Raw genomic sequence first — 144179 nt, 5'->3', positions numbered from 1 at the left:
TAGTCCAGAAACATTGTTTTTATATGTGATCATACAAGAACAAGTTATTTTAGACCCAGTGATTCTCTCACTAGGTGCTGCTATCTTGTTTCTCACACAGCAAGGGGAAGGGTAAAGTCTTAAAGATGAGTTCCATCCCCAGGAAAAAAATTTACATACAGCAACTACAAATATTGTAGCTGCTGACTTTTAAATATTAGAACTTACCTGTCATGTGTTCCCGCGATGTCCGCACCCGAAGCTGATTTTCGTATCAGCTCTCAGGTGCTGCCGCCGCCATTCAGGGCATTCACAGCTGGTTCCCAACTGTGCACACTCAAACTGCTCTGCGCTTTCTAATTGGTCGGGCGGCGGAGGAAGAAGTAGGGGGGCCGAACTTCCAAGGGACAGTGCCACAGCGCTGTCTCCCAGAAGTGGGGAAGGAAAGATGTGGAACCAGAGAGAGAGGGAGGAAGCATATAAGCGGAAGTTCCACTTTTGGGTCGAACTATGCTTTAAGTCTCAGCCCACATGTCAATTATCTATGCCCTTCTTGTGACAGTCCCGTGCTACTGATCTCTGCATATGTATTCTATGTCTAAATGCTTGGAGAAATAAAAGGTTCAGGACTTGAAAGTAAGCATTACCTATCAAATGGAGACCTATTCACCCCAAAACACTTTGCTAACTGTAAGACCAAAGGCGTGGTCTACTTAATGGAATGTGAGTGTGGGGCATTCTATGTTGGGAAGACTCGCCAAGAGTTCGGCCTCAGAGTAAATAAACATTTACACAGTATGTCAATAGGGAATTTTTATCTCCCACTTGGCCGTCATGTTACCAACCATCACAAATACAGGATGCCCAAAGTAAAATTCTCCATACTAGATAGGATACAGAGGGGGGGGATTGGAATAAATCCCTCCTCCAGATGGAGATGCGTTGGATTAAAAAACTAAATGATGTAAAACCGCCAGGTCTAAACGAGAATGAGAGTTATCGGCCATTCTTGGAGGGCTTCTCCTCCGGGAAAACAGACTGAGACCCTCCACAAGGACTAAATCGCATACATCCACAAATTAGCCGCCCGATTCTGCATTTATATGTATATATATATATATATATATATATTTATATTTATCTTTATTTATTTATTATTTATTTATTATTTTTTATTTTCTATTTTTCATTTTTTATTATTTTTCATTTTTTGGAACTATTGCGAATGACCCCCACCTCGGGGAGACCACCCCACATATGTCCTCCCAATAACCCCTGCTGATATCCTGACTCCATATGTATATGTGTATATATATTGCTGTATAAATCCATCACTATATGGTATAATATAATTCTTATGTATATTCTCTCTTTTTTTGTTGATTTTCCTTTCTGGAATGTATAATAAGGCAATTAGAATTAGCCTAAAATACATGATAAATATCTGCAAATAAAGGAGCCCAAATCTGCTTTCCTTATCGCTTCCACACCCAGCACAGGTGACCCCGGTAAACTCGAATCCGGGGGCTACATGAGAGGATAGAGGACGATGTCCTCTATATACGATCCCCCTGCGGATCTCCTCTCTAATCCTGTGTCGGTGGCCGTTATCTCTATATCCCCTGTAAACTGACATCTACATACCCGGAAGTCGGAAGGCGCCACATCAATGCGCACATCTGCGCATGCACGAGGGATATAAAAAGGCCGGGAATTACAACAGGGCGCCACTTCCCTCTAGCAGAGGGACTGAGAGGACGCCCGGACCTGCCGCTCTGGAGCACTGCTGGTGGAAATCTTTTCCCAAAGCAACTGTGAGTAAACTACAATGCGATTAGATGCATTGATGGTTTCTTTTACCTGACTACATGAACAAATATCTTTTATGTTCACTATTAGAACAAACAGGATAAGAGCTGGACAGAGACCCCCGTGGAATACTCTGGTACTACATTTGCACTTCAGATTGTAAGTAATTATATGACATACAACTAAGCCAGATAGACCATATACAGGGCATGTATATGTATTGGGTTTCTTCAGACCCCAATAAATCCAATAAACGGATTTCTTTGTTCAATTAGAACAAATCGGATCAAGACGGGGACTGCTCCCCTACTGACAGTTTCAAGTACCATACAGATAGTAAGTACCTTCAAATCAAAAAATTATAAAACACACCAATGTCCATATACTTATCCACATCTTATATACTCCAGCGACAAGCGTCCAACCTTTAATTCCTGTGTGGAAATATAAGGACCAGAAACAAGGTTCCAAGAGCAGATCTCTTTTACCAAGTATGTTAACTATTAGGCGACCAATGAACAATTTCCATTGGAAGCATAATACTTATTAACTATTTACCTACTATGCCCACAGATATGGTGGAAAAACTTCCTTGATAAAGGCAGCACGCCGAAACGCGTAGGAACTCAGGATATCTCTCCCTACAGATTCCACGCCATCAGAAGCGTGGACAGATAGAGAGACATACCATATCACCATGTCACTATTTCTACTCTTACTCACTATCGCCTATGGATCTATAACCCATACACCCTATGTTTATTTTTGTATATATATATATATATATATATATATATATATATATATATATATATATATATATATATATATATATATATATATATATATATATAATATATATATTATGTTGAACCCCCCCCCCCTTTTTTCAATAAATTGTACAAACACAATTTTGCTGTATTAGCCCATAAAGTCCCAACCTGGCACCAACTTCTCTTCTCTACTCCATAGGTTTTGGGAATCGCACCCATACATTAGCATTACTTATGTTGCCCTCCTTTTGGGGGGTTACAAGAAATGGCCCTCTATTAGGATATTGTGCTAAATTGGAGGAAAATAAGAGAACTAGAACTTTCACTAAGTGGAAGAGTAGGTTTAATAATAAAGTTGGCAGTGCCTTCACCCAGACAGGGCATCTGTGAACAGAGGGGATTCCCTTCCTGGGAAATTAACCAGTAATCTAATCAAAGTAGGGGTATACAATGTACGGTTAAAAGCAAACACACACTCACATCATAGGTTGAACTGGATGGACTGATGTCTTTTTTCAACCTCACTAACTATGTAACTATGTAACTATGTAAAGTAATTAGAAGCAGAGGAACTACTGAAACCCTCATTTAACCTTACCATTAGTGTATACATGCACACCAGTATGAAAATAATACAAGCTTTATACAAGAAAATGTTAATATCCATATATACATAAAATGTACAAAAATATATTATCACTTCTCCTGGTTGAATTGTGCAAATATACCTGGGTATATACAGTTATTATTCAAGATACCTCCAGAAGAATGTTGCAGGGGCCCTTGAGAATTATCAAGATGTGGTGTCCATTTTTGTGGTGGCGATCTCTAGACAAGATTAGTGGTGATGGGGATTTCCTCCAGCTGTTGTTCAACAAGCTTGGAATGCAGCTTCTCACAGGCAGAAACTGTGGTGTGGCACTGCAACTGAGTCAGCCTATCTACTCTGCACTTTAGTCCCTCCCTAGTAGTCTAATCTGACACACAGACCTCTTACTACCAGAAATGGCTGTCAGATGCCTAACCTGACTCTAGCGTATGCTGAGAATGGAGCCCGAAGCTAAAACTAACTATAGAATCCCAGACCAGAAGGGACAGGATTAACTAAAATAACAGGCACCGCATATAAACTCTATTTGACAAATAGTAAAAAAAAATGCAGTGGCTAAAATAGAAACCTATGTATACTTGAATAAAACAAGCAAAACATACAAAGAATAGCAAACATGTAAACAGTCCGCTGTGTATTAATATAATGTCCAACAATTATCTTCCACCTAAGTGAAACAGAGTGGATGAGTGATCCTCAAGCAAAGAAATTAATACAACCCTGATTGCAACAACAATTGTGTCTGGATTCTTGTATTCCACCACCCAGGGAGTATGCAGCACCAGGAGTGCCCACAACCAGCACAATTGCACACTCACTAACTTTTAAGTTGCATGATAAACACAGCAAGCAATGCATGTACACAGATAGCCTGGCCAGTGTCATGATGTCTCCAGGCCGCAAAACCTCACCACACACTGTTTCACTTGGGTGGAAGATAATTGTTGGACATTATATTATTATACAGAGGACTGTTTAATAATATTTTTGTTTAATAATATATTTTTTTTAATTAATATTTTTGTTATTAATTTGTTGTATGATTTTCTTTTATCATTCAAATATACACAGGTTTCTTTTGTAGGTGCTGCATTTTTGTTACTGTTGGTCAGATAAGGTTTGTATAATGCCTTTTTGATGCTAGCTGTCAATTTCTCTCCTAAGCACTGACTTTTGTTTTAATTTATATATAAACTATATTGCAGTAACACCTACCAATATAACAGAAGGTGACCACTACATACATACAGTAGCACAGACCTAGTTATGTGGCACTATGCCTGTGAGATAATAACTATAGGACAGATATTTGTCTATTCACTAGGGTTCAGATCAAGTGCAGGTACTAATAACTACTTGCCGCCCGCCCGTCGCAGTTTTACTGCTGCAGGCTGGCTCGGCTGCGCGAACCGACGTAGTACTACATCGGTCGCACGCCTGGCTCTAGGGGGCGAGCGTACACCACTGCGGGCGCTCCTGCCCCCAAAAGGAAGCGGGGATGCCAATAAATGGGGCTGGCGGCACTGATTTCCGCCGGCCACCCGCGGTCACTCCCCGCTGAGAGAGAAAAACGGTCAGCTGTTGTAAACACAGCCGACAGCGTCCTTCTCTCTGAAATGATCACAGAGCGCCTGTGATCCTTCTATTAAGGATCACAGGTCTCTATGGTCATTTCACAAGCCCCTCCCCCCCACAGTTAATAAACACTCCCCCAGGCTTACATTTAACCCTTTGATCACCCACTAGGTTAACCCCTTCCCTGTCTGTGTCATCATTACAGTAACAGTGCATATTTTTAGCACTGATTACTGTAGTAATGTCACTGGTCCCCCCAAAAGTGTCAAAAAGGTCATTTAGGGGTTCAATTTGTCTGCCGCAATGTTGCAGTCCCCCTAAAAATCGCAGATCACCGCCATTAATAGCAAAAAAACAAATAAATAAATAAATAAAAATGACATAAACCTTTTCCCTAGTTTGTGAATGCAATAACTTTTGTGCAAACCAATGAAAATACACTTATTGCAATTTTTTTACCAAACATTTGTAGCAGAATACAAATTAGCCTAGAAGGGTGAAAAAATTTGATTTTCTTTTGGGGGGGGGGAGTGTTATATAGCAGAATGTGAAAAATATTGTCTTTTTTTTAGATTTGTAGCACTTTTTTGTTTATAGAGCAAAAAATGAAAATCGCACAGGTGATCAAATACCACCAAAAGAAAGCTCTATTCGTGAGAAAAAAGGAGATCAAATTTATTTTGGTACAGCATTGCATGACCGCGCAATGTTCCGTTAAAGTAACGCAGGGCTGAATCGCAAAAAATGGCCTGATCATTAAGGGGGCAAATCCTTTCAGTCCAGAACTGGTTAAACAGCTAGTACACTGGAACAATTACCTAATAGACTTTGCTTCTGCTCTGGATAAAATACAGTATTGCAGGATTGCATCTCCTGTATGTGGACAGGTGACAGCTCCTTTCTCTCTCCACTTTCTCCTTCTGGGCTTTTTAAGCCATCCTCCCCACAATAGACAGGAAGTCCTAATACATAATTATACATAACACTGTGGTATAAGCAGCCACCAATAGAGGCCAGCAGATTCCTATACCTACTTACATATACAGAGCCAATGCACTATTGGCACTTTTCCACTGCAAGTACCGCGCTCGGCTCCACTCGGCCCCGCTTGGCTCTTTTTGGTTTTCCACTGCATGGTACCGCATGGTACAGTGTTGGAACGGTTCGGTACAGTTTGCTTTTCCACTAAAGTAAAGTGAGTGGGATAACAACGATTCTCTGACCAATCAGTGGCTAGTAGTGACAAACAGTCAAGTCTGCATGCAAAGGATTGTGGGATATGGTACCGGTACGGCCCTCTTGGAACCACAACCGAGGTGGTACTGCTTAAGCGAGCTGTACTGTTTGGTTCCATGTAGTGGAAAAGGGCCGCCGTACCGAACCGTTCCAACACCGTACCATGCGGTACCATGCAGTGGAAAAGCGCAAAAGCGAGCCGAACCATTCGGTTCCATGCAGTGGTAAATCGCCATATCAGTACATAAAAAATTTAATGATTAGAGTTGAGCGAACACCTGGATGTCCGGGTTCGGCGGGTCCTACTTTTGAGCACTAAAATGGCTCTAAAACAAACTTAAAATAACATAAAAAACATAAAAATAAAAAATAGTCATCTTCTTGATCTAGGAGGACGAGGCCCATATGGAGTAGGAGGTTGAGGTGGTGGTGGATGTGGCGTGGTAGTAGGGTGTAGATCCTTGGGCCTGTACCTGAAAGTCTTGGGAGGGGGTGGATATGGCCTTCTGGCTTGGTTTGCCCTCTCCCATGGGGTCTCTCTTCGGGAGAGCCCCACCTATTACTTGGGGTGGTCTGTTTCAGCAGACCTCCTAAAGAACGGGGCTGCCTTGTTTCGGCCAGGTTAGCCAGTGTACGTACCCCAGTCCCTGTCAGGAGCCTTGCGCCCCGGGGGATCAGGGTCAGGGACCATGTGTACACCCTGTGCACTTTTTGTGTTTCACTTTTTTGATGTGCACTTTTTTATGCACCCACCGGGTGATAGACTGAGTGTGTTCACACACCACGGGCTTAAAAAAAAAACAGCTGGTGGTCCTGGTTGTTGTGGCGTGTCGACAAAGCTTTTCCACATTTCATACATGCTAACCCTGCCTTCTGAGGTGCTGGCGGTGCCCTGGCTGTGTTGGCGACCTCCTCCTCCTCTGCCTTCGCCTTGTGCTTCCACTGTGCCCCCGCTGTCAGGTGGGAATGCCACCAGCATCGCTTCTCGACCTTTTGGCTAAGATCAAGTGTAGTATCTGTTGTTATCAGTTATCCAGTGGGGGCGCTGTGCTGTCATCCGGCCTGACCAAGGTTGGGTGGTGGCTATGCAAACCTGCTGGAGTGATGGGGGCTTGGAAGAAACCCACCCTCGGTGCCACTTGTGAATGACTGCCCTGAAAGCCTTGGAAATGATCACTGTTCTGGATGTGGAGGCAGTAGAGGATGAGGATGAGGAAGCGGAGTAGGAGGAGTTAGCAACAGGAGGCAAACTGAAGCACCCTGCAATCCTCGGTGGTGGAAGGAGATGCGCCAAACAAATTTAAAGGGTGTATCTCACAGTGACATAATCAGCAAACGCTGCAAAATTATTCATTTTCCCCTAAATGGGTGTTTATTGAATAGCAGACTAGAACAACAGTATCTAAAAGGGTGTATCTCATACGTACAGATGCAGACTAAGCCGCAATTTAATATCTTTCTTTCCCCTAAATGGGTGTTTATTGAATAGCAGAATAGAACAACAGTATCCAAAGGGTGTATCTCACACGTATAGATACAGACTAAGCCGCAATTTAATATCTTTCTTTCCCCTAAATGGGTGTTTATTGAATAGCAGAATAGAACAACAGTATCTAAAAGGGTGTATCTCACATGTACAGATACAGACTAGGCCACAATTTAATATTTTTTCCCTAAATGGGTTTTTATTGAAAAGTGGAATAGAACAACAGTATCCAATGAGTGTAGCTCACAGTAAAATATGCAGACTAGGCCGCAATTTTTTTTTTCCCTAGATGGGTATTTATTGAATAGCGAAATAGAACAACAGTATCCAAAGGGTGTATCTCACAGTAATGTATGAATGAAAATTTTTTATTTTTCCCTTTAATTGGTGATTTTTGAAGAGCAGATTAGAACAGCACTGTGTGTAAAGGCTGTATGTCACAGTAACGTATGAATGAAAAACTGAAAAAAAAATGTTTTCTCTTAAATTGGTGATTTTTGAATAGCAGATTAGAATAGCAGTGTCTAAACACTGTATGTCACAGTAAAATATGAAGGAAAAAGGTTTTTTTTTTAAATCCAGATTAAGCAGACACATATGCACTGAGCTTGCATTACATGGCTGCTACACGCCGCACGCCTAAAAGGTTGGATACTGTTGTTGTTCTATTCTGCTATTGAATAAAAAAACCCCATTTGAATGAAAAACTGAAAAATAATTTTTCCCCTTAAACTGGTGATTTTAGAATAGCAGATTAGAACATCAGTGTCTAAACACTGTATGTCACAGCAAAATATGAAGGAAAAAAGTTTTTTTTTTTTTTTTAAATCCAGATTAAGCAGACACATATGCACTGAGCTTGCATTACATGGCTGCTAGAAGCTGCATGCCTAACAGGTTGGATACTGTTGTTGTTCTATTCCGCTATTGAATAAAAAAACCCATTTGAATGAAAAACTGAAAAATATTGTTTTCCCCTTAAATTGGTGATTTTAGAATAGCAGATTAGAACAGCAGTGTCTAAACACTGTATGTCACAGTAAAATATGAAGAAATTTTTTTTTTTTTAATCCAGATTAAGCAGACACATATGCACTGAGCTTGCCTTACATGGCTGCTACATGCCGCCCACCTAACAGGTTGGATACTGTTGTTGTTCTATTCGGCTATTGAATAAAAAAAAAAACATTTGAATGAAAAACTGAAAAAAAAAATTTTTCCCCTTAAATTGGTGATTTTAGAATAGCAGATTAGAACAGCATTGTCTAAACACTGTATGTCACAGTAAATTATGAAGGAAAAAAGGTTTTTGTTTTTTTAAATCCAGATTAAGCAGACACATATGCACTGAGCTTGCATTACATGGCTGCTACAAGCTGCATGCCTAACAGGTTGGATACTGTTGTTGTTCTATTCCGCTATTGAATAAAAAAACCCATTTGAATGAAAAACTGAAAAATATTGTTTTCCCCTTAAATTGGTGATTTTAGAATAGCAGATTAGAACAGCAGTGTCTAAACACTGTATGTCACAGTAAAATATGAAGAATTTTTTTTTTAATCCAGATTAAGCAGACACATATGCACTGAGCTTGCCTTACATGGCTGCTACATGCCGCCCACCTAACAGGTTGGATACTGTTGTTGTTCTATTCGGCTATTGAATAAAAAAAAAAACATTTGAATGAAAAACTGAAAAAAAAAGTTTTTCCCCTTAAATTGGTGATTTTAGAATAGCAGATTAGAACAGCATTGTCTAAACACTGTATGTCACAGTAAAATATGAAGGAAAAAAGGTTTTTGTTTTTTAAAATCCAGATTAAGCAGACACATATGCACTGAGCTTGCATTACATGGCTGCTACACGCCGCACGCCTAACAGGTTGGATACTGTTGTTGTTCTATTCCGCTATTGAATAAAAAAAAAACATTTGAATGAAAAACTGAAAAATATTTTTTCCCCCTTAAATTGGTGAATTTAAAATAGCAGATTAGAACAGCAGTGTCTAAACACTGTATGTCACAGTAAAATATGAAGGAAAAAAGTATTTTTTTTTAAATCCAGATTAAGCAGACACATATGCACTGAGCTTGCATTACATGGCTGCTACACGCCGCACGCCGCCCACCTAACAGACTGATAAAAGTTTTTTTTTCTCCCTCCTCCTCACTGGGCTCAGGTCAGGGCAAAAAGATTGTGCACTGCACCCACCACACAATAAAATCAATGTACATTGCTGTCTGATTAAAGAAGATTCTCCTATTCTTTCCCTTAAAGCAATCTCCAGCCTGCCCCAGCAATAATCTCCTATCTCTCCCTAATAGCAGCAGCAGCAGGAACCTGACCCTACAGTAGTTAGAGCAGAGTGATGTGCGGCGCTACATGACTCCAGCTTATATAGAGGCTGGGTCACATGCTGCACTGGCCAATCACAGCCATGCCACTACTAGGCATGGCTGTGATGGCTTCTAAGGGCACACTAGTTAAACGCTTGTTGATTGGCTGCCCTGCAGCTGTTGAAACCGTGCCATTAAAACTGCGCCAAAACATTAAAACCGCGCCAAAACATTAAATAAAATTACCGAACAACAGACTGTATCCCCAATATACAGTAAAATGTTTGGGTCCATGTCCGGGTACCGAACACCCAAAAGTCCGGTATAATCACGAACAATACAGTCTGTGTTTGCTCAACCCTAGTAATGATGATATACAATAGTCCACTCTAGAGCTAAAATATAGAGAATTACTAGTAAAATGCGCCTATTAGCAGTATTTTCTTTTATGTATAAAAAGTGAAATCTGTGGAGCTTAAATTTAATCCTGTGCAGTACTATAGTTATCCTAGTAAATAATAGTAACAGTTTATCCAAAGTCATCCTTACTAAAAATTCAACGTAAACTGTTGTAAGTTAAAGAAAGCTTTCTGAAGGTGAAAACACGATACCTTCGGGCACCATTATGCCACTACTTATTTTGACCAGTTCCCTAGTCACTGGCTCTGCTTAGTAAGGGTAGCAGACTCCCTGCCTCAATATTGTATTTATGAATATCCACTTCAGCTCTCACCCCTGTTTACCCCTTATGGACTAGAGCAATTTTTAAATTTCTGCTATGAGCCTATTTATTTGAAGATAACAACGTAATACATTGTTTTTTAAGGACAAAAAAGGCTTTCGTTTGGGGAATATTATCCTGCAACAATAATTTGTTTTTCGCAATCTTTAGACAATTTAAACGTAATAAAACTAAACAAAAGGCATTTTTTTCTTTTTCTTTTTTAGCAGTGTTAGTTTAAACATAAATAGTGTTACTGCACATAAAAAGTGTGCATTTTAATCTATAATTTGTCCTGTTTAAAACAACACTAAAATTATGATTTTGGTACAAAGCATTGCAAAGATATTTACAAATGAAGTAAAGTGTGTATTTTCAATTGTACGCTTTTTTTTAGTGTGATACATATAAATATATATAAACAGTATAAAAATATTAATAAACAAAGCAAACAAAACAGAAAAAAGTTTAACAATTAGTTAAGAAAATAGGAAACAAAAATCATCAGTAAAATTACAATTGAATGGAGAAGGAGAATACGGAGTTAATTAGTGCTGACTAAGTTGTTAATAAGGTCTTCAACAGAGGTATATTTAATTAGAATTTTTTTTTCTTTTTACTTGTAAAGGTTGCCTTCTGTACTTTATGTATTCCTGTCTGAGCAATGTTGTTGATAAACATTGCTAGACTTTTTTTTGTTGCCGAGACCTTCTCTGTGTACTCTTCAATGCAGCTGTGATAATTCGGAGCTGAATTGCATTGTGACGGGACAGTGGAAATCCCGGCAGCAGAGCAGAAGGACTGGACGTACTAGACATACCATGTGTACAATGATGACATGTTTTTGGGCGTGTCTAGTACACCCAGAGTCTGCAACTGGACAGCACTACTCAATGCTGCCGTTTGAAGCAATATAATCAGATACCGTATGATAACTGTAATTAGAAAGGGTGGTATAAGGACAACACAAGGTGACATAACACCTTGTCATTGATCTTAGTGGAATGACTTGTGATTTTTTTTTTTATCAATAAACTATAAGAGGTAACATCTGTTTATTTTTAATTTGTGTTAAGGACATATACATATCAGCTAATACAGCTGAGTATTTTAAATATTGGAGAATAAAAAATAAAAAAATGAATAGATTACAATGATATTTATGTAGTAAAACAAGACATAACTAAAACACTAATTAATGAAATATTCATATTATGGCCTATAAAACTGCTCCAATTCAGTCTGGTAGAATTAATGACATTTCCCTTCTAAGTCAGAACCAGAGCAATGCTTATGTGCCCTATTTCTCCAAGAGACATGTATACAGCTAGGAACAAAGTATTGCTTGCATTTATTTATGTGCAGCATGTGTTTCATACATGTAACAAAAACATTTTGTGAATAAATGATTATTGCTAATTGTCTTGAAGAAGAGGTTGAATTCTATTGCCTGCAATTTTTTGGAATCCAATTTTTTTTTCATGTAAGGCAACATAGTAACACCCATTAAAATGCAGAGCAGATTATATTACAATAATAAACGTTTTACATGATAATCTGCAAGAAATAATTGTAATGTCATCAAAGTCCTATTTACAATGCCAATATATGTACAATAACAACCATAATTCCTATTAATAGGCAACCAAGGATAATATTTCCAAATAATAGGAGGTACTGTATTTATTAGGCAAAATAGTAAAATGTAGGTAAAAAAAATGCGTGTGTGTGTTTATGACTATAGATCTTGCAATTAATATAAATCAAAGCAACAGAATTTTACTGACAGTAAAATGCTGTTGTTTTAATTTATCTTCACTGCAAGACCCATGAGCGCATCCATACCTCTTTTTATTTTTTATACCGGTTTCTTTGTTGGTAAAGTCCTGGGCATTTACCTCACACATAGAGTGCAATATATATATGGTTCAGAATAATAGAGAAAGTAATATATGTTCAGTGGGTACAAAGCATCAAATGAGCTCCAAACACCGTTATTAATAAATTTGAAAAAGATCTTGCATAACCAAATGGCAAATCCACACAATAGATTTATTTTCTGCTTTGGCACACACAAAAGCACATAGGTATGCTGAATAACAATTTCAGGTGTTCTGGTCCTTCCCCAGGTTCACCGGCTTTACTAAATGTATATTGTCAATTGTCATTTTCCAATAAATGTCACGTTACCTGCTACACTTAGTCTGTGCACTCTGCTCTGTTTACTTATCCTAAGAAGCTCTTCTCGAAGTCCTTGAGTCTGGAGACTTTGTAGAGCTTTAGGTGGGATAAAGCTTCCAGTCCTATATCAACATCTTACCTGTTAGGCAAATCTCATTAATCAGTGTCACCTCTCCAGAGGCCTTTTCATATATGAGCTGACTGATGGTAGTGGCTCTGTAGCATACATTTTCATCACCATGCTTGGATTTATGTGCAAGTCCCTTTGACTTCTTTTTCTGCAACTTCTAGAACATGCCCCAAGGAAGTTAAGCTTCTCCGCTTCTCACCCTCAGTGAGAGGCCACACCTGATGAGGTAAGAGGTCCTCCACTGTCAGAATTGGTGTGTGGGCAGCAGGGCAAGGGTTTAATAGTATACTTGAAGACGCAGCTACTGTGAGGAGTCTGCTACCAGAGTACAGAAGTTCCAATTGGATGGTGCTATGTTTTTGGAGGGCCTGGAACTCCTATAGCTATTTATCTGTGTTACCTGCAATTTCTTGGACTTCAGTGTGAGAGGTGTGATCTATGAATATGATCACAAGTTGCTACGTTCTGTACTTTTTTACTAACTAAACTTAAGTCTGTTACTGACTAACAGGTTGTCCCCTAATGAGTATACCGAACAAGCAAGTAGTTATGGTACCTTTTTTGTTTTCTGTGTTCTGTCAGCCTTTTCACCCAGCAGAAAGCTCCCAGAGCAAAGAAGAGTGAGTCATTCTCAGCTTGACTGTCTGTAGCCCTTAAGATACTATAAAGCCACATGTGCCCATGAATGAGTCACAGAGACATTGCTGTGAAGGGTCCATGTATGTGCAGCTTTCATAATCTCTTTTGTATTATTCTGCAATGTATATTGTATTGTACATGCTATTTGCTATGCTGAACACATTTTTCATTGTATCTACATTGCACCTGTTTGGTGAACTGCAAGTTACAGTTACTCTCTGTCTAATCATTCAGCTGTTTATGCATTCCGTTAAAGCTCTCGCTCTTCTTTGCTCCGGGAGCTTTCTGCTGGGTGAAAAGGCTGACAGAACACAGAAAGCAAAAAAGGTACCAGAACTACTTGCTTGTTCGGGAAACTCATTAGGGGACAACCTGTTAGTAACAGACTTAAGTTTAGTTAGTGGCTCAGACAAGCATATGTTTTGTTTTATGTAATTGACTTACTGCACTAAGCCCTCCTTATTATATGTTATGTTGGTTTTTGCCTTAAAGAAACAGATGCAACATAACAAATGGATTGCATTTGTTACAACGCCTAGCAGATGCAACATAAGAATGTAGCCCACCAGGCCTCCTTAAAGGCACAATGGCAAGTCAACCTGCCACTTCAGCAGCAGATACAGGCCCTGTCAAAAAGACAAATGGTGGCACAGGGACCACACATGTCTACATATCAACAGCTGTTGCAAAGGACATTGCAGAAAGTGGAAGATGCTGTGGAAGCCTAGCTCACTATCTTTGAGAGAGTCACTGAATGGGGGAAACCTCCTTAGGAGCTATTATGACCTGCAACATCAGGATGCCAGGGAATATCCTAAGCTGAACAGGGTCATCCAAGTGCAAAATGTGTTTTTGTGGGATTTTGAACCTGGAAAGTCCATGAGGTCCCAAATGTATGATTTTTTCCCCCTTACAAACAATTGGCTGCTACCAGAGGTGCTCAACCTTGCTCAGATAGAGAAAACAGTCTGTGAATATTACATCAGAGCCTTGCCAGTTAAGTGATTCATTAGGACTACAGACCCCAAAGTGTGGACTATCTCCATTATCTGCCTTCCAAGCTCATTACTCCCAGAACCAGGAAAATGTTGACCTCTGCTAAGACTGTCCCTTTTTTCCCAAGGGGTATGAAGGCCTTAGGGATGGATACAAGCTATGAACAGTTTTCTAGCGTAAAATAAGTATTTTTTTTTTTTTTAGAAAGACTTGGCATATTAGGTGCTGGACTTTCCATGGATTAAAAATGTGGCTCATAAAAATGGAACTCGCGCTGGCATGTACAAAGAAAGCCGCTAGCAGAGACAGTCAGGCACATTGTGCACTGAACAAAATAAACACAATTCTGTCTCACTAATAATGATACAAACCACATAAATGGAGGGAAAAATGTATGTGAACAAAATAATATAAATTAAAAGTCCACTTAAAATGTGCATGGATGAAAACAACAGTCCTAATCAAAAGTGACATCCACCACTATGTAATGAGGAGTCTCAAAAAGCTTCTATATTCACCATGTGGGTCATCACCAGTAGTTAAATGGACTTTTATGAGAATCAATGGATTACAGAGTCAAATAGGCCCCTAAATAGTATCCGGTTTCTCAGGATTATAATGGATGTCCACAGCGATGGTACAATATTCGTCATATAATAAAAACAGATATGCCCGCAAAGTGTGAATCCATAAAACACATTTATTAAAAGTAAAGTGGAAGGCTACTCACATGAAGATCATAAAAACAGAGCTGTGTATACAAAACCTAGTAGTAAATGAATCCAAATATTCCAAGGATTGCATGCAAGCATTGCAACATTACATGCACTAGCTCGGCCCAATGCATTTCATCATAAGTTACATCATCAGGGGCATTACCGCACTTCAGTTTGCCACACCAATTAAATACGATTTCAGTAGGGGAAGTGACACCCGAATTGCCAATCAAAGAAATCTTGCTGTGTCCCCAAAGATGGCCGACATTGTGTGCCAAACCTCTTTCTGATTTAAAAATTGACAAACAGTGGAATGGCTGAGTCCAAGCCTCATTGTGGTTTTGTGGTTAGCAAGATGGCCAAGCCTCTCTATGGATCTAGAATGGCCAAATGGCCGGAGGACAACCTAGCCTCATTTTCAATTTGAGATGGCCCGAACGGCCCGAGTTCAAGCCTCGTTGTGATTAGCAAGAGAGTTGATCTATACCCCGGGCATACTGTGTGTCCCACTCCACTAGCTGAAGTTAAGCCATCCATGGCTGTTAAGCCATTTTAGATTTAGAAAGAGGCTTGGCCATCTTGCTAACCACAATGAGGCTTAGACTTAGTATGTTCGGCCATTTTAAATATAAAAAGGGGCTAAGTTATCCTTTGACCATTCAGCCATCTTAGATCCAGAAAGAGGCCGGGCCATCTTTTGGCCATTTTAGATTCAGAAAGAGGTTTGGCTATCTTTCAGCTGTTTTTGAATCAGAAGGAGACTTGGCACACAATGGCATAGCACACACTATCTTTGGGGGACACACCGAGATTTCTTTAATTGGCAATTAGGGTATCACTTCCCCTACTGAAATGGTATTTATTTGGTGTAGTGACCTGTGGTTCGGTAATGCCCTCGATGTTGTTAATTATGATTAAACGCGTTGGGACGAGCTAACGTGACGATGCCACACTTGCAGGCAATCCCTGGAGTATCTGGATTTGTTTACTTCTACGTCTTGTATTTTATGATCCTTATGTGAGCAGCCATGCACTTTACTTTTAATAAATGTGTTTTATGGATTTGCACGCGGGCATATCTGTTTTGATTATATGAGGAATCTTGTACCATCATCGTGGCCATATACTGTATATCCATTATATACCTGAGGAACTGGAGGTATCATGAGGATTAGATGTAATCATCTGGGTCTCAGCACCGAATACTAGGATATTGTTTGGAGGCCTATTTGATTCCACAAAAGAGTCCATAGGTTCTGATAAGAGTCCATTTAACTACTGGTGATGGCTCACATATTTCAAATATTTCTGACACTCCTCATTACACAGAAGTGGATGCCACTTTATATTGGGACTGTTGTTTTCATCTATGCACATTTTAAATGGACTTTTAATTTATATATACTTTTTAATGTAGTTTGTGTCATTATTAGCATGGCAGAATTTTGGTAAATATGGCGGCCAATTGCCTTATACTAAGGGATATGACCAGGGGAGGAGCATTTGCCAAGCCTGTCCTGGCAGCACACCTAGAAACTGAGACTGAAAGGCAAATATGTCCACTAAGTAATCACCATGGTTGGGGCTCAAAGTAATTAGTTGTCTATCTGAATCCTGTGGAGGGTTCATGTCTCACATCCTGAGCTCCCCTCCCTTAACCCATAGGTGAATTTAGTGGTGATCATTTATCTTCCTGGCATCCAGATTGCTGTTTCTCTCTGAATGAAATACTGGCACAGCAGCCCAAATAAGCCAGAACAGCTGGTCTCTGGTACAACAGCTGGAAACAGCTCATGTGGAACTATGGCTAGGGAATATCTCTGTGCTCACATACTCACAGGTAGTCTCTGTTTTTTTAATTAGACAGGAACTGTTTTCCAGGTACACCCACAAGGTCCTGGGAGGCTGGGCAGTGCAGTTCCTTTTCCATCCCCAGCCCCACATCTCTCCTCCTCGTTGGCTGCCAGGGGCCAGCTTACTGTTTAAAGCTGATGCAACAGCCAATTCAAGTCTTTTCTGTACTTGGTCTCCAAAATATGATTGCCACCCCCTGTGCATATGGATACTTCCAGTGTTTACCAATGCAGGAAGGTAGAAATGCCCTGAAACCAAAAAAAACAAAGAGGAATATTCTGTAAACAAGCTAGGTTAGTCACAAGCAAGGCTATACATACTAAATATTTTTAATCACGAAATGTAACACAGTCCTCTTCAGGGTTTTCCTTATTTGGACTTTCGTAGGGTAGATATCCCCAGGGGCTCCTGATATAGTTCAAGAAACATAGAAGCAAGATACCACACCTACTGTAGCAAATGTGTAATAAAACACATAGCTCAGAAGCAAGATAAGATAGCATCAGTCATGAGCATAGTTTGGGAAAACATATGCAACAAACCAAGAGGTGCAGGCCAGAGTTTTCAGCCACTCTTCTAAAATCAGAGCCTTTATCCAAGAGACAGAATGTTAGTTTAATGCCCACTGTTGATGGTAAATTTCTGGCAGAGCAGGGCCCCAAACAGCCCCCTGGATCAAAAGGAAAATCAGTGCTATTAATTATCCCTTATGAAGGATTGGGAGTTTCTTTTAGCAGAACTGGACCCTAAATTATCACCAGTAAAAGGTATATATACATTATCTCACAAACTTTGCCTGTTAATTAAAATCATTCATAAAAAACAGAGGTTTTAGATGTACAAAATTTCAAAGACGAGGTTTTTTTCAAAAAGTTTCCACACTGTTTTCTATAGGTTTCGCAGCCATTCTTACCACAGTGTAACAACTCTTATATTAAACAGCGACTTGCCAGACAAACTAGTCACATGACACCCTCAGACATGACCAATTACTACCCCTCCGGCCCTCATCGTTTCCAACCAAAATTTAAAAGTGCAGAAACTTTTTGAAGACCCTGGCATGTGGAAGATACACTGCCTCCTCAAGGACCATATTTTATCTTCTTCTCAGGCTCTTATAGTGGGGTTGTTCGGGCGAGCAATCATAAGAATAGGAAATGGCACGATGCAACCTAAGATATTGCTACCTAGCTGAATGGTCTCCGGGAATTGAGTTAATCTATTATAAATAACAGCATCAATGCTATTAAAGATACCAGATTTTTCACTTCCACTGCTATACAATAAACCAGTAAATCAATAAACCAAAAATATCTGAGCACCTCTTGTATCATATGTATGATCCCCCTTTAAAAAATATATGTATTATTAAATGGAAGCATTGCTGAATTATTTTTGAAAGTGCAAGCACCAATAATGTCACTTTTACCCTTTCTTTCCTACTTGGTGAGTCTCTGAGCAATAATACAATAATACCTGGGTAATACAAGTGAGGGGACACTTGACATGCACCAACTTGCTCTGTGGCAATGGCACTATGTAGGTTCGTGATAACTTACCATGTGTAAACAGAAATAGATTTTGCCACTAAAGGTACACCAGACACCCTGGAACACATTATCAAATTTGTATCTATTTTGTGTATGAAGGGGTGGAATGCCATTTGTAAATATTCTATAAGGTTCCCATTGGCATCATCCCAAATACATATCCCAACAAATAAAAGTTGGACTTTATGGACTTTAAATATGCCTTTGAGAACCAGATTCAAACTGATTAATATAAAGAAATATTTCTAATTTTATTGATTCACATATTAAAAATATACATTACCGCTTGCCGACCGCCCCACGCAAATATACTGCGGCAGGGCGACTTGGCTGCGCAAAATCACGTAGATCTACGTGAATTATTGCACGCAGTCTTGGCAGCACTAGTGCCTCCCTCGATCATCAGAGAAACTGACAGAAGACCCGCCTGCTTATGTAAACAAAGCAGGCGAGTCTTCTGTCACACAGGAAGGGAGAGATCAGAAGTTTCAGCTAAGCTGAAACCGCAATCTCTCTGTGCCTATCACAGAGCCCCCCCCCCCCCACAGTGAGTAAGCACAGTTAGGCATACATTAACCCCTTTGATCACCCCCAGTGTTAACCCCTTCCATGCCAGTGTCATTTATACAGTAATAGTGCATATTATTTAGCACTGATTACTGTAGTAATGTCACTGGTCCCCAAAAAGTGTCAAAAATGTCAGTTACGGGTCCGATCTGTCCTCTGCAATGTCGCAGTCCCGCTAAAAATTGCTGATCACCGCCATTACTAATAAAAAATAAAAATAAAAAGTCAAAAAATCTATCCCGTAGTTTGCAAACGCTATAACTTTTGCGCAAACCAATTAAAATGCGCTTTTTGGGATTTTTTTACCAAAAATATGTAGCAGAATACAAATTTGCCTAAACTGATAAAAAATTAGATTTTTTAAATATTTTTATTGTCAATGTTTTATAGCACAAAGTAAAAAATATGGTGTTTTTTTTTTCAAAATTGTCACCCTTTTTTAAATCTAAAAACCGCAGAGGTGATCAAATACCACCAAAAGCAGCTCTATTTGTAGAAAAAAAGGACATCAATTGTATTTGAGTAAAGCATGGCATGACCGTGCAATTTTTTGTTAAAGTAACGCAGTGGCGAATCGCAAAAAATGACCTGGTCATTAGGGATGATCGAACGGTTCGGGTCGACCACTGGTTCGACCCGAACATTGGCTGTTTGAGGTTCGGCCGAATTTAGAACTTTTTGCCCAAAAAGTTCGGAATTCGGCAACCAAAACCGACCAAAATGCAATGGGACAGGAAATGGGCTTTAAAAGCCCATGATTGGACCAGAACCATTAGCAAAAAGCCAATTGAGGGGGCAGGAGAATGTTAGGAATGTGATTGGAGTGACTAGGGGGTCCATAGGCCAATCATTAGTGAATACGCCCCCCAGTATATAAGATCGCCCCCGCCAAATTCCTCTAATGGGCATATTTTATGTTAAGGTCCACTCTAATGGGCATATTTAATGTTAATGCAACGCTGATAGACACATTTTGTTTTGCCCATCAGCGTGCCCCTTAACATAAAATGTTCCCATCAGAGTGCCCCCTAACATAAAATATGCCCATCAGAATGCCCCCTAACATAAAATGTGCACATCAGAGTGCCCCCTAACATAAAATGTGCCCATCAGCGTTCCCCTTATTTTATTTTAAGGGTCACGCTGATGGGCATATTTTATGTTAAGGGAAACGCTGATGGGCAAATTTTATGCTAAGGATCACGCTGATGGGCACATTTTATGTTAGGGGGAACTCTGATGGGAACATTTTATGTTAGGGGGCACGCTAATGGACACATTTTATGCTAAGGGTCACGCTGATGGGCACATTTTATGTATGTTAGGGGGCACTCTGATGGGCACATTTTACACATTTTATGTTGGGGGTCACTCTGATGGGCACATTTTATGTTAAGGGGCACTCTAATGGGCATATTTTATGTTAAGAGCAACGCTGATTGACACGTTTTGTTTTGCCCATCAGCGTGCCCCCTAACAAAATGTGCCCATCAGAGTGCCCCCTAACATAAAATGTGCCCATCAGAGTGCCCCCTAACATAAAATGTGCCCATCAAGCGTGCCCCTTATTTTATGTTAAGGGTCACGCTGATGGACACATTTTATGTTAAGGGGCACTCAAATGGGCATATTTTATGTTAAGAGCAACGCTGATGGACACGTTTTGTTTTGCCCATCTTTCTGAGTCATAGCACAGACTTCAGATTCGGACCTCGGCCCAAAGAAAATTTTAGCGACCGGACCTCCTTGACTTTTAATTAATTACCCCTGCTGTACACAAATGAAGTTTATATTTTTTTCACAAATTCTCTTTGTGGTATTTGATTACCACTGCATTTTTTATTTTTTGCGCTTTAAATGAAAAAAAGACTGAAAATTTTGGGGAAAAAAACAATATTTTTAACTTTTTGCTATAAAACATATCCAATAAAAAAATGTAAAAATTCTAATTTCTTCATAAATTTAGGCCAATATGTATTCTGCTACATATTTTTTGTAAAAAAGAATCCCAATAAGGGTATATTGATTGGCTTGCGCGAACATTATAGTGTCTACAAACTATGGTATATATACTGTTTATTTTATTTTTTTATACTAGCAATGGTGGGGATCATAGCAGGACTATGATAGTATTGTGACCAGTCTGACATTTTGTGGGAATCAGTGACACTAATACAGTGGTTAATGCTAAAAATATACACTATCACTGTACTAATGACATTGGCTGGGAAGGGGTTACCATCTAGGGCGATCAAAGGGTGTGACTAACAGTGGTTAGTGCAATTACTGAGAGGTGCTTTTACTAAGGGATGTGTCGGTTTTTAATGCCTGCTTTGCAGGGAAACAAAAATCGGCGCATCCCCACTGACAGGACAGAACTTTGTAATGTTTACTTTAACAGAGTTCTGTCCCATCACCCTCTTCGCCGATTAGCAGGTGGCAGCGGTCAATCATTGGCTGGGACCTACTGATCGGCTTCTGCTGTGACTAATCACAGCACAGCACCCACAGCCCCTACCCGGATCAGGTATCTAGTATGTGATTTAGCACAGGAGAGCTCATTCGTCACCATACGCCTATGTCAGGCGGTTAAGGTCAAAAAGGCAGGTTCTCTGAGGCAAGTACCTTCTCCATTTGCCTATAGGAGCCCCTAGAAATTCTGGTACTTCCAGATATGGGGAGTATGTGAATTTCTCCTCCTTCTTCCAGTTAGTAGTGCTCATGCCTGATTGGCCAATCTCCACACCCAAACACTCTCATGTCAGAGTTAATGGCCTTAACCCTGTGTCTGCTCTGGCACAAACCAACACACAGCTTATATAATGATTAGACTCACAGCTTCAACAGATAAATGGAGTGGCAGGGTAGCACAACAAAAGCACAGCTGCCTGTCAAGAGAACCTGTCACCATATCCTTAACCGGTTTCCGACCGGCCGCCACCTTTTTACTGCGGCAATGTGGCTCTGCTGCACGAATCAACGTAGACCTATGTCGTTCACGAACAGGCAGCTAGGGGGCGAGCGCGCTGTTGGCGGCGCGATCCCGCCCCATTCGGCAGTGGGGAAGCCGATGCATGGGTCAGGTGGCTCCGATTGCCGCCTGACACCTGCGATCGCTCCCCGCTGAGAGAGAAGAATGGTCAGCTGTTGTAAACACAGCTGACCATTCTTCTGACTGGAATGATCACAGAGCCCCTGTGATTCTTCTATATAGGATCGCAGGTCTCTATGATCATTTCACAAGCCACACCCCCCTACACTTAAAAATCACTCCCCTAGGCTCACATTTAACCCATTGATCACCCACAATGTTACTCCCTTCCCTGCCAGTGTCATTATTACAGTAACAGTGCATATTTTTAGCACTGATTATTGTAGTAGTGTCACTGGTCCCCCCAAAAGTGTCAAAAATGTCAGTTAGGGGTCCGATCTGTCCGCCGCAATGTTGAAATCCCGCTAAAAACCACAGATCGCCGCCATTACTAGTAAAAAAAAAATGACATAAATCTTTCCTGCAGTTAGTAGACGCGATAACTTTTGCGCAAACCAATCAAAATATGCTTATTGCAATTTTTTTTACCAAAAATATGTAGCAGAAAACAAATTGGCCTAAAATGTTAAAAAAATTTGATTTTTACATTTTTTTTTTGAGATTGTTATATAGCAGAATGTAAATTTATTTATTTTTTTTTTTTTCAGAATTGTCGCTTTTTTTTGTTTATAGAGCAAATGCACATGTGATCAAATGCCACCAAAAGAAAGCTCTATTTGTGGGAAAAAAGGACATCAATTTTATTTAGGTACAGTGTTGCACAACCGCGCAATTGTCTGTTAAAGTAACGCAGTGCCGAATTGCAAAATATGGCTTGGTCATTAACCACTTTAAGACTGCTCACGTTGCTGCTACTGCAGCAACGCGGCAGCCCTGGGTCTGGCTACGTAGACCTACGTCCCCAGTTTCCCTCCACTCTTGGCGGCGCACATTTAACCCCTTGATCACCAACAGTGTTAACCCCTTCCCTGCCAGTGTCATTATTACAGTAACAGTGCATATTTTTAGCACTGATTACTGTATTAATGTCACTGCCCCCCCCCCCAAAAGTGTCAAAAATATCAGTTAGGGGTCTGATCTGTCTGCTGCAATGTTGCAGTCCCGCAAAAAATCACAGATTTCCGCCATTACTAGTAAAAAAAATAAATAAAATAAACAATAAAAACGACATAAATCTTTCCCGTAGTTAGTAAACGCGATAACTTTTGCGCAAACCAATCAAAATATGCTTATTGTGATTTTTTACCAAAAATATGTAGCAGAAAACAAATTGGCCTAAATTTAAAAAATTTTGATTTGTAAATTTTTTTTGGGGAATGTTATATATCAGGATGTGAAAAATATTGTTTTTTTTTCAAAATTGTCGCTATTTTTTTTCAAAAATTAAAAATCGCAGAGGAGATCAAATACCACCAAAAGAAAGCTATATTTGTGGGGGAAAAAAAGGACATAAATTTCATTTTGGTACAGCGTCGCACGACTGCGCAATTGTCCATTAAAGTAACGCAGTGCCGAATTGCAAAATACGGCCTGGTCAGGAATGGGGTAAAATCTTCTGGTCTTAAAGTGGTTAAAAATAAGTTCATTGAGATTTTTTATATCAAAGACATGTAGCTAAATACATTTTGGCCTAAATATATGACAAAAATTTAATATATTGGATATTTTTTGACTGTCAAAGTAGAAAATGTCAATTTTTTACACAAAACTTTCGCTCTTTTTTTATTAATATCGCAAAAAAAACAAAAAGCACAGAGGTGATCAAATACCACCAAAAGAAAGCTCTGTTTGTGGGAAAAAAGGACGTCAATTTTGTTTGGGTACAGCGTTGCATGACCACGCAATTGTCAGTTAAAGTCTCGCAGTGCCAAGTTGAAAAAGTGGCCTGGAAGTTAAGCAGGAAAATCCTCCGGTCTTAAAGTGGTTAAGGGGGGAAATCTTCCGGTCCAGAAGTGTTTAATAGCTCTATCTTCATTTATAATCTTCTGACCATTTCACAAGTCGGTGTCTACAGGTATGTAGTGTAAAACATGGATACTTTAATGGCACAGCTTCCCCCTGCAGCAACCCTCTCAGAGTTAAATATACCTAGCAAAATAATGTGCTATTTACTTGTTATATTGCTAGTGACAGATAATGAAATTCGGCATCCATCATTTATTTGTGCAAAGCAATTGCTTCAAAGGCCGTAATTCCAGGGGTTATATGGAGCTGCATAACATTCTTTTCTTATGGCCTTTTCAGCTTTAACTTTTTATTGTGTGTCTGTCTGCAAGCCTCCAGAGTTTTCACTTATCTCTATAGATATTTGTTTTTGTACCTACTACAGTACATTGTTTATTGTTTGTTCTCTATATGTCAGCAGGTTATTGGAACAGTTCATCAAGTGATAGACAACATTTCTCAAAGTCCTGATTTTTCAAAGTCGCTGTTGTTGTATTAGTGCTGATGCCCTTATATTGTATGTTTTAATGTGTGCTTTGCTTTGCTCTGTTTGATTGCATCTGCTGCCTTGCAGTAACATTAGCAGCGTTGCCGAGGGTCAAACCATAGGCTCAGTTTAAATACATTGAATTCCACGCTCACAAAACATCAGTAAGCTTGATAGAATGTATCCAGGCTTGTTACTGTTTGCTACTTCTGTTAAAAATATGAGATATCTGTAAGCGTACACATATTTATTTTTAGTACAATGGGATTGTTGGAGTACTGATTAGTATTTTAAAATGTTGATTATTTAAGCCCCGTACACACGTAGCGATTGTCGGCCGTAAATATTCAGCCGTCGGCCGATTGTCGGCTTGTTAGTATGATGCTTCCGACAACCGACAGTGACTTTTCGGCCGAACAGAATCTGTTGTGCAGGCATTAAAATTTTTGTTGGCCAACACCAGAACGGCCGATTGTTCGCCAGTCAGTACAGAATTCGGCCGACAAACAGCCGATTAGCAAGACTGGGCATGCTCAGAAAAGAAAAAACACACGGAAAGTTAACCATCACATGACATCACTTCTGCAGTCGGCTGTTGTTGGCCGACAAAATTCGTGTGCAGTCTTTTGCAGTTTTCAGCCAACAGGACAGCACCGGACAAAAGACAGCCGATCATTCGGCTGACATTCGGGACGTGTGTAAGGGGCTTTAGGCTTGGTTTACATATGTCCGGCTGCAGCTTGATTGCAATTTTTAAAAGGCGCCCAGTGCAGTTTCAATCACCGGTTCAGGTGCAATTTAGGTGTGAATTTTGACTTTAAAGGGGTTGTAAAGTCAGAAGGTTTTTTTATCTTATTGCATTCAATGTGTGCAGCAGCCACCCTCAGACCCCCTAATACTGTGTGCAGCAGCCATCCTCAGCCCCCCTAATACTTACCTAAGCCCCTCTCTATCCAGCAATGTCCATAAGCGTTTCAGCCGTTTCATCTTTTCTGATTGGCTAAAACAGAGCAGTGGAACCATTGGCTCCCGCTGCTGTCAATCAAACTCAGTTAGCCAATCAGGGGAGAGAGGGGGGCGAGGCCAAACAACAGCTTTGTGTGTGAATTGATACAAGGAGCTGCCGCTCGGCTCGGGTGCCCCCATAGCAAGCTGCTTGCTGTGGGGGAACTCAACAGGAGGGATGGGCCAGGAGCTCCAGCCTGGGACCCGAGAAGAGGAGGATTCGGGCTGCCCTGTGCAAAACCAACTGCACAGAAGAGGTAAGTATAACATGTTTATTATTTAAATAGAAACAAAAGGAGACTTTACAATCACTTAAAATCGCACCCAACCAGACTAAATAAACGTACGGGACTCTTTTTAAAAATGGACTGCATTTGGCCTGGACATATGTGAACCAGCTCCATAGAAAGCCGGTTTGGTTCACATATCATGCGACTCGAGTGCGGTTAAAAACACATCCAATTTACATTTATGTGAACCGAGGCTTAAAATCTCATACACACAGGGCATCCCCCACCCAATCCCTGTGGAATCTGTAAATCACTGTAGTAGTCAATGCTTTCTGTGTTCTGTAATGGTGGCAGTGCAGAGTTAGCCATCCATTCTGATTACTATGTGGTAAGGGATCTACTCTAGACTAGACCCAGAAGACTGCTGCTATCACTGTAGTAGCAGTGACTACTTCAGTTAGAGTTGGGTGAACAGTTCGGGCCAAGCAAAAGTTAGCCAGAACCTCACCTGTTCGCCCGTTCGGCGAACACCCGGATTTGCCCTGCAATGCACTGCACGCTACACATCCATTCTAAGCCCAGATTGATTTGCACTGAATAGTTGATTGTTAAGAATTGTTCTTGGGAAGCCGGCAGCCGCATCCTTAACAACTGATAAGTCATCAGCTGTCAATGTGCTTCCCCACTGACAGCTGAAGAAAAAAAAAAAAAAAAAAAAAAAAACAACAACATTGCTGGCAATAAAAAAAGTGAAAAAAAAAAGCCAAGATAATAAAAAAAAAAAAAAAAAAACAGCATGAGGGCACCCCCCAAATCTACATCAGACCCCTATCTAAGCATGCAGCCTGGCAGGATGAGCAATGAGCGAGCACCCCCCTCCTGAACCATACTAGCCCACATGCCCTCAACATGGAGGAGGTAGGTGCTTTGGGGCAGGAGGGCCTCATCCTCAGTGTTGTTGGGGACAAGGGTATCATCTCCACAACCCTGGCCAGTGGTTGTGGGGGTCTGCAGGCAGGGGGCTACATAGTACTTCCAAAAGCAGGAGGCAGTCTTTGACAACTCATTTATTAAAAATTAAAACTCAGTGTCCCCCAATGTAAGTCCATGGTCAATCACAATGCCACTGCTCTCGCTGATCCGAAAATAGAAAAAAAAAAAAAAAAGGAAGCTCCACCATCAAGTAAGGCAAACCCCTGAATGCCTAGCTTGGATAGTTCGAATATAGGTAAGGGGCAGGGCCACCTGGTGCTAACGCCCCTCTTGTGACATCACTGACCAGTGCACCCCCAACTTTTTGCTTGTTTATTATGTATTCGGTCTGACCAGACTTCTGAGGTTGAGCACCCCACCCCCCCCCACACACACACACACACACACACACACACACACACACACACACCTGTACTCTATCAGAGTCCACTATCAAGTAGATATAGGAGGAGTCTCTTGTAGTGCAGTAGCACATCTCTCCTAGCAAGGAGTGTTGTCTCCAAGGGTTAGAGAGGCTGGATTCATCATTTTTTTTATGGATAGTGTAGGACCCACTGATAATGGGGTGCTTTGACGTAGTGGTGGGCTTGAGCACGATATGGCCATATGGTGGGACCAAATCCCCATTTTTATTTATGGATTGTCTTCATATTTGATAGTCATTTCTTTTGCATGTGTGCGCTATTCTTTTTTTAATTCGACAGTCTGGTTGTATCAGTACAACCAGCCTACCCATAAGTGGATCAAATGTCAGCCAATCCATGCTAAACCGGACAAGATTTTATCCATCTATGTCCCAACCAGGACATTACACCCTTTGAGTTTGCATATAAAGCACTGTGTAAATTGGCAACAAAAAAAACTGTAATAAATAAATATATGGTTTTTAGTTAGAGAGAGCCAAAACACAGTGGCAGATTTTCTTAATGAAAAAGCCCAATATGCTCTACAAAGTGTCATGGAAACCACTTGCCTACTGGGCACTTTTACCCTGTCAGGGATACCACATGCAGGCATCCAGCAAGGGTGATCAGATCAATTGGCTGCACTAAGGAATCAGGACACAAATGAATAAGATGCAAATACATTTAATAAGCAAGTGACATATTCCAAATAGCAACACCAGTGGACAAAAACAAGTAACCAAAATATAAATGTAACAGCAACCCCAATAGAACCTAACAAACTATATACAAAAGGGATGGAGCAAACAATAGCAGGACAGGACAGGGACAGGAGACAAGGAAAGCAGGGAGCCAGGTACAGGAAGCAGGATGCAGGGAACAGGACTCAGGATCAGAATACAGGTTTCAGGATCAGGCTCAGACAGGGACACGGCTAGCAGAGAAAATACTGAAGCACTGAGCCTCAGTGAAGGGCGGGCTTATATTCCCTCAGCAGTCCTCAGGTGCAGCTTAATTAAAAGAACAGTCCAGCTGCTGGGAGACACCCGCTGGTGGGCCCTGGAACTGCGCCCCTCAGTTCCAGGAACAACAGTGCCACCAGCAGGTGGCCCATGTAATGACACTGATCCTGACAGTTCCCCCCCCTTTAAGGAGCGGCCTCCGGATGCTCCATTGTGCTTCTACCCCGAAAGTCCAAAAAGGTCTCCCCTCCATGTCTGTGGGTCTTCTAGCACTCTCTAGGCCAAAGTCCTTTAACTTGCCGGAAGGCGTGCCACCAGAGTCCAGCAATTGATCATGCGCTTCAGCACCAGGGTCTGGAAGCCATCTAGGCACCCCACAGGTCAAGTTCCTGTAGAGGCGTAACATTGGGGATACACATACCCTCCTTGCAACACATGTCGCAACACTGGGACTGAAGGCAAGCTGGACATCAAGCAGGGGAGCGCCAGCGGCATGCAGGATATCCGGCAGTGGCACACCAGGCTGGGCAACAGACAGTGGCACATCAAACAGGGCGGCAGACCGTGGCTCAGCAGGGACTGGATCAGCAAACACTGGGTCAGCAGGCACAGGATCAGCAGGCACGGTAGTGGTCACCGGAACAGCGGGCACGGGATCAGCTGGCACCAGATCAGCGGGCTGAGTAAGAGACACCGGATCAGCAGGCACCGGAACAGCAGGCACTGAGTCAGCGGGCACTGGAACAGCAAGCACTGGGTCAGCAAACTGGGTAGTGGTCACCAGAACAGCGGGCATGGGATCAGCTGGCACTGGATCAGCGGGCTGAGTAAGAGACACCGGATCTGCGGGCACCAGAACAGCGGGCACTGGATCAGCAGGAGGCACTGGATCAGCGGGCACTGGATCAGCGGGCTCAGTAGGGGGCACCAGATCAGCGGGCACTGGAACAGCAGGCATCAGAACAGTGGGCACTGGATCAGCAGGCTCAGTAGGAGGCACCGGATCAGTGGGCACTGGAACAACAGGCATCAGAACAACGGGCACTGGATCAGCAGGCTCAGTAGGAGGAACCGGATCAGAGGGCACTGGATCAGCGGGCACTGGATCAGCGGGCATCAGAACAACGGGCACTGGATCAGCAGGCTCAGTAGGAGGCACCGGATCAGTGGGCACTGGATAAGCAGGCACTGGAACAACAGGCATCAGAACAGTGGGCACTGGATCAGCAGGCTCAGTAGAAGGCACCAGATCAGCGGGCACTGGATCAGCAGGCATCAGAACAGCAGGCACTGGGTCAGCAGGTTCAGTAGGAGGCACCGGATCAGCGGGCACTGGAACAACAGGCATCAGAACAACGGGCACTGGATCAGCAGGCTCAGTAGGATGCACCGGATCAGTGGGCACTGGATCAGCAGGCATCAGAACAGCGGTCACTGGATCAGCAGGCTCAGTAGGAGGCACTGGATCAGTGGGCACTGGATCAACAGGCTCAGTAGGAGGCACCCGATCAGTGGGCACTGGATCAGCAGGCATCAGAACAGCAGGCACTGGATCAGCAGGCTCAGTAGGAGGCACTGGATCAGCGGGCACTGGATCAGCGGGCATCAGAACAACGGGCACTGGATCAGCAGGCTCAGTAGGAGGCACCAGATCAGTGGGCACTGGATAAGCAGGCACTGAAACAACAGGCATCAGAACAGTGGGCACTGGATCAGCAGGCTCAGTAGAAGGCACCAGATCAGCGGGCACTGGATCAGCAGCCATCAGAACAGCAGGCACTGGATCAGCAGGCTCAGTAGGAGGCACTGGATCAGTGGGCACTGGATCAGTGGGCACTGAAACAACAGGCATCAGAACAACGGGCACTGGATCAGCAGGCTCAGTAGGAGGCACCGGATCAGTGGGCATTGGATCAGCAGGCACTGGAACAACAGGCATCAGAACAGCAGGCACTGGATCAGCAGGCTCAGTAGGAGGCACCGGATCAGCAGGCTGGGTAACAGGTATAATTGTATGTGTTGGGAAAAATCTCCTTTTCTTTTTAGGTTTAGATACAGGAATCTTGCTAGTGGTTGCAGGGCTATGAATAGATTGTGAAGTAGATGGAGGCGAAAAGACAGTATTGGGAGATGGTGGAAAAGGAGAGACAGTTACAGAGGAGAATTTCTGAGAGGTTGCTAGGGGCAACAGAGTAGTAGAGGAAGTTTTCACAGGGTTAAATGCAGGAAAAGTGCAACTCGTTAAGCCAGGATATGAACAAGCAGTGGAAAGCAAACCATACCTAACTGCAGCTGTGGTTGCTACGGGTAACGGAGAGGAGAAACTTTGAGAAAACTGGTGTCCAGAGGCAGAAGTGAATTGGTGTGAGTTAGCTGATGCTAAATTGGAAAGATCTAACCAGGTTTGCAGTAAGGGCTGAACAAAACTCAATTTACAACCCCCTTGTCTGATTAGAGAATACACAGCATTCATACAATCCAACAGGGCCTCTGGAGAATACACAGAATAATGTTCAATAAAATAGGGTTTATCATCTTCCAAGAGCCACACGAGAGATACCACCTGAGAGACACTAAAAGGAGGAGAATAATCATCACCACCCTTAGGGGTATTAGATAAAGCCAACTCTGCACAGAGCTGAATAAGTGGCTGAATCTCTTTGAACAAAACTCTGCCTTGGTCAACAAACGAGTGGGCCAGATGGATGCAGTCCAACAACTGCTCGCTAGTGTAAGTTTTCAAAATTTGGCGATAATATTCCCTGTCTTCTGTTACAAGCAAAGAAAAATAAAAGACCTCCTCTGACTGCATCTTGCAACAACCAGAAAATTCCTAATTCCCAGGTGCAACCGATCTGATCGTTAGTGGCTTCAGTATTCTGTCAGGGATACCACATGCAGCAGGCATCCAGGGTGATCAGATCAATTGGCTGCACTAAGGAATCAGGACACAAATAAATAAGATGCAAATACATTTAATAAGCAAGTGACATATTCCAAATAGCAACACCAGTGGACAAAAACAAGTAACCAAAATATAAATGTAACAGCAACCCCAATAGAACATAACAAACGATATACAAAAGGGATGGAGCAAACAATAGCAGGACAGGACAGGGACAGGAGACAAGGAAAGCAGGGAGCCAGGTACAGGAAGCAGGATGCAGGGAACAGGACTCAGGATCAGAATACAGGTTTCAGGATGCAGGTTACAGGATCAGGCTCAGACAGGGACACGGCTAGCAGAGAAAATACTGAAGCACTGAGCCTCAGTGAAGGGCGGGCTTATATTCCCTCAGCAGTCCTCATGTGCAGCTTAATTAAAAGAACAGTCCAGCTGCTGGGAGACACCCGCTGGTGGGCCCTGGAACTGCGCCCCTCAGTTCCAGGAACAACAGTGCCACCAGCAGGTGACCCACGTAATGACACTGATCCTGACATACCCCCTTCCTGCCCAGGCAAATTTTCCGCTTTCAGCACTGTCACACAGTATATTTACTGCGGCAGTCAGCCCCGGCCAGGCAGAGTGACGTAGATCTACGTCACTCGCCTGTCACTGGAATTGGAGCCAATAGCGGGCGAGCGGAGGCGCGCGCCCGCTGAGGCTCGTTCAGGGATGAGTGCGGGCGTGTGACCGGCGGACCCGATGTCCGCCGGTCACTCGCCGATCGTCGGTACAGCGGAAGAAAGGCAGAGCGGCTTATGTAAACAAGCCGCCTGTCATTCTCCCCTGTGTAAAAATGAAGATCAGACGGTTCTACTATGTAGAACCGTTGATCTTTGTTTTTACACCAATAGTCATGTCCCACTACAGTTAGAATCACGCCCCTAGGACACACTTAACCCCTCCCTGTCCAATACAGTTAACACCTTCCCTGCCAGTGTCATTTTTGCAGTAACAGTGCATATGTATAGCACTGATTACTGCAGTAATGTCACTGGTACCCCCCAAAGTGTCAAAAATGTCAGTCAAGGGTCCAATCTGTCCGCTGCAATGTCGCAGTACCGCAAAAAAAATCGCAGATCGCCGCCATTACTGGTTAAAAAAAAACACCAAAAATGACAAAAATCTTTCCCTTGTTAGTAAACGCGATAACTTTTGCGCAAACCAATCAAAATACGCTTTTTGCAATTTTTTTTACCAAACATAGGTAGCATAAAACAATTTGGCTGAAAATGTTAAAAAATTTTGATTTTTACATTTTTTTGCCCAAACAACACTATGCCCAAACAACATTTTTATCATTTTTTCACACAAATAGAGCTTTCTTTTGGTGGTATTTGATCACCACTGGGTTTTTTTTTTTTTTTTGCTTAACAAACAAAAAAAATCCAAACATTTAGAAAAAAACATTTTTTTTCAGGTAATTTTTCTTCTTCACTGATGGGCCCTGATGAGGCTGCACTGATGTGGAGGCACTGAAGGGCAATAATAGGCAGCACTGATGAGCATTGATTGATGGCACTGGTGGGACTGTACTGATCATCAGGGCCCTGATTATCAGTGCCGATGTCCCTTTAACACAAGCATGTTATCAGTATTCTTCATCTGAGAGAAAAAAGCCAATGTTGACATTCGTGATCAGCTGTCATTGGACACAGCTGATCATGTGGTAAAGGGCTACTGTGATTGGTCCTGTACCCTGACCTGTGATCAGCTGAGTCCTTTGGAATGGGCGATCACAGAGCACATCCCCCGCACACCATAGGGGGCGTGCAGGAATCGGGATCATAGGAAGACGTCAATAGATGCCCTCTTGCCAAAGGAAGCCCACGCTGTAGCCGTCATTGGGCTATAGCGCAGACAGCAACAGGTTAAATGATAACTTGTAAAGTTAGCATTTTTTACCAGTACTGTCATGAAAAAAAAATGCTAAATGGTCAGTGTATATGATTGTAAACTGTAAATTGTAAAAAAAAAATAAAATAAAAAAATAATAATGAAATACAGATGACCAAACTATTTGGTTTTGTTCACACCATGGTGCAGAGACGTTAGTTTTCCTGCTCACATTCTACAAGGGCTAAAATAAAACAATGGTTCTCTATGTGCCTGTTCACTCCACAATGTGCACATTTTTTCTGTGCCGGAATCTGCAACTTGCATGCAGTTTTCTACATGAAAAAAAAAATGACATGAAATGTGAACAGGGTACATAACGGACTTACATGAAAACTGATGTCAACATCCATAAAAACTCACTAAAATGCGCATGTAAACTGATGTGAAACTGAAACAGATGTTAAAGGGTAACTCCACTTTGTGGGGGGAAAAATAGCAAATAAAGAAAAAACAATATAGCGTATACAATTGCGACACAAATCATATTGTAATTGAATGTTATTAAATATTACCTTTCCTTTTCAATCTGCAGCCGCTGTCATTTTCTGAAAATGCAATGCAATATGGCAACCTGGAGTTGTACTGTACACAGAATGTGTACTGACCACACCCCAGAAACATAATTTCCTGCTTGTGTGATTGGCTCACTGATTTTCCCAGAAGTCTGTTTAAGCTACAAAACAGATTTCTGGCATCCCCTGCAACAAAAATGTCATTTTTAGTGAGATACTCCCAACAGGAACACATCTAAAGGGATGCAGGCCCAGCAGATTTCCTTATTAGTGTCCTGCAGCTGCCACAGCTGATTGATAATTATGAAACCACTCCCATTAGACCCACTCAGCACAGAAGCACAGAGGAACAGTGATTTCTTAAGAATAACCAAAGGTAGGAATCTGCAACAAAGGTTGTTAAAATCCTTGCAATGTAGAGAGATCAACCAGAGAGGAATGTTTTTTATCTCAACAAAAGTGGAGTTACGCTTTAAACTTATGTCTCCACAAGTGAAATCTGCACATTTTCCTATCAGTTTTCATGAACGTATGGTGTGAACGAGCCCTTATAGTTTAGCATTAACTGTTCTGTCTTCCAAAGAATGTGTTATTATGTTCAACCATTGTTGATATTTACACACCTTTGCTACATCGATTCTGTGCAATTCTCTACTTAAAGTGGCTGTAAACCTCAGTCATAGAATCTGAGCAAAGCACACATATCTGTAGTTTTTCCTTGTCTCTCTCCAAAGCTCTCAGTGTCATTTCTCTCTGGTGCTTTGTTCCTCTGTTATTAGCAGGAGTCACTTCTGAGAAGTTCTCCCAGCACATGGGATACATTTGAGTGGGAAGGGAGGGGAAAAGAGCTCAACCAACAGCTTGTTTATTCAGAACACAGTTCTTCTGTTGTGTGGAGGGGGTGTGTGCCTTTTCTCCAATCAGCTCTCACACACTGTTACTGCAGTCTCTCCACCCCCTCCTCTGTGCTCCTGACAGATAAAGAAAGAGTTTAATACATTTCAGCCCTTTTGAAGGGTTGTAGAGAAGAGACGACTGCAGGTAAACAATTAAAACCCATGTAGGAGGATTTGTTTCATCTCTGTGTATCATCTGAGGCTGTTCACTTCATGGGGTATATGTAAGGGTTTACAACCACTTATATGTACAGAAATGATTATGTTGATACATGGGGGAGGATTTACTAAAACTGGAGCACTCAGAATCTGGTGAAACTGTGCATGATAGCCAATCAGCTTCTAACTTCAGCTTGTTCAACTAAGTGTTGGCAATAAAGCATGGAGGCTGGTTGGTTTCTATGCAGAGTTGCACCAGATTTCGCCCTTTCGAGCTTCGGTAAATAGCCCCCATTGTCCAATAAAGTGGAAGGTGACACTGGCAGCTGCAAGTGGGAGATAAACAGACATATTCAATCCCAGTGTTGTAAGAAAAAACATTGCACCGTGCATCCCAGTAGATGTGGAATTTTTTCCTTACCTATGTAGAAACCTAAGGACACTGCAATTTACTATGCAACAGGTAGCCTGTAATTTGACCTTAAGCTCTATGCCAACTTCTGGTAGAGACAGTGAGGCAATTACATGAACTGGGAGACAAGTGTTCTGAGAAATACTGTAGTTTCTAAAATTATACATTTTTAGGATTTATATAGTGCCAACTGTTTGCATAGTATCATACAAAGTAAAGGAAGACAGTATAAGTTCAGTACAATTCAATATAATAGGGGTCAGGGGGCACCATGAGCTTACTATGTAAAGGTAAGTTGAAGTGAAACAAAAAGTAATGACTGTGAGGGATACACAGATGGAGAAAGTAAAAGTACAGTTCATTAGGTTGTTTTGTATTAAAATACAATACTGTTTTCATTGTTGCAAAGAACAGGCTTGTACAGTAAATAGCTTTTTGAAGTAAAAATGTAGTATTTAGTAAAATTTAATTAAAAATGGCTGGAGCAGAAATTATTCATTTTATACCATGTATTATTTAAAATATTACAGGTACTCATATAGCACCATTGATTTATGCAGCACTTTATATATTGTACATTCACATGAGTTCCTGCCCTCAAGTAGCTTAGAATCTAAGCCCACTTACATTCATATATACACATACTAGGGCCAATTTTTTACAGGAGAAAATTACACTACCAGCATGTCTTTGGAGTGCGTGAGGAACCCGGAGGAAACCCACACAGGTATAGGGAGAACATGCAAACTCCAGGCAGATAGAGCCATGGTTGGGATTTGAAATGATGACCTTAGTGCTGCTAGGCAGTAATGCTAACCACTAAGCCACTGTGCTGAAACTATAATATATAGATTACGGAGCATGATTCCCAAATAATTTGAATATATCCACTTGAAGACCAGGCTTTTTCTGGCACTTTTTGATTACAAGTTTAAATGATTATTTTTTGCTAGAAAATTACTTATAACCCCCAAACATTACTGTATATATAAATGGAAATAAAATGGCGATCGTTGAAAATTTATGTTATGCGGTATTTGCGCAGCAGTTTTTCAAACACAATTTGTTGGGGAAAAAACACACTTTCAGGAATTAAAAGAAAAACACAACACAATATATACCCCAATTTTTTTTTGTAAATCATGAAAGATGATGTTACACTGAGTAAACAGATGCCTAAAATGTCACGCTTTACAATTGCACACACTGGTGGAATGATGACAAACTACGGTACCTAAAAATCTCCATAGGCAACGCTTTAAATGTTTACAGGTTACCTGTTTAGAGTAACAGAGGACGTCTAGCACTAGAACTATTGCTCTAACATTTGCAGTGATACCTCACATGTGTGGTGTTAATACCGTTTACTTTAATGTCATTTTTAAGTAAAGTAATTATGAAATAAAATGTATATGTTTTATTTACAGTAAAACCTCTTTTGTAAAACTGGCCAAAATATATTCCATAGATCACATAGAAAATTAAAATGTTTGCAATACACTACTGTCAAAAGAAAGCCTTCTTTGCACCCCCCCCCCCCCCCACCAAATAAAAATGAAAAGGCCACCAACAAATAAACATACCCATAGCGGTAATGTAAGAGCAAGAGCCAAAGTGATTACACTTGGCACTGATTTTCTGGCATGTGAGTTTGTGCATCAAAATTGTTAGCACATGATTACATTTGTATTACAAATATGAATTTGTCATTGCCATATTTAGCATATTCGAAATTGGCCCACAAGTATCTAAAATATAAAAAATATTTGTCTCTCCCCAAAAAGTAATAAAAAAAATTACAGAGCACTATCCTACATGTATTGCCTAAAGTTAGTTCTAAATTGTCGCAAATCAGCTGTAAAGCTGACCTGTCACCTATTGTACCACAGAGATACAAGGCCAAACCATTCTCTGCGGTTAGGCTGGTACCTTAAGTCCTGAAGTCTATCTGGCTGCTGCATAGGACTGAGCGCTATAGAAGCTGTCACACCTCACCTGCTACCCGATGCAGCAGTTCTCTCCCAGCCTTATAAGTTGCTTCCCATTTAAGCTGTGATCACTCTTATACCTACCCACATGGAAGAAAAATATATTTTAAATATATTTTAAAAAAAACATTCTTAATTTATTTTTCCAAAATATATTTGAAATATATTTGAAATGCTACAATTTTGGCCATATTCAATATATTTCTAAAAAAATTTCCCTAAATATATTGGAAATATATTTTTCTTCCATATGGGTATGCCTGAGCAACATCATGTATTCCTGGCTCTAGGACGCCAGTGTTCCTTGAATGTTCAAAGTTACCAGAGAGTATTCCAAGTCACCTGCCTTCCGTGTGACCTCTGTAAACTTCACGTTTCCAGTTTTCCAGTTTCCTAATGTCCCTCATAATTTCTGTGTCTTTGGGACAGTGGTGAAGCCATGCACATCATAGCTTTTTGCCCCTCTGCCCAGATGCACTGCTAGAATCACTGGTGTACAGTGTAAATATAGCATAACATTAAAGAGCCATGATACTTAACTGTATACAGCTATTTTAGGTTATTTGGCCTAGGATAAGTGATTTAAAGAAACGTGAATATGTACCGTTTTAAAAAGTCTCTATTGTGCTACGCAATAGGTTGAAATAAGTGTTTTTTGATCACTTTAATACCTTCTCATCATATACTGTATGGTTATGATGTCCCATTGGGTCCCAAGCCATACTTCATGGAGGCCATGGTTTCCATAAATGGCACTGATTATTGCCAAATAGCTGTATGCAGTTTGAAATAAATGGCTATATAATATTGGGCTATATTTGCACTAAACACAAGAGAGGTAAAAAGCCAAGATCTTGGCTCCACCCACTGTCCTAAAATGAGGAATAATTATGTTATTTGGGGGTTATGTGATGGAATGAGAATGCCTTCTGTTTTAAGAAGACTTTATTATGCTATCTAAGCTTGCCTAATAATTGTGCTTGCATTTTGTTTCTAGATGTACTCTTTGGCAGAAAACAAATAATTGATATCAAGTTATGGCTTAGTCTAGATCCAAACACCAGCATGCGATGCAAATTTTTCTATGCATGATGAATAAATCAGAATTCACCTAAATTCAGCCATGATTCTCTGTGCAGTTTCAGAGAAAAGAAGGCATTGGAAATTTGGAATACATGATTTGAAAAAGATACACATAAACTCAGCTATGATTCCCTGTGCAGTTGCAGGAGAAGACACCTCCATCCACAAAAACTAGGTGGATAGAGGAAATCCCCCAGCTGGGACATTGTATTATGACAGCAGGACCCACCACTGTCAGAATACTCTGATCAAACTGAACAAAATTTTTGCAGCATGTGCCTTTAGCAGGGACAGCGACACACTGGTCGATTTTCAGCCAGTCTTTGTTGAACCGGCAGTATTTTGAACTGTGTTCGGCCAGCTTAAGTTTGTATGGGTATTAGAAGAGGTTGACACGCTCAGATACTTATGCTTGTTTAGTAATTATATAATTAACACATATCTTATGTATATTTGGAATTCAACTTTCACATGTATGGTACATAAAGATATGCTTTACAAACGACTACTGATTTTTAAGTTACCTGCTTGAATAGCAAGTATTTAAAAGTCATTTTACATAAATCTTTTTTGAATTTATGACAACGTCTCCTATCTGACAGCTTAAAAAGAAATGTTGGCATTTGATATATTTTTCATGTCACTCTGACCTTGTTATTCTTTCACTTGAGTGCTTTTGTGGCTTAGAAAAATGAAGCCTAAAAAGAAGTCTAACAGTAACAAGCAATATACAACCTGCCATCTATTACAAAACAGTCAGGATGTCAGCTATTAGCAGATGGGAGGAAGGAGGTCTGTTAACAGTTGTTTCACTATGAGCAGGTGTCAGTTCATTTATCTAAATTTCCAACCAAGAGGCTATGGACGGCATGTAGTGGTTACTGTGCAGAAAAAAAGACTTACTTGTTTATTTTTAATTTTCATGTTAATAGGTCTGGATTTCTGTATGAATAGAGAAACTAAAGTGTATCATTTGGGAACAGTACCATGAAAAATTATTTTGACATTGAAGGTCTTCATCCAAAAGCTAATGTTAGATAAAAGACATCAAAGTGGAAACAATATATTTTTTTCAAACTTATGCTATTTATTCAGACAACACATTTATCTCAGACCAACTGCCAACTTGTGAAAATTGAATTGCCCCACAGTAATGCAACCCCATTAAAAGGCTATTTCAACTCAAAAACACATCCTGAAATGCTCAATATGAATTTTACTTAGCAGAAACTTTATCTTTACCTGCAATTGTTGCCAAAACCAGACCTAACACAATCTCTTTCTGTAGATAAAATAGTTTTTAGTTATAACCAATTAAAGAAAAAAATTTGCACATTTATATCTTCCTTTCTAGCACATTGATTTTCATAACAAAATTTGCAGACAGGACTTGCCGCATGGGAATTTGATCACTACACCGCTCACGGCTTCACATCTTCAGAATGGATAGAGGTCAACCAGTTCTGTTAGAAAATGTAATCATGTACTTGTGGTCTTCAACTTGCATTTTAGAACGGAGGACACAAAGTTACAGCTGGAAGTTAACTGCATCGCAGTATATTAAAGTAAACCCGTTCTTTACTCTTGCAGGCTAAAAAAACAGATTTACTTTAATATACCCCTCCTCAACTGCATACAGTATATTTACCTTGTATTCACTTGACATCTCATCCCACCCTTCAGTTACCATCCTGCTGATGCTTGGGTAGGGATCCAGATCAGCACCATGCTATGCAATACATATTTGCATGTTAATTACCTTCTTTAGAAGCATCTTCAAACTTGTTTCCTCCTTTAATAGGAATCTTTTTTTTTTTTTTAAATGCGTTTAGATGTTAAAGCTAAGCTATTTTAAGCTTTATAATGAGATTCGTGTTTGGATCAGATATGAATTCAAGGCAAACCTAGCCTGTGTGCTGTTTATGGACTCTCCAAACTAATTAGGCCTTTAACCAACCTAAAATTTCTAGCTGTTGTAATAGAAACAGAGTATCAGGGAACTTGGGTTTACATTACAGCAGAGTTGTGTATCTGTCATTTAGTGATGGGAGTGCAAAGTGTACACATTGGTGGGGCATAGGGTAGTCATTAACCACTTACCGCATACTGACGTATATATACGTCGGGTAACTTTGCGGGGTTATACCGGGATGATGCCTCTAGCTAGAGGCATCATCCGGTACCGTGGTTTAGTGCCAAAGGTCGGCTTTCCGTCGGTAATGACCGATGAGGCTTGGGAGCCGTTCAATCGTTACCCGGGTGAGCGGGAGGGGACGCCCCCCCTCCCGCCGCCTTCCATGACTTTTAACGGGGCTCCCGTCACACTGGGAGCCCCGAGCACCCAGCCGGCACGTCCGCCGGCTGTATGGAGTCCCGATCAAAGCCGAAAATGGCTTTGATCGGGTCTCCGATGACGTAACCCGGAGGCGGCGTCCATGACGTCACTTCCGGGTTACTGTGCTGCAAAAGGCGGCAGATTTACAAAAACGGCTGTATGCAAAAACGCTGGATTTGCATACCTGTCACTGCATATTGGTGTCACAAGGGATGTTTACATTGCTTGTGACAGCAATAAAAGGGATCAGATTTTTTTTTTTAAAAAAACTGTAATAAAGTTAAAAAAAACTAAAATAAATAGGGAAAAAAAAAATTTTAGCCACCGCCGTCACCGTTAGCTCGCGCACAAAAAAAACGTATAAGGAAGTCGAGCCGCGAATGAAATCGCTGTTCAAACCACACATGTGAGGTATCGCCGCGATCGCCAGAGCGTGAGCAATAATTAAAAAAAAGAGCTACACTCTAACTCTAAACTGGTAACCGTTAAAAAAAATTAAATCGTCGCCTATTGAGATTTCTATTGACCGTAGTTTGTCGCCATTCCACGGGTGCGCGCAATTTTAAACCATAACATGTTGGGTATCTATTTACTCGGCGTGACATCATCTTTCACAATATACAAAAAAAATTGGATAACTTTACTGTTTAGTATTTTTTAAAAGCAGTGAAATGTGATTTTTCAAAAATTTTCCAAAAAAATGGCGTTTTAAAGACCGCTGCGCAAATACCGCGTGACAAAAAATATTGCAATGACCACCATTTTATTCTCCAGAGTCTTTGCTAAAAAAATATATATAATGTTTGGGGGTTCTAATACTGGTTTTAACTTGTAAACAAAAAGTGTCCAAAATAGGGCTGGGGCTTAAGTGGTTAATAATGATGGATTTATTTTGCTGTACACTGCGAATAACTGTGGATTTAAACAGCTGGACATTGTAATTAAAGCTGGATCAGAGAATGTCTTGTATTCATTGAAAAGAATACAAGATGCTTTCTGAATGGATGAATTAGTGTATAAAATGCGAAATTACACCAACAGCACCAGGAAGATCAAAGTTTAAACTGAATTTGGCTTGCAATGTATGGCAAAGCAGCCCTCTGGACATTAGATACCAATCATTATATGTAACTAAGCAAGCTCAATCTAACTTCTAAAAACAGTTGTTTTTTTTCTGCAGTTCCACTTTAACACTGATTAGCCCTAATTAACTCTTTCATCCTCTTCTTCCCTCAGCGATTATTTTGCTGATTTTCTTTTTTTTTCTACTTTCAATTCATTTACTTCTAATATTTATACATATTTTCAAATGTAATTCATTTGTTCCTCAGTTTAGTTTAATGAAGCATTTCAAAAAGCGCAAAATTAAAAAAATATATATTTTTTTTATTTTTAAATAACTTTGCTATGCTTTGTAATGAAAACAAAATTCTAGCGCCATTTAACACTGGAAAAATTATACAATAAAATGTATACTTTTTATCGACTTTTGCTTTGAAAACTATTACTGGTCGAACTTCAACAGCACATTTTTTTTTGTTTCGTTACATTCGTGTATATAGAATAAATAAATAAAATATATTTTCAAAAAATATTAGCAAGCAAATGCCTTGTTTGTACTGAACAAAACAATATATGTATTACTTTGTTACCTTAAGTTATGTCAAAACTATCACAAATTCATTAGGGTCATAGCTGATATGCACAAATTGCTTTGGTCCATTAATGATGTATAGAAGGCTGAGGTGGTTAAACAAATATACAACGACATTAAATGTTGTCTTGAGAAGTTCTATGTGTTTACTTTAGGCTACATTCACACCTGATCGTAGCGTTTTTTACCGCGATTTTTACCGCGATTTACAGGCGTTTTTACAGGCGTTTTTTGTGCAGGCGTTTTTAGATTGAATAGAGACCAATGGAAAACGCCTGTAAATCTGCCCAAAAAGAAGCTCATGTACTTTATTGAGCGTTGGGCGTTTTGCTTACAGCGTCAAAACGCTCAGATGTGAACATGGGCCATTGAAATGAATAGGATTTGTCTTGTTGGACGTTTTGAGAGCTGATCCTAGAGCAGAAAAACTCCCCAAAAACTCCCCAAAAACGCCCCAAAACGCCTACATGTGAACGAAGCCTTAAGGAATCATTTTTTATTGATTTTGCAGCTATCCTGCTGTCCTATTTAAATGCTGTTCTTTTTTTCTGGTTCTACAGCTCTAAATTATATCATCAGCACTATGAACAACACTCACTATGGGGAGGAGGCAGGTTAATACAGTGTAGAGGCGAGCCCATGCCACCATTTATTTTGGCAGTATGGGCCAGGTTTTGCAGAAAACAGGCACACTAATGAGCCAGGTGTGTGCTGGGGTTATATTGGATCTGGGATTAGAGGTCAGTGGCCCCACCCACCTGAGGGGGGTCAGTCTATGAAAGGGAGCTGTAAGAACACGTTATTCCATACTGTCCACACTGGGACAGTGAAAGGCCGAGCCTATGAGGATGTAGCAGCAGGGAGCTGCATAAGACACAGTCAAAGCTGACGGAAGTACAGCGTTTTGTGCACAAGCACAGGGACTGTGTGTTTGATGGTCTGGAGGACCAGGGCAGAAGGCCCAAGCAGAGATACTGCAATCTGTGAACTGATTTGGGGGTGTCATTACCTTTACGTGGACACCCGCAGCGGTTCACAGAGGCCAGTGTGAACTGCCTGTGAGTGAGATGTGATCTGGGAACCCGCACTGAAATTGCGCTGTTCCTGCATTGGAAAAATGTAAACCGAGCCTAAAACAGGCTTTTGGAATGAAGTAAACTCACTGGTTTAAGACTACCAACCAGCTAAAATACCCCAAATCATCGCAATAGATACTTTTTGACTCTTCACTGCTTATTTCTATTAAATGATGTAGCAGAGTGGTTGTTTATTCCAAAGGACTCCAAAGCAGTCTCAGGCATGCTGTAGATGGCATTTGCATGTTCTGATTTTAGAGCCTTCAATGCTTTAATAAAAATGGATTTACACTATGCATTTTTTGCCTCCTGCTTTCCAGGATTACTAAGCCTCTATTAGGAGGGAGGAGAGAAGGCGATATCCAAGGTAACAGAAAGTAGTTTGCTCCACCTGAGCTGGCGAGGGAGTTTCAGAGAATTATTCACAATATGCCAGTCAGGAGGATGAAATACAAGTGTAAACTGTCCTACAGCAACGTTGATCAATGTTGATGATGTGTCTGGTTAGTTAGGCAGCCGATAGGCTTGTTTTATTGATCTGAAGTGAAACTGCGAAGTTGAACTTGTTATTAATTCTGGCAATGCCTTCCAAATGTCTGATCCTTGTTGTGTGTCACCGTGGCCCAAATTCTGCCCTGCGCCCTTCCCTGTTACAATCTGAGGGGAACAAAAAATGTCATGCACAGTGAGAAAGGACTGTTGCTCCAAATCCTATTTTAAGCAGTGGCACCCAGCAATCTAATATATCGCAGACTTGCTTCAACCCGCCAACCCAAGAAACCAGCAGCAACACTCTATATAAAATTCTCTAGTTCTATTTTTTTTTTGTTAGATCACATCACCTGACCCAATGCGACTTTCTCTAGCTAAAGACAATGAACAATGTTCCTAACCCCCCCCCCCCAAAAAAAGGGGGTGTAAAGTAATAAGGTTGTTAAATTCAAGTGCTAAATTAAAGTATTTACAAACGTATGCAGATGTATGCACAGCTATGCAAAACTTTTAAAAGAATTCAAAGTAATTTCCCATTGTTTTGATTTTTATAAACTCAAGACATCTGGACCAAAAGGATTAGCTGATTTTAACTCAGCATGTGAAATCAGTACTTGCCAAATAATGCAATCAGATGGTTTTATATTTCCTACATTCTGTCTCATTTTGTACCAGATGCCAGTATGGAAATCATTAAAGCAGACAGCATCAACGATACTTTTTCACTTTAAGTACAATTGATCCTAATTAGTTCATTTGTAACTATAATACTTACAGGTAAGCATTACTTCTCAATGAAATTCACAGTACTCTCCTGAAAATGGTTTTATCTTCCTTTCAGCACGGAGGGTCAACACTGTACAGGCATTATCCAGGGCTGGAAATAACTTTTTTGACTTAGGCCGTGCCATAGACAAATTGGAATTTAGCCGGTTCAGCAAGAATGAGGATGAATTTCAATCCATCTATGTGCAGGCTGCTTGTACTGAAGTTGATCTATCATTTGACTTCAGTGCAACTAGGCTGTTGGTTTTTTTATTGTGTGCCAGCAGTGATCATTGTCTTCTGACGGTGGGGAAATCTCCAGAATGCAATAGCACAGCTGGACGGATGCCTCCATCAAAACTGAGTGTTAATGCAGGAATCGAACGAGTTTCTTTCCTTCAACCCATGGTTAAAGGAAAGAAAATTGCATAATCTATGGCTTGCTTAAGAGTTGTATCTATGGATGATACAACCATGTAATCTACCAATGCAGATACAGTAGTTTTTATGCTGTTGGCTGTGTACATACGTAATGTCACACAGCTTAGGCCCTACTGCCTTGCACCATGTGACTTTCCAAAAAGTTGTACTTTCTGAAAAAGTGATCACTATTGGAAGCAAGAATGAAAAAATATCTTCCCACAGCAATACACTCCTCTGAGGGCTAAGCTAAGAAAGTTAACTGGAGCTCAGCAACTGCTTTTTTAATGGTAAAAGATCATTTAGGAGAGTTTGAGTTTTGAGTTTACACAACCAACAGAACCAGAATCGGTGGTGGGATCCTCTCGTTTCGCCCAGATTGGGCTTCTTCAGGATCTACTTGATGTGCAAGAGGACTAATGATATAACACAGACAATACATAATTGTTACATAGTGTACCTACAAGGCGTTCATTGCATATAGTCAAAAACCATAAAGTGATAAAATATGCTATTAGATCAAAAAACAAGCACCTGCTAGCAGGAGAGCAAAAAAAAAGGGCTGGGGTGAGGAGGAAAAGAAAGGGAAAGGGGGATGGGACGGGATTGAAAAGGGAGATGCGCATGAACCACTCTGCAGATGGCAGAGAGAATAGATGACATTCGTTCATCTATCCTTTCTGCCATCTGCAGAATGGGTTATGCGCATCTCCCTTTTTAATCCCATCCTATCCCATTTTCTCCCTTTCCTCTGCCATAGCATATTTTGTTTTTATGTTATAGCAAATTCTGTCTCTTTATTGTTTTTGACTCTATGCAATGAACACCTTGTAGGTACACTTTGTAACAATGAAGTATTGTCTGTATTATTCATTAGTAATATTTTGTGAACATCAAGTGGATCCTGAAAAATGCCCAATCTGATGGACTTAGGGACAAAATACCCGCAAGCCTCGTGGGTTAAGTCATTTAAAGCGGTAGCAGCGGCAACTCATTGCACTAATCACTGGGATCTTTCCCAAAAGATAGTGGCACATTGGTACAAGACCCCAGTCATCCTGGCAAAGTTCATTCCGTCCTACTCGCCATTATGCTGGAGGGGTTGTAGCCACCCAGCTAATATTTTCCATATATTTTGGTCGTGTGTAGGTATTTCCAGTTTTTGGAAGAAAATATTCCAAATCATGGCTGAAGTGTCTGGGATACTGAAAAAACCAGACCCCGCCTTAGCGATCCTCCACCTAGGGGTGCAGGACTATCCGTGGGAATTCCGAACCATTATGGTCCACCTACTTCTAGCGGCTAAGTTATGCATAGCTAGACACTGGAAGGACAGCTTAGCCCCTAGCCACAATGAAGTATTAGCGCAAGTTAACCTGACCTACCAATATGAGCGTCAGCTTGCAGCTAGGACTAGGGACACTGTTACGCCTTTTGACAAACAATGGGCAGCCTGGGTTCATTGGTATCCCTCTCAGTAATGTACCTGTCATGATACGGACGTTCCATGCTCCGCGTTATGCTCTGTTTTATGTATTTGCATTGTTTGCTCCTACTCACATGATTTGATCCCACACGGGTGACTGTATTCTTTAGTCATATTGTGTAACTATATTTGGTTTGAGATTGAACAATGTCACTGATCATTACTATTAGCTCCACCTCGTCTTGAGCGAGAGTTTGCTTGTTCTTTGTTCCTTGTTGTATGTGTATATGTTCTCTTGTACTTTGAAAACTCAATAAAAACCATTGAAAAAAATAAATGCCCAATCTGGGCGAAACGGGACAATCCCACTGCCACTTTTGGCTCTGTTGGTTGTATAATAAGCCTGGCAATATTGTTTATATGATTTTAAATAGTTTTCTCAGATTTTTACCTACGGATAATTAAATATTGTTATTTTTAAGCATATTGTTGTTTTGTATACTATTGTGACTGGCATCCCCCATATTCCCTTATCTCCCCTAGTGGGTAATTCTAGTATACCCTGTTTTCTCCAAATGATAAAAGATAGTTTAAGAATTATACTAGCATAACTTTTCAGTAAATATTTGGTAATGATTTTAACTTAACTTACCAGCAATTTAGGAAACAGCCTATTCGCCAAACAGAAAGACCAGTGATGAATTATTGTTTATAATGAGTTGATGTATTTATTGTGGTCTCACTTTGTGCCCAGAAAAAAAATGCATTATGAATATTTTATTATTTCATCTTAAAACCAAACACTGGGAAATCAAAGTGTTTGGCATTTGCCATTCAAAATAAATGACCTGCAATAACAGGTGTCCTGATTGGTCTATATACCTTTAAAAGGACTTAGCCATCCATGTTCTACATTAGAGATCTCCAAACTAGGGCTCTCCAGCTGTTGCAGAACTACACGTCCCATGAGGCATTGTAAAACTCTGACATTCACAGACATTAGTAGGCATGATGGGAATTGTAGTTCCTTAACAACTGGAGGGCCATAGTTTGGTGATCCCTGTTCTAGATGTCTGTTATTGTGTTAGGTTGCAATCCATAAATCTTATATTTATCTTGTGGATTGTATCCTGGTCTCAGTCTTGGTTCTTGCTCTTATCATCCTGTCCCCAGAATGTTCCTAATTCTCCAGTGATAGCCTAGTTCACGTCCATATACTCTTGTTTCTCAGTTTATTTTCATTCTTGATTCCAGCCAAATGCAAGCCTCTGTTACCCATCTTGCCAGTTATCCCTGAACTGCTGCAATAATTGGATTTTGACTGCCTGTATGACCTTAACTCTCTAGTGTGCCTCCTGCCCTGACCTTGGCATTTTTAATGATTACATCTCCTGCTCAACCCCTTCACTTAGACCACGATGCTCCTGCACTCTGCAGTGTAGTTGAGCATCATGGGAAACATAGTTCCAAAACATCTGGGGTGCCAAGGTTCACCATCACTGACTTAGACATTTAACTCTTCTTATCCCCAGCAACAAACTTGGCTAGCTAAAAACTAAACACTAGTCCTTAGTTCACCTTCACTGGGAAACAGCCTCCTGTTAAGGGCTAATAATCTGGCGCTTCCAATTCTGGTGCTTAAGTCCTGGGCACACCCAAGTACCAGCAACTAACATAAAGTGTCCTTGAACTGTGGTTGCTAAAGGTGAAGTGTCCAGCACCTGTGGCTATTAGACTTCAACAGAGATCCCTTCCCTACATTCCCATTCTCCCTGTTGCAGTTTCAATTTACACAAAATGTATACCTATATACACATACATGCCGTCCAATACAAAACCAAGTTATTTTTTTCCCAAGTGCTAGTTCTTCAGTACAGAAACCTATAAAAGCCAATCAGAATCTGTTTTGTGCTCTTCTAACTTCCAAAGAGTGAATTTTGATTGGTTGGTAAGGGTACTACACTTAAGACTAAGCATTATTCTTTGTTAAATAAGGAAGAAAGACACAGTGCAGAACAAGTTTCCTATCTAATTATTATTGATATGTTCGTCCTGGGCAAAGCTAACTTAAGGATAAATGTTCATTGCATAGGAAAAATACAGAAGAGTACTAAAATGATCTATGCTTTAATAAGGTGGCCTTTATTTATTTAAAATAAACTCTATGGGAAAATGACAATTGAGAATGAATTGGTTTAAATAGGACAACATATACCATTGTTATTTTAGGCACAATGTCCAACACAGCTACCTTAAAATATATCAAAATAGCAATATTAAATTTAAATAAAGGTAGTACAATCAACTAGTAAAATCACATTAGTGCCTTTAAGTATTCACATAGTGCAAATAGCACTGATGTACCAATAGCAATAGTAACCTAATTTCAGCTTTCTTCAGTTTAGCGCAGTGAAGTCAATGAGTTATAATCTATCAGTTTGCTATAGGTTATACATGCTTCATTACGTGCAAAGGGCATTCCATAAATCTAATAGCTGAACACATAACAAAAGGAATAATCCAGATGTTTATAATTACATTTGAATTACTTAGATATGCTAAACTGAATTTTCAAGCAGTCCACTGAAGTAGATAATCTATATTACAGCATTACAATTTGCATATTGTATATATGAAGCCCTTCAATTATAATATCCTTGAATCGCTGGATATTCTGTGAGTGGATTTGGCTGAATATTGGCATAAATGTGGTCTTCTTCCATGTTGTTAGACTGAAAGAAGAAAAAAAAAAACTATTACAACCAAACATCAAATAGTAAAGTCAGGGTGTTTTTTCTTAGAGAATAAGTATTCGCATCCTCCCCATCAACTCCACCAGCCCTCTCCCTTACCCAGGGGAGAGAAGTGAAGCAGCGCTCACAGCATGAAGCACCAGAGTAGTGGGTGTGGTCATGGCAAAATGTGTATCATACAAGGTTGAGAAATGTATAACACAGAATACAGGGCACAGAACTAATTACTGGGTGACATAGGCCAGTGTAAAACTAAAAATTAACTTCCAAAAAAAAAGCGTATATAGCCTGAGAAAAAAAATGGTACTTTCTCGGTACCACCCAAGGAATGACTTCATGCCATTAACAATATTTCCAATTATTATAAAAATATAAATCTTTATTGTAACAGAAATATGATTAAAAACATATATTGCTAGATATGGCTATGGCTAGGCCACTCTAGGACCTTAATGTGCTTCTTTTTGAGCCACTGCTTTGTTGCCTTGGTCGTGTGTTTTGGGTCATTGTCATGCTGGAATACCCATCCATGACCCATTTGCAATGCCCTGACTGAGGAGGTTCTCACCCAATATTTGAAGGTACATGGCCCCATCCATCGTCCCTTTGATGCGGTGAAGTTTTCCTGTCCCCTTAGTAGAAAAACATCCCCAAAGTATAATGTTTCCACCTCCATGTTTGATGTGATGATGGTGTTCTTGGAGTCATAGGCATTCCTCCTTCTCCAAACACGGTAAGTTGAGTTGATGCTAAAGTGCTTGATTTTGGGCTCATCTGACCAAAACACTTTCATCCAATTCTCTGAATCATTCAGATGTTTATTTGCAAACTTCAGACAGGCCTGTATGTATGTGCTTTCATGAGCAGGGGGACCTTGCGGGCACTGCAGGATGTCAGTTCTTCATGGTGTAGTGTGTTGCCAATTGTTTTCTTGGTAATTATGGTCCAAGCTGCTTTGAGATCATTGACAAGATTCTCCCGTGTAGTTCTGGGATAATTTCTCACAGTTCCCATGATCCCTGAAACTCCACAAGGTTTATCTTCCATTTGCGAATAATCGTACCAACTGCTGTCACCCTCTCACAAAGCTGCTTGGTGATGGTATTGTAGCCCATTCCAGCCTTGTGTAGGTCTACAATTGTGTCCCTGACATCCTCCGACAGCTCTTTGTTCTTAGCCCATGGTGAAGAGATTGGAATCTGATTGATTGGTTCTGTGGACAGGTGTTATTTATACAGGTAACAAGCTTTGATTAGGAGCACTCCCTTTAAGACTGATGATTGATAGGGGATCAAATACCTTTTTTACTCATTAAAATGTAAATCAATTTGTAACTTTTCTTGTCCTATATACGCTTTTTTGCATAGATGTCTGGATGTGATGCCTCAATATTAAATACCTTGACAATTTTATTAGTATATTCAAAATTGACTTTCCTTCAACTTCCAAGTATAGAGTTCCTCCTCACAGTGCTAAGCCCCCCTCCACATGGTACTGACCCCCCCCCCCAGTGCAGAGCATTCCCACCGCTCACCTGAGAGTGCCAGGGGAAAAAGGCTCTGCCTAAAGTGAATATGTGCTTTACCCATGCTGCATAGTAAAGTAAAATATTCACTTAATACTTTCAAGGTCAAACTGAGCAGCAAGGGAGTAAACAAAGTAAATATAAGCAGCTGTGGTGGGGAGGATGTTAAAGAAGTGAACGTGTTATTTGACCTGCATATGCAGAGCAAAAAATCTAATCAAAGAGTTTTTTGGCTTTTACCAAATACACATCAGCCTGCCTTTTTTGCCAGCTGTTCACCATGAGTGTGAATTTTTGTTTGTCAGGGCTGGGCGTTGTAATCAGGACATTGCAGCGTGTTTTTATTGCTGATAGCTTTGAAATATCTGAAGATTAAATTTCAGTATGAAATTTCAATAGTGGCCTATATGTAATATAAAGGGCTGGTCAATGGCTTAACATTGGTTGGCAATTTCAAACTCTAAAGATGGCCAAAAATGGATTGAAATTTGGCCGGTTCAGCAGTCTGGCCAGTTCAGGCTCTAATGATGGACTTCTCTTGAACCGATCTGCAGCACCGATCAGTGTATTCTGACAGTGAAGAATTCCCGCTGTCAGAAAACAATGGCACAACGGGGAGGATTCCTCCATCTACTTCGCTTGTGTAGATGGGGAATAAGTGCCTTTTTTTTTTAAAAACAGCCAGCCAAGCTGATCAAAAAAGATGATACACGTATAACAGTATTACTATGGTTCTCATCAACACAAGACTACCCCTATAGCTACTAATGCTATAGTGGATGTTTATTTCTTCAAGTTCAAATCCCCTCCTGTACCAGGCATAAAGGAAATAATACACAATGTTGAATACATTAAAAAATATTTACATTATGTATACAGTATCTTGAAGTGTATTTCCACTTTTGTAGCCAAATTGGGATAACACCTAGCATAGCTTTGAGACATCAATCATGCGGGCGCTAAGGCTTATACACAGTGAACAAAAAAAAATAAAATAAAAGCTTTACAATCAATTATTAGAATGCCCTATTTAAACACTAAAAGGTATAACATGAAGAAATTATACAAATATTAGAAAAATGCTTTGGGACTCGAGAGAATTTAAGGAGAAAAAGGCCCACAAATTCAAGAGGTTAAACTAGTAAAACTTCCCAAAATCTGTTTTTATGTTAGCTTCCTGAAATATGCCATACAGCAGGAACCAAACTGGAAGATAAATTGACAATCGTATATGGCATTGGCATTTAAATGATAGGGAATAACCTAGTGCTGTCATTTTAACACTTGGAGGGGGGGGGGGGGGGGGTAGTGGAAAGTCCTCATTAATCCGATAATGCTTCTCCAATGCAGAATGTTGCATTACAAGAAGTCTATTGACAGGTAAGTCAGATATCATGTATGAAATTTAAATGTGTATGTGTAATTCAAATGTGTATGTTTACTATTCATTCAATACAACATCACATTTATATTGATGTAATGGAGGAAAGCTGCGCACAGAGAACAATGAGCTAAAAAGGCTGCTAGTACAAAGTATATCAAACCAAAAAGACAATGTGAAGATGGTACAGCTCCACTAGATAAATTAACTAACTAAAGGAAAAGAGGTGAACCAATGTCCATAAGTCCATATAGAGGAAAAGGAATCAATTGCTGAAAATGTAGCCACAGAGCGTACGCTAGCCCCCATGCAGTCACGCTGTTCCAGCCGCGGCCAATCAATTGAATAACATGCCTGTATCAAGCAGCTACATGTGAGTTTTTTAACCTTTTTTTATTAATAAAATCCGTACATACTTCACCATGTGCGCCCCCATTTGTATTATTGGAGGTCATCCCCATAGTTAATTTATCTAGTGGCGCTGTACCATCTTCACATTTATATTGATACATAGAGAAAAATCCAGTAGGTTCCTCACCTCCTGGGAAAAACATACTGGACCAAATGTGGGTGTTGCTGGCTTAACTTCTTGTTTTTTATGCTTCCATTTCCTGAAACAAGAAAAAAAGGCATTTTATTTTGATCAAACAAGTTTTGTTGTGATGCCAAACTAATTTAAAGATTAAATTTAGTACATGGGGGGGATACAGTGCCAAAAAATGTACAACGTCATTATAAAAGGCATCATGCACACAGGGGGCATACAGCGTGAAGAGCCAGCATAATCAATCTCCTGGAACCTGAGGCTCCTGCATACAGATGCCCATTGAGATGAATTAGAAGATGTGGCAATACACGGCTATGCATCAGGATACAAGGACTGTAGCATGTATATGAGTATATTAGCGTTCTATTTAACCATGCCCCTTTGAGACCCTCCCACAGTGCAATTTGGCCATACCTACCAGTGCAGCTTTACTACCCTCCTCCAGGATCCATCAGGGCGGTTGGAGTCAGATTAGTACTAGAAATTTTGGATTAGTAGGGGTAGGGGTAGGGGGTAGGGGTGTGGGTGGGTGTCCCATAAGACCTCTGAAGGTATAGTGTGATATCTGACACCAAGCATTCAGATACCATAGCATACTAGCATATGCTTTAACCACTTTACTACCAGTCACGTAACCTCTACGTCATCAGACTTTGCGGGGTTATACCGGGATGATGCCTCTAGCTAGAGGCATCATCCCGGTACCGTTGTTTGAAGCCGACGGTCGGCTTTCCGTCGGTAACGATCGATGCGGCTCGGGAGCCGCTCGATCGTTACCCGGGGGGGCGGGAGGGGACGTCCCCCCCCTCCCGCCGCCTTCCGCGGCTTTGCTCGGGGCTACCGTCCCACCGGGAGCCCCGAGCACCCAGCCGGCACGTCCGCCGGCTGGATGGAGTCCCGATGAATGCCGGAAACGGCATCGATCGGGTCTCCGATGACGTAACCCGGAGGCGGCGTCCATGACGTCACGTCCGGGTTACTGTGCTGCAAAAGGCGGCAGATTTGAAAAACGGCTGTATGCAAAAATGCCGTTTTCGGCGTTTTGCATACAGGGAAGTGTAGTGGAGGGGTCTAGGGTCTTTTAGACCCTCGATCCCTCCATAAAGAGTACCTGTCACGACATATTGCTGTCACCAGGGATGTTTACATTGCTTGTGACAGCAATAAAAGTGATCAGATTTTTTTTTTTTTAAAAACCTGTAATAAAGTTTAAAAAAAAAGAAAAAATAAATAGGAAAAAAAAAAAAAAAAAAAATTTAGCCGTCCCCGTCACCGTTAGCTCGCGCACAAAAAAAAACGTATACGCAAGTCAAGCCGCAAATGAAATCGCTGTTCAAACCACACATGTGAGGTATCGCCGCGATCGCCAGAGCGTGGGCAATAATTAAAAAAAAAGAGCTACACTCTAACTCTAAACTGGTAACCGTTAAATAAATTTAAAGCGTCGCAGATTGAGATCTCTATTGACCGTAGTTTGTCGCCATCCCACGGGGGGGCGCAATTTTAAACCGTAACATGTTTGGTATCTATTTACTCGGCGTGACATCATCTTTCACAATATACAAAAAAAATGGGCTAACTTTACTGTTTAGTATTTTTTAAATGCAGTGAAATGTGATTTTTCAAATTTTTTCCAAAAAAATGGCGTTTTAAAGACCGCTGCGCAAATACCGCGTGACAAAAAATTTTGCAATGACTGACATTTTATTCTCCAGAGTCTTTGCTAAAAAAATATATATAATGTTTGGGGGTTCTAAGTAGTTTTCTAGGAAAAAATACTGGTTTTAACTTGTGAACAAAAAGTGTCCGAAATAGGGCTGGGGCTAAAGTGGTTAAGTTGTAGTGTGTGGCTTCCATGGATCCAACTTGTTTTTTCAGCACATCCCATAGATGCTCAATGGATTGAGATCTGGAGAAATTAGGGGCCAAGTGAACAACTTGAGCTAATTTTTGTGTTCTTTAAGCAATTCTTGAACCATTATTGCAGTGCAGCAGGGCGCATTATCCTGCTGAAAGAAGCCACCGCCATCAGGGAATACTGTTTCCATGAAGGGGTGTACTTGGTCAGCAACAATGTTTAGGTAGGTGGTACATGTCAAGTAACATCCACGTGAGTGGCAGGTTTACCTGCAGAACAATACCCAAAGCATTACACTGCCTACACAGGCTTGCCCTCTTTCTTATACTGCAGCCTGGTGCCATCTCTTTCCTAGGTAAGTGACGCACACACATCTGGCCATCCACATAATGTAAGAAAGAAAGATGTAAGAAAACATGATTCATAAAATCAGGTCACCTTCTTCTATTGCTTTATGGTCCAGTTCTGATGATCACTTGCCCATTTTATACACTTTTAGCTGTGTACATGGGTCAGCATGGTAATCTTAACCAGTCTGTGGCTACGCAGCCCCATACACAACAGACTTCGATGCCCATTTTTTTCTGCTTTCAACACATCAGCCTCAGGGACAACATGTTGCTGCCTAATATATCCCACCGACTTCGAAATGCCATTGAACCAAGATGATCAATGTTCTTGACTTAAAGTGATACTAAACACATACTGTTTAATTTGCATTAACCCTTCTCTTTATGTACAGTGGGTACGGAAAGTATTCAGACCCCCTTAAATTTTTCACTCTTTGTTATATTGCAGCCATTTGCTAAAATCATTTAAGTTCATTCTTCTTCCTCATGAATGTACACATAGCACCCCATACTGACAGAAAAACACAGAATTGTTGACATTGTTGCAGATTTATTAAAAAAGAAAAACTGAAATATCACATGGTCCTAAGTATTCAGACCCTTTGCTGTGACACTCATATATTTAACTCAGGTGCTTTCCATTTATTCTGATCATCCTTGAGATGGTTCTACACCTTCATTTGAGTCCAGCTGTGTTTGATTATACTGATTGGACTTGATTAGGAAAGCCACACACCTGTCTATATAAGACCTTCCAGATCACAATGCATGTCAGAGCAAATGAGAATCATGAGGTCAAAGGAACTGCCTGAAGAGCTCAGAGACAGAATTGTGGCAAGGCACAGATCTGGCCAAGGTTACAAAAAGATTTCTGCTGCACTTAAGGTTCCTAAGAGCACAGTGGCCTCCATAATCCTCAAATGGAAGACGTTTGGGACGACCAGAACCCTTCCTAGAGCTGGCTGTCCGGCCAAACTGAGCTATCGGGGGAGAAGAGCCTTGGTGAGAGAGGTAAAGAAGAGATGCAGTCAGGAGATGGGAGAAAGTTGTAGAAAGTCAACCATCACTGCAGCCCTCCACCAGTCGGGGCTTTATGGCAGAGTGGCCCGACGGAAGCCTCTCCTCAGTGTAAGACACATGAAAGCCCGCATGGAGTTTGCTAAAAAACACCTGAAGGACTCCAAGATGGTGAGAAATAAGATTCTCTGGTCTGATGAGACCAAAATAGAACTTTTTGGCCTTAATTCTTAGCGGTATGTGTGGAGAAAACCAGGCACTGCTCATCACCTGTCCAATACAGTCCCAACAGTGAAGCATGGTGGTGGCAGCATCATGCTGTGGGGGTGTTTTTCAGCTGCGGGGACAGGACGTCTGGTTGCAATCGAGGGAAAGATGAATGCGGTCAAGTACAGGGATATCCTGGACAAAAACCTTCTCCAGAGTGCTCTGGACCTCAGACTGGGCCGAAGGTTTACCTTCCAACAAGACAATAACCCTAAGCACACAGCTAAAATAACGAAGGAGTGGCTTCACAACAACTCCGTGACTGTTCTTGAATGGCCCAGCCAGAGCCCTGACTTAAACCCAATTGAGCATCTCTGGAGAGACCTAAAAATGGCTGTCCACCAACGTTTACCATCCAACCTGACAGAACTGGAGAGGATCTGCAAGGAGGAATGGCAGAGGATCCCCAAATCCAGGTGTGAAAGACTTGTTGCATCTTTCCCAAAAAGACTCCTGGCTGTATTAGATCAAAAGGGGGCTTCTACTAAATACTGAGCAAAGGGTCTGAATACTTAGGACCATGTGATATTTCAGTTTTTCTTTTTTAATAAATCTTCAACAATGTCAACAATTCTGTGTTTTTCTGTCAGTATGGGGTGCTATGTGTACATTCATGAGGAAGATGAATGAACTTAACCACTTAAGCCCCGGAGGATTTGGCTGCTAAACGACCAGAGGGTATTTTGCGATTCGGCACTGCGTGACTTTAACGGACAATTGCGCGGTCGTGCGACGCTGTACCTAAACGAATTTGGCGTCCTTTTTTTCCCACAAACAGAGCTTTCTTTTGGCGGTATTTGATCACCTGTGCGATTTTTTGATCACGCGCTATAAACAAAAAAAGAGCGTAAATTTTGCAAAAATAGCAATATTTTTCCCTTTTTTTTATATGAAATTCCCCCAAAAAAAAATTTAAAAATCAAAATTTTTTTAAATTTTCGGCCAATTTGTTTTATGCTACCTATGTTTGGTAAAAAAAATCGCAAAAAGCGTATTTTGATTGGTTTGCGCAAAAGTTATTGCGTTTACTAACAAAGGGAAAGATTTTTGTCATTTTTGTTGTTTTTTTTTTTAACGCGTAATGGCGGCGATCTGCGATTTTTTTTGCGGTACTGCGACATTGCGGCGGACAGATCGGACCCTTGACTGACATTTTTGACACTTTTGGGGTTAGCAGTGACATTTCTACAGTAATCAGTGCTATATATATGCACTGTTACTGTAAAAATACACTGGTAGTGAAGGGGTTAACTTTATTTGAGAGGGAGGGGCTGTGTGTGTCCCTAGGGGCGTGATTCTAACTGTGATTGGCTGTGGCTTCAGCTGTATGCAGAGTGATCAACGGATCTACATAGTAGATCCATATGATCAGCTCTCATACAGAGGGGAGAATGACAGGCAGCTTGTTTACACAAGCTGCCTGACTTTCTCCCTCTCCCCCGCCGATCGCAGAGTGGCCGGCGGCGATCGGGTCCGCCGGTCACACGCGCGGGGGGGTCCGTGACCACGCGGGAGCGCGCCTCCGGCGGCGCGCGCTCGCTCCCTAAACCCTCACAGGCGAGCGACGTAGACCTACGTCACTTTGCCTGTGAGGGGCTGACCGCCGCCGTAGATAGTCGTGCGGCGGTCGGCAAGTGGTTAAATGATTTTAGCAAATGGCTGCAATATAACAAAGAGTAAAAAATTTAAGGGGGTCTGAATACTTTCCGTACCCACTGTATATGGATAATGGTACCTTTTTTCTAAATGTATATATAGCTGTCATGTGACCTAGCTTTTTCCCAGCCCATCTGCATGCAAACATTGGTGGGAGGAGTGTCTAGTCATCTGCTGCCAGTCACATTTTCTAAAGAAAAAAATATTAAGTACAAAGGAAAAATGCATAATTAATATGAAATAAAGGTCTGAATTTGTCACACACATATGTATTTAAATTCAAACCTTTATTTTATTGTGCTAAAACATTGTGTGGGCTATCTAGGGGAGGTTCTGCCAATAACCTGTTTCACATCTCTTCAGCCTGTGTCAATTTTTTATATGTGGAGAGATCCCAAAACAGCAGTTGGGAAAAGGAACCCTTCCAATCTGAGAGACCTAGAGCTGTCGGAGAAAGAAGAGTGGTCCAAAATTCCAGTAGAGAGGTGTAAGAAACCCATTAATGGTTTTAGGAAGCAATTAATTTCAGTTATTTTTCCAAGGGTTGTGCTACAAAATAATAAATTGAGAGTGCCAATAATTTTGTCTAGTCCATTTTTGGAGTTTTTTGTCATATGTGTCAGATTTGTCTTTTTGTTTCTCCACTTTTTCATGTCATACCAATACAACCAAAAGAAATAAACATGAGAATGCCTATGCATTTGTAATTGCAACAATTTTCCAGGTGAAGTGGGGCATTATCTGACAGAAATGCAGGGGCACCAATATTTTTGACCATGACTGTATAATACAGGTTCTTCATACTCCACTCTGTATTCCAGTCCTGACACTTCTAGCTTGCATGTGCATGAATATTTTCTGCTACTGGTAGCTGCTGGTTCCCATTCATACGAGGTGGTATCAAAAAGGTATGAGACTAGCTCGGTTTACAAGAAAGTGCTCTATTTATCTATGTTTACACACTATCACCTTCAAAATAGTCCCCTTGCACAGCAATACAGCGCTCCCAGCATTCCTGACACTTCTAAAAGGATGTCTTCTTTTCGAAGCGTGGATCTCGGCATTGGAGTGTGCAGCGAGATCATGTTTTTTTGGGAAAAACTCATGTGTGAGGTGAGGTGAGTTATGGGGTGCATGGTGGTCGTGCAGTATCCAGTTTTTGACATTTGCGTTTTGTTCTAACTTGCTGTCCATTTTGAAATAGCAGACGTGATAACGCAAGTGGTCAGAATAGCACCAGTTGCACAGCTCCTGATGTATACAGGAAGATGTCTTTTGGCACACTGACTTATGAAGGTTATAACTCTCCTGTGCTTGCAGCCTTGTGCTGCCATCTATTGGCGGGTTAAAACTAGTCTCAACAATTTTTGATACCACCTAGAATATGTAGCTTTTGGCTGCTAAGAAACTAAAATTGCTAGCCCTGTTGCCTTTCCTTAATAAGGATGAGCTTTGAGTTTGAGTCGAACGTAAGTTCAACTCGAACATCGGGCGTTTGTGTGTTCACTGATCACACAAACAAATAGGGCACTCGGTGGGAAGTTTGCCCGCCAATGAGTGCCCCATCATGCACTGCACTGGTCAGTGAATAAATTACTGATTGTCTGATGATTGGCCAAAACATGCACCTGTATGCCTTGGCCAATCACAGCACAATGTCCGTGATTGGCAAAAGGCGGGGGACCTTTAGCCAATCATGGTTCAGGGGCTTAGTCCACGCCCCACACTATATAAAGCTGCTGCTTATATGGCAGTGTGTATAATGTGTTAGGCGAGATAGGAGTGAGATTAGGCAGGTAGTTAGTGGATTGTGCATTGTATCTAGTAATAGATCAGGCCATGTAGTAAATATATATATATATATATATATATATATATATATATATTGACAACACTGAAGAAATTAAACTTTGCTACAACGTAAAGTAGTGAGTGTACAGCTTGTATAACAGTGTACATTTTCTGTCCCCTCAAAATAACTCAACACAGCCATTAATGTCTAAACAGCTGGAAACAAAAGTGAGTACACCCCTAAGTGCAAATGTCTAAATTGGGCCTAATTAGCCATTTTTCCTCCCCGGTGGCATGTGACTCAGCAGGTGTGTTAAATTTGGTGTTATCCCTCTCACTCTATCATACTGGTCACTGGAAGTTCAACATGGCACCTCATGGCAAATTGTCTGAGGATCTGAAAAAAAGAATTGTTGCTCTACATAAAGATGGCCTAGGCTGTAAGAAGATTGCCAAGACCCAGAAACTGAGCTTCAGCACGGTGGCCAAGACAATACAGAGATTTACCAGGACAGTTTCCACTAAGAACAGGCCTCGCCACGGTCGACCAAAGGAGTTGAGTGCATATACTCAGCGTCATATCCAGCAGTTGCCTTTGGGAAGTAGACGTATGAGTGCTGCCAGCATTGCTGCAGAGGTTGAAGGGGTGGGGGGTCAGCCTGTCCGTGCTCAGACCATACGCCGTGCATCAAATTAGTCTGCATGGCTGTCATCTCAGAAGGAAGCCTCTTCTAAAGATGATGCACAAGAAAGCCCGCAAACAGTTTGCTGAAGACAAGTAGACTAAGGACAGGGATTACTGGAACCATGTCCTGTGGTCTGATGAGACCAAAATAAACTTATTTGGTTCAGATGGAGTCAAGCATGTGTGGAGGCAACCAGGTGAGGAGTATAAAGACAAGTGTGTCTTGCCTACAGTCAAGCATTTTGGGGGAGTGTCATGGTCTGGGGCTGCATGAGTGCTGCTGGCACTGGGGAGCTACAGTTCATTGAGGGAACCATGAATGCCAACATGTCTTTACTGAAGCAGAGCATGAGCCCCTGCCTTCAGGAACTGAGCCACAGGGCAGTAATCCAACATGATAATGACCCCAAACACACCTTCAAGATGACCACTGCCATTCTAAAGAAGCTGAGGGTAAAGGTGAGGGACTGGCCAAGCATGTCTTCATACGTAAACCTTATTGAGCATCTGTGGCACATCCTCAAATGGAAGGTGGCGGAGCGCAAGGTCTCTAACATCCAGCAGCTCCGTGATGTCATCATGCAGTAGTGGAAGAGGACTCCAGTGGTAACCTGTGAAGCTCTGCTGAACTCCTTGCCCAAGAGGGTTAAGGCAGTGCTGGAAAAAATTGGTGGCCACACAAAATATTGACACTTTGGGCCAAATTTTGGACATTTTCACTTATGGGTGTACTCACTTTTGTTGCCAGAGGTTTAGACATTAATGGCTGTGTGTTGAGTTATTTTGAGGGGACTGCAAATTTACATTGTTATACAAGCTGTGCACTCACTACTTTACATTGTAGCAAAGTGTTATTTCTTCAGTGTTGTCACATGAAAAGATATAATAAAATATTTACAAAAATGTGAGGGGTGTACTCACTTTTGTGACATACTGTATATATATATATATATATATATATATATATATATATATACACACACACACATATACAATATATATATATATATATATTTTTTAAGTAAATTTATATAACATTATCTTGCAACATTGCAATAGATTGAGGGATGGTTAAAACACATAATTGATTACATGAGGATTATGTTGTGTAAATTTTCAATTCACTTCAATTAGCCAATCATGTGAAAAACTATTTTCTGTCAAATTATGTCATCTGCAAGATTGGGTATTTAAAGTTAACTGGAATGATTGGATAATTAAAGTGAACTTTCACTTAGACAACATGTGGTTAATTTTGACACTTACTTTCAATTACCATCCGCGTGTCCGAGTGATCTTTCAGATGATGCTATAAGGTGTAAAACCCCCCTTTACTTTCACATTCATTCAGCAAAGAATAAACTCTAGTGAAAGGAAGACATCCCCTACACAGGATCTGCAGCCCACTTCCACTACCTAACTTTGATTTTGTATAAAAATTTTTGCTTATAACAATTTTTTTTTTCAGTAATGCCTCGTACACACGCATCGATTATTGGCCGGGAATTTTTAGGCCAACGTCCGATCGGCCGATTTTCGGCTTGTTAGTACGATGCTTTCGACAACCGACTCCGACTTTTCGGCCGAAAAAAATCTGGTGTGCAGGCTATAAAATTTTTGTTGGCCGTCAAGAGAACGGCCGATTTTTGTGCAGTCAGTACAGATTTCGGCAGACAAAAATCTGATGAGCATGACTGGGCATGCTCAGAGAAGAAAAAACACACGGAAAGTAAACCAGCACATGACATCACTTCTGAAGTTGGTTTTTGTTGGCCGAGAAAATTTGTGTGCAGTCTAGAGCACATTTCAACCAACACAACAACACTGGACAAAAGACGGCCGATCGGTCGGCCGATAATCTTTGCATGTGTACGAGGCATAAGACTTGTTCACATGGGCTTGAGATCAAAACTATTAGACCTTGTTCATTAGGCCTTGTTCAAACGACAGTTAGCATGCCTCAATATAGCAAACACCCAAAATACACTTATGGTTTTTAAAGCAGATTTAGCTGCAAAAAATCTCATAAAAATATATACTAAATGGATGTGCCGTCTCTTTAGTCACAACAGTAAAAGGACGTAATGTCAGAGGAAGTAGGTGTAAACAAAAAAGTCTCTCCTTCTTAAAATGTTCATTGAGTGACTGTCATGATGATGCTCTTGATACAATATTTTCTGGGCCACAGATGGGGCACAAGTATGTGGACCAGGAGTTCAGTTTTCGCTGGTTTCACGTGTTTTCCAAGTCAGTAAGAACTAGGTAAACAGCGTATTCTGGAGAAGGTCAGCCTCTAGCAAAGCAGCTTTCCGGTGAAGTCCTGTCCTGGCTGCCTCATAAGTCAGGCTCTGCAAGCCTCAATTAGTTGAACTTTTCAGCACACTATAGCTTCAAGGCTTCCTTTTTGTGTGGCACAAGTAAAAAAAAACACCCATTTTCTATTATTGACTGTTCTGCTAGTTGGCAGCTTTAATAGCTCAATTTTCTCAGTTTTGTAGCATTGTACATAACTTCAACTATGCTTCTGAAAAACGGTTTTCAAAGAATGTGTGGCTGTGTATCTAGCAGCAGTTGGCAAAAACACATAATACACATATATTACAGCAAATGTGCTGTGTATTATCCACTGACATATTTGTTATACTTTTTGGTCCTTTTGAATCAGAAAGTATTCTCCAACTGCTGGATTTTCTCATATTCCTTTTTAACACTGAAGGTCACATAACACGTATCTGTAGAATACATTTTTTCTCATGCTTCATGACCATTGCTAACTCACTGTAATTGTTTTTTCAGTCTAATGGTTTGTTAAATATTTTATAGCTCAGGCAAGTATTTGTATACCCATCAAGAGGTTTATTTCAGAAATAGATGAAAATAAACTCTGACGGAAAGCTAGAAAAGGGCAGAGAAACAGACAAGCTCTCTCTGACCAAAAATAACTTGCAAGGGTAGGTTTTGTTGCTCATTTATTTATGAACCTTTATTTCATGTTATAGAGGACCATGTAGTTTTACAGGTAGACTGTTCACACTTAAAGCAATACATTTTTCTGTAACTTCATCATTTAACTAAAACCAGTGAAACACTCCAGTGAAACCCAAACATTACAAAGAACATTCAGTTACAAAGAAAAATGTACCTGAATTTTTACACGAATGTTGTGGTCTATGTGGTCTAATTTCTTTACATCATAATAGAAGATAAAGATAGTCTTGCTTAGCAGACTCATTTGCCATTCATTAATAGAATAACCCTGCATCCCTACCAAAATGTATATGTTCATGAACATTGCATTGACATGCTTTGTTGTGAGTGTAGGTGTATAATGTGTTTTTCATTTCAGTTGACTTAACTGCCAAAATGTAGGCCAATCCCTGCCACACCCAAAAATAAAGCATACAGGACAGGGTGTGCAATGTAATTACTTTGGAACGGCACCAGCATTTCATCCCAACTGTGAAGCATGATGTAGGAAATAGGGGCATATACAGAGGCTAGATAGAATGCTATAATTGAGGCAATAAGGAAGTGCAAATATTGTTAGGGTAGCATTATGTCATATAAAGGTTAAAAGAAGAAAAATGAGACTGGCATGACCTAATGAGAGCTGTTCATGCAAGAAAGCCCAGAAATATTAAAGACCTGAAATAGCTGTGTAACCAAGAATGGTCTAATATTTCCCATAAGATTTGTGCAAATCAGTTCAGCAGCTAAAGCTAAAATCAGTTGAGATTATTGTTAATATAATCTCTATCAGCTACTATATAAAAATATTCATAGATATTTCTATTGTTTTTCCACCAAGTGAATATTTGAACCGATTCTTCAGTAAAGACCAGAATAAGTACAACTGCTTATGTTTTATTAGTCTAAGCAATTTGGGTTGGTCTATTACTTAAGCTGTGACCACACTTCAAGTATAAATTTAGGAAATTCTAAAAGGCTTTCAATGTTTTTAGCACATACATTAGACAAACAATTTCTGCTTCGTCTAATTTAATTCAGCATTGTTTGAGTACATCAAACCACTCTGGTTTTAAACTCCTTATTAGTAACCTGACGTTTTGGAAAAGCTAAACCAATGTTTGTGATTTCTCAGGCTAGAAATTTTAATAATATAATTCTCCAACCAAAATGGATTCATGAATGTGCGTAATCAGATGTACATCCTGAAAATAATAATAATTGATGGATTAATGAAAAAGGGCACATTTATATACAATCAGTATAACTACTGACCCTATCCAATGGATGCATTCAAAACTTTGGGTCAGCAGTGCATCCAAGGAAGTCATCCATGTCCTGATATGTAGGCATGGCGCACTTCACAATAATAAAAAAAAAAAACCTGCAGAATGGTACGCTATTACTGCTTGATTGTAACTAAAGCCTAACCATTTGCCGACCGCCGCACGACTATTTACTGCGCCGGTCAGCCCCTCACAGGCAAAGCGACGTAGGACTACGCCGCTAGCCTGTGAGGCTCTAGGGAGTGAGAGCGCGCACCGGCGGAGGCGTGCTCCTGCTCCCACTCGGTCACAGACCCCCCCCCCCCCTGCGTGTGCCCGGCGGACCCGATGTCTGCCGGGCACTCGCGATCGGCCGTTACAGCGGGAGAAAGGCAGGCGGCTAATGTAAACAAAGCCGCCTGTCATTCTTCCCTGTGTAAAGGTGATCAAATACCACCAAAAGAAAGCTCTGTTTGTGAGGAAAAAAGGACGTAAAATTCGTTTAGGTACAGCGTCGCACGACCACGCAATTGTCCGTTAAAGTCACGAAGTGCCGAATCACAAAATAGGCCCTGGTCAGGAAGGGGGTAAAATCTTCCGGGGCTTAAGTGGTTAAACAGTTTGTGCAGTCTCTTTACAAAATATAGACAGACAGAGCAGTTACAATACAATTCAAGACATGAGCATTATAAGGACCCTGATTATGAGAGCTTACAATCTAAAATGGAAAGGCAAGTGAAACAAAAAGGTAATAATAACTGTGTGGAAATTAGTTTTTTGAGAATTAAAATGTCAGTTGATAGATAGAGGCAGGATAGGCTTTCCTGAAGAGATGAGTTTTCGGGAATGCCTAAAGGCGGACCGAGTAGGAAATAGTCAAAAAGGTTGAAGTGGAGAGCTTAAGAGGAAGGGACATGCACTGAAGAAATCCTGCACATTAACATAGGAAGAGGAGATAAGGTAGCTAAAAAGCACAAGGTCTTAGGAAGAGTGAAGAGGACAATTTAGATGATATTTTGAGCTTGTATTGATATAGCTGGGAGCAGAATTATAGATGGCTTTGCATTTTTTTGTTAGTATTTTGAATTTTATACATTAGGTGATTGGAAGCTGGTGGTTCATTCATAACAGATTAAAGGGGTGACTTTTGATCTGCATATTATGTCGGGTAAAGCAACTGTGCAAATTAAGAAAAAAAAAAAAGTCCTTCCTCCCCCTCCTTTCCTAGTTATTAATTTGTTACCTTTTCTATAGTTAAACTTTTTTTCATTACTTTGTTCCTTAATTTATTTTATGGACTCATTTAAAAAAAAAATAAAAAAATGAAAAAAACGGAAAGAGTGCCTTTATTTCTTTTATAAGGAACTTTACAGCATTACTGACAGACATTACTGAATTAATAAATCACAATTAGCACTATCCCATCCACGGGACTCCTGCTCCCTTCTTGGCCTAAATGAAGAATCTGAGAGTAGCAGGAGCCATAGGTGCCGACTGCTTTAAGTCGAACCCTTTTGGGAGGAAGGGGGATTGTGCCTGAGCTTGCTGAGGGGACACCTGCAAGAAGGAGGAAGAGACAGCTCCAACGGGAGACGAAGTGGTGATAAGCAATATCCTTCCTACAGAGCAGGTAAATAGAACATCTTTTTTATTTTAATAAAAATAAATATGGTTTAGTATCACTTTAATTTGTGTTGCTTATTTACAGTATGCTATAATATTTTTCTATAATTGAATGTGTTTGTAGATTTCCTTTGTTTCTTGTTTTGGGTGACATTTGATAACTTGTAGGGTTTTCTTACAAGATATATTAATGCCTCTGTTTGTACTGTAACATTTTTCAGTGTTTGTTGAAGTAGCAGATAGTGTAGTAGGCTATATTCACAGAGCTAATATACTAGGATAAACATCCTTATTTTTAAAGAGATACATTTTTTTTTCAGTTTAGATAAGATTTAAAAATTACAGCAAAATGGATGAAAATGAAGATCCTTATCTTTGTGTAAAGCTTTATGAGGTTCTGTGTGAAAAGATACTGTGTCTGGGCAAAGAAAAATGAAGTATGTCTCTAGGTGCTATACAGGCTCAATTCTCAGTGTTGTTTATCTGTAACCACTTGTCTACTGGGCATTTTCACCCCCCTTCCTGACCAGGCCGAATTTTAGCTTTTAGTGCTTTCACACTTTGAATGCATGTTCATGCAACAATGTACCCAAATTAAAATTCTATATGTCTTATGATAGATAGAGCTTTCTTTTGGTGGTATTTAATCATCACTGGGTCTTATTTTTTATTTTTTGATAAACAAACAAAAAAAAACCCTGAAAATTTTGAAATAAAAACTCTTTTTTTTGTTTCTGTTATGAAGTTTTGCAAATAAGCATCTTCTTCATTATTGTGCACTGATGGGCACTCATAAGCTGCACTGGTTTGCACTGATCAACACTGATTGACACTGATGGGGCTGCACTGATGATCAGTGCCCTGATTATCAGTGGAAATGTCCGCTTCACAGGAAAGCCATTTATCAGCTCTCTTTTCCTCACACAGTGACAGCACTGAGGAAAGGAAATGCCGATAACCAGGATTTGCATACTTGGGATCAGCTGTGTTTGGACACAGCCGATCACATGGTAAAGGGCTGCTGTGATTGGCCCTTTACCTTGATCTGTGATCATCTGTGTCTGAAGGACACGGCGATCACAGGGAGCGCCCGATACCATCACCAGGGGAAAACAGAGGGGGCGAGGTTCTGGGAGGATGTCAATAGATGCCCTCCCAGAACTGGACAAGCATGCTGAAGCCATCTTTTGGCTATGGTTAAAAACACTGCAGTACAGAACAATACCATTTGATCTGACACAGCCACTGGTCTCAATTTGACATATGTGGTGGTCTGTGTCCCTGAATGCAGGCCATGTACCCTCGCACAGGTGTATGAAATGATATACCCCATGTGAACGAGGCCTTACAGAACACCCTCCTTATGTTTTAGAGATAAATAGGGTGGGATGTTCTGTCCATATTGCAAATGGCAGGGGTATGGACAAGAAATCTGACTTCTGAGCTAAAGTACCTATATGCGCAGAAAATAAAATACCTAGGAAAAGCATAAAAAGTCTAGCAAGACACTTTGTATTTATCCTTGTTCTCCCATTGTAATGTACAGCTATAACTGTACTCCTTTGTTTAAAGCTGTATTACATCAAATTTCTTACCTTACAATACATAACGATGCAGTACTAACGATTACTATGATAGCCAAAAAAGATAATCCGTACATGAGAAGGACAGTAGAAAGTGAAGCAGTTCCTGAAAAATTAAATAAAATGATCAAATATTACAAAATAACTATATATCATTCTAAACTGATACATTTCTGCTTGATATATATTGTTGCCCCATTACTGAAATATCATGTCACTATTCCTGGTTCTTCTCCATGCTCGTTAACAGCACTATACATCCTTTGGAAGGTAAAATATTTTACATTACATATAATAATAATACTGAAACATAAAATAAGTGCAGTGCAGCAGGTATATACAGTAGATATGCTATACACAAACAAAATTAAAAATTAGTGCTACAATAAATTGTACCATATTATAACATACAGTACATGTAAAGTCTACTCGTTGATCAAACAGCACTCCACTAGACTCTTGAGTAAAAACACTATGTAATGATGTGAAAAAAATTCAACATAATTCTGAAAAGTCCCATATACAGTATATAGTGAAAACCACTGTGTAATGCAGTGACAGATCATGTATCTTCACAGTACTTCTGGTGACCCACCTCAGTCAGGTGCAATGCCTGCTCACCTCAAATATTAGACTATCACCACTACAGAGTCTAACACGCATCTGACCAATTCCTCCTATAGGAGTTGCATCAAGAACTCCTTTTCTTCACGTCCAGGGGTATGACTGCTACCTTTCCCTCTTCACTCCTCAGTCATCGGCATAATGAACTGGCCTCTAAGACATGGCAGGTTACATTTGTGTTGATCTTGCATTATATGTAACTCAAGGTGGATCTCTCCATGGACTTCTTCATCAAGATTTACACGGTCCAAGTTAATCCAACTGTCAATACCTCTTGGTTGTGATGCAATGTATCCCTTAGTGAGTGATATCTTGCCTATAACATCATCATGCCCAATTGTGTGTTCAAACATCACATATCATTAAAGTGGGAAGTGCAAAGTGAATTCTTCCCCCTAAAAATGGGTTCAGATCCTTCCAGACAGTGGCTGTGCACACCAGTACTTCATTACCCACCTTGACTTTGTAGTATGGGTCACTGGTGCCTGACCTCTGTACAGATCCACACGACTCTGCTGACAGAAACAAGCACCCTGCTGATACAATGGCACGGAGCTCACTGTCAGCCTTCCATTAATCCGGGGCTGCATGACCCTTAACCCTTCTATGAGTTTTAGGCAGATGCCTCTGACAGGGGGAAAACCTGGACGGGGGATTCTCTCCTCCCTGCAAGCCAGGCTGCCATTTAGACATGGATGAGCAAGTTTGGGGTGGAGGAACTTGACTGGCTTGCACAGAGTCCTGACCTCAACCCGACAGAACATCTTTGGGATTAATTAGAGTGCAGACTGCGAGCCAGGCCTTCTCTCCAACATCCGTGCCTGGCCTACAAATGTGCCTCTGGAAGAATAGTCAAACATTCCCATAGACACACTCCTAAACCTTGTACATACCTCTACACATTCACAAAAAAAGTGAAAAGCAAAAAACCACACACACACAAAGTCCTTTATTATCAAAAAAAAGTCTTGTGATATAAATCCACCATCAATCACATCCCCCAGAAATGCAGATTCACGTCATTCACAACATAACATGGACATGGCCATGTTTGGTTAATGACTTCATAGAGATTCCCATATTGTCATTGAATTCCGCCTTTTTGTTTACAATTAGCTGTCATTAGCACAGTTTTGGGCATAATCTACATTTTTAACTTTGGGCAGGCAGTAAAAAATAACTGTCACAGCGGTAATCGGAATGCCAAAAGTCCAGATGCATATCTTTCATGTAGCCACATCCCCTCCACTTCCTGTCATCACCCAGCCGAGAGAGGTGCTGTTTGGAGCCGCATCCATCTTGCCACTTCTGGAAGCTGCTGATGCTTATGTTCCAGCCTGAAGTCTGGCAACTGCACTTCTTTTAAGAACAAGGGTGTATTGGCGCAACAAGGACTCAGAGGTGACCCTCAATAGACCTACTATGGGGACATGTAGGACAATAACGGACCTAAATAATATCTGAAGAGTCCATAAAGTCCATAAACACAACAGGTCTGTGAACACTTGAAGGCAGCTTTGTCACAAGTGGAGAAGATGAACTTGCAGGGTACTATGAGAGAAGACAGCGCCACTCTAAGTGTAATATGACTCGGTGTTTATTAAAAATTCACCATACTGGGTACTCACAATGTACAAGAGGTAAAACAGCAGTGGATATACATCTCAGGGGATCGGTTGGTCCAAATGCCTGGGCGGAAAGGAACTGATGCACTCCGAGGATCCGTGTCTAGCTGTGGGGATCAGCGTTATCCGGTCCCTGGGGACACTTACAGCGCTCCCGGCGGCGGACTTCCGGTTTGGGCGTGAAGTGTAGAGCGTGGGGCGTGATGACATAGGCGACGCGTTGTCGGAGCATGTGCTCCTTCCTCAGGCCTCTAGCAAAGCTAAAACTTCTTTTAAGAACTCTGTTTCAATTAGTCACATGCCTGCTGAACTCTGCAGCCTCAAGGTGATCCTAAGGAGGGCTATCAGGGTCTTTGACAAGCCTTATTCTACTTCTATCTAGTGAGTGCATTTTTATTGTCTTTTATGCTTTTTAATAAATTGCTACGCCTAGATGGAGGCAACCTCTTGTGTTTGTTTTTTTATATGTGCATTAGGATCTCAAGACCTAATTTGAGAGGAGCTGCATCCATTTTACCTGGCGTTCCCTACCACTTTCCTGGCCCTGTTATATTCCCCCGTTTAATGATGGTTGTATTACAGTCAGCGCAATAGCTTACTCTTTTTCTTTTGTATATCTTTCTTAAATGTCTTTAATTGTATGTGTAGCCAGAACATTCTTAGTTTTGGACAGTGGCGGCTGGTGCTCCATGGTCCAGGGGGGGGGCAGCAGATGGACCACACCATACCCCCTAGACCACGCCAGCTCACTCACACACCATACCATCCCCCACCTCATGTCGCTGGCTCACTCACCCTGGACTGAAGTGGAGAGAAGGTGGCGGCGGCTTCCAATGCATCTCCTCCCTCCTCCTCCTTGGCCAATAGCATGGCCTCTCCTTTTGGCCAACCGGGAAACGGGTCTCAGGACCCGTTTCCTGATTGGCTGGGATTAAAAATTTGTGTGATAATAGTGTATATTTATTCGCTATTGTCACACAACTGGGTGGGCTCAGGGTGCAATGCTCTGCGCCCCGAGCCCACCCTTTTTTGAAGCCTATTAGAGCCTCTGGCTCTAATCACGTGCTTAAAAAAAAAACCATTGGAATCCATGCGTCTGGTGCCCTGCATGTAGATTGGGGTCGGCGCCCCTGTGCACCTAATGCACAAGCCGTCACTGGTTTTGGATTATGTAGGGAAACATAAGATCTAGTTTTTATAGATGTCTCTGTACATACCAGGTAGATTTGACCACTTTATTTGTCCTGGTAAACGTTGTCTCTGAGACAGAAATTTGAACAATAAGTGAAACAAAAAAGTCTTCCAATGTGTTCCAGTGACAACTAAGAGGAAGATATCCTTTAACTTCCAGTTGCATCTTTAGGAAGGAAGTGAAGAAGAAGTGGAGAAGAAGGTTCTTATTTTGACTGCTGATGCAAATACTGCTGCCCAGGAATTTTAATTCAGCAATCAGCTTCCCTGCACAGATTCAAACAGAAAAGCACTATTTTGAGACCACTCAAGGTTCTAATTTTTTAACTGAAGCCCTGATGAAGGGGGAGTTCCTTTGACCCCCGAAATGCATTGGATGCCTTTTAACACAACATGAATAAATTAATTTGGACTTTTTTGGTTTGGCACTCCTTCCACATATGAACGTCTGTTTCCCAGAGTGTCACCAGAAAGATACCTGTGAAAATGTCCTCTATGTCCCTGCTCTTAAAACAGGGGATAGCTTTCTTGCAAATGCTAAAATTACAGATGAACTGTATAAGCTGAACTGCAATGAGGTGATTAATACTGCCAAGGAGGAAAAATATTCAAACATGCACATAGCACAGATGACTTGGGCACAGAAGTCCTGACATAATAAAGAAATTAACTGAGCATGACTTTGCAAGTGGAATAAAAATTAGTCCATTTGTTCAAACAATAAATTACACCAACTGCATAAAAGGAGAAATGACAAGAAAACCCTTTCCAAAGCAAAGTAACCGCAGAGCTCAGAAACCTCTGGGACTTAATTAATTCAGATCTTTGAGCTCAAATGGTAAAATTTACTCCATGAAAGAGTTATTTTCTCGCTTTCATAGATATTTTCTTCAGGTATACTACACTATATCTGTTACACAACAAAAGTGAGGTACCAGAGAAACTTGAACAGTATTTGGCTCAAGTAAGCAACACTTTTTTGCAAAATATTGCGCACAGACAGTGGAACTGAATATATAAGTGATAACACACAGGCGATTCTCAGAAAGCATGGATTAATATTGCAAACAACTGTACCATACCACCCAAAACAAAACAGAGTTGCAGAAAAAATAAACTGTACTCTATGTAAGAGTGAAAGAACCATGCTGTTTGGTGAGATGCCAACCACATACTGGGGGAGAGGCAATTATGACCGCATGCTATCTTCAAAATCAATTATCAGGAAAATCAACTCCATATGAACTGTGGAATAAAAAAAGCCCCGAATTTGAATCATCTAAAAAATGTTTTAAAGCAAAGCCTATGTGTACATCCCAAAAGAAAAACATACAAAATGGGATGCTTTCACAAAGGAAGGTGTACTTGTGGAGTACAGGTAATCCCAAAAGGGATACAGAAATATATAAAAAGACACAAACAAGGTAGCCATTAAAAGTGTAATTGTGGATGAAACTTCAGTGTATTCAAAATGTTATGAACTAACACAAATGCTTCAAACTGAGGGAAATGTCACATAAAGATAAGCAACAAAGTGACATAGGAATATAAAATAAAGCAGACAATCCAAATGCTGTAAAAGAAGAAACCGGGCCACAAAGAGGCTTTAATCAGGAAATGCACCAGAAGCAATAAAGGCATCCCAGCCAAACCCCTGTCCTATGTTGCTCACATAGCATTCAAACCAGAACCAGATTTATGGGATGAGATGCAAAGACTTCCAACTCATGCTTTGCAGGAAGAAAAAACTGACATATCATTGCTGCCTGTAGAGAGCCCTGTGTTGTTTACCAACACAAGGCTCTCTTCTGTCATTCACTCAGTTGATCAATGGGTCTCAGCTATAAATCATTGGCTGAGACCCACTGATCAGCTTGTGCTGCAGAGAATGACAGCTCAGGTTTCCAGGTGCATGCGCGGACCCAAAAGAAAGCCCCAATGTACAGGTACGTTACAGTGCGTATACGAGCTGCCCCGCCGCAGCACATATATGGCAAGAAGTTAAGGAGGAATCGGCTACCTCCAAGTATATATGCCCTTAACTTATTTATTCTATGTATGCATCCAAGATGGAGACTTTCATTGATAAGAGATAGGGACCACACTATACAAAGAAGACTTGACGAGGTAGTGCATCTTCCCCATATATTGGCAAATGCTGTGCAACTAAAACATCTTTCTTTTTACAATACAATTGTTAACCTGTTTACAACCGCCCTCTCCAGATGTACTGCGGCAGGCAGCCGCTCCCAGGAGAATCGCCATACATGTACAGCGCTCGCTCTCGGGAGTCTAGGGGGCGAGCGAGCGCACTCCGCCCCCGGCGCACTCCTGCCTCCGCTTGTCAGCGGGGAGGCCGATACGTGTGTCAGGCAGCTCCGATTGCTACCTGACACCCACGATCATTCCCCTCTGAGAGAGAAGGACGGTCAGCTGTTGTAAACACAGCCAACCGTCCTTCTCCCTGAAATGATCACAGAGCTCATGTGATCCTTCTATATAGGATCACATGTCTCTATGGTCATCTCAGAAGCCACGCCCCCCCACAGTTAGAATCACTCCCCTAGGCTCACATTTAACCCCTTGTTCACCCACGGGCTTCCCTGCCAGTGTCATTATTACAGTAACAGTGCATATTTTTAGCACTGATTACTGTAGTAATGTCGCTGGCACCCCAAAAGTGTCAAAAATGTCAGTCAGGGGTCCGATCTGTCCGCCGCAATGTTGCAGTCTCGCAAAAAATCGCAGATCGCCGCCATTACTAGTAAAAATAAATAAACAATAAAAATGACAAATCTTTCCTGTAGTTAGTAGACGCGATAACTTTTGTGCAAACCAATCAAAATACGCTTATTGCAATTTTGTTTTACCAAAAATATGTAGCAAAAAACAAATTGGCATAAAATGTTAAAAAATTTAGATTTTTACATTTTTTTTTGAGAATGTCATATAGCAGAATGTGAAAAATATTGTTTTTTTTTTTTTTTTCAAAACTGTCGCTTTTTTTTTGTTATAGCGCAAAAAATAAAAATCGCACAAAATACCACCACAAGAAAGCTCTATTTGTGGGGGAAAAAGGACGTCAATTTCCTTTCGGTACAGCGTCGCACGACCGCGCAATTGTCCATTAAAGTAATGCAGTGTCGAATCGCAAAATAGGGCCTGGTCAGGAAGGGGGTAAAATCTTCCGGGGCTGAAGTGGTTAAACAGTGTAAATTGTTTTTTGCTGCTTGCTTGCTGGCAAGTGTGCTGTGAATTTGTTGTAATATGTTTGTTCTATGCAAAGCTTCTCCATGTGAACCTTACTTTGAAATGCTAATTATAAATTCTTAGAAGTGGTTGCCATTTTTCTTTAGTATTATAGTATAGTCAATGGCAGTACTAACCCCCCCCCCCCTTTGTCATTGGCAGTGTTGTACAAACTGTGAGAACTAGCATCAACCTTTCCCCTGGTTGTCATTGGCCGTGCTGTACACACTGGAAGAACTAGCATCAAACAGTAGAGCTTTGAGGGACAAAGTCACTCGTTTTCTTCTTTAAGAGCATTTATGGCCCAATTCTCCACATCAGACCCATTATACATGTCACTTTTGTACAAACTAAAACTGTGAAAATACTTTCTTAACCATATCAGGCTGCAATACCAAATCTTCACCACCTTGCGCTGGTGGCGCTTCATTAAACTCATGAACACTTAGATTGTCAGCATTAACAGACCCATTATCACCATGAGTATTTTCAAACATTTTAGTTTTAGCATTTAACATATTCTTACCAGGTTCAAGTACCCGCTATTCCATCAGAGCGGCACCATAATTGTCTGACAACCTCCGGCTCCAACACACAGAGCTCCATGGATGCTTCTAGGGACTTCTCTATGGCCTTATATCATGTTGCTGGGGGAGATCGCACATCCTTAACCATACTTTAAACAACATTTTCTCATCTCTAGCAAGCTGCGCTAGTTCATTAACAACTATTCCATCAGCATTAGTCAACTTAATAGCAGTATTGTCATACTCCTTAGTAAGTTTCACATCATCCCATTTAATGTTACCTTGCCTTCCCACTTGACAGGGCACTGCAACGAGGAGTTCCTTTTCCACACTGACAGCGGATCTCCCATTTGGGGTCACTTCCACTCCAGTGTGCGCAGTCACATAGTCATTCTTTTCCATGACTTTACTAGCAACAGTCTTACCCATCAGCGGAACATGTGTTGCCATGTTCACTTGATGTTACGTTGTCTCTCGTCTGCAGCAATTTTATTGGCCAACGACTACAGGTGGCCACTCGATAGAATTACAACTGGCACCTCCGAATATTTAGCACCCACTGCAGGCACAACAGGAAATTCCTCTTTGTTGCCAGGGGTGACTGTAAACATTTTTGAACAGGAATCTTGGCTTGCAGACAAGGACTTTTGCCCAGCAACATAATCTTCAGCTGTATTTGCATTTGGGATTAATAAAGTATTCTGTATCTGAATTTGTATTCCACAATGTAGGTGTCAGGGTCCTTTTCAGAATAAACCTGAGCATGTGCTGAAAAGGAGATAGAAGAATAAAAATGTGCAGGTGCTGAGGAAAAGACTTGGAATAGTTGGCAATACTTTACATGGTCCTGCACCAAACACCCTATATAAGGTCCGTAGCTGCACTTAGACGTTGCTGGATGATCTTCAGCTACCCGTACTCCTTGCTCAAGTGTCTACTGTATTCTTTGAATTACTGGTTAGTGATCCGTCGTGCCCATGGACTTCTCTGCTGCCTGATCCCTGGTTTTAACCCTGACTTGCTGTAAGGACTTTTCTTGCTTTACTGTGCATGGCCCTGGCTTGTTCTTGACTATAATTCTGCCTACTCCATGGCTTATCTTCCTGTGTATGACTTTGGTGTCCATCCTGCCTACGATTCTTCAGTCCAGTCCTGCCAGCCTGTTCCTGCTTCTTCCTCTGGTGCCACCTTGCCTGTGGTCGCTGCCCTGGTTCCGCTACACACCTGGGGCTAGGGAGGTTTTGCCATCTGTCCTGACAGACTAGCTGACAGCTATCCAGTTCCACTGTGCTGCAAGCAGCTTCTAGCAGATCTACCTAAATGGCACCTGTGCTTCTTTGAGCCTAGCACTCCCTGTTCTCACCTTCAGGGGTGCTTGGTCCTTAGCTGCAAGGGAAGTCCTCTCATCAAATTGGCCTCAGGACAGGTACATGACACTAGGACAAGAAAAAATGTTGTGCCCCAGTTGTCCACATTCTAGACATGGCATGTTTCCATACATATCTTTAGTGGGATGCTGAGCTCCTCCTTCCAGTAGGCACTTCTCTCGTTGCTAAGGAAGATGGCAATCTTTCAGCTGTACTTTGCTGGCTGTCCCAAACATGTTGGCTTTTCTCTCCATGAAGCTGCATTACTTTAAGCTTACCACAATCCTCTGTAGGCAATAGTAGACAATCCTCTGTAGGCAGTTTTGTCTTGCGGTCCACAGACCTGATGTCACAGGCATTGCTATGGGCAACTGCACTCCTTGCTGTGTCACCCTGCTTTGTAAGCTGGGACAAAGGGCACTTGGAGACAGCATGTCTCCACTCACTGCACCACAAACAGCACTCTTGCCTCAGTGTCTTGAAAGAGCTTCCAACACTGCATCTTCTTTCAAGCTTATGCCTTTGCAAAAATATAGCAGGTCTCTTTACTTCACTTGTTACTTTCCTCCTGCAGGTTCTCCTCACCTGCACACACAGATTGTGCTGTCTCATGCTCAGTACACAGTTCAAATAATGGATGAACTTACTTCTTTTCAGAGATTTCTAATGTACTGCTGCCTGCTTCATCCTCCACCATATGTGAGAACTAGCATCAAACAGAAGAGCTTTCAAGGACAAAGCCACTAGCTTTGTTCTTTTTAAGGACTTTTCTGGCCCAATTTTTATAAAATAAAGTTCAAAAATAAAGTTCAAAAATAAAACATGAGTTTCCCTCACAGGGATATTCAGCATTGCTCTTCCATCCAAACAAAATTACATTGAGTCTCCTGGTTTACACATACAGCCCTGTTTCCTACAGACTGTCCTCTTACAGACACACACTATATTTATACAGCTAGCGGCCCCTTGCTGCTCTGGCTCCCACCTCTCTCCTAGGTGGAGCCCTCCTGACTCCTGGCCGAAGACCTCCTGTGTGCCAGGGTGGAGCACAGAACCATGGTGAGGTCTCTACAAAAAACTTGCACACACCTGTGCAATTAGTGTGCTGGCTGTTCACAAAACTTGGACCCAAGATTGGAGATTTCCTCCCATACAAATCTCTAAGAAATCTCCAGGCTCTACTGTAGGTCCCAAAATGAACTTTACAAAACAATGAGGATACTTAAAAGCCAGTTTCCTCTGCATTAGGCAACCCCCCCTGGAGCCCCTCAACCTGCCTGGTTGAGAATCTTGTGTGATAACCTCTATTTAGACACTGGCAGGGTACCCCACTGCCACAACACATATACACAAGTTGTCATTAAAGAGTGTGGACAAAAAGTTTTACTCATTTTTTTTTTCACCCAGGCTGGCTCAGGTTGGACAAGTGCAGTCATTTATTAAATATCAGCTAACTGAATCACAGGATGCGACTGAGTCTCCAAGCCACCAGCTTCTTGTATACACATTCTCCCTCTTAGTTGTTTAACCACTTAAGCCCCGGAAGATTTTACCCCCTTCCTGACCAGGGCCTATTTTGCGATTCGGAACTGCGTGATTTTAACGGACAATTGCGCGGTCGTGCGACGCTGTACCTAAACGAAAAAGAGCGTCAATTTTGCAAAAATAACAATATTTTTCACATTTTTTATATGAAATTCCCCCCCAAAAAAATGTAAAAATCAAAATTTTTTAACATTTTCGGCAATTTGTTTTATGCTACATATGTTTGGTAAAAAAAATTGCAAAAAGCGTATTTTGATTGTTTGCGCAAAAGTTATCGCGTTTACTAACAAAGGGAAAGATTTTTGTCATTTTTGTTGTTTTTTTTTAACGCGTAATGGCGGCGATCTGCAATTTTGTTTGCGGTACTGCGACATTGCCGCGGACAGATCGGACCCTTGACTGACATTTTTGACACTTTTGGGGTTACCAGTGACATTACTACAGTAATCAGTGCTATACATATGCACTGTTACTGTAAAATGACACTGGCAGTGAAGGGGTTAACTTTTTTTGAGAGGGAGGGGTTGTGTGTGTCCCTAGGGGCGTGATTCTAACTGTGATTGGCTGTGGTTTGAGGTGTAGGAACAGTGATCAACGGTCCTACATAGTAGAACCGTATGATCACTATTTCTACATAGGGGAGAATGACAGGCGGCTTGTTTACATTAGCCGCCTGCCTTTCTCCTGCTCTAACGGACGATCGCGAGTGACACACGTGGGGGGGTCTGTGACCGCACGGGAGTGCGCCTCCAGTGGCGAACGCTCACTCCCTAGACCCTCACAGGCTAGCGACGTAGTCCTACGTCGCTTTGCCTGTGAGGGGCTGACCGCCGCAGTAAATAGTCGTGCGGCGGTCGGCAAGCGGTTAAAATTTAAACAAAGCCTGTACATCCTGACACTGCCATACTGTAATATGATAATACTTTAAAGTGTATCCAAACCAAAGTACAAAAAATGTATATATTGCAAATTACCAGTTGTTAGATGTGGTGGCAGCATTGGGATTTTTTTTTTCCAGGCTTCTTACCTTTATTTTCATTGTGGTGATTCTGCCAGTAACACACTTCCTGTCCTAGGGTGATAATGCTGACTCAATATACTGTATCTGGAGCAGCAGAAGCATTGTCATTCCAGGTTAGTAAGAACTACAGGACACCTTTCCCTCTCTTCTTCTCACATAGGAAGAGAGGTGTTCTGCACTTCACAGAGGTCATCTGGGCAGGAAATGTCACAGTTCACTTTCTCAGAAACCAAACCCTTTCACTGTCTGCAACTATTCATTTTTCAGTTGAGTTTCTGTAGGATCAGTCTGCTGTTTCGCACATGGGTCACAAATCAGATTTCTGTTTATCAGTGCAACTGTTTTCAAACTCCCCAGAAATATGCCCTAGGTCTTTTCCGATTAGCATGTTTAGACATTCCTGCATTCCTCCTGTTGGTCCTTAGCAAGAAAAGCAGCTAGACACAACCTCTAAAGTGACGTCCAGGAAAGCCATTTAAACCCGTTCACTGTACTTGGGAGTTACCTGTGCAAAAACCTCTCTGCATACAGTATCGATCCTCAGGCTCCTGTACCCGTGATCTGCGCTCCAGGTCTGATACCTGTTTACGACCTCTGCCTCTTTCTCAATGATCCTTGTTAATCCTAGTACACACTGCTGTTTTTTTAAATCAATCTAGCGGGCTGACTAAAAAAAACTGACAGCTCAGGTAGGAGCTGCTGTACTAACAATCCAATGTTAGTACAGTGATCTCCCCTGCTGTTCTATTGTGTTCTGACAAGGGAACTGCCCCCTCCCCCGCCGGAACATTTTGGTCAAAAAAGGTCTGCCAATGGCTGAGAGCACTAGACGGGAGCCAGTCTGCAGACCTTTTTTGGTCTTGCTGAATAGGCAGCTTCTGTCAGACTGGCTGCAGTACACACGGGTCAAATGTCAGCCGGTTTCTATTGAACCGACTGATGCTGCCCCACATTTGGCACATGTGTACGGGGCTTTATTCCCTGCCCTGACCTTTTAACCATTTGACCATGACCTTGTTTGCCAATTATGTACCACTCTTAATTTCTTGCACTCTTTGTGTAACCATTGGCCGTACCTGGGGGCCATTTGTAGCAAAGACTATGGTCCTTGGCATGTTGCTCTACTGAACACTGACAGTTTTTTTAGAGCCTACACCTAGGCCCTTTGTTATGCTCTATGTTTGCGTAGCAACACTGAGGGTTCACTACCTCTGTGACAGATAAGACTGTTTTAGATAAAACTTTGCACAGAACTTGGGATAGGTCTGGAATTTTGGCAGGATCAAAAAGTACTTTCACACTTATCAGAGAGATAACAAAGACCTTAAATGTTAAAACAGACCAAAAGGAGTCCAGTGTTATACCTAAACAATCCTTTTATCAACATTTTTTTCCAATATTTTCCTAGACATAGACCGCATAAATTCTTCAATTCTTCTAGGTATACTTACACATAGTTTTTGAAGGAACTCAGCAGGTAGGTAGTTCCAAACATCTTGGAAACTAACCACAGATCTTCTGCGAATGTAGTCTGCCTCAAATCCTTCTGTCTCTTCATTTTATCCCAGATAGACTCGATGATGTTGAGATCAAGGCTCCATGGGGGCAAACCATCACTTTCAGGACTCTTTGTTCTCCTTTGCACTGAAGACAGTTCTTAATGTGATCTTGGATGTGAGTTTAGGGTCATTGTCTTGCTGCAGAATACATTTGGGTCCAAACACACCCTCCCTGATTGTAGGACATGATGGATGAATATTTTGCTTGTATTTCTCAGCATTGAGGACAACACTGATTCTGGCCAAATCTCCAACTCTATCTGCAGAAATCCAGACACTCATTATTGTTCCTTTTCTGCAGCTTTTCGCAAACAAACTGCCTTCTGCTACAGCCAAATATTTCAAATTTTGACTCTTTAGTTCAGAGCACCTGCTACCATTTTTCTGCATCCCAGCCCCTATGCTTTCATGCATAGGATGTGGAATCAAGGCTAAGCGACTCAGCTAAACAAGAAAACATAGGAAAGCATGCTGTATGTGTATCTACGCAAACATTATTGCTGGTAAGGTAACTTGCACTCAAATACTCCATTATAAATTTTAGCAATTGTTGCCATTCTTCTATAGGTGAAGAGTCTAGAGATAAGGCAGCAGTGGTAGCAGGAATGAGTGCTTCATTGCATCACCGGAACCAACATGTCCATGATATAAAATAACTAGCTTTCGAAAAATATAGAAATTTTGACTTTTTGGCAAAATAATCTGGAGTCAGTGAGGAAGGTGAAAAAGTTTTAGTGATTTTTTTAATGGGGCTTTAAACGGTTCTTTGTCTGTTGAAAATGAAAATTCCTTTTTGCCTCACACACACTGGGCATTTGCCCATTTGCCCAGCTCTTCTGACCACCTTTTCTCCTAGGAGAAAAGCAGGAGAAAAGCAGCACAAAAGCACACCTAAAGCCTTTGGGCGTTTGTTCATTCCATTGACCAAAAAAAAAGAAAAAAACACACACTTACCTGTCCCAGGATCCAGGTATGTCCTCTCCTGTAAGAGAAGGTTTGCTGTGCAAAGACGTGCTCCTGTTACAAACTTGACAATGGCTAATGCGCATGCGCGAACTCGCACAGCCACACACTCACGTTCGCGAATACGCAACGTGCGATAGATGCTGGCGCCAAATGGGCTATTTAAACCCAGCCCTTAATCTGCTCCAGTGCTGCTTTGTCTTCAGCCTTGGATACCTGTTACCTGCTTATCTGCAACCTGTTTCTATTTCCAGACCCGGCTCGTCCTGACTATTCTCTGCTCTCCGCCTGCACCGACCTCGGCCTGTCCTGTGACCTCTGCTCCTGTCTGCTCCTACTGGCTTCTACGTTACCGATTGGCTCCCGACCTGGCTTGTCTTACCACGCTCTTGTCATTCCCAGATCAGTCCATCTTGCCTAAGGAGGCTCCCCAGGCTCCTCCTGCTATCCGGACTTCGGTCTCCAGCACCTGCTGCCTGCTCATTGTCCTGCTCAACCGGACTTCCCTGGCAACCCTCACCAGTGGCCACCTGTCCGCTTCCCGCAACCTCCAGGCGCTCGTGCTACTCTACACTCCGGTGCCCCCTGTCTTCACTATCAGGGGTCCCGAGTCAGAGGCACAAGAGAGGCCTTCCTCACAGTATCAGGTACGTGATATCTCCTGACCTGGCTCTTAACCAGACCTCGGCTCCAGGCATCTGTGGGCAGCCATTTGTGACTCTTTGCAGCTTAACAGCTGTCTGCTCGCTGCAACATATGAATGGTCCTGCAGTCTACTGAGACCTGTGATGTATGGGGGAAGTATGGGGGGGGGGGCCTGAACTTACACTCTGATTACCGTGGCGATCCAATTGGGAGTGGAAGTGGTACCTGTCAAAACCAGGTACCCACTAACCCCTCACCACCACTCAAAAAAGAAGACATTCCAAATATGGGAGAGGAGGGGGGAGGAGAAGGAAAAGCAAAACTTTCCCTTTTGGGGGAATTTCCACTTTAAGTTGTGACGGCTTTCCAAATAAATAAATTAATTAAATTTGAATACTAATTGTTCTGATGCACCTGAAATGTTTTAGCTGGTGTAAACTTAAAGTTCAATTGGGCAACAAGGAAAACCTTTATGCAATGGGGTAAGTTTTTCTCTTTTCTCCTCTCTTTGACAAGCACTGTGCAGGTACCATCGCCTGAATTGTACGATCCTGCACAGTGCAAATAAGGACAGCAGCCCTTTGTTCATAAAAAATAGCAGCCTGAGTAACAGTATTCTAAAGCAGGAAGCATAGCAAGTCTAAGGAAAAAGTAAATATAGCTGCCCCCATGTACATATGCAATTACCAGCCGTACATGGAAATAAGGCTTTCAACAGAAGAACATACATTTATACACTGATTACATTCACATAACTGAAAAAATGTAAAAGATTATAGATTTAATTAGGCAGCAATCAGCTTTAAGTATTTTAGTATTGAGGTATTTCAGACAAAGAATTTAATAGGAAGCAAAGTATGTTATTGCACTGTGATGATTCTAGCAGTAACTCCATGGAGACTGCACGCTGTGAATACATAGTAATGGAAAATGATATTGTAAAAACATTTGTGCAAAATAAATGGAAAAAGGAAAATTAAATTTTGAAATATAAAAATACAGAAATAATCAAATTTGAAAATGATCTGGTCCCTTTATCTATTTGTTTATTATGTACTTGTGCTAACATGCGTCATTTTATGTCAATGAAATCGTCATACCGTGTATTATATTTAGCTTTAAGATTTATATTTTAAAAGTCTTCTCATTGGACATGTCAGCTATTTAATTACTAATTCTCTGTATTTATTGATTTTCTTCTGGTTATACTATGAAATAAATGGTAGACATCTACTTTGTAAAATGATTATACAATGTGTTCTATGTCTTTCTTAAAAAAAAAAAAAAAAAAGCCCACATGATGTAAAGGCCAACTGGTAACCTGGTGATTGCACAAACAGAGAATAGATATGCAGATATGTATAGAACATAGTAACAGGATGTGAAGACCTGACTATAACACACGCTATGAAATGAAGGATTACAATCTCCTACTTATGCATAAAAAGACAGAATAAGGCCTTGTTCATGCTTGTACAGCATAAGAGCCACATGTACAGCAAGCTTTCATAAAGCATTTGCAGAGCTTTTGGGAAGTTTTGTTAAAGCCATTAAAGTACCCCTCAACTCCATTTTAGAAATGTTAAAGCATATGTTACTACAAAATGTAATATGTCATGTATTTGTCCCTGGCATTAGGTAATAGTATGAAAAAGTACTTAGTTATGAAATACCGGGTGATCCTGCCAGTCCCCCTGCTTTTCTGTTTTTATCTGACAATGCCTAATGTATTCAGTTTGCATCTTGGGAGTTACCGGACACCATGCATACACATAATGTGCCTGTACTCTCATGATCAGACTTCGCTGCCAAGCCCTCTCCTGGCCAGCTCTTCCTGAGGCATGTAACCAAAGTTCCCGCACAGGAGACATTGATAGAAGTTGTAACCGGAGTTCCCGCACAGGAGACATTGATAGAAGTTGTAACCGGAGTTCCCGCACAGGAGACATTGATAGAAGTTGTAACCGGAGTTCCCGCACAGGAGACATTGATAGAAGTTGTAACTGGAGTTCCCGCACAGGAGACATTGATAGAAGTTGTAACCGGAGTTCCCCCACAGGAGACATTGATAGAAGTTGTAACCGGAGTTCCCGCACAGGAGACATTGATAGAAGTTGTAACCTGAGTTCCCACACAGGAGACATTGATAGAAGTTGTAACCGGAGTTCCCGCACAGGAGACATTGATAGAAGTTGTAACCGGAGTTCCCACACAGGAGACATTGATAGAAGTTGTAACTGGAGTTCCCGCACAGGAGACATTGATAGAAGTTTTAACCGGAGTTCCCACACAGGAGACATTGATAGAAGTTGTAACCGGAGTTCCCACACAGGAGACATTGATAGAAGTTGTAACCGGAGTTCCCGCACAGGAAACATTGATAGAAGTTGTAACCGGAGTTCCCGCACAGGAGACATTGATAGAAGTTGTAACTGGAGTTCCCGCACAGGAGACATTGATAGAAGTTGTAACTGGAGTTCCCGCACAGGAGACATTGATAGAAGTTGTAACCGGAGTTCCCGCACAGGAAACATTGATAGAAGTTGTAACCGGAGTTCCCGCACAGGAGACATTGATAGAAGTTGTAACTGGAGTTCCCGCACAGGAGACATTGATAGAAGTTGTAACTGGAGTTCCCACACAGGAGACATTGATAGAAGTTGTAACCGGAGTTCCCGCACAGGAGACATTGATAGAAGTTGTAACTGGAGTTCCCGCACAGGAGACATTGATAGAAGTTGTAACCGGAGTTCCCGCACAGGAGACATTGATAGAAGTTGTAACCGGAGTTCCCACACAGGAGACATTGATAGAAGTTGTAACCGGAGTTCCCGCACAGGAGACATTGATAGAAGTTGTAACCGGAGTTCCCGCACAAGAGACATTGATAGAAGTTGTAACCGGAGTTCCCACACAGGAGACATTGATAGAAGTTGTAACCGGAGTTCCCGCACAGGAGACATTGATAGAAGTTGTAACCGGAGTTCCCGCACAGGAGACATTGATAGAAGTTGTAACCGGAGTTCCCGCACAAGAGACATTGATAGAAGTTGTAACCGGAGTTCCCACACAGGAGACATTGATAGAAGTTGCCAATGTTATGGTCTGTGGAGATAAAGCACTATTTCCCCTCCATTATTTGGAGGTCTTTTCTTCTGGTAAGCATGTATACATACATGTATTTAAAGGTGATGGAGCACTGAAGTACTTGCAGAGAACAAAATTGAGGTTGGATTTATGGACTTTTTTCACTGATCACAGTTTGTATTGAGCACTTGGTTCACTTACATTATTGTGTATATACAGTATATACATTTTTTTAATGGAATTATGAGGGGTTTTCAAAACGTTTCCATACTTTTTATATTTAAAAGAGTTAAAACTTTAATACAGTAATAACTTTTTGAAGAATCCATTTATCACAGATTTGCTTATTGATAAGTTTTGCACTGTTGCAGATTGATTTAAAGGACAGAGCAACACATTTTTGTCCATATTTGTGCAGCACTAACCCTGCAGGGGCCGCTGGTAATGGACTCTCCTATTCCTACACAGCCAGGCAACATGCATTCTCCACTTGCAGTCAGACACAAGAAGTCAGTCCCATAACTTGTTTTTGTTGTTTTTTTAATAGGGGATAACAACTTGGATTGCAGAAGGGATTTATGGGATGCCCAGCAGATGATGAACACAACAAAACATGGGGACAATCTTCCTCTCTCTGTAAAAAAAAGTCCCAAACTGTTTCCTTCTGTACAAACTTACAGTCCTTTGTAGATTAATAGCAATAGTACATTACAGACTATGGGCCCTGGGCCCTTCTGGAAAGTAGCACAAACTTAAGGTAATTGCTTGCAGGAGTGTATCCCCAACCTCTGTGGATCTGGTTCCAGTTCCACTACTCAGCAGGTCCTACCAGCCCTCCTGGCTGCTCCAGAGATCTCTCAGGGTAAGAATTAAGGGATAAAGCACACCGCTGTCCCTCCAGAAAGCTGACTACATATGGCAAACCTTGCCCTTGCAGTGTCCCTGAGTGTGTTGATATACTCACTGTACTTTCCTTGCTCCCACTGCTCCCAGGCATTGGCCCAAAACACACCGCACTGCAGAAGGAATCCTTCCTAAACCAGCCCGAGCCTTCATCCTGTGGGGCCCCCCTGGACCTAGAGGGCCCCTCAAGGCCACCGACAGATTCTTCAGCACTCCATCTTTCACACTACTCCCTCTGCCTGCATGACTCACCCATACGCAAGGGTTGGCTCAACCACCCTGCTGGGCCCACTGCCTGGAGATTTGCCAAGCTCCTTGGAGTATGCAGAACGACCCTCCTAGCCTCCACCCTCCAGTTTCCAGGACTTTCTCCAACTTCCCAGAAACAGGGGAAGGCACCAGAGTCCTGCCTATATGAGTCACCCAGCCCTGAACTCAAATAAACCCTGACCCAGATTCCATGACTCATATTTACCCATGAGCCAAACTATGTTTTGCCTGCTCTAACACTAGTAGCACACTAGAGCGTGCTACATATGTTTAGATATTCAGTATTTCAATATCAGTGAGTGCTGCTGTCTGTAAGGAATAGATTAATGGTATACACTAAGCACAGTTTTGTACATTTTACTTCCCAAGGAAGGATCAATGTCCAGAAATCTGTGAAGTATCTGCTTTTTACACAGGCACAGCACAACTGTACTCCGATTATACTGGTGCTGCCACACCTCCCCTCAGCCCTGCAGTGAGTGCAAGTGGCTGTGATATGTGATGTTGGGACATTGGCTAATCATTACAAGGAGTCTCCTTTTTCTCTATCCAGCACCACCAGTCTGGGCGTTACCAGTAAGAGGGCGAAACGCTGCGTCTAGCGAGACAGAGAGCATCTGAGGTGTGACGTCAGTTCCGGGTACTTCTGGTTGGTGGAACGCATGCTGCAACCGCAGCACCCACTAGAGAAAACTGCGATCCACTTCCTGTACTTTTTGTAAGTGTAATCCGTTCTGCTTTTATTAAAACTGTTTCACATACTTCACTATGGCAGGCCTCCTGCATTCTTATTTTTTATGAGGATTTTAAGAGAGTGAGGTATCCAGCATCCCTGTTGCTATCTGGTTTATTACCAATCACAAGGAGACTATTCCAGGCTGACCACATTCAATTATCTGAGAGTGAGTCATCCACCATCCCTGTTGATATCCGGTTTATCACCAACCCCAAGGAGATTATTCCAGGCTGACCACATTTCATCATCTGGTGAGTGGGGTCACCTAAGGAGAGCACAGGCACCTTTGATACAGCTGCACCGGAGCACTTTATGCACAACAGCCCTGAAGCACTATTTTGCACAAAGAACTGTTTTATTTAAGGACTTTTATGCACAGTGATTTTCATCCATTAAGGAATATATTGATTGTTTATTATTGTTTTTTTATATTTTTTATTGATTAGATATTGATCAGATCACATAACAGCACTAGCACTTGATGAGATTTACCATATGTTGATACTTATTATTGATTATTTTGCACAACTATTTAATTGGACTTAGCAATTTCATATGATCCAGCACATATATTTATTTATTGCAAAGAGAGAGGCAGCGCTGACTACTTCACTTACTCATGATAAAGGCACCACACCCTTTTTTTTGTTAGCAGCAGCTTCATTCACGTTTAAAATCACATTCACATTTATTTAATACATAAGCACTCGGATCTTTGCACATATACCCTACTTAACCTCCAGGTCTGTCCCCAGCCTTTTTCTCTATCCAGCACCACCAGTCTGTTTCTGATTGAAAATCATTTATCATAATTCAACCTACTGTACTTTCAGTGAGCTAAGCCTGTCATTGATACACACATTTCTGGGTGGGTATGTCATCAAGCAGCCTGGGCTCTAGGACTGAGTAGCGTTCACTCATCATTAGCACTGCTCAGTCCAGGAGGAAGGATAGCCACCTCAGAGGACAAAGGACCCATGATGTCTCTGGACAAGCTATAAGTCTACTGGAAAAAAAAAGGCACGTATTGGGTGTTTTTTGGGGGGTTTAGGAAGGGGTATTGGTATACATATATTGGCATTGGTTATAAGCAGGGACGGGAACACACAGTTCTACTTTAACATTCCTAAATTGGAACCAAATAGTTCTTTAAACTTACCAACATCAAAAGAGAGGGGATTTTATCGCTACACCAATAACCACCCAAGAAACAAATGAAGAGTATGTACCCAGTATCAAATATTACAAATGCTTTATTAATATGTGTGTTTAAACGTGCCAAAAAAAAGTGTACCCCACCCATCCCTGGAACAAACATTAATTGCTGCTAGACCTCATTTAAATGTACGTACTAAATCATTACATGATCATCATATAAAAACAAATATAGTCTATACAGGGACCCTGTAGTACAGTGATGGCAAACCTTGGCACCCCAGATGTTTTGAAACTACATTTCCCATGATGTTTAACAATTCTGCAGAGTGGATGAGCATCATGGGAAATGTAGTTCCAAAACATCTGGGGTGCCAAGGTTCCCCATCAATGCTGTAGTAGGTCTCAACTCATTTCACAAGTGCTTGTTGCTTCTTCAGGAGACCTAATGCAGCAGGGAATAGGATACAATTAGGATAATACATCATTAAATCTTTACAATGATAGAAAAACAATAGGGTTACATAATAGTTCTTTAAAGACTTCAACAAAGCTGATCAAAGATTGCCAAATGGTTTGCAAATGCTTTGCAAAATTTTGATTGAGGAAAAACAAAATATATAAACATTGGACTTCCTTTTTAGAGACAGTTTGAGACCATTCAATATGCATTTAAATTTGCTAAATCTTGCCAAAAGCTTGCTGTACACACTTTAACAAGCTAAAGTTCATGTGAACAAGATCTAAGAACACATTTTGTGAATCACCAGCTAGTTATAATAACATTCCTCCTGCAGTCAGTGTAAGTGATGTACAGATTAGAGAAAATACAGTCCTTTATGCAGTCCACTAATCTGTTCTAAATGCAATGCAACTTTGCCCTCCTGTACCTTAACTTTTGTTATGCACAGGTAGAGAGTGTAAAACATTCTTTCTCTAGACATTTTCTCAGTCTTAACAGTACTCAGTTGCTGACTGAAGGAAGAATCACAAGTTGACTCCTCTGTTTATTAGTTAGCGGTCAATTCTGAAATTACTTTAACGGGAGATTTTATCAGATGCATATGTGGAATAAGTTTCCATTCACACTAGTGCTATTTCAGATGCTACTTGAGTCACACAGAATCATATGACAATGGAAAGCACACTGTTTTCAATAGTGCCTGTTCACCTCAATGCAACTCAGCATGGTGCGATTTTGGAAAAGGTTCCTGTACTGCTTTGGTGCGATTCCAGCCCCATTTTGGCCCAATAAAATATGAAACCCAAATCCAAACTGCACTACATAATCGCACTAAAAGTCGGATCAAAATCTGATCGCAGCAGTGTGAACCTAGTCTAAAGGAACAGAAAGGGTGGGATGGTTAATGGAAACAAAAGTTTGGAAATATAAATGTAGCATCCTCCTAGGTAGGTGCTAGAGAAAGAGTATCGTTTTGAGCTCTGTCTGCTTTCCAGAGGGGCTGCAGGTAAATCCATATTGCTTTCTGCCTACCAGAGAGCAGGATCTGTTAGTGAGGTCTGCTCGTTGTGCTCAGTATGCGATTCATTCAGTCTAGAGAGTGTTTCACGCTGGTCCAATAGGAAGGCATGTTGGATAGTGGGAGGAAACCTGACGAATGGGTGCACAGGCTTTTGATACAGTCCTGGTGATTGGCATAGGGCAGGTCACATTGGTGCATTCTGGGATACTGTATAAAAGCCAGGAGCACATGTGCTGCAAGGTCTTTGGCTGGAAAGCAGAGTCCCGGAGGGAGGGGGCGGCTGCCCCCTCCTCTGAAGAGGTGCCAATGCGGTCGCAGGATGAGGGCCTGAGGAATGGATGAGAGGAGCTGAACCCAGAGGTCCAAATGAGCTGACTGAGTGGGGAGACACTGGAGATCCTCAGAAGGAAGGGGGTAAAATCTTCCGGGGCTTAAGTGGTTAATGTGAATTAATGCACCTATAGCCTGAATGAGCATTTGGACGTGTTGGACTCAGTTCACATTAGGTGACTCAAAATGTCTTGTGTGATGTGTTTATTCTTTTTTTCAAGGCTAAAATGAGATGCAGGTGGATGTAGCAAACTAGTTTTGGATTCAAGGGGTTAAAGAAGGCCTGTCTGTCAAATGTTAAAGTGATCATAGCACATATGAACAAACCCCTATGCCGTAGTGTGTACACCTCCACCCGCTGGCTACTTTAACAAATTTGAGTGGCGTTGATAGGTGGTCAGGAAGTATTAAAATCTGACCCAACTGCAAACAAATAAAATTAAGCTTTCCAAACATATTATTACTTTTTAGTAGATAAACATTTCTGAAAGAAAGCTATTCCAAAATACCCTGTCCAAAATTTCCAATGCCAAGATCCTTCTTCATTCTATTCCCAGCCACTGTTCATGGTGAAAGTCAGATACTATCCTTCCAGTTCTAATGACATGCAAGCAGACAACTGACTGCAAATTGTATGAGGAAGTGCCTGACATTTAGAAAGTGTTCACAATTAATAATATTTGCTATGGTGGCAGACTGCAGATGCTTGTGCTCCCCCCAACATTTGCCTGCTTTGTCCTGTCACTCATTTAAACTGTTCTGATACCAGTGGGCTTAGATGATTAGAGAAAATCATTTTGCTACATGCTATGGAATCCAAAGGGAACATTGTCAAATACTGAAGGTCATCATAGGCAAGTTGAAGGCAGAAGTAATCCCCTTGTCACTGGACATGCCAGCTGGAAACATAAGTCAAACACATAAGTAATATATAAAAGCATACATAACACCATAAGTGCTAATTAAATGGTAATTTCCCAGTGTTAAATCTTTAAAAAAGTAGGGTATGCACTAAAAAAGGTCACCAGCAGCAAGCGAGTTAAAGGAAATCTTGATGAAAGCTATGTTTACCAGCACTAAAATGTACTTCAAGGTTAATTTGTAATGGATGCTTTCAGGGAACACTATATATTTGCATGAATATATCAATAGATAAACAGATCCATAAATTAATGTACACATCAAGGCTATTATACATATCAAAAACCCTTTCCCAGGCTGACAACCTATCATTTATAAACAAGAAGTGAAATATAGAAATGTGTATCTATGATCAAGGACTTTTACAATTTAAAAGGTTTAAGTTTGGATTTATTAATATGAAATGTGGAATTATCATTAAACCTTTGATGATTGATGCCAAACTATGTGTTATTTGCTACCGTGCTCAATGGAATGTAGAAGAAGAAAAATGATGAACACTGTGGTTGTAGATTTCGCCTTTTTCAGACATGTGTTCATGATGTATTTACATTGTTATAGTGGAAGACAGAATAGATTTTAAAGAAAACCACCAACAAGGGATCGTTTTCTACTATATGTCAAAACAAGAAACAGGAAGAGGGCATTTTTAAAGGTCAATCCACCCAAAATGTTGGCAAGAAATTTTAAACCCCCAGTGGTTTCTGAGAGGGGCTTTGGCGGTGTGTTTCTGTATTTTTTGCCATAGAAAACATAAGGGACTCCTACTCTTGCCATTAAATGCTTAAATTCAGTTACTTCGTATCATTAAAAATACAGGATGTGGCAGATAATATATTAAAGTGGAACTTCCCTCTCTCAATCAACATGGACAATTTCTAATCCTTATGCTGCTAGCATTAGTAAATAGATAGGAAAGTATATTATATTTACTTTTTTTACACTTTTTTTTTGCATTTTCTAAAATTACTTACTGGTTTCCATGCCTAGGTAAATGATGTCATACATCCCAGAAGCCTTGAAGAGGGGAGGGAGGGTTCTCAGCTTAGCCAATGCCTGAGGTGGATTCCAGGAAGTACAGTAGATGCTACATGAATCATCTGCCCTTACTCAAGATGGCCACAGGCAGAAATGTCAGGGGGCGTTTTAAAACTATTTCTCAGCAAAATAAAGCATGGAGACATGGATGGAAGAGGGAGTTTGCTTTAAATACTAAAAATGATTTAAATAGTGTTTTGGTTTGTGGTGCCCAGATGCAGTGCAGTTCCACTTTAACATCTTAAGGTAAGGGAGCACACCAAAAAAATCAAAAGAAGAAAAGAACAGTGAAAGCTGCTATGAGTAGAGAATTCCTAGACCCCAAGAGATAGAAAAAGCCATCAGGTAACTAAATATATATACTTTTCCCCTACAGTCATGTGAAATCGTTGACTTTTTTTAACATAATTGAACAGGATTAGACAACAAACATTAGACCTTTATTTAAACAATGACCACAGAAAAAGGTGATATACTTTAATAAGAGGACAATATTTATTGTATTGAAAATGTGTCCTCTCATTCATTTGTTCAACAAAATTAGTAACAGATGTAGCGCTACCCCCATAGGAGCCGCTGAGTGTAACAGGTTCTTTCCCAAAACAGTGCGGAGGCAGCCAGGCACACGGCAACAGTGAACTTCTGTTGAGTGGGGAAGGCTGCACACTGATCGAAATTCAGCCATTCCTTGTTGAACCATACACATTTCGATCAGTGTATAGCCAGCTTTAGTCTTTGCCTACATGTTGAATGGAAATCTACAGTTTTGTTATAATGCACTTTTTAGACAGAAAGGCTCTTTTGTCACACTTGCCATGCAGGTTAATTGATGCAACTTCTTGTTTGTAGATGTACCCACTTTGACACAAACTGTTGAAAGAGTTTCCAAAAATGTTCAGAGCTCTTGGAGGCTTCTTGTAGCATCAAAGCGCTTGGGCTTGTCTTCTGCTTGATAAATTAGCAGTCTTCTAAAATCTACACCACTTGAAGATTTTTTTTTTTTCTTAAAGTGAAAGAAATTATTTTAAATAATTTGGCAATTTTTTAAAATCCCTGGCTAGACTTCTATTTCTAGCAAATAATTTATACAGCCTTTTTTCTGGCATGATGACACTACCACACATTAATAGCAAAGAGATCAGTAAACTCTAGATTTATGTATCTGTATATTTCACAAAAAAAGGTTCTAATCATTGACACCTAATCTGGAACATTTGAGAGATTTAAAAAGTAGTGGTAAATGTAGGGATGTACTTCCTTTTTTCCCATAACAAATCGGAACTTTTAGAAACTTAACCAGTTCAATAGTGGTCACTATCACCCCCTTAATGCCCAGGCCAATTTGTAGCTTTCAGCGCTGTCACACTTTGAATGAAAATTGGGCGGTCTTGCAACACTTTACCAAAATTACATTTTTTAGTAGATCTTTCTTTTGGTGGGTTTTTTATTCTTTGCTAATTAAATAAAAAAAAAGACAGAAAATTTTGAAAAAAAAATGTGTTTTTCTTTGTTTCTGTTATAACATTTTGCAAATAAATAATCTTTCTTCATAAATTTAGGCCAAGATGTACTCTGCTACATTTCTTTGTTGAAAATAACCCAAATCAGTATTTACTATTAATTCTGTAGAGAAGTTATAGAGTTCATATACTATGGTATATGGTGTAAATCTAAAAAATGTAAGACGGCTTATCTCATTTCTTGAGGCCTGAAAACACCAGGACAGTACAAATATCCCCCAAATTACCCCTTTTTGGAAAGTAGACAGTGTGAGGTACAGTGTTTAGTAAGAGGCATGACAAGTTTTTTGAATTTGTAATTTGTCACAAATTTTTGAAAATGAAGAAATTTAACAAAATCTTTTTTTTTTTTACCTGCTGTCATCAGTGCAGTACAGGGTCATTATATAACTGCTGTGGCGATAATCAGGGATGCTAACTGGTGACAGTATGTATGTAAAAAAATACTGACACCTCTGTCCAACTGTTAAGCATAGAGGTGGATCAATCATGCTTTGGGGTTGTATTGCAGCCAGTGGCACAGGGAACATCTCACGAGTAGAAGGAAAAATTGATTTAATGAAATTTCAGCAAATTTTGGATGGTAACTTGATACCATCTGTGAAAAAGCTGAAGTTAAAGAGGCTTCTACAAATGGATAATGATCCTAAACACACCTCGAAATCCACGGGGGATTGCATCAAGAGGCGTAAACTGAAGGTTTTGCCATGGCCTTCACAATCTCCTGACCTCAACATAATTGAAAATCTATGGATAGACCTTAAAAGAGCAGTGCGTGACAGACAGCCCAGAAATCTCAAAGAACTGGAAGACTTTTGTTAAGCCCCGTACACACGTACCGATCGTCGGCCGACAGAACGTCCTACAAATGTTCGCGGCTGGTGTGTTTGTTGTTTGTCTGTTGAAAAGTGCTCTAAACTTGCCCAGGACATTTGTCTTCCGACAGAAAATGACGTCACTACGTTCCACGCACGTTCGCCGCTACAAAAGAGGAAGTGAGTGTTTGGCCGTGACCCTTCTGGGCATCTCGCGCTGATTTCGGTAGCATTTGTTTGGTTGACGACATTTCGCTATTTTCCGAGACATCGTTCGAGAATTTATTATGGCGACCGTGAATTCGTCCGTTGCTGTCGTTAGTGTTGGAGTTTTGGCTCTGAGACGACGTACGAGCAATAGGAAGAAGAAGCGGACCTCCTGGACGAAAAATTGGTTGCTTAACCGTGATCAATTTTCTCATATGTCCTTGCTGAGGGAGCTCCAGGAAAATAATCCTGATGACTTCAGGAATTATTTGAGGATGACGGATCCCATCTTTTACCGTCTTCTTGCCCTGGTGTCCCCCTATATTCTGAAGCAGGATACTTGTATGCGGCTTGCAATTACTCCTGAGCAAAGGTTAATTGCGACGTTGAGGTATCTTGCAACAGGGAGAAGCCTGCAGGATCTGAAGTTCACCACAGGCATCTCCCCCCAAGCACTTGGTATCATCATCCCTGAGACCTGCTCTGCCATCATCAAGGTCTTGCAGAAGGACTATATCAAGGTATGTTTGATTTTTTACATTACATTACATGTATTACTAGTTTCACCCGAATTATGATGTTTTTGGATGTACAGCAATTGACACAGGCCATTATTTGTAAACTACCCTCTGTCCGCATGCACATAGTAGTAAAGATGTAGATTATCTTTAACCATTTGTAAAATTACCCACTAACCACCCCACCATTCTCTCCTATGTGTCCCTAAACGCATTGCCTGTTAACAGTATTTTGAATTTGGGTCATTTTATTGCTTTCCCTCAAACAATTATTCCTTGGCCAATGTTTTAGTACCTAGTTAATGATTTATCTAAAATACATCAGTCCATCCATTCCCACCTATGATTCTGTATGTTTATGTAATGATGTTAAAACCTTCACTGACCACAAGCCCTTATTGATGTATAAATGCCCAGTTTTACTTACCCATCCCCCACCCACATGCTAAATCTCAAAGTCAGCATATACCAAAGCTCAAGTTCAGAGGTCTTCAAACTATGGCCCACCAGTTGTTCACGAACTTCAATTTCCATCATGCCTAGTCATGTCTGTGAATGTCAGAGAATTACAAGGCCTCATGGGATGTGTAGTTCTGCAACAGCTGGAGGGCCGTAGTTTGTAAATCTCAGCTCTAGCTGGTGAGTATAATGGGCCATACACACTAGAAGATTGTCAGAACAATTTATCCTTCCGATTTACCAAAACCAAATAATATGAGGTCCAACAAACACTTTCAAATCCTATGCAATCTGGTAGGCCCTTGCACTACATAGAAAAGGTAAATCTGCACGAAAAAGTCTTCAGAGAATCTTCTAGTGTGTATGGCCCTTTACAATATAAGAACAATAGGAGGTTGAAAATAAATGTATGTAGATGTTACATCCCCATATCCAAAACTTTGCCTTCCTGTTGTATATTTTTTTAGCAAGTTGCATAAGCATTTAACAGACAACTGTGTGTGTAATTAATAATGTGATGTGCTCAAGCACTAATTTTATTTTTTTTATTTTTTCCCCACAGTTTCCTTCAAACGCAGAGCAATGGCTGGAGATTTCTGATCAATTTCTGGAGAAGTGGAATTTTCCCAATTGTGGGGGTGCTATTGATGGGAAGCACGTCCGCATTGTCCCCCCTCCGAATTCCGGCACATTTTATTATAATTATAAAGGTTTTTTTAGTATAGTCATGCTAGCCATAGTTAATGCAAACTATGAGTTTATTTTTTTGGATATTGGCAAAAATGGCCGCAATTCGGATGGGGGAGTTATTGATCAGACGGAGTTCGCTCGTCGTCTAAAGAACGGCACTCTGAACCTGCCATCCAGGGAGCAAACTGTTGAGGGTATGAGCTTTGTGTTTATCGCAGATGAGGCTTTTGCGCTTGGGGAGCATCTCATGAAGCCCTACCCTCAGAGGAACCTCACCCCAGACCAAAGGATTTACAACTACCGGTTGTCCAGAGCTCGCAGAGTTGTGGAGAATGCCTTCGGGATAATGGCCAACCGGTTCCGGATATTCCTGACGTCCATAAACCTGGCACTGTACAAAGTGGATAATGTGGTCTTGTGTTGCTGCATTTTGCACAACTTCCTACGCAGGAATGCACAAAATTATGTATTGCAGCAACTGGATACTGACCCTGCTATGCCAGGTACAAGTGGAGAGGCCCAACCTTCTAACCAAGTGGAGTCCATGCCGTCAATGGAAGTTGGACGGTCAGCATTGGCATCACACAGGGCCCGTCAGATCCGCCAGGAATATCTGGACTATTTCGTGGGGAGAGGAGCTGTGTCCTGGCAGCAATCACTGTCACAAACACATTAATCTTGTTAAAGATTGGACACACAAGATAAATGTCAGAGATATATTATTTTTCAACACATTAAACAAAAATTGCAATGATTCTGTATTGTGGATTATAATCATTTGGGCACATATGCCAAACACAATTATTTGGGTTAATCATGTGTTATATATGTGTGACTTTGGAAGGGTTAATACATTCATCAGTGTGTTTCTTGACTGTAGTCTCTCACCAGCTGATCCAAAGTGATGATGGCCATGTGTTATTTTTTAGCCAGTGGTGTAAATACAAGGGCCTTCTGCACCCCACAAAATGTACACAAACCCTGTCACATTGAGAACTAGGTCACACCCAAGGTTCATCTAATGTCTCCTTATATTGGTGTTCATTGTCCAGAAGTTGCCCATACTATATATTTCAGATAATACATTAGGGTATTAACAAAGTACCTACACCTGTTATGTTGTGTTCATTTATGACATCCTTCTCACTGCCCACCAATGTTAGGATATGTCAGTGTTATGTGAAACTTGATCATTGTTCATCTCAAAGTGTTATATATATAAGTAATGGAAAGTGAACTAGAGCAACGAACAAGCAATACACTATAGATTACACTGATCTCCCTACACTGATTGCTACTGGCAATATCAATGCCATATTGAATCCTAGGACTGCTAGTACCTTGAGTGTTGAGTCACACTTATGCGATGCGGGAAGTCTGCGACTTTGCAGCCTTCCAGCATTGCATAAGGGTGACCCGCCACTTACTTTTTCCACAGGATTGTATTCCACAAGTGTTAAGCACTGTGCGATCCAATCCAGATACATCAGAAATAAAGGGTCATGTGCGACTTGTATGCGTGTTCAGTGCGAATGTAGCCATACAAAGTGTATGTCTCAATTCACACTGCACATCTGATGGCATGTAATATCGTAGCGCACTGCTCCTTTATTACATGCGATCAGATGTTCATGCGAAAATCAGCTATACAGTTTGTATGGCTCAATTCGCACTGCACTCGCACAAAAGTCGCACATGATGCATTTATTCAGCCGCATCAGGATAGGATCGCACAGTCGTTCAAACTTGTGTGATCCGATCCTGTGTGAAATGTCAGATCGCACTGTGATATGCGTTAAAACTGGGGGTATCTTTAACATTTCATTGACACCTCCAGCAACTTGCATATGGCAGTGTCCAAAATGCTTTCATTAACATGTAAATATGTGAATAGGACAGCCATCATACATTTAGTGCTTCTTTACACAGCTTTAGACCTCGACCCCCCAACGAAAGTCTAATAAAGAATTGAACACACATTGTTGAATGTAAAAATGTTTTAGTATCAAACATTCACAGGGTTAGGGTTAGGGTTAGGGTTAGGGTTAGGGTTAGGGTGTTTGAAAGTGCTTTTCCCAAACTTGGGTACACTCTTTAACATCTGAGTGTCATAAAACTGGCATAAAATATTATATAAAAATGGGAACATCCCAATACAAACAGTAAAAAATTTTAAAAAAATTTGGCAAGCATGTCCACAAAATCACGCATCTTTCCTTGCAATGCCGTTGCAGTCTCTTTTATTTGCTCGAGGTCTGAGCAGCATTGAAGAGCCTCACGGGTCAATTTGGCCAATGTGCAAGTATGTAATACATGATCTGGAAAATAAAATACAACGGAGTCAATGTGAATCACCTACATGAGGTCATAATATAGAAACATTTGGTGTGCAGGTAATCTTTAAATTCCTCTCGAGTTAATACCTACCCTGTTCTTATGCTCTTTTGCCCTAGGCTCTTCATCTTCCTCCTGACCTCCTCCAATGCTGTTGCTGATGATTCTGCCGGTCTCCTGAGCTTACTATATATTCATTAGGGGTGTGAACGCATGATGACGTCATTGTGAGGGCATGGTTGTAATGTATATATATTAAGATGCAGAGACCAGAGACGGGCAGAATGCACGGCAACAGTATTGGAGGAGGACAGGAGGAAGAAGAAGAGCCTAGGGCAAAAGAGCAGACAACATAAGAGCAGAAGATTGGACAGCAGAAGACTGGAGAGGAGAAGATCCAAAGAGCAGAGTGGAGAAGACCGGATGAAGATCTTTAAGAACATTTCATAAACGTCTCCTGTCGCTATTCACATACACTTCCATTTATGTGGTTAATGTGTAGGGGTACTATGTACCCCATACCCATTCACATAGTGATTGGGGTCTGGGATCTGGGGGCCACCCTTTGTTAAAGGTTGCTTCCAAAGTCCTAGGAACCCCCTGGCCGCATGACCCCCCAAAACCACCAGACAGGGTTGTGGGGATGAGGCTCTTGTCCTCCTCTACATGGGAGTAAGGTGCTTTTGGGTGTGCGGTGCAGAGGCCCCCTGGCCCAAAGCAACAAAACCCCCCCATGTTGAGGGCATGTGTCCTGCTGTGGTCCAGGGGGTGTTTGGTCCGCTTGCTCGTTCTCTTTCCTGGCCTGACAAGCTGCATGCTTGTATAAGGGTCTGGTAGGGGTTTTGGGGGTAACCCACGCTGTCTTTTTGTTGTGGGCATACCCTCAAACTCAATACCACACACAAAAGGCCTGGTTGTGAACTTGGGGGGACACCCACGGTGGGTTCTTCAATTTTTTGGTGTAGTTCCCCCTCAAAAATCTTCACAACGCAAGTGGCCCTGCAAGTCAGAGCATCCTGATCCGACTTACGGTGCGACTTCCATTCAAATAAAGAGGCTCCCATAGGGAACTAGTGTTGACAATTGGAGGCTAAAAATAACACTGATAAAAATCATTATGAAAAAACCTACGTGGGCACACAATTGGCTCTTGGACACTTGGTCCTGGTTCCTCCACAGTTTCGGAAGTGGCTTCCATGCTGCTTGGCAAGTTGCCAGGAGATCGGGGTTCTGACATGGCTGGGGATGCCACATCCTGGCATGATGCAACATCTGCAATGTAAATTTGTAAGGGAATACAAGAATATAAGGTTAAACAATCATTGCAAATACACATATTTCTATGATCCCACTACACAAAAATCTGTGACTACCAACCTTCTTGTTGCTCTGGTGTCTGGTCACTTGTTGGCTCCACCAGAATCACCTCAGGCATAATGTCTTCATCTACATAATACAAAACATTGGCCATATCATAAAAGTCACAAGAGGTACATTTGTTAGGACATGGTGCCCTGCTTGATAGCTCTTTTAGTAACAAATATGAAGACATGTACATGGTTATCTACGAAAAATATGGTACATTAATGTTTGACAGTGCATAGGAACCAATTACCTTTAGTGGAATCTGTGCCACCATCTGGGCCCATGTCCTCCTCTTCTTCCACAACTGCCGATGGAGCTGCCAAACCTCTCCTCCTCCTTTCCCATAGTTTGGCACGGAGTTTACGTTTTTCTCCTATTTAAAGGTTTGAATAATAATCTGTGATTAATAGGAATGTTTGCTGAGAAGATTCGTGCAGGAAAGAACGTTCGTTGCAACACAATACATATATTTTTAACTATGGCTTCCTGACTTTTAATGTCATATACTAAAACATCAACAATAGATCGATCAAATCACGACATGACAACTAAAATGAGTAATCTAACTTTTTACATAGACATTATAATCTAGACATGTTAATACAACATACACCAAATTATAAAAAACATATTGCATGATTAAAAAAATAAAGAAAAAATAAAACTTACTTTTTTTCAAAATCCGATGGATTTGGGAAAGCTGATCCTGCTCACGGTGTTTGAGGTCAGACCACCGTTTCCGAATCTGATCTTTCGATCGCTCGACACCGAATTTTTTGACCAAACAGGCCACCACCTTGTCCATGATGCCATCTTTCCTGGCATTGGGCCGATCGTAATTTGCCAACTTTCCATCGTAATCCATTTTTTCTAAAATGGAGACCATCTCCACCATTTCTGGCTTTGACATGGGTGTAGCCCTTGATTTTCGGGTGGCCCAATCACTTCGGCCCCCACTAATTGAGCTCCCAGATTGTTGAGACATGGTTCGTAATTAAACAATGATTATTCCACTGCCTCAGGTGTGAGTGCCGCATGTAGGCCTGATCTTCGGCACGTACACACCCCTGCACAAGCCCGCCACTGGAGGAGGAGTTGACGCCTGCGCTGTATTTAAAGGACGCCAGATCGTTCGGCCGACGATTCGCTAGCGGACATATCGAGAGTTGGAGCACGATCGAGCGGCGAATCACGACTTTTCCCCACAAACAAAGGTACGACTCTTTTAATAGAAAGTGTGTGTTTTGGGCCCTATACAGCTTTTATTAGGAATATCTTTATTATGTGCCAAAATACATGCTATTTTAATATGTTTGGTGTTGTTTTGTGTCTTGCAGGCATATACTGTCCTGCAATATGGTGGACAATTTCACCACCCACAACTTTCTCATCAGTTTCATTGATGAATTCAGGCAACTGCCGTGTTTGTGGCAAGTCAAGTCCGCAGATTATAAAAATAGAAAACTCAGAAAACAGGCCATGGAACATTTGGTGGCCTTCTACAAGCCCGTCTGTCCTGGGGCAAATTTTACTTATATCCGCAAAAAAATAAACAGTATTCGCACTGCCTACAGGCGGGAGTTAAAAAAAATAGAGGAGTCCACCCAGTCTGGAGCAGGTGCACGGAATGTATATGTACCACGGCTGTGGTACTATGATAACATGCGATTCCTGGCAGACACCATGGAATCCAGGCCGTCAATTTCAACACTGCCTTCTACTTCGGCAGAGGGCTCAGTGTCGGTTGATCCAAGCCAGGATGAGGATTTCCTGGAGGAGAGTTTTACTCAGGTATGGCATTTCACAATATATTGTCTGCTAAAATGTAATCATGTAACAAAATTATAAGCTAAACCATAATTGACCCTTTATGTAAACGGGCATAGCAAGGGGTTGGCATGACAGGCAACCGCCAGGGGCGCAGGCCAAGGGGGGTGGGTCACAAAAACATTGGCATTGTTTTATTGTTTATTTTAACAATCCACTCAGCCTGCACACCCCAGAACCCCCAGTTTGCAGGCGGATTCATGCAGGTGTAAAACATTGAGAGCTGCTTCATGCAGGTGTAAAACATTGAGAGCAGCTGAGCCAAAAGACCAGGAGACTGAGACTGCCTCTCACTGCATCCCCAGCACCCCTCCGGTCTTACAAACACTGCTGCATCCCCAGCACACCTCTGGTCCTAACAAACACTGCTGTAGCCTCAGCATTCCTCTGGCTCAACCTTTTTTAATACAAAACTAACAGCTCCTGCAAATGATCCATCCATCCTTGCTTCCATGTCTCTGGTCTCTCACTCTGGGTCAGCAAGGCAGGTGGCTTCCTTATTCCTGTTTCCCTGCACTGCTTCACCCTCAATGCCCTACATCAAGCCCTCTGCAAGTTCAGGCCCCTCTCTCTCTGCAACCCCCTCCTCTCTCTCTCACACCCCCTCTTTCTCTCCCTCTCTCTATCTCTCAACCCTCTCTTTCTTTTTCACACCTGAGACAATGATTGCCCACTAGAGAGCTCTACACTGGGCAAACAAGGGGCAAATTAGAAACTTTTAAAGCCCTTAAATTTTTTTTTGGGGGGGTGGGTTACAGTTTTACATTGATCTTGGGGGGGGGGGGTTGTTGCCAAATACAGCTCCTCAACAAGGGCACTGGAGACCCTAGATACGCCACTGTATGTAAAGTCTGCTATTTGTTCACAATAATATAACAAACATGCATTTTTATATACACTATAACATTCTAATCAATTGTTCATTTCATCAACAGGGAAGTGTCACTGAGGAGGAGCCAGGTTGCAGCCAGGAGCCTGGGGAGCCTGCGGAGCCTGAGGAGCCTGTGGAACTCTTTCCACCACCACCTCCTCCTGCCAAACGGAGGCAAAAGAGGAAGCACGTGGATGACATCACCGACGAGTTTATCCAGGAGGCCACCATAGCCCTACGTCGGAAACCGGAGGCCAATGAGTCCTTCGGCAACATGACGGCAAAAATTTTGGATAAGGTGGACCTCAGGCAGTGTCAGTATGCCAGAAAAATCATCCTCGATGTGCTGCAAAAGGCTGAAAACGGCATACTTACTGAGCACAGCCATGCATGCCAGGAGCACCCGTGCCCTCCACCTCCACAACACCCACCACCTCGCCAAATGCCACATGGCCAGTGGCAATATGGCCAGCAGGATCCAAACCTGCCCTCATGGCAACCTGATTACAGTTACCAGCAACTTTAATTTTTGTAACCCCCTATTATTTATTTTACCCCTGTTTGCCAGTTTCTAGTTTAATTTTGTCCAAATTGACCTTTTTTATGTTTAGTTTATTATACGGAAAGTATTGATGTTTGCTTTGTTTTTTTTTTTGCTGAGATCCAAAAAATAAAGAAAATGAAAATAAAAAATGGCCTATCTGAATTTGTTAACATGTTTAATATTGTGCATAACCTGAAAAATATGTTTTAGACATTAATTCATACAAGAATAAAGGGTCATATCAATAGTTAGATCTTTGGTGTGAAAATACAAAAATAATGGTGAAGAGTTCAAATTATTTAATTCTAAAATTTGATAGAACAGATAGAATAGACAAACATCATAACAGAACACATGCCTTTTTATTAGAAAAGTATGGCATTATGAGCAGCATCTTCCTTCTTCTCACATTTATCAAGATGAGCATGTGCTCCGCATTTCACCTATTTCTTGGACTTCCGCGAGCCGAAAGTTCTTTCTGAATAAAATGTTGAGTTTACTAGAGAAAATTCTTCCGGGAACTCATTTGGTTTGATCATGCGTGTTGGGATTTGTAGCTGTGTGTCGGCCGAATTGTGTACTGACAGGCGAACAATCGTCCGTTCTGGTGTCGGCATACAAAAATTTTCATGTTTGCAAGAAAGACTTTTGTCCGCGGATTGTGCGCAGACATCTGTCGGAGGCACCATACTAACACGCGTACAATCGGCAGATCCTTCGTCCACCGACGTTTGTATGCCGACGATCGGTACGTGTGTACGGGCCTTAAGGAAGAATGGGCAAAGATACCTCAAACAAGAATTGAAATCTCTTGGCTGGCTACAAAAAAAGTTTACAAGCTGTGATACTTGCTAAAGGGGGCAGTACAAGATATTAACTCTGCAGGGTGCCCAAACTTTTGCAGATGCCATTTTTTTGTTTTCTGTAATTTTGAAAGTGTCAATGATGGAAATAAAATCTAACTTTTGTTGACATATTATAAGAATGTCTAATCTGTAATTTGATGCCTTTTGGAGATTTTTCCATCTTTCCTTGGCTTCTTTATGCATATTAATGCAAATTTTTACCTGGGGTGCCCTAACTTTCGATCCCCACTGTATATATATATATATATATATATATATTTTTATTTTTTTTTTACACACTATGATTGCTTAAACCCATGCATTTTGTTGGTATAAGCAACCATTTTTACCGAATGAAATTATCAATTCATTGTTTACTATTGTGATTAGCACTGATTGGCCACAGCTAATCACATGGTACAGCTGGGCTGTAATTGTCCCTGTCTGTACCATGTGATCACTGTGACCAATCACAGCTAGCAACAGGTTTGTACACAATTGATGGCAGGATTGTTTACAACTGTCATGTGATCTGCTGCGATTGGTCACAGTGACCACATGGTACAGGCAACGGGCCGGTACAATGATCTGTCATTGGAATTGTCCAGTGGGTACAGCTGGTGACCGATTGCACCTGGGGAAACACACATACTACAATACGGTTTATTGGATGGTGAAAGGTTGTGACATGCAGCTATATAGCCCCTGTCCTCCCTAATGATCATGCACATCTGTTGTGGGGCAATAGAAGAGGGCCAATGGAATGGTTTAGTTTATTTTTTCATTAAAGGGTTACATCTTGAGACCCCTCCAAGTGTTTCACATAGTCTGAGGAAGTGGAACACATGAAATGCGTTGTGACATAACTGTTAAGATCCCCCTGATACTGTAATCCAAGATCTTGGAGTCATGATGTGACTACAACAAAGGATGTACAGTATATACTCTCGGAATGAACTAAGTGTTTTTTAATGTCAGTACATTTTAGATCAGTATACAGGCCATGTGTGGCACTAATGCATTGTACTTTTATTATTTTATGAATAAATGTGTACAATTTTAATAGTGGTGTATATTATTATATATCCAACTTAAACAGTGCTGTGCCACAACTATAATAAATAAATCATATAGTGCAACAATACTCAATCAAAATGATTAAGTATTACAGTGCCTTGCGAAAGTATTCGGCCCCCTTGAGCTTTGCGACCTTTTGCCACATTTCAGGCTTCAAACATAAAGATATAAAACTGTAATTTTTTGTGAAGAATCAACAAGTGGGGCACAATCATGAAGTGGAACGAAATTTATTGGATATTTCAAACTGTGTTAACAAATAAAAAACTGAAAAATTGGGCATGCAAAATTATTCAGCCCCCTTAAGTTAATACTTTGTAGCGCCACCTTTTGCTGCGATTACAGCTGTAAGTCGTTTGGGGTATGTCTCTATCAGTTTTGCACATCGAGAGACTGACATTTTTGCCCATTCCTCCTTGCAAAACAGCTCGAGCTCAGTAAGGGTTGGATGGAGAGCGTTTGTGAACAGCAGTTTTCAGTTCTTTCCACAGATTATCGATTGGATTCAGGTCTGGACTTTGACTTGGCCATTCTAACACCTGGATATGTTTATTTGTCAACCATTCCATTGTAGATTTTGCTTTATATTTTGGATCATTGTCTTTTTGGAAGACAAATCTCCTTCCCAGTCTTTTGCAGACTCCATCAGGTTTTCTTCCAGAATGGTCCTGTATTTGGCTCCATCCATCTTCCCATCAATTTTAACCATCTTCCCTGTCCCTGCTGAAGAAAAGCAGGCCCAAACCATGATGCTGCCACCACCATGTTTGACAGTGGGGATGGTGTGTTCAGGGTGATGAGCTGTGTTGCTTTTACGCCAAACATAACGTTTTGCATTGTTGCCAAAAAGTTTGATTTTGGTTTCATCTGACCAGAGCACCTTCTTCCACATGGTTGGTGTGTCTCCCAGGTGGCTTGTGGCAAACTTTAAACAACACTTTTTATGGATATCTTTAAGAAATGGCTTTCTTCTTGCCCCTCTTCCATAAAGGCCAGATTTGTGCAGTATACGACTGATTGCTGTCCTATGGACAGAGTCTCCCACCTCAGCTGTAGATCTCTGCAGTTCATCCAGAGTGATCATGGGCCTCTTGGCTGCATCTCTGATCAGTCTTCTCCTTGTATGAGCTGAAAGTTTAAGAGGGACGGCCAGGTCTTTGTAGATTTGCAGTGGTCTGATACTCCTTCCATTTCAATATTATTGCTTGCACAGTGCTCCTTGGGATGTTTAAAGCTTGGGAAATCTTTTTGTATCCAAATCCGGCTTTATACTTCTCCACAACAGTATCTCAGACCTGCCTGGTGTGTTCCTTGTTCTTCATGATGCTCTCTGCTCTTTAAACGGACCTCTGAGACTATCACAGTGCAGGTGCATTTATACGGAGACTTGATTACACACAGGTGGATTCTATTTATCATCATTAGTCATTTAGGTCAACACTGGATTATTCAGAGATCCTCACTGAACTTCTGGAGAGAGTTTGCTGCACTGAAAGTAAAGGGGCTGAATAATTTTGCACGCCCAATTTTTCAGTTTTTTATTTGTTAACAAAGTTTGAAATATCCAATACATTTTCTTCCACTTCATGATTGTGTCCCACTTGTTGTTGATTCTTCACAAAAAATTACAGTTTTATATCTTTATGTTTGAAGCCTGAAATGTGGCAAAAGGTCGCAAAGTTCAAGGGGGCCGAATACTTTCGCAAGGCACTGTACTTAAGTATGAGACCATAATATATAATAATATTAAAAATAGAGTAAATACCCTCTACCTTGGCACTCTGGATTACACTAGTTCAAACCCAACAGTGTATTAGTGTCAATCATCACACAATGTGTACAAAAAATTCATATGGTTAGTCGAAAATTACTACAAATATGTGACAAAATATATATTTAAAGTGGCTGGTTGTAAGGCATAACAAGCCTGAGGACTAGTGAAAAGAAAAAAAATTAATAACCACGCTCCCTTTACAAAATTTCAACATAAGAAAAATCAACTTAAAATATGCTAACAACAGTAGGAATGTCCATACATGACCACCAAGTGCTCAAAATAGTGAGATAGGTGATACAGAGATCGTCTCAAGTGACTCCGCACAACAAAGGTGAGCTATGCTATCTTCCACCACCATCAGATAAACTCCCTACTCACCAGACACAGGTATTTTAGAATGTGGGAGGAAATCCTTTCATGGAAATAGGTGTTCCACAGTTGCACTCCAATCCAGTCAGGAGGTATCTCCAAAGTGGTGTACCATATACAGTTAGGGAAAATACAGGAGACCCTTCATGGTGTAGTATTAAAGCATTTATTGGCCAAGCACTATTTAAAAACACTTACGGATGTTGCAGATCAACGTAAGGTTGTAATCATAGCAGGGATGTCAGTATGTGTTCCACCTGCGTTCCAAGATGGCAGAAGTGACATGTCACGTAGATCCCACCCAAAGTGTTTTGTCAGCAATGTCTGATGTCATCAAAGATCACATGACCAGACAAGTCGCTTTCTCCTATTTATATCACCGCCATATTAGGATATCCAATCCGTTTCAATCCATTTCAAGCATAATTAAAACCACTTATCCGCTTATGCTGATAGTAAAATATATATATATAAAAACTATATTATACAGCTTATAATATTTGGAAATCTTCAACTAGAAATTACTTATTTAATGACCCATAAGAAACAAGAGTATATGCATACCACCCCCTCTAGAGGTGACAGAGGGTAACACACCTATTAAACATTTAACCCCATCTAGCGGGGACGTTATAGAATACAGCCAAGGTAAATATATCAGGAGTGTAATAAATAAATAATGATAAAAATGTAAAAATAATGTAAAACTAAAATAAAATTAGAATAAAGGAATATAAAAATATAAAAGGGGATCTACAGTATTGAGACAGTTTAAAGCACCTTTACATTTAATAATTGTAATAAAAGTAGCAATTTAAGTCAATATCCACATTTATTTCTACCGAACTCAAAGTACACAATTTAAATTTAATCCATTTTTTTTATTTTTTATATTCTCTGTTTCATGTTACCTTCTCTCCAATGAGGTTTAATCCTGTCAATATAACACAAGGTTGCTAAACTAGTATCCCTATTATGATAAAGTCTTGGACATTGGTTGGAGAGACTATGTTTTGGCAACCTTTTTTTTTTATATTATTCAAATGTTCATTAATTCTGGTAGCTAATTTTCTTGTTGTTTTCCCCATGTATTGCAACCCACACGGGCACATAATTAAATCGGAAAATTAATTGGAATCGCAGGTAATAAATTTGTTGTTCTATATTCTCTCCCCATACTAAGTCGTAATTCTATCTATTTTCCTTTTCTCAATTTTAGTTGTCCTACATGCTTTACACCTCTTACAGTGATAGAAGCCCATGCTGTCTAGAAAGGTTGTATTCTTTTTTTGGTGGATCATTGATGTTAGGTGCTAGTTTGTTCCGTAGGCTCGGTGCTTTCTTATAAACAAATTTCGGTTGTCTGGGGAGAATGCCAGATAGCGTCTTATCTCCTAACAGCAAGGACCAATGTTTTTTGACAATGTTTTCAAAAGGTTTGTAATCCAAATTAAAATTGGTCAAGAAAGCTAGGTTTTCCCTATTTTGCTTACACTTAGGATTATCCTCTAGTAGACCTTTTCTAACCATGTTCATAACACTAGCCTAAATTGGTAGCAACATCTTGTCATGGTAGCCTTTCTCTCTAAACCTACTAATCAATACATTAGATTGCTGGATGTAATCTTCCATGTTATCACAGTTATGTTGAATTCACATTAGTGGACCCTTAGGGATACCCCAAGCCATTTAGGATGATGGCAGCTAGTGGTAGGAATATAGCTGTTCCTATCAGTCTCTTTAAAAAATGATTTTGTGACAATTTGCCCATTTTCCTTCATAGGTACTAAATCCAAGAAACTGATTTGATGCAGATCCCAACTTCCAGTGAAACTTAGTCCATACTTATTAATGTTTAGATCCACAAGAAATGTTTCTAACTTATCCACAGAACCGTTCCACATAATGACGATGTCATCAATGAAGTGTTTGTAGAGCTCAATCTCCGGGACATGTCTTTTTAATATAGCTTGTTCTTACCATTGGCTCATCAGAAGGTTTGCCACACTTGGTGCATATTTTGCACCCATGGCAACACCCCTAATCTGGTTAAAATAAGAACCCTCATGCCAGAAGTAGTTGTTGAACATAGCGATGTCTAATGCTGCTACCAGAAACTCCTTTTGTTCATGTTTTGAATCAGACCCAAGATCAAGTGCTCTTCGGGAAGTATCCAGGACATCTTTCTGTCCAAGGCTACTATAAAGGAACTCAACATCAATTATTACTAACAGTGTATAATCTCTGATGGGGGTGTCTTTCAATATATTCATCAAGTGTTTGCTATCCCTTAAATATGAGGGGTATTCCTTTACAATAGGTTGTAGGAAGCAATCAGTATACTCTCCTATCCGTGAAAATAAGGAATCAATTCAACTTATTATAGGTCTGCCTGGAGAATGTACACTATTTTTATGAATTTTAGGGAGTTGGTATATAACAGGCAGTTTAGGTGCCTCAGGAATAAGGTACCTCACCTCTTTTTTAGTCAATATTCCTTTTTCTTCCTGACCAATCTCTGTAGCAAAGCCTTCAATTTATTAGTAGTGTTCCCCGATAGTTTTGTGTATGTGTGGGTGTCCCCTACCAGTCTATTTAGTTCTTTCTTATAATCTTCTTTATTTAGGACTACAATCCCCCCTCCCTTGTCGGCTATTCTAATCACTATGTTTTTCCTTTTTTCCAAGGCTTTTAAGCCTTTTTGTATATTATCCTTCCTGCCACCTACCTTAGTTTTAGGCAACCTTATATCCTGGTTTGAGGATTTTTTGGGATTAAAAGTGGAGTGATTCCTCAAACCACTATCCTTAAATTTTTAGTTCATTGGTGGTAAACACTTCATCGCTCATATTAAACATTCCCTGCCCTATTGATCTCTCTTTCTTTTTGTTCTTCCTCCCCCCTCTCCATCCTCTGAGGCGTCTCTGCGTAACCCTGGTGGTTGCCTTCGGGGGGCTTCCCACTGTTGACAGTGTGGGGCCTCTTGTTGGTGCCATGGTGGCAGTGGTCTCTCCTGTCCTTGGGGTGTCTGAGGTTTTTTCCAATAGTTTCCCCCTCAGTCTCCCCCCCTGTATCCAGGTTGTCTTCTGTACTGGTTCCATCCACCCCTCCTTGTGGAGGGGTAATATGTATATTCTAAGGCACCTATAGCATCCCATTCTAGTGTATTTTGTGTTTAATATTTGCTTGTCCACATTTTGTTTTGAAAGTCAACAATTTTAATGGGATTTACTTACATTTTACAATAACTTTTATTCTTCGGGTGCAGCAAAGATGAACTTCTATCTATCCTTCTGCCCAGACAATATCCAAATATATATCAAGAGAAGTCTCACTACAAAAATGGATGGGTAACTTTAACACAATGTTCATTGGGCTTCCTGTGCCACATGATTGATATGTACAGATATACAGATGGCCCACTGAGCAAGTATTAAATGGTAAAAGCTTAGAAGCACAAGCTCTGCTGCAAAGAGTTTAGGAAATTCTTTTTAGGATGGTAACAACTACACAAGGGAAGCACAGCATGAGTTAAAAATTGTTCTTACTGTTTTTCTTACCTTGTTTTAAGTGCATATGTACTACAACAGCTTGATTCAGCTCCTCTGTATGAAAGTAACATCTGTAGAAGCCTTCATCTTTTCTGGAAGCTTGCTGGATGCTGAGGGTGACACTATGAAGGTCAGAACAGTTCACAAGACTGTGCTTAGAGTAATCAAAACCATAAGTCAGCTGTTTTCTTCCATGTATTTTCAGTTCACAGTATGCAATGGTGTCCACCTTCCCATCTGTACATTTTTCTAAGGTCACGTTAATCACATTGCCTTTTAAAGTATACTGGAAGGTCAAAATAATACTTGAATTCTCTGAAAAAGTCTCCTTATTTGATGGAATTATTTCACCAAAACCATCTGTAAAAGAATAGGGAAACAAATTATTATAGTCAACAATATATTTAACAGTAAACAGTTTTAGAGTGTGTGTCATTCATTTTTTTTGCGTTTCAACAGTTTTGGTCACTTCCACAACAATTTTTAACAATTAGAACTTTGAAGTAGCTAGCCAACTATGATAAATAGGTTCACTGACAAAATGAATGTTTATAGATATTTAAACTTATAAGTAAACCCCCAGAGCAGTGTAAAACCAAATTAGTAGCTGATCCTAAAACTGTAAAATATAGAAAACACAAAATACAGTCCTCCTTGCATTGCACATACTTATAACTAGTTATTTGGTAGATAGAGTCTCACTTTTTTCTAACTTTTATACTGGTGTAGTACCTACTCTGCCAATACATTCTTCCCTGCTTTAGAATATAACACTATAAGCAATAAAACAGGTTTTTAGACATCAACTAAAGGGAATGTATAGTAGTCTTGGACATATTTTCTTTATGTATTAATCAAATCCTTAAAGCGGTAATAAACCCAAAACCAAAAATGTAATATATTGCAGCTTAACAATCCTTAGATGTGGTGGCTGCATTGGTTTTCTTTTTTTTTCTCCATTTGTTTTCACCTGGTGATCGAGCTAGTAAACACACCCCTTGTATTAGAGACCCCTGACTCAGGATAAAGGAGCAGCAGAGACACCTCTGGACAGTAGCATTGTTAGTCTGGGGGGAGGGCAGGCATTATATGTACTAGCAGATTTAGGTACACTAACACATTGGAGCCAAACTCTAGCTCCAACTTCAGCTACACGAGCAGTTACAGCAGCAGTTTTTTTTCTCTTTTCTGGGATGAAGGTTTTAAGAAAATAAATAAAAACTGATCATTGCAAGTGCCCCTGCCAGTCGAAAAGGGTTTGCCTCAACATTCTAAATTATACATTTGCAGGAGAGCTTGTTTTGTTGAAAAATAACAGACTTACTGGCTGGATCATTGAATGAAAATAAAGTAAAGGGAGCCCAAAACAGAAAATGAATAGAGCCATCGCATCTAAGAATTGGTAAGAGGCAATATAATTATTGTTTGCTTATGGGTTTAGTATTGCTTTAAAATGCTGCTATGCTGTCTCTTTAGCTAACTGACAGTGCTCTGGAAATCTTTTATTATGTATTAAATGCTTGTTTCTTAAACAGATACACATATACTGTAAAATAACAAAATTGTATAACTTTCATAAAATTAACCAACAATGTGTATAGTTCTCATTCAAAACCCAATTTCTATTGCAGGGAAATTTAAATAAAATATTAAATGGGCCCCCAGGCAGGCTACAAAATTAAAAACCAGCTTCACTGTAAAGTGTTTCCCCCCTCAGCACTACCCTTTTTACACAAGATGTTCTCAGTTTTCCAGGTTGACTAACTCCTATCATTCAATCTGTTAGACTGAGCAAATACTATTCATGAAAAGGTGTCAAGGCTGCTGCCCTTAAGGAGGCACTAGCTGTATGGAGATGTGATGGCACAACAAGCTGCAGCACTGAGCCCTGTCCTGTATCCTTACGAACTGCAAGCAGAGTTACCTAGTGTGCTGTGAACTAAATATAGTGTCCCTGACCATGCTTGCTGGACCACGTGTCAGCAGTAACGTGGACTTTGCAGGTGACTGCCTTGCACAACGATGCCACAACATTGTCTTCCATGTGATGGCACAGAGCGTAAATGGAAAATAAATAGCGACTGGGAACCTGCCATTGTGGTACAGAACATTATAAAAATTCACAGAAGGGGCAGAATACACCAGACAGAAAGGCGGATGTTGTAAAGCCAGCAGCTTTGACAAGCTTGCATTTAGACGCTGGGCATGTGGGTGGCAATGACTGTATTTTTTTTTCTTTTGTGCAGCAGATGGGACAGAGAAACTTGCCAGGTATACCCAACAGCTGGTGCTTTGCTACTCGCAGATGTGCTGCAAGGACCTGTAACAACTTGCGCTACACCATCATCCCAGAGGTTATGAGGTATAGCGGGGGTTGACTGAGTTGAGTAAGGAGGATTTGCGTCCCTTTTGTGTGGCTTTCGGGTGCTCTTGCCAATGGGCTGAGTGGTCGAAGGTTAAATGCCATTGCCTCCACAATGTGATGGAATAGGGTGGCTGCTCTCTACTCTTCCATGATGGCTGCATCATTGGGGTGGTGCCTCACCCTCCCTTATATCCAGCACCCAAGTTACGTCAGTAACCTCATCATCTCCTCCATCTTCATTACCACTTCAGACAACTTTTCAATAAGCTGCAGCTGGGGAACATGACTGCCAATTTGTGTACCATTTTTCTTCCATTTCTGTAGGCTCATGTATCCACCTTCCTCAACCTCAAAACCAAGATCTGGATCAAGTAACAGCTGTGCATCGTCACGGAGCAAGTGGATGATGCTGTGTTCAAATAACTCAGCTCACTCCTCAATGCCTGATGCTGGGGCTATGGCTGGAATAGCTGTGGACAAGGAAGCAGATTTAGCCACTCTGGCAGCTGCAGTGGACTTTGCCCTAGTCTCTGCTTGGGTGACGGAGGATGAGGATAAGGATGGTTTAGTAAGCCAGTCCACCACCTCCTCTGCATTCTGTGGCTGGATAGCACGGGGAACATCATCAAACAGAGGAAATGGTGCCCTGCCTGAGGACTGACAACGTCCACCTTTGCCTGTGGACACATATACGCTGCTGGCCCCCTCAAAGTACCATGGGACATCTGCCTCTCCTTGTTGGCCTCCCAGACATGATGGGGGGCGGGCTTTTTAACAAAATGTAATAAAGATGTGGAAATGTGTACGTGGATGCACTTTAATCAATGGAAAGTGGGGTTTGGTGCACTTTAACCCGAGCAATCACTACACAAACACACTCCACCGACACACTACAATATATTGCAGTAAAATTGCGCTAATGCACAGAAATATACTGCGTTAAATGTGCATCAACGAAAGAAATATACTGCGTTAAATGTGCAGCAACGCACAGAAATATACTGTGTTAAATGTGCACTAACACACTGAAATTACTGCAATAAACGTGCACTAAAGCACAGAAATATACTGTGTTAAACGTGCAGTAACGCATTGAAATATACTGCGTTAATAGTGCAGTTGTCAGAGACTCAATACCCTGCGCAGGCGCTGTTAGGAATGCTTCCTGAGCACACTGATGTGCTGTCATGAGTCTCCTAAAGGGTTAACCTAGAGCAGACTAATTGCTGTAATTGGCAAACAGGCTGCCTTATTTAAACAGCCCAGCAGCACTGCACTTTGCTGTGTTGTCTTCAGCTCTCCTGTATCCTGTGCCTGTTATATCTGCTGTTCCTGTTTACCTGACCCGGCTTGTCTTTGGATTCTGATTACCTGCTGCCCGCCCTGATCTTGGCTTGTCCTGACTATCCTCCTGTCTCGTCCTGATCTGTTTACCTGCTACCGGCTATTGGTCCTGGATCTGTTCCTGGCTCTCCCAGGGAATCCGGGGGGCCGCGACCTGGTGTTAGCAAGCAGCCAAATCCATCCCCACCTTCTGGGGCCCTGGTGAAGACCGGCTTACACTTAGACTCCGCGCCTCTGGTGAACCTGTGCCACGCCAGTTACCCGGTAAGCCACTCCTCTTACGTCAGGCTCTGCCACGTTACCCCGTGACAGTACAACACAGCCAAGACTGAGCCTGCTAGAGGAGCCTCTCCTATGGATGACATCTGCCAGCACCTTGCGGCCCTTACCCAAGCCGTTAAGTCCCTGCAAGAGGGCTATACCCAGCTGGAGGGGCGTGTTCAGTCCCTGACCCCCTCCACGGACCCTACAGTTTCTGCTGCTTCCATGGCTCCCTCCGGTCCGACCGTGGTGATGCTGCCTCCTGAGCCAAGGGTCCCTACGCCGGAAAGGTTTTCTGGGGATCGGAGCAAGTTTAGAGCCTTCCGCAATGCCTGCGAGCTGTACTTCTCCCTGCAACCCCGAACCTTCTCCTTGGAAGCAACCAAAGTGGGGTTCATCATATCCCTGCTTCAAGGTGAACCTCAGTCCTGGGCTCACCGCCTGCTTGAAGAGCGCAATGACCAGCTGGACTCCATGACGACTTTCTTTAACGCAATGGCGCAGTTATACGAAGACCCGCAGCGCACTGCTACCGCAGAAACCGCGCTTACTTCTCTTCAACAGGGCCGTAGAGCCGTAGAGGATTACGTCACTGACTTCAGGCATTGGAGTACGGACACTCACTGGAACGACGCAGCCTTGCGACATCAGTTCCGCCTGGGTCTTTCAGAAAACTTGAAAGATGAACTGGCCCGAGTGGGTATACCCGAGACCTTGGAGGCATTAATCACCCTGGCCATACAGATAGACCGCCGGCTCCGTGAACGTAGAGCAGAGAGGTCCACGCAGCAGACCCGCAACACTGCTCCGCTTATTTCTGAATCGGATACGTCGGAGCCGATGCAACTTGGGCTTATGCGTCCTTCCTTATCAACAGAAGAACGCTCACGACGATGTCAGAACAACCTGTGCCTGTACTGCGGAGAGGCCCAGCAAAGATGCGTAAGCGTCTTTCTATATCCCCCTCAAGTTATCCAGTCTCTGTCAACAATACCACTCACCTGGCTCTCTCTATCTCATTTCAGCTCCCAGAAGGCCCGATCCCGGTCACCGCTATTATTGATTCCGGGGCATGCAGCTGCTTCATTGATCTTACCTTTGCTGCCCATCAACGCATCCCACTTCGACCCAAGTCGCAGGGACTCTCCATCTTCCTAGCAGATGGGTCCCACATCAAGTCTGGGCCAGTTACCCAAGAAACCCCTCCATTGCCTGTGGCCACTCTCGAAGGGCACAAGGAGTTGTTATGCCTGGATGCCATCTCTTCTCCCTTGTTTCCCGTTATTCTGGGGTTACCCTGGTTGCAGGCGCACAACCCGCAGATTAATTGGACTTCTGGAGACGTCAAGTTCCAGTCCCCTTACTGCCAGAATCATTGCCTGCCAGTACGCCATAGTGCTCCTAGCACCCTACTCTGTATGGACGCTGATAAGGAGATACGTTCCTCTGTCCCAGTATCTTATCACGAATACTTGGATGTCTTCAGTAAACAGGGGGCTGAGACCTTACCCCCCCACCGCCCCTATGATTGTCCAATTGAATTGCTTCCGGGGGCCGAGATCCCTTTCGGACGTATCTTTCCTTTATCGGAACGAGAATTGGGTACCCTTAAAGACTATGTGACGGAGAATCTAGAGAAGGGATTCATCCGACCCTCTACTTCTCCGGCAGGAGCTGGGATCTTTTTTGTGGAGAAAAAAGACCATTCACTTCGGCCATGTGTGGACTACCGTGAGTTAAATAAAATTACGGTCAAAAACCGGTACCCCCTACCCTTGATTCCTGAACTTTTCCAGAGACTAAGAACCGCCTCTGTATTCACCAAACTGGACCTACGGGGAGCCTACAATTTGGTCCGTATTAGGGAGGGGGATGAATGGAAGACAGCATTCCGCACCCGATTCGGGCATTATGAATATTTGGTGATGCCTTTCGGGCTCTGCAATGCCCCGGCCACCTTCCAGCACTTTGTCAACGACATCTTCAGAGACTATCTGGACATCTTTGTTATTGTCTACCTGGACGATATCTTGGTCTTCTCTTCCTCCCTGGCCCAGCACCGAGAACACGTTAAAAAGGTACTCCACCGACTCCGGCTACACAGGCTCTACGCAAAACCCGAGAAATGCGAATTTGAACAGCAGAGTATCCAATTCCTCGGGTTAATAATCTCCTCTGAAGGGGTCAAAATGGACCCTCAGAAGGTCTCCGCCATCCTGGATTGGCCCGCACCGGTGGATAAAAAGGGGATTCAGCGTTTCATAGGATTCGCAAATTTCTACAGGAAATTTATCAAGGGGTTCTCTTCCATCATCGCCCCTATTACCCTGCTCACCAAACAAGGTACCCGCTTCCACTGGTCTCCCGAGGCGCAAGTCGCATTTACAGCCCTGAAGGAGCTGTTTACTTCTGCTCCTATCCTCAGCCACCCGGATCCCGCCCTGCCTTACATCCTTGAAGTTGACGCCTCGGAAATCGCAGTAGGAGCAGTCATCTCCCAGCGTCAAGGTCTCAAGGACCTGATTCATCCGGTAGCTTTCTTCTCCCGTAAGCTTTCTCCTGCGGAGAGGAACTATGATGTAGGGGATCGGGAGCTCCTTGCCATCAAGACCGCCCTGGAGGAGTGGAGGTATCTATTGGAAGGGGCGGCACATCCCATACTCATCTACACGGATCATAAGAACCTGGAGTATTTGAGGACGGCCAAACGCCTGAGACCTCGCCAAGCAAGGTGGGCACTTTTTTTTTCCAGATTTACGTTCCATATAACGTACCGACCGGGTTCCAAGAATACGAAACCCGATGCTCTCTCTCGAATGTACGACAGTTCTAAAGAAACCATTGTACCTGACACCATCTTAACCCAAGGTAACTTTCTGCTATTACAGTCTGACCTTCTTACCGCTCTGAGACAAGCCACAGTAAATGCTCCCCATCCTGCTGGAACTATACTGGTACCCAGAAATGGACTGCTATGGAGAGGGGATCAAATTTTCGTTCCAGAAAGTGCTCGTGTGTCCATCCTAGGACTGTGTCATGACCACCCGATGGCTGGTCACTTCGGGATCCATAAGACCCTGGATCTTGTGCAGCGCACGTTCTGGTGGCCCGACTTGGAGAAGTGTTGTAAACAATATGTTTCCTCCTGTACTGTTTGCACACGAAGTAAGGCAACCCGAAATAAGGCATGGGGCCTGCTCAAACCACTACCAGTCCCTGACAGACCATGGAAGATGATTGCCATGGATTTCATTGTGGAACTTCCTCCATCAGACGGTTATTCTGCAATCTTCGTGGTAGTAGACCGTCTGTCGAAAATGGCTCACTTCTTACCACTAAGAGGTACACCCTCCGCGCTTGAGACGGCACAGGTCTTCATCAGAGAAATTGTAAGACTTCACGGGGTCCCAATGAACATTGTGTCGGATAGAGGTGTCCAATTTACTTCTCGCTTCTGGAGAGCGTTATGTGATTCACTGAAAATCAAGCTGTCAATGTCCTCCGCATACCATCCCCAGACTAACGGGCAGACTGAGAGGACCAACCAGACCCTCGAGCAATATATCCGATGCTTCACCACCTTTGTTCAAGATAACTGGGTCTCGCTACTTCCATCAGCAGAGTTCGCATACAATAACGCCAAACACTCGGCTACAGGTCAGTCCCCATTCTATGCCAACTACGGGTTTCACCCATCTTTCTTGCCCTGCTTTATTCCTGAATCTACAGTGCCAGCAGTCCGGGATATCTTGGAGTTCCTTAAGGAGAACAACAAAATCTTACAGGATGCCATGACCAAGGCTCAGACCTCCAATAAAGAGTTCTTTGACAAAAGAAGGAGAGGTGACTTGGTTCTCCAGCCCGGCAACCTGGTATGGTTAGCCACCACCAATCTCCGATTGGCATGCCCTTCCAAAAAACTGGCACCCAAGTTTATTGGCCCATTCCCTGTGAGGAGAAAATTAAATGAGGTATCTTACGAATTGACGCTTCCCGATTCCCTCAAGATCCATCCAGTCTTCCATGTTTCACTCTTGAAACCTGCAGTACCTGACTCCTTTCCTGGTAGAAGTTCAGAACCACCTGCTCCTGTCACCATCAACGGGGACGAAGAATTTGAGGTGGAGGCCATCCTAGACTGCAGAAGGCGGAGGAACCAGCTACAATACCTGGTTAAGTGGAGGGGCTACGGCCCCGAAGAAAATTCCTGGGAACCGGTACAGAATTTCCATGCCCAGGACTTAATCCGGAATTTCTTCCGCAACCATCCCCACAAAAGGAACCTTTTGGGCACCCGGAGGTTGCCCTTAAGGGGGGGGGCAATGTCAGAGACTCAATACCCTGCGCAGGCGCTGTTAGGAATGCTTCCTGAGCACACTGATGTGCTGTCATGAGTCTCCTAAAGGGTTAACCTAGAGCAGACTAATTGCTGTAATTGGCAAACAGGCTGCCTTATTTAAACAGCCCAGCAGCACTGCACTTTGCTGTGTTGTCTTCAGCTCTCCTGTATCCTGTGCCTGTTATATCTGCTGTTCCTGTTTACCTGACCCGGCTTGTCTTTGGATTCTGATTACCTGCTGCCCGCCCTGATCTTGGCTTGTCCTGACTATCCTCCTGTCTCGTCCTGATCTGTTTACCTGCTACCGGCTATTGGTCCTGGATCTGTTCCTGGCTCTCCCAGGGAATCCGGGGGGCCGCGACCTGGTGTTAGCAAGCAGCCAAATCCATCCCCACCTTCTGGGGCCCTGGTGAAGACCGGCTTACACTTAGACTCCGCGCCTCTGGTGAACCTGTGCCACGCCAGTTACCCGGTAAGCCACTCCTCTTACGTCAGGCTCTGCCACGTTACCCCGTGACAGCAGTGAACTATGATGCAGTAAACCTGCCCTGACAACATAAACTGACACTAAAGTAAAAATAAATGGTCACTGCAAGCACACTGACTAAACTATCACTAGATTCACACTAAAGTAACACTAAAGTAAAAATGAATGTTTGCTACACCCACACTGACAAAACTATCACTAGATTCACACTAAAGTGACACTAAAGTAAAAATAAATGGTCACTACACTCACACTGACTGAACTATCACTAGATTTACACTAAACTGATATTCTACACTGACGACAGAATCCGAATGGCACACTATCTCTACTATCTCTCTAGTAGCACTGAACAGAGCTCTGAGCCCTATCTCTTTCCACGCCGATATCACACTACAAATGGACGCTATTAAAGAATACTTATAATGTGGGGTGGGACTAAGAGCAATGTGCCATGATTTGATAGCCATCATTACTTTCTCGAATCATGGCTCTGGCAGTGCTCGGTGCCCTCATTGGTCAACGCTTTTACTGCTTCAGCCAATCAGGGCGGCGCAGTGCATTGTGGTCATTCGGCAGGCCCAACAATTGGTCGAACGTCCCGATAATGCGGGTGCTTGTCAAACGGGCGAACAGCCAATGCTCAGCTCGAACTCATGCTTGAGCCGAACCGTTTGCCCATCCCTAGTGCCTATCAGTGCAATATAGAAAAATTAATTTCAGCGCCTAATGGCATATATAGCTGCTAGCAATAGGTGAAGATATACAAACACTTGTGGCAGTGAAACAGAAAAAAATTGCAGCATTAAAAAAAAATATCAAAGGAAACTCAGAACACAAAGTGTTATGCTGTTATGCTTGTGAAGAATATGCTTGTGAGAATACTGTATATTCAAATAATCAACACATGAAATAAGAAATAGTTCAAATAAACACTCATGAAGAAATATCAGGTGATGTATTTCAAGTGATCTTTCTCCCTCAGTGTGACAAACACCCAGTGCGACTTCCATCAATGCCAGAAAAAACAAACACTCACCAGATGAAGTTGTCTAGAATTAGAACAGCAAAAATCACATGTGATAAGATTCAGGATCTCAGAGGTATGTAGTCAACATCAGCTCCCACTTTCCACTCTTATCTGAATTATAGGACCTTCTTTCAGAATACATCTGGGTCTATGGATCATATCAGTGCCACCTATCAGAGCCCATCAGTGCCACCTAAAAGTGCCCATCAATGCCACCTCATCAGCGCACATCAGTGAAGGAGAAAAATTACCTCTGTAATTTTATAACAAACTATAAAAATATTTTTTTTTCCAAAATTGTCGTCTTTTTTCATTTGTTAAGTACAAAATAAAAACCCCCACTGGTGATTAAATACCACCAAAAGAAAGCTCTATTTGTATGAAACAAAATAATATTATTTTATTTGGGTACAGTGTTACATGACTGTGTAATTTTTATTCAATTGCGACAGTGCTGAAAACTGAAAATTGGCCTGGGCAGGAAGGGCGTGAACGTGCCCAGTAGGCAAGTGGTTAAAGGATAAGTTCACCTTTTTAAAAATAATAATAAATGCACATCTTTTTGCAGGTTAAAAAAAATGTGTATTTATATGATTTTTTACTAGGAGCCTGGAAAGCATTGCACCCACGATCAGCAGATCACGGGTGTCATGTAGGACTCCTGTAGATGTGCCAGTTTATGCCTGCTCCTAACTCGTACCGGCAGGCAGATACACACTAAAAGGAAGAGACAATGTATTACCTAGAGTGCTTAACAACGCCACGTTAGTTTATGGAGAACTACAGGCCGACAGCTGCAAAGGTGGTCAGTACTTGTAGTTTCCCATTTACAGAACTCTTTGAATGAATGATGCGGCCGGGGGGGGGGGGGGCAGCACTGCATGGATGCATTTTGAAAAAGAATAGTGACAAAGAGCAGGTGGGAAAGATCCCGCGCTTGCTGTCACTACAGGCATCGAAGTGGGCAGTGGCTACAGGAGTGGGAACATGTTATATGTTTCACCCTGAAAACCGATGGAACATTACCATGTTCCCAAAGATAAACTTATCCTTCAACTTTGTTGCCCAAAACAATGAAAATAATACAGCTAAATTGTGTAAATATATTAATTAAACCCACGCTAAGTGTACTAAAATAAAAAGTGAAATATTGCAGCAGCTGCTCACCAAGCAAAAAATACCGGATATAAAGTGTAGTCAAGAAAAACACAGCGCTTGCAAAAATAACTACCTCATAATTCATACAAAAATTCATATAATCATAAATGAATAATAAAGAAACAACTATGTGAAGTGCACAGTGCTAAAAAACATAAATATGTGAAGTCCTCTCCAGTGAAAAAAAGGTGCACAAATGCTTATAATTAATCAATATATGAATGTAACTAAATAAAGTCCAAAATTTGTGCAAATAAATAAACAAGAGTATTAAGGTGCTGAAGTGCTGATGACACCAAAGTGCTGGGGTACAAAAAAATCCGTGCAAGGTGCCTTAGATCCCTCCAAGAGCCGCACTCACCAGATATGGTGGACCCCTAATTGGGGTCAAACCAGATGTGAAATTTGAACGATAACAAAGGACCACAGTCACCACCAGAACCGCCTTATCCTCTTGATCCAATTCGGGTCAGCAGCGGACACTGTTGGACTCAAGCGAAAGGAGTGGACCACATCATGAAGCCAGTAGGTAAAGGAGTTTTATTATAATGTAAAAACTACTTACAGACAAGATGAAATCATATTACATGTAGAGGAAAAAAGACTAGGATATACGCCGTAATACACAATGACTTCTGGGAATGCTTGCGTGTGCGTTCCACGGGACCAGGAAGTGACGTCAGCTGGTTCTGCCGCACCAGAAATGCGTCAACGCATTTCGCCCTCCCACTAGGGCTGGAGAGGACTTCACATATTTATGTTTTTTAGCACTGTGCACTTCACACAGTTGTTTCTTTATTATTCATTTATGATTATATGAATTTTTGTGTGAATTATGAGGTAGTTATTTGACTACACAATACCGCTAAATTGCCCCACAAACCTTTATCAGTCAGATCAGCATGTGGATAGACTGGTGCAAGACAGACAGGATCTGAATGTCAGGCTCCAGTAGACTTCAACAAAATGGCAGCCGTCGGTACACAGACACCAAATAAATTTTGCTTAAGTGTGAATGGAATGGGTGAAAGATGGCTTCTGCTTCTGTTCTCCATCTGTAATCCTACTGAGGAGAAGAGGAGCTGAAACCATCTTTCATCCATTCCATTCACACTCATACAACAGGGAGTTGTGTCTGTGTGCAGACAGCTGCCATTTTGTTGAGGTTTAACTTTGTTATTTTAACTGCAGCAAGACCTGAACTATTGGTAACAGCAGTTGTGCAGTACCTGAGCTAAATTTTCTCAGTAGGTGTGCACTTTTACTCTGTGCCGTACGATAGGGGCTGCCGTTAAAACATTCTGCAAAATATGTAATGACTATTTTATATTTTACTTCACACTGATACAGGTCCGAGAAGATATTGGAACACATCAAAGTAAATAGTAATTTACTTCACACATTATATAATCTTGTTTATGTTCTAGATTTCTTAATAAAAATCTTGATGCATCTGTACATTGTTTCAGCTACCACAATGTCATATTAGAAAAGGTGACATCTTAGCTCACTTCTGATGGGAAAAGCCTTGGTTAAGAGTCTTAATCAGCCCACATATGCCAACTTTACAGCTGTAACTAATATACCCGCTAGAATATTTTCCAGAAAAGCCATGTTTAATTAACGATGTGCCAAAGGCATTCATTTATCAGTTTATTCTAGATGCTCAGAAGGTTAACATTCCAATGTATTTTTTTGTTTTTTATAATTAAAACAATCCCTTTTGTTTTGGGTAATTGTACAGCATCTGCAATTTACACCTAACCATTTTAATCATTGTTGATGGTGTGCCTTATAAATTCAATTTCCTTCTGGAAATGCATCCAATTATTGTTTTCAAAATGACATTATCCTAAAATGTATTTTGTAGAAGGGGAAAAAAAGAACAACAGTGCCTATAAAATCTTTGTTTTACTGCAGCATGATGTACAGCTCGTGTCAGATATTACACTTATTATGACATGTTGAAGAAAAGGGGCTAAAACACTGCGGCTTTTACTGCTAACTTTTGCTGAAAGAATATTTTTATTTATTTATTTTTTCGTCTGTTAATTTAAAATTGTAATTCTTTGCCTTTCATCAAACTCTGTGGAATTAATTCCACTTACAGAGGCTGGAGATACTGTGAATTTATTTAGTAACAGTAAAGGAGGTAAAAGAAAAAAATTGAATTTCTCTTTTTTTTTTTTTATTTCCATAACCATCAGCACGGCGGTTTGAGAACTATTAGTGTCAAGAAGGAAAAAGTAATAAGTTGTGCATTAAATCTTCTGTCCGCTAAGTGGAAATGAACACAATACACAAAGGTTGCTTTGCAAGTGATCTCCTTAAAATGTATTGTTAAGTGCGGGAATGCATACAGGCTACCTATGTCAAGCCTCTCTGAGCATTATATATTATACTGTGACTTTGTGGCTTTGCGGGGAATCAATCCATTGACTCGAGTACTAACCTATTGGTAATAATTCTTTCAACTGTGCGGCCAGTTCTTACTGTTACATAATTTGCCTGCATGGTCTATTTTACGAATATTTTTCCTGCTCTTAATTGCACTCTCAAATGGACAGTCGTTGGTTCACACCTTTCAGCACCCAGTCCGCTTGACTTTAAAGTGAAACTTTACTCTTTCAATCAACATGAACTATTTTTAATGTTTATGCTGCTACCCTTTGTAATTAGATAGGAAAGCATTATATTATTTCTCAGCTGCTTCCTGGTTTCTGGCCTAGGCCAAATTCGTGTTATGCATCCCAGGAATCTTCATGGAGGGAACAGAAATACACAATGTTAACAGGCGCTTGATCACATATCGAACCAAAAGTCCATAGAGTTAAAAGTCATTAATGGCACAGGGGGAGAAAAGTCCACCATGTAGGGCAGCCATCCAGAAACCAAAGCCAGGGGTTCCACAGGGCTAAAACAAAGACAAACAGAGGCGCCTCTAAGTGTAGACTTTATGCAACAGGTTTAATGAATAAAATTATGCACTCACGTTAGTAAGCATATATTCATGCCCATAAAACAAGGTTCCAGTGTGGAGAAGTGTACACCATCCGGTCATGGACATCCGTCCATTATTTGCTTGACAGCGAGGCTTGGTGGATAGTCGAACCTGGATGATGTCATCTGCATGCGACGCAGCAAGCATGCTCGGAAACGCGTCGCATGCAGATTACATCATCCAGGTTCGACTATCCACCAAGCCTCGCTGTCAAGCAAATACACAGAGCCTACTTCCTGGTTCTAACCTTGCCGTACAAGCCGGCCACGTCGAAAGGATTTCGGCTCCAGCAGGACGGATGTCCATGACCGGATGATGTACACTTCTCCAGTGGCGTACCAATGGGGGGGGCGGGGGGGCGGCCCGCCCCGGGTGCCACTCACTGGGGGGGGTCAGCGGGTGTGTTCAGACAGATCCCGCAGTGTGAAGGCAGCTGCAGTGGCAGCTCCTTCAGTCCGTGTGGAGCCGCAGCGGGAATAAGGGGGCGGAGCCGTGGCGGGAATAATGGGGCGGAGCCGCGGCTGGAATAAGGGGGCGGAGTCTCGGCGGGAAGAAGGGGCGGAGCCTCGGCGGGAAGAAGGTGAGTGCCCATTGCAAAAGTGTGTGCTGGATAGGGGGATGGGGCTGCTGCATATAGAGGAATTCATCTTTCTCTATTCTTCCTGCAGCTTCCTGCTGAATAACCGATTCTCCTCCTCTCCCTCTTGCAGGAAGAATAGGGAAAGATCAATTCATCTATATGCAGCTGCCCCATCCCCCGGCCCCTCCTATACAACTTCTTTTGCTGGCCCCCCAAAGTTCTTAACCTCCTCCAGTGCTCCTAATCCCTCCCTCAGTGCTTTTAGCCCCACCCCCAGTGCACTAGACCCCCCCTGTTCTTTAGCCCCCCCATGCTCTTCAGCTCCCCACAGTGCTTTCTCCCTCCCCCCAAGTACTCTCTGTCCCCCCCCCAGTGCTCTCCACCCCCCTGGTTTTCCCTGCCCGCCCCCCAAGTTCTCCCTTTCCCCCCCAGTGCTCTCCACCCCCCTGATTTTCCCTGCCCACCCCCCCAAGTGCTCCCTGTCCCCCCCCCAGTGCTCTCCACCCCCCTGATTTTCCCTGCTTGCTCCCCATGCACTCCCTGTCCCCCCCAGTGCTCTCCACCCCCCGATTTTCCTTGCCCACCCCCCTAAGTGCTCCCTGTCCCCCCCAGTGCTCTCCACCCCCCTGATTTTCCCTGATCGCCCCCCAAGTGCTCCCTGTCCCCCCCCCCAGTGCAATCCACCCCCTGCACCTTCCAACCCCCCTACAATGCTTTCCAAACCCCCTCTTATTTCTCTCCAGCCCCCCCCCCCCACCGTGCCCTTCAGCACCTCCAGTGCTCTCTGCTTCGTCTGTGCTCTCCGGCCCCCCTAGTGCTCTTCTATCTTCTATCATGTCCTCAGTCTCTGAGCATCTCCTGTATCATGTCTGCAGTCTCTGACCATCTCCTGTATCACGTCCTCCGTCTCTGATCATCTACTGTATTATGTCTGCAGTCTCTGACCATCTCTTGTATCATGTCCTCAGTCTCTGACCATCTCCTGTATCATGCCTGTAGTCTCTGACCATCTCCTGTATCACGTCTGCAGTCTCTGACCATCTACTGTATCACGTCTGCAGTCTCTGACCATCTCCTGTATCACGTCTGCAGTCTCTGACCATCTCCTGTATCATGTCCTCAGTCTCTGACCATCTCCTGTATCATGTCCGCAGTCTCTGACCATCTCCTGTATCATGTCTGCAGTCTCTGACCATCTCCTGTATCATGTCTGTAGTCTCTGACCATCTACTGTATCATGTCTTCAATCTCTGATCATCTACTGTATCATGTCCTCAGTCTCTGACCATCTCCTGTATCATGTCTGCAGTCTCTGAGCATCTCCTGTATCATGTCTGCAGTCTCTGGCCATCTTCTGTATCACGTCTGCAGTCTTTGACCATCTCCTGTATCACGTCTGCAGTCTCTGACCATCTACTGTATCATGTCCTCAGTCTCTGACCATCTCCTGTATCATGTCTGTAGTCTCTGACCATCTCCTGTATCATGTCTGCAGTCTCTGACCATCTCCTGTACCATGTCTGTAGTCTCTGACCATCTACTGTATCATGTCTTCAATCTCTGATCATCTACTGTATCATGTCCTCAGTCTCTGACCATCTCCTGTATCATGTCTGCAGTCTCTGAGCATCTCCTGTATCACGTCTGCAGTCTCTGGCCATCTTCTGTATCACGTCTGCAGTCTCTGACCATCTACTGTATCACGTCTGCAGTCTCTGACCATCTACTGTATCATGTCTGTAGTCTCTGACCATCTCCTGTATCATGTCTGTAGTCTCTGAATATCTCCTCTAGCAAGTCTACAATCTCTTACTCAAACTTAAACACATTGCTAATATTAGCTATCTATCTATGCTGAAGGTAGGACTGTGCAGGGGAGGCAGAGAGTGCAAAAGGGGGAACTGTGATTAGAGAGACGGAGGGCAGACCGCAAGGGGCACTGTGATGGGGGGCTGTGAAATTTGTGCAAAAAATATTCTTGAAAACATTACATTTTTTTGTGGGTGTTTTTACATTTTAAAGTCGGGGGGGGGGGGGGGTGCCAGATATAGGATCCGCCCCGGGTGCCAAATGCTCTAGGTACGCCACTGCACTTCTCCACACTGGAACCTTGTTTTATGGGCATAAATATATGCTTACTAACGTGAGTGCATAATTTTATTCATTAAACCTGTTGCATAAAGTCTACACTTAGAGGCGCTTCTGTTTGTCTTTATCTTCATGGAGGGGTCTGGGTTCACAGCTAAGCACATTCTCCTGTCTGTATGCCCGGCCTAAGGGCAGCTGGATTCCAAAAATTTAAGGCTACATGAACCATTTGCACCTTCTAAAGATGTCTGTGGCTAGAAATGCTAGGTAGGTGTTTTTTAAAGTGATTTCTCAACAAAACAAAGCATGGCGATAAGAATGGGCGAGGTTGCTTCTGAATATAAAAAATGCTCAGATACATTTAAGTACCACTTTAAGGTGAGCAACTCTAAGTCAGTTGTGTTGGGCAGTCTGAGCCAAATAATATTTTAACAACATCAACAAACAACTCAAGAGGGTGAAGAATGGCTGGGTAGTATTGGCATATAATAAGAGGGTGCCAAGAGCCAAATACATTACATTTACTGGACTATCTAGAACTGCTGCATTCAAATTTATGGGAGCTGGTGATAAGATAAAAAAAATAAATGCACCTTTTTGTGCAGATACAAAAATGTGCATTTAATATTTATGTTGTAGGAGCCTGGAAAGCATTGCACCAATAATCAGTAGATCGCTGGTGCCATGCAGGTCTCCAGCACACTGTCAGTGTATCGGCTTACCTATACATCCCGTATGGGGAAGCCGATACTCTCCGACAGGAAGACTCAATGAACTACCACAGTTATCCACATTGCTGTGGAAGTTGTTTGAGAACTACAAGCTAATAAGGAAGTCGGGGCATGCCGTGTGTGGGGGGGAGTCCTGCACAGCCGCGCTGCTTTCAAATAGTGGCAGCTAGTACAGAGAACTTCTCCCCATACTTCTTCCATGGGGGCAGAGGCGTCAACTGCAGCACTGGGAACAAGTTACAAGTTCCCAAAGGTGAACTTCTCCTTTAATGAAGACCCATCATAAGAGTAACAAGAAGGCTTCCATTTCAGACCATTTCTTCTTCAAAAAAAATAAATAAAAAATGTTAATTTCTGGTCATGCTAGATTTTATTCTTTAGTTCTTTGCATAACTGTCCTTTCTCAAACACACAGGCAAGGACTTCTGACTCTCCTTGACTTGTGAGTAAGTGATTTACAATATTGTCAGAAAGTCAGCATTACAGCCAAGGAACTAGCATTTTCATAATTAGGTCAGTAATGCGTTTTTTTTGTTTTTTGTTTTTTTTTAGCAGCCCACACCAATATGTCCACCAGCATGGTTAAAAAGAATTTCAACTATTGATAAACACCACTAGCCCTGATCTAGTGCCCCACTTTAAAATGCATAATACGTTTTTGTTGGGAGGTTTTTTTAAAGTAATAATAAACCTTTCCACAAGCCCACTGACATGACTAACCTCAGTTGATACACAGCGATTAATTAAATCCTCCTGCACAAGCTGTACTTGTATCTGCAGCCCTTTCTTTTCTACAGCTTTTCAAAGTTCACAGATCAGATGTTATTTCTCAGCTTCTAGGAGGAAGGGGGAGGGGATCTGATGTCAAACATACATGGCAAAGAGCAGAAAGCTGAGTGTAATCTGACACCTGAGTGGAGTGAAAGGGCAAATCCCCATCTACACAACCTCACTGGGAAAAACATACACATTCAAGGTTGTCGGTCACCTGCCATGTGCTAGAGGTTATCTTTTCTTAGATGCTCTATTCTGGACCCTCCATATAGAAAAATCCTAGGTAAATCTTTGTTTATAAAGGGGCTGGACAGCAATGTTTGTCATAAATAACTCAGGCAGGACTTTGTTATCAATTGTAACTATATATAAACACTTTTGTTCCTAAAAGTTTAAGGTGGAGGACAGACCTGGGACAGGCTCCCTCTAACATTGTTCAAAAAACCTCACATTCAGCCATGACACCTCCATCTGAAACACATCAAAAAGGTAAGAAACAGGCATGCTGTGTGAATGGGAACACGGGATAAACATATAAGGGTATTTCTCTAATAAGAAAAAGTGGAAATATGCTTTAAAGCTACAATCAGACAATCCTTGTTGAAGTAGAGACGGAGGAAATGTGTCCTCCTTCATGCAGCATATATGAGCTACACTTCATTTTTCGGTTTAGGTATATTCCCTTGCCAGAAGATCAATGACTGTTTTTAATGAAAAAAGATTCTTAAAGCTTAAATTAATTCATGCAGACTTGTAAGCTCACTGACAGGTCCACTTTAAGATAGGGACAAAGTAATTTCACTGAGCCATTGAGAGCTACCTCTAGTTGCTAATTTATAAATCTTTTTAGTTCATGCAAAAACAGAAATCAACTTTTACAAATCTGAATGTGATATAAAAATGAAGGTAAAAAATGTAATATAATAATTAATAACTCAGAGCATGTGCTTACCATATACTAGAGACCATTGGAACTAAGTTTCATATCTGAAGTTCTGCTTTAAAGTTAGGTGTAGAAAGAGGTCAAAGCTATACTTTTTTTAATGAATAATCCATGGTCTAGCAGCTCCTAAAATCACAAAAGCAGTTGCTGCAATGCTCCTCTCTGGCCCTGTTCCCCACTTGCAAGAGGGCTATTCTCTAAACCAGCACCAATCATCTTTTGCTTGAATGACATCAGTCATTCAATACATTTCATGTGGGCCCAGCCTTTCATAGACATACACCCCTGGATATGCATCATCATGTTCGCAGTACTCCTGGATAGAATGGCAATCACACCTCACTTCTGAGCTCCACTCTGTCCAGGGGTAAGCACAGCCCTCTACTGCTGCTAGCAGAAGAGGGAAAATCCTGTAATCATATTTCCATCCTGAGGATTTAAGATTTAAGATATGTATTACAAGAGAAGTATGGAAATGCTTTTTTTTTTTTTTAAACTATACTTACCTAGATGGATGCAGCATCGGTCCTGCATCTGTCCCCCTTGGCTCTAAGAATGAAAACCAAGGAATCAAGCTCCGCCAATCGCGAGCACCGGTTCTTTGCTCTGCCCCCTCCCCCGCGCTGAGAAGGGGGCGGAAGCGGCCAACTCAGGCTCTCAGTGGCTCGCTGAGAGGCTGATCCGAGTGCTGGTCTATGCATGTGGGTGGATCCGGACCATATGTCACAATCTTTTCCAAGCCCGGACCAGCTCTGTGACATCACCAGACAGCAGGCCTCAGCCCACTGTCTGCTGAAAACAGGTCACAGGAGTGCAGAACATACCAAACTCCTGTGATCCACAGGAGAAGTACAGCCAAACAAGCTTTGGCTGTACCTCTCCTTTAGGCACTTCTTTAAAAAAATAGTTGTAGGGGGTATTGGAGGGATAGTGGGCATACAAAACCAAAGCAAACCCCTAGGATTTAAGTGTTTGGATTTCAGTGAAATTCACAATTGTTTTCAGTGCTGAAATGCAGATACCCAAATATTTTTGCACTGGTGCTAAAAAATGAACGTATTCTTTTTTTCCTCATTTTAGATTTATCACGATTAACTGCGCTTTAGTGTGTTTTTTAAAAATAAGACATAGCATAGGAAGCATCAGCGTAGCACCACTTCCTTCCAAGGCCTCATTTTGATACTGTATCCACTGTCCACTGGCATTTTTCATCAATCAATCCTCAGTTTTTTCATATTAATATAGGTGTCTTATAGATGCTATGCTAAGAGCAGTCAGTTACATTTCTCTTTTTTTTCCAGTGCAGAATAGAAGATCAAAACAGAAGCATCTAATTGACTGCTATGATCAGCACAGAAGGTTATTCCTTAGGACCTTTAATGAAGGAGGACCATGTTGTCAATGTTAGCTTTCTGTTAGCTCAGAAGAGAATTGCAGATATACTCATGCAAACAAGTAAAATTAAACATTTCCACTGGGCACGCTAGACACGTCAACATCTCCTATAAGTATAATGAAATAAGATGGGTAATGAACACTATTTACATACATTATGGTCTCACTAACTTCCAAATTTAATTTCACAAAAAAATGTAAAGAAATATATACAGTACACACCTATATATATATATATACACACCATTAGTATGTGGCTCAAAATCTGCATCAAACTCCTGTCTATCACCACCATCTGTTTCTTATCTCATTCATCTTGCCAGTGTGTCAGTTTGCAGCAGCCTCATTAACATTTATTCATGCTGCAGTAACACTTCTCTTTTTATTCTTCTAACAGATAATGCTTTTTAAAAAGGAAGGATTTCTGAAAATGTAAAAGCATGAATTGATTTGCTAGTATGTTGGATACATTGATGAAATGGGACTGTGCTTACAGTATAACTAAACTTTTATTTATTTATTTATTTTTTTAACATTTAGATAGATTGGAGAAGTAATCAAACAGTCAGTCTTTTATTTCCATCTGTGCCCCCATTAGGGAGAGCCACCATATTTGTTCTGTTTACTGTTATCCCCAAAAGTGAACATGAATAAAAATCCAAAATGTTGAGTTGTCACCAGGAAAGAGGGGAAATTTCTCAATGGGACACTATGTGACAAAACAAGATTTACGACTTACCGCAAAATCATTTTCTCTTAGGTTCATTGACGGACGCAGTCCTCTGATGCATATCAGTAGGGTAATACCGCCCCCTACAGGAGTAGGACACTAGGCAGAAAGATTTTCTGGCTACGCCTATGGGCAGTCCCTGGGGGTATACCCTCTCTCTTCCTGCATAGGATGTCAGTTTTGTATCAAAGCAGTGTCAGAGAAAAGTACACCAACCCACTCAAAAAACTAGAGGGGCGGGTACTGCGTCCGTCAATGAACCTAAGAGAAAAGGTTTTACAGTTAGTCAAAAATCCAGTTTTCTCTATCGATCATGGACGGACGCAGTCCTCTATTTCATATCAGTAGGGACGTCCCAAAGCAGTACCCAAATGAGGGGTGGGAACAGCAGAACAAAGAAAAAAACTGTCCCTAAAGCCAACATGGCCAACCAGGCAACACAGGACTCATCAGAACAACCAGATGAGGTCCACCTGAAAACAAACAAAAAAAACACCCTCAAGGAAGCCAAGGGGCCCCCTAAACCGCAGCCTGCAAAACCTTGTGGCCAAAGGAGGCATCCACAGATGTCATCACATCCACCTCCGGATGCCGGACGCCACACCACCAGCATATGACAAAGCGCTGTAACTGTTAGGGGATATTTTGTTTTATATTCAATAAATACTGAGATATACTACACTATGGCCTGTCTACCTCCTATGTTTGGGGCATGATCTGAGGGAACCCCAGGGCCATCGGAACGGGCTCCTAGTGCATTTGGAGGCACGCGCATCCATATCCACCAGGACCAGGACACATAGGCCATCAAACGGAACCCAGAGGGAAACGCAGGATCACCCATTTGCTGTGCAAGGCTTACTACCCCTTCAAGGGAAGAGCATTGCGGGGAGTGCATTTTCAATAGGGGCACGGAGCACCGCACTGAGCACAGCAAGGAAACAGTACAGTACAGCACCGGCACTTCACACATCTCTTATTTTTTCATCTTTGTGGCACTATAGAAACACCATCAACTGGATTGCACGCCAGAAATATTTATTTTGCATGGAGCACCTTTTACAGGTGCAATACATTGTGACTGGCAGGATTGCAATAGAGGAACTCCCTCTGCACTGAGCACTTTATGAAAGTGCACCTCATTGAGACTGAGCAGGAGGACTACTGGCTTACATATTTCCACTTATTGCACATGGCACTAGTGCACTTATATAATATTGTTTATATATTTATATATCTATTTATACTATTTATATAATTTGATTTATATTGATTTACTGCACTGAGTCACCTTTATGAACCTACAATAGGTTAATTTCACCACACAATTGTCACCAATATTGGTATACTAATTATTACTGTTGTGTATGAGTGATTATCACGGACACTCACCGAACACTGGTTGGCCACCAGCACCTTTTTATATTTATATTTTTATATAAATTATATATAATTGCATAAGGATACTGTTCTGTATATGTGTACATCAAGTATTTATAAAGTAGTTATACCCCACATTCAGAGTAGCACCACCACCCACATACACTGTTTATAAAGAAGCACAAAAGTGCCCAAGTAGAGTGTGCTTTGACAGGGAAAGGTGGAACCAGACCCTTAATGGAATAAGCCTGCACCTCTGTCTGCCTGATCCATCTGGAAATAGTCACAGCAGATGCAGACAGCCCTTTCTTCGGGCCATCCGTGAGCACAAAGAGCGAGTCAGACTTGCGAAAAGACTCGGTAGACGCCAGATACACCCTAATCGCCCAAACAACATCCAGGGTATGCAGAGCAAATTCCTTAGGATGTTTAGGCTTAGAGCACAAGGAAGGTAACATGATGTCCTCATTCAAGTGAAAACCACCTTCGGCAGGAAAGACAGATCTGGCCGAAGTACCACCTTGTCCTTGTGAACCACCAGATAGGGAGAGCGACAGGACAGCGCCACCAGCTCCGACACCCTGCACGAAGAAGTGATAGCCACCAAGAAAGCCACCTTCTGAGACAAGGTAAGCAGGGGAAACTCCCGAATATTCTCAAAGGGGCCTCTGGAGCACCGACAGCACCAAATTAAGCTCCCATGGCGGTAGCGGAGGTTGCACCGGAGGTACCAAGTGTCGCACCCCCTGGAGGAAGCTACCCACCAGGGAATGGGCGGCCAATGGCCTCTGGGAGAAAAATAGCCAGGGCCGAGACCTGACCCTTGATAGTACTCAAGGCCAACTTGTGAACAACTCCCCGTTGAAGGAAAGCCAAGATCCGAGCCACCGAATAGGAGCGAGGGTGGGTCCCAAGGGACTCACACCACGCAATGTGCGACTTCCACGTACGATGATAAATTTTCCTGGAAGTCACCTTCCTCGCTTTTAGCAGAGTGGGAATCACCGAAGCAGACAAACCCCTGTCCTTCAGCACCTGGCTTTCAACAGCCAAGCCATCAAAGCCAGCGACTGTAAAGCAGGATGGAAGATAGGCCCCTGAGACAGTAGATCCTCCCTGGGAGGAAGTCTCCATGGGGCGTCTGCGACAAGCCTGACCAGGTCGGTGTACCAAGCGTGACAAGGGAACACAAGCGGGCACCATCTCATGACAGGACACCACGCCACCGGAGTAGGGGGGCTGTTGGCAAAGTAGGAAGGCTGCGACATAAGACTAGACCCTGTAATGTGCGTCCTGGCAAGACGTTTAACTTGCGGGGCCAGTCCAGTGGGACTATGTCGCGGCCGACCCAGCGCGAAGCTAAGGCCTGCACGCGCTCGATGGCTAGACTGGGGTGACCACTGGATATAGGGATCCAGCCCAGCATAATAGCTTAAAGATCTCATAGGAAAAATCTACATAAAAAAAAATACTTCTATGCTAAGACCAAAGATCCCAGCAAAGAACTAGGTCCTTACTCCTGACTAGGCAGATTAAAATTGACTGAGTGCAATTTATTGATCTTTGGTGTGGGGTCCCCTGGCACGGTTGAATATCACCTTTGTATTTGGATGCACACCTATCCTCACTACCTGGGACTCTCTTTATGAACTTTTTTCAGTGGCTACACTTGATCAACTCATATTTCATTTGATTATATATCATTTATTTGATTTGTGTATTCATGCATTCACTTATGGTCACATGATGTTTGTTATTTTGGTTTAACGCTGCAATTTTCCATTTTTTCACTTTATTTACAACACACGTCAGTTGATTTGCTAGCAGCTTTTCTGGTTTTATAATTTTTTTGTTAGCGCAGTTTATTTACTATTTTATTTACACAGCCATTAATGTCTAAACCGCTGGCAACAAAAGTGAGTACACCCCTAAGTGACAATGTCCAAATTGGGCCCAAAGTGGCAATATTTTGTGTGGCCACCATTATTTTCTAGCACTGCCTTAACCCTCTTGGGCATGGAGTTCACCAGAGCTTCACAGATTGCCACTGGAGTCCTCTTCCACTCCTCCATGATGACATCACAGAGCTGGTGGATGTTAGAGACCTTGTGCTCCTCCACCTTCCGTTTTGAGGATGCCCCACGGATACTCAGTAGGGTTTTCACATCTGGAGACATGCTTGGCCAGTCCATCAGCTTTACCCCCAGCTTCTTTAGCAAGACAGTGGTTGCCTTGGAGGTGTGTTTGGGGATCGCTATGCTGGAATACTGCCCTGCGGCCCAGTCTCTAAAAGGAGGGGATCATGCTCTGCTTCAGAATGTCACAGTACATGTTGGCATTCATGGTTCCCTCAATGAACTGTTGCTCCCCAGTGCCGGCAGCACTCATGCAGCCCCAGACCATGACACTCCCACCACCATGCTTGACTGTAGGCAAGACACACTTTGTCTTTGTACTCCTCACCTGGTTGCTGACACACACACTTGGCACCATCTGAACCAAATAAGTTTATCTTGATCCCATCAGACCACAGGACATGACTCCAGTAATCCATGTCCTTAGTCTGCTTGTCTTCAGCAAGCTGTTTGCGTGCTTTCTTGTGCATCATCTTTAGAAGACGACAGCCATGCAGACCAATTTATTGCAGCGTATGGTCTGATTTGTGCGGCGTATGGTCTGAGCACTGACAGGCTAACCCCCCCCCCCCCCCCACCCCCCACCCCTTCAACCTCTGCAGCAATGCTGGCAGCACTCATACGTTTATTTCCCAAAGACAACTTCTGGATATGACGCAGAGCATGTGCACTCAACTTCTTTGGTTGACCATGGTGAGGCCTGTTCTGTGTGGAACCTGTCCTGTTAAACCACTGTATGGTCTTAGCCACCGTGCTGCAGCTCAGCTTCAGGGACTTGGCAATCTTCCTTTAGCCTAGGCCATCTTTATGTAGAGCAACAATTCTTTTTTTCAGATCCTCAGAGAGTTCTTTGCAATGAGGTGCCATGTTGAACTTCCAATGACCAGTATGAGAGAGTAAAAGCGATAACACCAAATTTAACACACCTGCTCCCCATTCACACCTGAGACTTTGTAACACTAACGAGTCACATGACACCGGGGAGGGAAAATGGCTAATTGGGCCCAAATTGGATATTTTAACTTAGAGGTGTACTCACTTTTGTTGCCAGTGGTTTAGACAATAATGGCTGTGTGTTGAGTCATTTTGAGGGGACAGCAAATTGACACTGCTATACAAGCTGTACACTCACTACTTTACATTGTAGCAAAGTGTCATTTCTTCTACGTTGTCACATGAAGATATAAGAAAATATTTACAAAAATGTGAGGGGTGTACTCACTTTTGTGAGATACTATATATATATATGTAGGAATTTATAAAAAAAAATGTATACTAGTTATGAGTTATGGTGGTGATCAGCGACTTACTTATATGGGAACTGACTAAATGACACTGACATCACCAGTGACACTAATACAGTGATCAATGATAGTACTAAACATGGTCACTGTACTAATGACACTGGCTGGGAAGCTATTAACATCTCAGCGTTATCAAGGGGTTAAGTGTATGCAGGAATAGCACACAGAGTTTGTCAACACAGGACTCTGACTGTGCTTGGACTCAGCCAATCAGCATGTTCTGTCCATGAATCATTGGCTGGGACCTGATGAAAAAATCCTGCTGTGTCCAATCACAGCAGGAGCTGGCGGGCGACTAATGATAACTATTACTTAGTTATCATACAGAGCTTTTACCCCCCAGGCACTATATTGAATAGCTATTAAAAAATGCCAAATTTATTTAATTAATGTGCAAGATGGGGGACAGGGCACCCTCAATGGGTTTCCCAGACTGTATAGATCTGCTTCCCTAGGAGTGCGGATCTGCTCTCTTAGTATTGAATAAATATATATGTATTAGGCACTTGTACCAGGAATCACAACACAAGTCTCCCTACAAACAAATGAGGAGGGAATAAAACTGCCTGTGTCAGAAATCAAACAATACCAAGTTTCTAAATTATGGGAACAATATGTGGGATTATCAATCCTATTGGCCCTTTCACATGGACGTGCCATCTGTCTGTTTTTCATCGATCTGTTGACAGATAGACAGATAAAAAATGGACAGCAATGCATTTCTATGGACAAACATATGCAAACGGATGAACAAGTCTCTATTTAAAAAACAGAAGCATACCTAAATGAATGTAAATGGACAAATAGTCAGTTTTTGCATCCGTTTTTGCATTGGTTGTTAAGGAGCCAGCTTGCTAACAATTATGAGTCATCTCTGCTGAATGTAGACAAAGACTTGAAAATCAAAACATTTTGGGTTTTGGCAGGGACCTCATGCCAAAAATTAAAAAAAAAAAAACAATGGAGCGGGGTCCCCCCAAAAATCCATACCCAACCCTTATACGAGCATGCAGCCCGGCAGGCCAGGAAAATGGGGTAATGAGTATGCCCCCCCCATCCTGAAACATACCAGGCCACCTGCCCTCAATATGGGGGAAGTCCTTTGGGGAGGGGGGACATTGATCCAAAGAAACTTTATTCCTTAAAGACCATGTGGAACAAACGCTTCTTGCAAGCAAGCTCCACAGAGCCCTGTGCAAGTGCACAAACAGAAAGACCAATTTGAGGCAGTAGGAGGAAAGTATCTAGCAAGTAATCAGCTTGTAAATCCAAAAACATTTGGCCCATGCATTCAGTGATCTGTGAGTCAATGTCAGCATCAGTCTTAACAAAGTTAAGAGATTTGACACAGTCATACAAGGTCTTGCATACCAGAACTACCACCCGAACTTGGTGCACGGTGGCACCTGCCAAAGAGAACATGTCCTTGGAAAGGGTTTAAAGTCTCTTTTCATTGGAGTTTTTACATGAATGGACATACTCAACAGGAATAGCGGGAACCTTGTTTAGGGAATAGATGGCTGGATCCACATCTGTAATGGGCCACCTAGTGAAAAATGTCTCATGAAAAAAAAGTATGGTGCCAACAAGTGTTTGGGAGTTGAAAAAAGCAAAACAAATTAAGTTGCTTCCAATCTTCATATAGAAACAACCAAAAAAGAGTGTTTTAAGGAAAAGTTACAGCTGGGGGCTTGGAAACAGTCAAGACTGAACACAGATCAGGCACTGAAGTTGCAGAGAAAGGTGCATTTGTGACTTCTACCATCATGGTCAGAGATATGCTGGGCAATCTGCAAAATAAAGTCATGCATGACTGTGGTAAAAAAAACCTCCTTTCAGCAGTGGAGCAAGCCCAGCAATACCTGACGGAGCCAGAGGGAATTCTTAAGAGGGACACTAAAAGACAACATGAATCCTTGCTACATATGTCAGCACTCAAGAAACTTACTGCAGGCAGACCCTGACCCATTAGTGGACAGTGAGCTGGGGATATACAGAAAAGTTGGATTGTCCCGCTGTATCTAAAATGAAACCTGTTGCACCCATAAATGTGGTTAGTAATGGACAGGCTCAATATAGGAGTTTAGGCCTGCAGTGCTCAAGGAACCTGGGCAGCTGGTAACTAGAAGATGATGCTCAAGAGTGGAGGGTCAAGTGGTGGGGGTTGACCAAAGATCACTGCAGGTGGGCAGTAGGAAACAAAATCTGGGGACAAAGTTTCATGTGGTTTTCATAGCAAGAGCAGCAACAGGAAGATGTTTTCTTGACTTTGTCTTATGAGAAAGTGCACACATGACACTTTATCACGAGAGATTATATAATCACTCTGCCTGATAGCCCCTTCTACAGCAAGCTGGCAGGAAACAGTAGCCCAGTACGTAATAGGAACAAGGGAGCTCCCAATGCCTGGCCAGAATAGCCCACTCACAAAAGTGACTCTTAAGAGATAGAACAAGTGCAAAATCAATGCTAACAACTAAACCTGGAAAGTGCTCCACAGTTTACTTAGCCTGAACTAGTCTGGAAAGCACTCAAGTGGTGATCAATGCCCAAGGGTCACTTCCAGGCTCACCCTTCAATGCCCGATCCAGCAGGGTCCAGTCACAGTAAGATCAAAACTTGAGACTGAGCACGTTGTCGGGTATCACTGAGAAAGTGAGAGACACTCTACAGTTACCTGTTTTGCCTGAAAATAAAAAAAGCTGCTAAAAAAAAAAGGGGACATTGTTCAGTCAGTGGAGCTGAAAAAGATTTCCTTCCTCCTAGGACACTAGCAAAAAACTGAGACATGCTGGTAAGTAGGAGGAGTTGTCTTGGAGGTGGCCTATAGTTTTTATTTACAAGTTTCACATTCTTCTGTAGGCAGAAGTTTAGACTGGTTTAACCTCCCTCTGATTATGTCAGCATTTTTGTGCTAAAAGTGGTGCATTGTTTTGCATGGAAATATGTTGTTTTATATTTTAGGCCTGTAATTCTTAGGAATAGCTCAGTTAAATCTGTCCAAACAAGAGTCTAGTAGACATCCCAGGTATGATAAAGTTTGAAACACAAAATCGTAAATTATAATGTAATAATAATAAATTTCATCAAATTCTTCATTGTTTTCGAAGTGGAGATATTTCATTATGAGGGAGAATCTGTACTCTGACATGACCGTGCCAAAGAATTGAGCGGCAAGTAATGTATTGGTTGCCCAATACCACTTCTGCAGGGGTTTCCCCACCTCTCCCTGAAGAATTATTAGGCCCAGAAATTTCCAAATGTCATCTTTGGTCAGCCACTTTCTGCATCAACTTCCGATGCGTAGCACATTGTTGCTCTCTGTACCGGTTTGTCTCAGTAACTATTTTTTCAATAACCTCATTGTTTAGAAATAATTGTAGGTATGCCAAGGGGTTGTCATGGTCAACAACCACTTTCATACCAGGTGCTCCAGTAAATGGAAAACTTGGGGGCCCTGCCTGATCTGTACCGCAGTCAGTAAAGCACCAAGTCCGCACATCGCTGAGCTCAGTCGCTCATCGTCGCTGTTGTCACTTTTACCTGTTACCTGATGACAAATTTTTCCACGATCCGCTATCGCTCAGTTCTTCAAATATTTCCGATGCACCGTCGCTGTTTTCCAGTTCGTCCAAAAGCATTTTTGACCTAAAAGAAAGCTTTTTGGACGCCATGGATGTTATCAATTTTCCAGGCACAAAGTACCCCACAAAAAGTACAGGCAGGGCACTGGAAAAGCCACTAGGTGAAATGGCATGATACAAAGTTGTAATCCTAACAGATTACACTGTATCATGTCATTTTTTTTTTTAATCTCCCGCCGGTTCCACCCCCCCTGCGAACCGGCGCTTGCAGGGCAGGGAACCGGAAGAAGGTGCAGGTATCAGCCAAACACACAGCTGGAGGACAGCGGGAGGATGGCTGGAGGAAGGCTGGGGAGGACGGCGGGGATCGCAAGGGAAGGTTTCATTCTGGGGTAATCCAGAGTGTGGCTCTTGGCACTGAATATTAACCCCGAGCCACACTCGGGAACACCGCTAGGGAGGTTATCATTTCCTGTGTTCCTCAATGGCTACTTTATTTTCCTAAAGGGTATATATTTCACTTTAAGGGGTTTGCACTTTTACGAAAAGCTGCCAACTGCAATTAAAAGTATTGGTTAATTTAGGAGATCTCAAAAGCTGTACACATGTTAGGTTTCTTTGTTAGATATAATAAAAAAGCTGTAATTATTTTTCAGTATGAAATAGCCTCCAGGCAGATGAATGAAACTTGCAGAACCTCAGTTTTTGAAGATAAGCTTCACAAGAAAGCCCAAACTGATCAGACAATAGAAAGCAACATTTACTTTATCACAACCAGATAATAGGGTAGGTTAGTGGACCATCCACCACTAGACAATACTTTCTCATTTTCCATTTTTTTTTTCTTTTATGAAAACACAAACCACTCTAAAGTATTCCTAACTTATTCAAAATTCACTTTTGGACCAGAAATGCAAACGAAATTAAGAGGAAATCTCTCCAAAACTAGAGTATTTACGCTCTTAGACAGTTGTCACCAAAGCAGGTGTCCTCATTGGAAAATTTCCTATCTGCTCTTGTATGGGTTATACAAGTAAAATGTTGATTTGTCCATCACTTTTTGTCCCAATGGTCATCAGGACAAATTTAGAGGGCACATTTTGCTAGTGTGGCCACAGACAGTAATACAGACCGGACAGGTGTTTTGGCTATAGATACACATTTATGTATTAAATATGTTTTTTTTCTATTATTATGGAAAGCAAAAATCACTTTACAGCATAAAACTAGCATGTTACATTACAATATATTTATTTCCAAGATTTAGTGGGTGTCGAAAAAATTTCCATTTACAATTGATTAATTTGAATTTGTTTTGATTGCAAATTAAGTATCTTTCCAAATAGGAAAAAGTAATGGGATAACTGTAGCCTTGTTATGTATCATCACTTGATATACTTAAACCTTAGTCTTACCTGCTTGGACTCTTATCCTTTTCTGCACTGTGCCTATTGGAAAGACAGTAAATGTACACAGATAGGTACCAGTGTCTTCTTCTGACGCATTTTCCAAAGCTAAAGAAAAGTCTGATGATGATGAATTATCAACAAATGATATTTTACCCTTGTGCGTTTCTGAAATATATGTTCCATAAGTTTTATGAGTAGAAACAATTAGATCCCAGGATGATCCATTCCATTTCAGCCAGGAAGTTTGAATTAAAGTCTCATTGCTAGTGTATATGCAGTCCAAAGTTATTCTCTTTCTGAGTAATACTTTCGTATCCACAAAGTCTTCAAGTAGAACATCTAAAAAAAAAAGCAATATTATGTTTGAAATTATATAGTGACAGCACCCGATAATGGATTTAGTTTGTGTATTGCAGTCCACTATGCCCAGTGAATACAGATATTACATCAAACATAACATTTAACTGCAATTAATGACCATAAATACTAAGAATACATTTACATGTGTGCATTTCTTACATTTAATTTGCAGTAGAATCAATCCAGCAAAAAACAGCATCTTCTTAAGCATGAGCTCTTTACATTTGCAAGAAAGTGAAAATAGTTTTTCTGTCTTATAAGGCTACATGATCATTTCCTCTATCTATTTTCTAAAATTAGTATTGAGACCAGCATGGGAAGGATGATGTCTTGATACTACTCTGTGCCCTTTAATGTAAATTGCTATAGCAGTCTACAAGTACCTAGCAAATAATTTCAATGTTTTTTTTTTATGTTTTTTTGTTTATTACCAGATCTACAGCAAACCTGCTAAATCCAAAGTTATCACAGTATACTGTGTATCTATATATGGACTGTTCATATGCCAAAATATTTCCAATTCTGTTCAGCCACCTGTGTGATTTACACATCCTTGTAGCACTGTTTCACCTGGATTGAGCCAGCACTATTTGATCTACAGTTTTGCAGCTGCTTATGTCACCGGCCTGCCCAAGTGACTATAACAGAACATCACAACTGAGAGTTACTCCCTGCACCTTTCTCCCCCACTGTAAGTCTGCTAATACATCTGCCTTTCCAGCGCCCAGTGCCTGAAAATAATTGAGGTTGGCAGTATTATGCAATTCAATAGAGGCTATCAGGTTAAAAGGACATACATTTTTACAGCCCAATTTCTGCTGTGTGTGAAGTTTTTGTTGTGGTAATAAACAGATGGATCAAAATGATTCCAGAGTGCAGTATGTATATCATCAATCATGCTGATTCCAAGGATACAGTATGGTAATAGAGCTGAACATGCAGCTGTTGTGTATCTGACAGTTGCCCTATCAACTACTATTGTGAGATGATTCCCCATCATGCGGTCACTAAAACAGCCACCGGGCACGTCTGTTTTGTACACTGTCTGTCTACTTTATTTTGAGGAATAAAGAAACCTTTGATTTCATCATAATACCCTGAGTGCGGTCTCACATTTGGATTTATCATACTCCTGGACGGCGGATCTGACCTGCACCGTGTTCGGAACATACACCTGAGTGGCTTTCTCTTCTACCTTTCACTAAAACAGCCAATCATAATGACTAAATGCCATTATTTACAGACAAGTCAACGCCAGTTGGCTCAGCTGTCATTGTGCCTTGCAGAGGAGGAGGCACCTAGAGAAAACAGAGTTATTTAACTGTTACCTCAATTTCCAGGAATCTTCCAGGATGGCTTATGCGAGAGAAAGGGTCCTCCCACCTAATCAGGAAACACATGATAAACATTAAAATAAAAAGCCTGGGACAAGCACCAGACCTTCAGTTGTACACAACAACCAAACAACCAGAGGCAAATAATAATTTTAAGGAAAAACCAAAAGATAACTCAAGGGCGGGAACTAACACCTTCCTGGAAAATTGAGTTACCAGGTAAATAACTGTTTTCCTGAGTCATCTTCCAGGACAACTTACAAGAGGACAAGCTAGAAATACCTGTTACGGGGGACCACTACTTGGAGCACCTTCCTCCCACACGTCTGATCACAACTGGAAAGAAGGTCCAATTGATAGTGATTCACTGTTTTGGACCAGGTGGCAGCTTTGCAGATCTGGCTCACTGAGGCCCCTGCCCTTTACAATTATGATGTGTCCAAATCTTAGTGGAATGTGCCTTAAAGCCTGTTGTTGGTGTCCAAGAGTCGGCCCGATAGGCTTCTACAATGGCAGTTCTCAACCACCTGCCAACAGTACTTTTGTGGCACTTGTTCCTTTTTTAAGGACTAGAAAAAAAAAATGTTGATGGATAGTCACCATTCTTTGGTGCATTCAATATACACTAATAAGCATCTTCTGACATCTATTTTGTTATATTCTGCTTCTTTTGCATTTCTTGGGTCTCCACAAAGAGTACGGATAGGATAAGTACAGTAAGGTTCTGCACCAAAAAAGGCTTGAATCTTACTGACTCTTCTAGATGAAACTAGGGGACCAGGAGCACCATTTCAGTGTCAAAAAACAGTTACTCTTACCGGTAACGTCTTTTCGAGGAATCTTTCAAGACAGCCACCTCTGAGAGACCTTGGCT

General features: G+C 41.7%; 1 protein-coding gene across 1 annotated transcript; it reads right to left on the bottom strand.

The window, feature by feature from the left end:
• Positions 1 to 48550: 48550 nt before the first annotated feature.
• Positions 48551 to 142213, bottom strand: CD226 (CD226 molecule). Its single transcript, XM_082259320.1, has 6 exons — positions 142131 to 142213; positions 141618 to 141950; positions 110583 to 110933; positions 67577 to 67670; positions 52494 to 52566; positions 48551 to 49028 (listed from the first exon to the last, which is right to left on the bottom strand). The coding sequence occupies exons 1-6, from the start codon at positions 142180 to 142182 to the stop codon at positions 48939 to 48941; spliced, it is 993 nt and encodes a 330-aa protein (XP_082115446.1). The 5' UTR covers positions 142183 to 142213; the 3' UTR covers positions 48551 to 48938.
• Positions 142214 to 144179: the final 1966 nt, after the last annotated feature.

Source organism: Pelophylax lessonae (assembly GCF_965119305.1).
Source record: "Pelophylax lessonae genome assembly, chromosome: 5".
Lineage (NCBI taxonomy): Eukaryota > Metazoa > Chordata > Amphibia > Anura > Ranidae > Pelophylax > Pelophylax lessonae.
The sequence above is the reverse complement of the archived record's forward strand: the minus strand, read 5'-3'. Positions and strand labels throughout refer to the sequence as shown.

Coding starts and splice junctions, on each gene's coding strand:
- CD226 (XM_082259320.1), bottom strand. CDS start 142,182: ATGCTTAAGAAGATGCTGTTTTTTGCTGGATTGATTCTACTGCAAATT. Junction 141,951..142,130: donor GATTCTACTGCAAATTAAAT/GTAAGAAATGCA, acceptor TTTTTTTTTTAG/ATGTTCTACTTGAAGACTTT. Junction 52,567..67,576: donor GCATCGTTATGTATTGTAAG/GTAAGAAATTTG, acceptor TTCTTGTTTCAG/GAAATGGAAGCATAAAAAAC.